We start from the raw sequence: 135,000 nt of genomic DNA on the forward strand, positions 1-135,000 counted from the left end.
ATTCCTATTTACTTTCTAAACATTCCTTATGGTTTATTAATGCTGAATTTCATCATTTCTTAATGCAGTAAATATGTTAATAAACAGAAACCTTAATGGAAAGAGTTGCCAATGTATTCTTTTTTCGAAGATATGTTTGATAATGAAAACATTCAGGCAATATTTACATTCAGTTGACTGATTTAGCAAAAATAAACTGGTAGATTTTTGAATTTGACAAAAATAGCATTCGCTTCAGTAACATCACCAATAAACCATGCACCATTCTCATTTCAGTGTGCTCCATTTACATTACCTGACATCAGGAATGATTCATTTGCTTAAAATTTTGCATTGGGAATGACAGCCCTTTAGAGCAGGCCAGGCTGTAGAGAGCACAGGTGTGTTATTACAGTCATGAATGAAAGGAAGAAAAGGGCACGTTTGCGTCATTTTAAAGCGATTCATCTTTCTGTCAGACCCTGAATACAGCCAGGTGCAAATTCAGGAGGCCACACCCACATACACTCCAACCTGCAGCTGTGTGTGAGTGTGTGTGTGTGTGTGTGTGCGTGTGTGTTCCTACACAAAAATCACAATGTCCTTATGACGTGGAACCTCTACAGGAGAGTGATTTCACTGCTCAATTCTAGGATTAGATGATTTGAGGATGAAGGGTATAGAACCAGACACATTAAACGATTCAGCAAACATATGGACAATTAAATGGTTCAGCAAAAACGTAGACAGAATAAATGACTCAACAAACAAATATAGACAGAATACGTGATTTAGCAATCATGTAAATCGTTTCAGTAAACAAATATGAACAGATTAAATGATTCAGAAAACATATGGACAGATTAAACGATTCATCAAGCGCAGAGAGAGATTAAATGATTCAGGCATTAAATGATTAAATGACTCAAATGACTCAACTTAAATGACTCAACAAACAAATATAGACATATTACATGATTCAGCAAACTTCTAGACAGGTTAGATGGACAAATTAAATGATTTAGCAAACATATATGGACAAATTAAATGATTCAGTAAACAAATATCAGAAAATATATGGACAGATTAAATGATACATCAAGCATATATAGTCAGATTAAACGATTCTGCAAACACAGCAGAAAGAAAATAACTAGACCAGTCTACCTGGTGTGGTACCATCAAGGGTATATCTTTTTGAACTTTATTAGACCTGTATAAATTATACTTAAAACATAAATATAGTGTACCTTTAAATACCTTAAGGTGCATAATTGTTCCTTCAGCACCACTGATGTACCTTTTACTGAAAAAGCTAATTTAAGATCCACAACATGCTCCTTCCCAGGTAAAGATACACAGTAAATGTGGTACCACTGCAGTGACAAGGAACAGTACAATCCGGTACCTTTATTTCTGAGAATGCTGGTATCAGTTAGGTTGACTTTCAGGCTGCGAGAAGAGGTGAGTGTTATCATGGGTAATACAGCACCATCTTCAGGCCTTATTGCGAGCTTGTTTTCTTTATTTCTAACTCTGCTATAGTTTGTGCACTTTGCTTTTTGTTGTTGTACCCAGACATGAAGACTTCAGTGAGTGCTGCAGTTTGTATTTTATATGAAGTTGATCAGTTAATGTCTGACATTAGACTAAAGTGTGAGTGGCTGGTGAAGAACATTAGGCTTGTTTTTAACACTTCTCAATATGTAATAAAGCTCAGTGGTGATCCCACAGAATAGTACATGTGTCATATACGAATCTGCATTAATGTATTAGTGAACTTCCTAGGAGTTAATCCCAAGACACTAGGAGAAGCCCCAGCTAGTGTTGAAATAAACTATTTGATCAAAGAAAAGTTCTAACAAAATGTATTGGTTTGTATGATGGATTTTTGGAGCAGATTGAGGTTACGATGTAGTCTTTGATTTGTGTCCTTTTATCATCCTTTATCTGATCAAATTGAAATTATATTGCATAATTGCTGTAACTCTAAAGCACAGGCTTTTCCAGAAAGCTTCCAAGTGAAAATTGTGAAAATGATGTAAAGCACAGGCAATTTCCAAGTGAACTGCATAAATTATTGAAAGATTCACATAACGTTTATAATGGTGTTAACATGATTGTTTGCATTCTCACTCCTAAATTTTCTGTGTAGAACCCTAAAGGACAGGCTTTGAAAAAAAAAAGTGAAAATTGTTAACCATCCAAGGAACCCTTGAGGAACACTTATTTCTAAGAGTGAATCTAAGAACCACTAAGAAAAAAAAAAAAAAAAAAAAAAAAAAAAAGACATGCCAATAATTTTAAGGCAGTGCGTGTATTCATAGACAATGTGGCCCTTGTTATATAATCTAGATAAGGGGTTCTCAATCCTTTTACATTTTGGAATGCAGAAATCAGTACAGATTTATTTTACAAACAATCTGTTAAAAAAATTCGGCACGTTATTTAAATGTGTACAGTAATATTTTCTCTATGTATTGTAACCAAAATGTTTTTTCCAAATTAAAATAGTGATTAGATTCCAGTTGATTGTATTAATAGGCAGAATAAAATTGATAATGTTCATCATGGTTTCTACAAACAGTGAGCAAACAAACAAACAAACAAACAAACAAACAATCAGTCAAGCAAGCAAGCAAACAAAACTCACAGACCTCCTGGCTTCCCCACTAGAAAATAACCTTTTAATAGCTATTTAAAGCTCAAATTTATTTATTTTAAATATTTAAATAATTTATTTTAATTAATTAATTATTTTTTTAATTTTATTACAATGATAAGAGGACAATTATTTTTTTTTCTTAAATTGTCCATGCAAAAATTGATTGAATGATTAAGAATGACCTGTTTAGCAATATATATATATATTTTGCTCATTAATTAATGTCTTCTTAGACATGTTTTTGTTTAAATACACAGTAGTGCATGTATAAGCTATTACTGCTGATTGCTGGGTGCGCGGTTTACCTCGCTTCGCGTGTTCAGGCGGTTTGTCCCTGTCGGGGACCCGTACACGCTGTGTCTCTGCGAGTCCCGCTACAGTGAATCCGAAGATGGCGGAAGCTCCTGTACAGACCTGCCGGTATTTCTGTCACCGATGTTCTGAAGAGATTAGCCCTCGTCTCCCGGTAAGTCGTACGCGTAAACAAGTGGAGCATAATCATGACTGTCGGTCTGTTTGTTCACCAAAACGTTGCTTTGTTTGGGAACGTCACTAGTTTAGGCTCGACTATCCGCTAGTTAGCATAGCTCCCAGCTAAGATAACTAGTTAGCCTGTAGTAGGACTGATAACAAACAACCGTATTATTTCTCTTGTTTGAGAGATGTAGCTTGTTAGCTAGTTGCTAAGTATTGCGTAATGGTCTTATACTCTTTTAGAGTATTTAAACATAACGTTAGCTAGCCGGCTAGGTGGATTTTTATTAGAAGTTGACTAGCCTAGCAGGCTAACATAGTGACAGACTGCACAGAAATCGGAGGTGCTAGTGTTTGCTAGTTGTCAGTGTCAGCAGTAACGTTACAGCTGGTTTACTACTACTAGCTGTTGCTGTAAATATACTTTGTTTGTTTAGCTAAACAACATGTTTGTATGTGAGTAAGTCTTCTTGCTTACACTTATGCTTATTAATCTAAACTGTCGGTTTGGTTCTTAAATCCATTCGGTCTACTGTTATGTATGTAGTGCATATGTCTAGGCATCTGCTAACTACTAGAACTGTCACTGTCACCTGTCATGCTTGACTGGTTTCTGACATCAGGACTACTGCTTTAGTGTGCTGTTTAGCTGATCAAAACGATTTTCCAGAAAGTTCCTAAGTCTTTGCCTACTGTCATTTATCCTTCAGACATACAGTGAGAATTTTTGTATTTGTAAAGCTCCTGGAATGTGTGTCCTTTTGCTTGATTACTTTTCATAAAGGCTGAGAATGTCACGTGTGTAAAGTGACCTTTCATTATCTAGATCCTCCAGAACTCTCACTGTATGGATCTACTGTTACAGTACAATAGCTACTGTTGTGGTGGTCTAGAGGTCACTGAGATGATCAGTGCAATCTAATTTGTGTACCAAGTTGTTCTTGCTGCTATTTGTATTAAAAAAAGGCAACTTTTGCTTCACCTTTTGCTTGTTATGGGTTTAAGCATTAGTTAAAGGAATGCAGGGTTTTGTTTAGTCTCTAAATGGGAACTGTGACTTTTTTTTGTCCGAGTATGACAAGCCAAACAAGTGTCTGTGTGGGAAGGTCACATTTTGGATGCTTTCAGCAAATTTCTGTTTGCAGCTGACCAAAAACGTCACTAACAATGCTGTGTGACCTGAGTAACCCCATTTCGCAAGCTTGCTGAACTGTGTTTTAATTTGCTTAGGATTACACCTGTCCACGGTGTGAGTCCGGCTTCATTGAGGAGTTACCAGAGGAGAGAAGGTACGTTCTCCTGCTTTTAATGAATGAGCTGTGGGTTTATTTTCAATGTTTTCTACTGTGTTTGTCAAATTTGTGCAAGGCACCCAAGAAACCCTGCCATTTTTTGCTTTCTGTACAGAGTTTTCTTGAATGTTCCAACCAGCACATGGGGCTGTTTTTTAATCTAACTCTCATCCTCTCCCTAAGAAATTCTGACCAATCCGGTCCACCCTGGCAGGCACTCTCGACCTGTCCCGCCCGCTCCTGTAGAAAGTTTGACCAATCCTGCCTGTTCCTGCAGAAAGTTTCTCCAATCTCACCTGCTCGTGCAGAAAGTCTCACTAATCCCACCCACTCCTGCAGAAAGTTTCACAAATCCCACCCACTCCCACATGAAGTTTGCCCAATCCTGCCTGCTCTTACAGAAAGTCTCACCAATCCCACACCACTCTCGCAGAAAGTTTTTCCAATCTGTTTGTCCAAGCTCTTACAGAAGTCTTACAGGAGTCCCACCCACTTCCACAGAAAGACGGACCAATCCCACCCACTCCCGCAAAATGTTTCACCAATCCCAATTGCTCCCACAGAAAGTCTCACCAATCCCACCTACTCCCACAGAAAGTCTCACCAATCCCACCCCACTCTCGCAGAAAGTCTCACCAATCCCTGCCCGCTCTCGCAGAAAGTTTGTCGAATCCCACCCGCTCCCGCAGAAAGATGGACCAATCCCACCCACTCCCGCAGAAAGTTTGACCAATCCCACCCACTCCCGCACAAAGTCTCACCAATCCCACCCACTCCCGCACAAAGTCTCACCAATCCCACCCACTCCCGCACAAAGTCTCACCAATCCCACTCACTCCCGCACAAAGTCTCACCAATCCGACTTGCTCCTGCAGAAAGTTTCACCAATCCTGCCCACTCCCGCAGAAAGTTTGTCCAATCCTGCCCACTCCTGCAGAAAGTTTGTCCAATCCTGCCCACTCCCGCAGAAAGTTTGTCAAATCCTGCCCACTCCCGCAGAAAGTTTGTCCAATCCTGTCCACTCCCTCAAAAAGTTTGACAAGTCCAGTCCACCCCAACAGAAAGTTTGACCAATTCTTCCCACTTCTGCAGAAAGTTTGACCAGTCCTGCTAACTCACCTTCTATTTTACATTAGTTTTTAAATGGGTTATTTCTGCCTGCAGTACAGAGAATGGCTCCACATCCACGTCGTCCACCAGTGATCAGAACCGTTATCCATTTGAGGTGAGTGAGCAGACGCTGTCCAGCGAACTGTTTGGTCTCCCTTCAGCTTGTGTCTGTTGTCTGTTGTTCAATACCCAAATGGAATCTGACAACACTGAATTTTAATTATGCTTTTTGTTCTAGTTTAGTCATAGTAAGTGTTATTCCATAACCTGCATTCACATCAGCAGTGACGCAGGTTGAGCGGCATTCCAAGAGTGCTTATATTTAGTATAAAAGCTGTGGGGTGTTTCACTGTGTCTATGACTCCGCTCTGTGTTTGCCACGAAAAATTCCACTTCCTATTCTGAAATCGTTACTACAGCAGTGTTAGTGACATCATCAGCGGACATGGCAAACCATACTTTTCAGGAATATAACTTTGCACTTAAAATATAAGAGCTGGTCAAATAAAGATAATAAGGAAGAATTGTATATTTCAGTGTTTTCTTTTTCAGTGTTTTCACTGTTCTATTTCAGTGTTTTCACTGTCTTGTTTCAATTTTTTGCTTTCTGTTTCAGTATTTTTCTGTGAAAAGCAAAACGTTGTTTGACACTAGTAGATAATGATGACTGCACAGATACACTTTAGTCACATGCACTTTCCTCTAAAATGTTTCTTTTTAGTGAGAAGACATCTTATTTGTGGACAAATGGGTGGTTTTGTGTACATTTTGTAGCTAGTCTGTGGAGATATTGTGCTAGTGTGGATATCACACTAGCCTAGTGCTACCAGTAAAACCATGGTAACCAGTAATAAACTTAAGATAGGAACGCCCACTACCAAGCAGCATAGGGCAATTTGAGTGAGGTGAGCTGACAAATCACTTGTCAGTTTGAACATGAGGTAAGGTTTGGTTAGCTTAATTCAGGGCTACGTTTGAATCCAGATGCATTGTATAGCATGAAAAAGGACCTCATGGAAACTGGTTGACTTGCAGAAAAGAGCAAAAGTAAGTGAACCATCTAACAGTCGTCTTGCTGTTTTCACAGAATGTGGACCCGACACTATTTACCTTCCCACACCCGTACGGCCAGCTGGCTCTGGGCATCTTCGGCGAGGGTTTTGATCTCCGGACGGGCATGCCCTCTGAGGACGGGCGCGATGCTGAGAACCGGCGGGAGCGGGAGATGGCATCACGCCAACGCTACGGGGCCAGACAACCTCGGGGGCGCCACATTCCCCGGAGACAAGGGACACGGCACGAAGGAGTGCCCACTTTAGAGGGGTGAGTGCTGGACTTGACAGGACAGACAGATATTGTCAAGCAGTGCCAACTTTAGAGCAGTGACGGGACAGATGGCATGTAGTGCCAAGGCATTTCAGTTTGAGTGTGACTTGATTGCTGTCTGCGCTTGATTGCGCCCCCCCAGATACAGTGTAAGGATTTGATTTTGTGTTTCAACAGAATAATTCAGCAGTTAGTAAATGGAATCATCGCGCCAACAGCTATGCCAAACATGGGAATGGGACCATGGTATGTTAATGCAGAATTCACGCTTATTATTTGTTTTATTTAAGCTTTACAATACTTTGTGTGTGATTGTCAATTGGTTTGAATTTTTTATTATTTTTTTTTTTTTTTAGGGGAATGCTACATTCAAATCCAATGGACTATGCATGGGGTGCCAACGGCTTAGACGCCATTATAACACAGGTATTACACCTGATGGGATTACATCATTCTTTATTACTAAAATTGCTATTATTTACTGAAAACGTTAGCGAAGATATGAAGGATATGGAGTCACAGAAGTTTGTATAAATAAATAAATTTAAAAGCTTTTTATGCAAACCTGATATAACCTGATACGCAAACCTGAATAATATTTTACATTGATTTCAGAGAAAGGTATATATTTCTGAGGTTCATATAATATATTCTTAAGTAATAAAAGAATAAATAAAACTGACTTAAAAACTAAGAACTGAAATTAAACCTTATATTATTTTATGTAATTCGTCAAACCAAATTGCAAAATACACAAAACACACTGTTGCGCTTTGAATATTTGTTCATTTATTTTTTTCCTCTCGTCTTCCCACAGTTATTAAATCAGTTTGAAAATACGGGTCCACCTCCTGCAGACAGAGAGAAGATCAAAAACCTCCCGACAGTTCAGATCACAGAGGAGCATGTGGGTGAGTCGCTGCCAGCGGTGCATGTTTATTACTGCTGCATTGTGGGAGGATATGGAGAAACATCTGACAAGTTTGCTACTCATTTAGCCGGCGTTAATGATTTCGATTGTGTAATATAAACCGTGAACGTGACAAAAGCTGGTTTGGTCGGTGACCACAGATCCTATTTACATGAGATTTGCCTGCATCACCCTGAGTTAAAGCACCTGCTCGGTAGTAACACCAATATATAAAGGGAATGCAAGAAAAAAAAAAAAAAGCGTTTACTAAGTGTATTCTAGTGTAAGTATGTCCCGAGGGTTTGTTGGATAATGAGTGATAAAGCTGATCACGATATACTAAGAGCAGGAAGCATAAAACACCAAGTAAACTTATTTTAAAAGAGCATTAGATAGAAGTATATGAATAAGGAGTAAATCAATAGTTTTTGAAGATTTTATTTGTAGTTAAAGTGTTTGATTCACTATCTGCGTACAAGATATCCAACCCTAAGCTCTAACACACAATCCACATGAGAAACTATATCTCATGGGTTTTTAAAGTGGAATGATCTTCAGCTCCACAGAAAAAAGAAAAAAAAAAAAAAAAAGTGAAAGTGCATCTTCCCAGTTCTCTCATGTCTTTTTGCTCAGCGGAAGGCCATTCCACCCCGAGAACCCATGAGATTTCCCCTCGTGGCTGTGAAAGAAGTGTATCTGTGAACTCAGACTGTCCAAATGTTCAGATATATGAACAACAAGCTCCAGACTGGTGTCTGGAAAAGACCAGGCGTCATCATTTTTCAGACAAATGATGTGAAATTGGATTGGACACCTGCCACAAGTGAGATGCTTCAGTGACTAAACTGGTGTCTGTGCCTTGGTTTTGTGCGCACTGCAGGAATGAAAAGATGCACTTGTATTAAAATAGCTATGTCTTGGCATCTTTTTTATTCAGCATAGTACTGATATTATACAAGATATCACATTTTTTTTTTATACCAGTACTCAAAATACTACCCTAAGTCAAAAAATACATACTTAATTGCAGAATTTAAATTAAAAGAACCGTCAGTCCAGTATAAGTCATATTAATATGAAATATAATAAAATGTGTATAAAACTATACCACAGCACTGGTGAATTCTCGATTCTGATTGGTCTTCAGGATGGAGGGCTTTGCTGTTTCAGTAGCAAGATGAGCTGCATTTTTTTTTTGTCTTATTAACTTGCAGAGGGAGAGAGAGAGAGAGAGAGAGAGAAAGAGGAAACGACTGTTTATAACTATTATAATGCAAGTGATATAACAGGATCAACCTTGTTTTGTGGACATTCCACAACATTTAATGTGACTATAAACTGATGAAATGTATGACATATTGTTCTCTACTAAACAAAAAATAAAAATTTTTAGCACGTTTCTGTGGTATAAGTGAAATAAAACACTGGGCGTGCATGTACTGTTACTGGAAAATAATCACCTTTGCGTCATGTACTGCATTGTGGATTATTTTATTATAACAGAGCATCCTGTTTTATGGTACGTTAGCTTATTACAGAAACAGATCGGATTCGTATTTTTCTTTCTCCCCGATATCTGATCCAGCATTTTCTGTTGATGTCAGCCTGACGCAGATACTGGATATCCGTCTCTAACGTTAAGCCTAACAGCGTTTGAGCGGTTGTTGACTTGATTAAATAATTTGTCTCTGACCTCAACCACCACCAAGAGCTTGATTTCCAAGCATCATTAACTAATGAGGATTTCTACATTGTTTTTTTTTTTCTCCCTGTTCTTGTGCAGGAGCTGGTTTAGAATGTCCCGTGTGTAAAGAAGACTACACCGAGGGGGAGAGCGTTAGACAACTTCCATGCAATCACCTCTTTCACAATGACTGTATAGTGCCCTGGCTCGAACAGGTATCTCTCTCGTCTTCTCCCGACTTCTACGTTGCTTTACTTTCTTTTAAACTCGCAAATTGTTTTGATTTATTGATCCCGTATTTGTTTTGATTTATTGTAATGTTTGCTCTCATTTAAGGCAGACGGTGTCCTAGCTATCCATCCTCACGTCGGTATAATCTTACAGAGGACATTTTTGTAATGGCTGAGTCACCACATATCCAACCGAACGTTTTTCACGGCAAAGCAGCCTTAAGGCAGTTAGCATGAAATTCACTGTTTACAGGCACATGATCCACACAAAGCAAATCTCTGTGCTTGTCATCTACTGAAACTTAAATATAAGAGACTATGCATGGACACTTCTTCATGATCACACTCAAGCATTTGTAGAGTGAGTTCTAGCATTTTTACCCTTTACAGATTTTAAAGTTCATCAGGGCAATAAATTTCATTATATTGATCGTACAGAAGTCAGTTTTCTATTTGCACAGAAATATTCTGTTGTGGGATTGGCGGGGGAAAAAGCTTAGTCACCATACATTCTGCCAGAGTTTTGTTTTTCAACAGTTAAGCAACTTTTTACGCAATTACTGGAAAATCCACCACGAGTTGAAGGGGTTTACGTACAGGCCTATCTAATGTTCCAGTAGTGCTGGGCAACATGGCATAATGGTATAATGATATTGATATTATATCAATATCGGGATCAATTATGCCGCAATTCAGATTTCTGAGATTCCACAAGTATCACATTATCATTTCATATCATTATTTTAAATAAGTGCTACAGTGATTGAAAGTAGCTGATTAGATGTTAAAGTTTTGTCAAGTTTTGAATCTGTAAAACTGTAAAATGTTAGACATTTTACAGATTAATTTTTTTTTCTCAATTTTTCAATTCATTTATTAGGTCATTTATTTTATTTTAGACTGTAAATCTTTATGATATTGTGTAGATGTCTTCAAGTGTCTTTGTCATATGATATTTTTCATTCATGTTGCACAACAATCACAAAAAAGAAGCAGTAGTTGTATGTAGGTAGTGGTAGTTTTTCCTCATTTGTTGTTGCTTCAGCAGAACTTACACATGCTAGAAAAGCACAAAGAGCACCACAACTATACAAATGCAAGTTATAAGAGGTATATAAAAATCATGTATTATTTAATAATGGTGAGAAACAGGTTTTTTACAACTCATAGGCCAGTGTTGTTGGAAAGAAGTAGAAAATCTTGATTTCATATTATTGTATAATTCTCTGTTAACATTTCAGTCATGGGGAATGTTTTAGTTTTAAAATAAGGACGCTAACAAGACATGAGTAGTTGTGATCACAACTCATTGTGTCTGTTGTTCATGGTGTGTGTGTGTTGTGTGTCTTTCTTCACAGCATGACACGTGTCCGGTGTGCAGGAAGAGCTTGAGCGGCCAGAACACAGCCACAGATCCTCCTGGCTTATCAGGAATGAACTTCTCACCTTCCTCATCGTCATCGTCCTCCTCCAGTTCCCCTAGTAACGAGAATGCTGCCAACAACTCCTAAAATACCCGCAATCCTTCCTGACACACGCACGCACACACACACACACACGCACACAAATATTTTATCATCTCAGTCAGAGAGGGTGTGGCCAATCCTGTTAAAGCTCAAACCCCTCACTCAGATCTTAATAATCCAGCCCTGAAGAACCAGGAATGTTCTAGATTGTTCTAGCGCTCCACTTCTCACACGGTTCTGCCGTTACTGAGAATGAAGCGAGGGCCGATCTGAAACCTGATCGTCTAGAATGCACCCTTTAAGGCCAACACCTCATTATCCTCCTCATCATCATTACCCTCATCATCATTATCATCTGACTCCCTGGAGAAAGCGCCAAAGGACATGTCGACAAGCAAACAGAGGAGAGAAACCACACACACACACACACACACACACACACACAGAACACCTTCACCTGTATTCCAATCCTTTTTTTTTTATTACTGAACTGGAGCATGAGCTTTTTTTTTTTTTTTTTTTTTTTTAAACACATGACAAGCAGTCCCGTACAAACAGGGATTTTAACTCAAAAAGCGACTGTGGGGTCAAATAAAGGGAAAAAAGGGTTGATAGCAGTTAGAAGATGTGTACAGAACTCTTGCAGACACACACACACACACACACACACATTCTCACACCCAGCCAATTACAGGATTTGAATGTCATTTTAATAGAGACTGTTACGTCTCTCCTTCCCATGCAGGCAAAACCTTCAACTAGAACCATTTTTTCTTTTGTTTTTATTAAAATGATTTTTTAAAATTCATATATATCGGCGGCTAAGAGTTGTACTCCGTGAATACGCATATAGTGATATTTATTGAGGGGAAAAAAATGAGATAACAGACAAACGAAGAACATCAAAAAAAAAAAAAAAAAGACAAGAAGATCATTGGTCTTAAGATTGTGTAAAGTATTTATTTGCACAATATTTAGTTTTCCTCATGTTTAGAACAATGAACATGTATGGGTGTGAATACAGCAGGTAGAAAATCACATAATAGACCCAGTTTTTTTTTTTTTTTTTTTTTTTTTTTAAACGAATGGTTGGAATGATTGTATAGTTTTTAGGCTTTAATTTAGATCCACACAATCTCCATTTTCCCTTCATCCTCAATCAGACTAATATTTATCTTATTTTACTTTTTTTTTTTTTTTTTTTAAACCCCTGTTCATTTCCCCATTCAGTTCAATGCAGCTGTTTTTTTTTTTTTTTTTTTTTTTTTTTTTTTTTTTAACTTATTCTAAGTTAAATGATTTGTTTTTGTAAATCATAATAAACTAAAAGAAGAACATACAGTATCGTCTTTCAGGAAATGACAATGATGAAAAGACAATTTTGTCTCATGAACAATCACACTTTGGTGTTTCTGCTAAAAGTTTTATGGTGCCAAACATGTAAACAGACTTTTTTTAATTCATTTTGCCACCTGCTGATTTGTTGCCCAAGTTCACTCCTGCGACAGTGATGTTGATTTCTTGAATCTGATTGGTCAGAAGGTGGTGATTAGGTTTCTATAACAGGAGCTCTGACAGTAGTCCCGGCTGTACTTCAAATCACAGGTTTATATTAATGCGCGTGTTCTTGCGCTATGTTCGGCTCATAACTCGGACAAAGTGAAGAAAATGCCCCCTCAGACCCAATTTCAGCAAGTGATGTGAAATCAACATGGCTACTCACAGCATCAGCAGTAAAAAGATTTAACACTTTTTCTTGCGGTATGTACAAGTAGATCGATCAGCACATAGAAATATTCGCTCGTTAAATCTCTAACACTGACTACAGTTTGTCGTTTTGATGGGTTAAATATATACACTCCTGAGCAAAAAAAATGGGCCAAGCCCAAAACGGCAAATATTAAGCTTTTAATGGTCTTAAGAACAAATCACTGATCAGGAAATTAGCAAGAATTAAACAAATGCGCTCCTGAGAGCTCGTGTGCCAACATGCTGGTTTACGTTTGCTGCAGTGAACTGTTTGTTTGGGGAAAAGCTAGAAACAGGGAAATTCACTTCTATAGTCTTCTTGTACACGAAGGTCAAATCATGATGATGTTTGATATAAAATTCAAACTAATACATTTCTGGGTGCACAAAAGTTTCCAAAAATATCTTCTGGGATGTTTTTTTTTCTTAAAAGATTAGTCATTATTTGGTTCTCTGCCACACCTGATGCAGCCCATCGAGGCCTGATAACAAGCTCATAAATTGAACCAGGATTGACAGAACAGGGAGCGATCTACAATATTTGTTTAATTCTTGCTAAATTCCTGACAAATGATTTATTGTTAAGACCATTATAAGCTTAATATTTTGCCTGTTTTTTTTTTTTTTTGCACAGGAGTGCGTACGTCATTCATCACAATTAGCTGGTTAGATTGTTGTTAACAAAAGGAGGCCTCCATGGTTTTTTTTCCCCAATCTTTGTAGTTTGAAACACACAGAAGTCGAAAATGACGTAATTCCGACTTCCCACGTCTGAGTCGGACATGCCGTAATACATTAGCGTTTCTATAGTAACAACTAATTTACAGGTGTAATCTAAGCGTAATACTTGACAGATTTAAAAAGTTCTTATTTAACAAATAATCAGTGATATGTGAAGCTTTCCATAAAGAGGTGTTTGTTTAACGTTTTTGGAAGGAGTCTCCAGTGTCAGTGCTTTGTAGCAGGCAGAGGTAAAGCTGGAACTTTTAACTGGAACGTCTAACAAGTTGTGTGTGTGTGTGTTTTTTTTTTTTTTTTTGGCTTTATTAACTTCAAGTGAAAATGTGGGAAGGACAGCTTATAGCTGTTATAATATAAGTGATAACAGGAACTGGCTTGGTTTGCAGTCATTACACAACTATAAATGGATAAAAATACATGGCATTCATAGATAAATTGGCAAATTTCTATAGTATAAGGTGAAGAAAACACTCAGTTCAGTATTTTACTTTAACAGCATGCCTATTGTGTGTTTTCTAACTAGTGCCTCTGAATAATATCATATTTTATCACTTTTGCACCACTGTACCTACACAGACAAGTTCTTGCATGCTCTCAGCTGCACAGCTGTGTGAGAAACAGTCAGCATTATCAGCTCTCCTCTAGCTGCTACTTCTTGTGACCCATTTTTAGCTCTCATATCTTTGTGCTTGAAGTCTTCAACTTCAACACACGCAGGAGTCTTGAGTTCACTGCCAAGAACTGCTTTAAATCAGTTTTATAAAGCTGTACTTTCCAAAAGTATAGTATTCTTCAATAAATTACAGATTAGCCTAATTACATTTATTACTTTGTCAATTGAAAATTGACTTTTCGTTCGCTTTGTACATGAAAAGGCCTGTACTTGCTGCAAATCTCTAAATCTTTACGTCAAAATAAGAGTGCTCCTTAATTATTCAAGTATTAACCTTTAAAATGCTAAACTCAAAACAACTAAGTAAACACACTGACCTAATGCACCAGAGTCAATATAGATCTTTTTAACTTTAGCACTCATCAATATTGCATGTTTATATAAGTCATGTTTAAATAAGAAAGAAAGAAAGAAAGAATGAAAAAATCAGGGTTGCCATTAAAATTGTGCAGCATGACTATTTGTTCTTACTGATTGAAAATGCTAAAATGAAGTGGATTAAATCAATATCACTCAGTGTTGATTACGTGATGGGAACAATGTTACATGAACACATTACTGTTTAAAATAAATACGACATCAGCCTGTTCTTAAAAAAAACGAAGCAGATGGTGTGCAAGCAGGATGTTCATATCATGATTTCAGATTTAAAAAAAATCTCAACATATTCCTGAATGCTAAGAAAATTGTCTTTTTTAATGATAAAATAGCAGTTTCTGGTGGTGGACTCTTTTTTGTAGGATTTTTGTAGGATATTTTCAGCAGGATTTTTCACGCTAGGTGCCCACACACACACACACACACACACACACACAGAGTGTGAGTGTGCCACTGTACTAATGAGCCCCCTGAGTCCTGAAACCCCCGGAGTACTCCATGTCTCATTCCTCTTCTGCAGTCTGGGAGGCTCGAAGGTCAAACGTAGCTTGTGGTGAGCAGCTACAGGAGATTATCTCACTCATTATCCCATTACATGTTTGTAATGTGTGATAACGGGGTGCTCAGCGCTGATACTTCAGGCTCAGTGGCGCAGCTTCCTCAGCTTATCATGACAACTGATGCTCTGTTTACAGCTGCAAAGTTTTTGCTCTGCTGTGTATTAGTCATGCAGGACAATTATAGTAAGTAAGGAATAAAACACAACTGTGCATGCTGTTATAGGAAAATAATTTATGATGGACTGTGATGTGGCCCAGTACAAAGCTGAGTTGTTGTTATCACTCCGAAGTTGATTATTTTCCAAGTCTTCCAAAGTCTTTTATTTTGCTTAGCAATATGCCAACCGTTACATTATGTTTTCAGGATGTCTGTGCGTCCAAACAAGATTCTTATTAGCACGATATCTCAAAAATGAGTGAATGTTTGTGGGATGTATATGGAATTATTCCTGGAACCAGCAGATGAACTGATGAAGTCCTTCAGAACAGGGTCAAGATCACAGCAAGGTCAAATGTCTAAATTACAGTCCCCTCCGAAAGTATTGGTATGGGAAGGACAATTTTTTTTTTTTTTTTTTGGGTATACACTGAAAGCAATTGGGTTTTAGATCAGCAGGTCAATATGAGACGCTAGATCAGAATTTCAGCTTTCGTTTCCTGATATTTACATCTATATGTGTTACACAACTTAAAACATGGCATCTTTTGTTTGAACCCACCCATTTTTCAAGTGATCAAAAATATTGGAAGACGTGACTGATAGGTGTTTCTTGTTGTTAGATTGCTTGTTTAAATTAAATTAATAGCTAATAGCTCTGAATGTCTACTCTTGGTTTGAGCCCTGGGTTTCACCTGTGAAGACTGCATATGTTGTCAAAAAGGATAAACCAACATGAAGACCAGAGAGCTGTCGTAGGGAGAAACGCAAGCCGTTTTGAAGCTGAGAAAAGAGGGAAAATTGGAAATAGCCAATGCAACAATTTGGAATGTCCTGAAAAAGAAAAAAAAAACACTGGTGTACTAAGAACCAGACATCGAACAGGTTGGCCAAGGAAAACAACAGCAGCTGATGACGATAGAAACATTACGAGAGCTGTGAAGAAAAACCCAAAAGCAACAGTCAGTGACATCATCAACAACCTCCACAGGGTAAAGGTATTACAATCCACCATTCGAAGAAGACTTCAAGAGCAGAAATGTAGAGGCCATACTACAAGATGCAAACCACTCATCAGCAGTAAGAACCAGAAGGCCAATTTGAAATTCACAAAGAAATACAGAGATGAGCCACAAAAGTTCTGGAACCAAGATTAACCTCTACCAAAGTGATGGAAAGGCCAAAGTGTGGAGAAAGAAAGGATCTGCTCATGATCCAAAACATACGAGCTGATGGAGGTTGTGTCATGGCTTGGGCCTGCATCTTAAACTTTTAAACAACAGATTTTGCAGAAACACCATATATCACAACATTTACGGCCATTTTTAGAATACATGATATGTATTACAATATGAATGCTCTAACATTCTTCAGCTTGTCTCGCTGGAGGAACCTGCAAGTGTTTCCCTGTCAGATAGGTTTCCAAGGTGAACCTCTGTAGGAATCTTGTAACCCTTAACTATCAAGAGAACCCATTTTTTAAAGAATGTAGGCTTGTTAATGGAGTGCAAGCAAACCAGTGCCACACTTTAAGCTACAAAATCTGCATCCAATTGTACTTCTACAGAACATTTACAAAAATGATTTAACCCATAAAAAGTGGGGAAATTAAACATTTGGGACAAAACCATATTTGAACTTATCATCAGCAATGGAACCAGTGTTATAAACATGCTTTTAATACCTCCCATATCTCTGAAAAGGGCATTTTATATACTCTATTTTTAAGTGTGTATCAAAAATAGATTGTTTTATCATCCAGGTTGAATGGAAGCCAAAAAAAAAGAGCATGAGATTCTACAATTGAGAGCCACTGTATTAAAATATACAGATTCCACGCATTCCCATTGTGATTTGATTTAACATGCTGGCTGCTGCAAACATGATTAGAGTTCTCTGGCTCGTAATTCTTGTATAGATGTTGCTGTTTAAGTCCAGTGTTGCTGTGTGTCTAGGAAACATCAAGCACCACCATTTCCAAGATTACTTCTGAATAGCATGTCTTCTTCTGTCTCGGTTTCTGCGATCCCGTCCGTCTGGATCGCCTCCAAGATCAATCCCAGTCTCGTCTCCTTTTCTCAGAACTCTGCCTTTTATGCAAATGAAGCCGGGAGCATCACACTCCTGTGTGTCCAACCAGGAAGTGCGTGACGCTGCAGACACAGAGAAACTGTGATTCAGTGTTATGCAGCTTGTCATCAATCAGTCAGCAGCAAGCAGTTGAAGGTAAAAGAAGCAACCGGGGAAACAGGATGCCGTGACGGCTCACTGACCCTTTTTTAGGCACCGCATGATGTGTGTCCTCGGCACATGGACACCACGCTCCGGTCCACTGAGCTCAGACAACCTTTCAATGACATTGGCACACACCGGCTCTTTCAAGGTAAACCTGCTTCCCTGCTGGGGGTAAATCAAGGGAACATTGCGGAAGGATCTGTCCTGCATTCTTAAAGATAACTGATGGGATGTGGGATCAAATAAATCAGTGAGTTTTATTGTTGAGTTGTTGTTAGTTGGTGTACGTCAGGTGCATGCCTTTACTCTACCATGTGTAGAGTTCACTCTGTAGAAGTATGCAAAGGGATGTAAGAGCTCCTGGTGAGCTTAATGACTTCTATTAAAAATTCTTCAAGGAATTTTTGTAGAATTATCTCCTGGATGCTTTTTTATTGTTGTTGTGTTTCATTTTTTTTTTTTAACTGAGTCTTGTATCTGGATGATGTCTGTGTCACTATGTATCTTTCACTTGTAGTAAAATATTCCAAGGAAATGGTAGTTTTTGGTCAGTTGCATTACATAGCAACACCAAAATCAATCCAGACCAAAGGACAGATCCAAAAATCTCAGAGAACAGTATCAACAGTTCAGCTAAGAGAAAAGCCAGGATTCCTAACAAAAAGTGTCAAGCAGTGCATGCTGAAGCAATCTGACTCTATGCTTTCTCTCTCTCTGAGTGGTTTTTTTTTATATACCTTTAGAGTCAGTGTGATTGAGGTAAATCAGGACTGCTCTCCTCTTGTCTTGTCTTAGGATATGAGACAGTGGCTCATTTCTGTCACCAGGGGGCAGTAGGCTGATGTCATTGAGGGAAAACTGTCATTGAGAACATCCTCTATGACAAGGACCTCACAATGTCGTCGCAATTTATTTTATGCTGATTACTCGAAACCGTACTTAACTACTGTAGTGGCATTTGAATAAACCCTGGTTAATAAGATGTTGAATTTATTTTAGCTAAGAAGAACTGTACAGATTAAATTGTCCTGCAGAGAAAACTGACAAAACAAACAATCAACAACAACAAAAAAACAGTTAAATGTAATCGGCCTGTAGCAGGCACAGATATTGCTGTGCAATGGATCTTGCTAGTTTCTATATGTTTGGATTTTGTTTACAGTTTTACGGACCAGAAGTCAGCTCCACCCCCAGCCGTACTAGCTGGCATGACACGCTCTTCAGCTTTGTTTTCTTAAAAAGAGAGGTTAAAAAAGGTATTGTTGTTAGGAAGAGGTATGCCTGTCAGTGTTTTATGTGCAATTGCAGTTTCCATCACTGTCAGCATTAGGCTATAAAAATTACAAATTGCTTCTTTAAAGGAAATTAAATCGAGCCAAGAAATTTAGAAAGAATTAGAAACTCAAATATATACTCTTGGTTTAAAAAAGTTAAAGCTAGACCCCAAAAGAGTTATTAGGTTTGTTTTCTGGTGATAGCCTTAAATGTTCTTGTTTTTCCCTGTAAAAGAGAGTTCCACGTAGAACCCCCTCAGGAAGAAAAGAACACGACCCCCCCAAAAAAAGGTCTTGAGGAAGTCTTGCACACCTGATGGTGTTTTTTTGTTGTAGGGAGTGTATTGCAGTCTCCCTGATATGACACATATATCACATATATCACTGGACATATAGAGCACCTTCAGGTGTGATCACACCTCCTCTCTCTAGAAACACAAGTAGCCTAACTAGAGTGGCCAAAACACTGATTAAGCTATCTATCTATATTTTAATAGAATAGCTACACATGGAATTTGCTGATTATTTGTTGCCCAAGACATGTTTGGCATCCAATCATTATTTATTTTGTTTTACATCCATTTTGGGTCCCATTCCCTGCCGAAATATCCACTTGGTCTGAACAGCTATTAAAACACATGCTGAGGTGGTCAAACTGGTAGATTATACCAGCTGGCGAGCGCTGGGAGATGGAAACAGTTTCTGAATGCCACATTGTAGACAAGTTATTTATTTATTTTTTAAAGAAAATAAAGCAACAATAAGGCAATTTGAAAATCTCCAGTATTTATTGATTGATGGAAGAAAACAGTTTCCCAGCTGGTAAAGATGGTCTACCAGTTTGACCAGCTATTATGATAGGTTTCTCATCAAGGTTGCATCTCCAATGCAAAACAAGAAGCAGACTTTAGAGACTAGACTGATGATCTGATTTATTATGTTTGGGTTAAAAGGGGAAATTGTGTGATTTTCATATTTAGCTGAAATGTCACTTTATTCCTTTAAAGTACTCAAACTGTATGGTGCTGCATAAAAAGAGCTTTCCACTGAGCAGTACCACGACCCTGAACAGGATAGAGCATGAATGAATGAATGAATGAATGAATGAATGTGGTTATGCATAAAGCAAGAAAGCTGTTTCCAAAAAAATCATTCTCTCTCTCTCTCTCTCTCTCTCTCTCTCTCTCTCTCTCTCTCTCTCTCTCTCTCTCCCCTGATTGGTTTCCCCTCAAGATTACCGGAGGCCAAATTTGATCCCCCGAGCACCATGGACCGGAATGAGCTTTCCCCCGGGTCTGGAGTTGTCGCGCAAAAGCCTGCGGTCGTGAGCGGTTGTGGCGCACAGCCGTCTCATTGCGCAAGCCGCTGCGACACCAGACTGTCCAACCAGTGCGGCCCGACCAGCCACGACATCATGGACGAGGCAGAGGACAGTGAAGAAGAGCCCAAGTTTCAGCACCCGCGACTCAGGCGAGCCGGTGCCACCGGAGGAGGAGGAGGAGGAGGAGGAGGAGCAGGCAACAATAAGATGCAAAACTTCGCGTCGGGAGGGGGAGCCGCGCTCAAGAGCTCCTCCAACGACGAGATCCCGGCTGTCCAAGACACTTCAGATCTCGAGCAAGTGGAAGTAGTCGCTCCCACGGACGCAGCCGCAGCAGTTAGGACGTTCGCGCCTGCGCGTCTGAGTGATGCGGCGGCACGCGACGATCCCGATTCCGGGAAAGCGTCTCCTCTAGCGCTCACGGTAGACGCCTGTAATGTTCCGGGAGAAGGAGGTGGCCACGGTGCAGCTCCAGTTTCCGCAATGAAGTGCAACAAAAACGGCGAGTGCAGGAGAGACTCGGGCACAGGCAGCTTGCGCTCCATTATGTCCAAGCAGGACAAGCAGGATGCGAATAAACGCGCGACGAGCTCCTCAACTTCAGGCACGGACGCGCCCGCTGCTCCCGCGGGCCCTGGAGACTCCTCCAGTCCCGCCGCCGTCCCGGACAAGAAGGACTCCAAGGTGTCGTTTTCCAATGCACCGAGTCGGAAAGCGTCCGCTTCCATGCAGAGCCAGCAGCCCAGGAACTCCGTGACGTTCCTCAAGTCCGAGGACGGAACACAGATCGCACCCGAGGATGCTGAGGCGCGCGGGAGCCAAGCGAGCTTCATGCAGAGGCAGTTCGGCAGCATGCTGCAGCCGGGGGTCAACAAATTCTCCTTACGAATGTACGGCAGCCAGAAAGCCGTGGAGAGAGAGCAGGAGCGCGTCAAGTCAGCTGGAAAGTGGATCATTCACCCTTACAGCGACTTCAGGTAAGATATTCAGGAGGGGGGAAAAAAAAAGTTATGGAGTGTGTTGGTATGCAATCTTTTGTAGCAGTGAACTGTCCACTCCCTGGTGTACCTTCATCAGTCTGATGCTCATTGAATCAGGGAATGATAAAATGATCATGGAATGGCATTTCTAGCCACAGAATAAAGCTGGAAGTTGAATGAAATCCAGGTGAAGAGATGTGTTTCTGCGTGCTGAAGCTGCTGTTTTAGAGTCAGAGGCTGGATTTCAGCACCACACAGAGCGGACAGCGCCAAAACCCAGCCAGCCATTACACATCCAAACTATCTGCCTCTACTGCTCATGATGCTTTTACTCATTATCATGTGTCTCAAGGTCTGACATTTCTTCTCCCAGATCCGACTTACAGTTCTTCTGTTTTACTGGCTGTTAAAGTTAATCCCAGTACTAAGCTTTGACCCTGCATACTAACCCTCTGTGTTGCAGTTTCAGCTTAACATCAAGCCTAGTATGGTGCGTGAAGGATGCACACTCGGGTTGCCAGATTGGGCTGGTTGTTTCCCTCAGATCTACTCAGTGGCAGGGTTTTAGACATGGAGTGCTTGGTGATGGTGGCGTTTGGGGGAACAACAGAGACAAGAGCACACTGAAAAATGGCACCACGAAATTATGTTCCAGTAATGACTGGGCTTCTAATAATATTACTGTACAGACTTCATAGTTGCTTTATTGTTCCTAATACTCTGCAGGATTGATCAAACATGTGTACACCTGCTACAGTCATTTAATCACCATGACCTAGTTGATTAACTGTGCATGAATTGGACAGGAGAGAAAGAGATCTGAGGTGATTTGAGGTTAGAGCTGAAGCAGCAAGGTGTTTTTTTTTTTTTTTCATGGATGACAGCAGCCCTGGGTCTGTTATAGACAAATCCAATCTGTGTGTATTGTATCTAGCAGATATACTACATCTTCCTAGTGTTATCAGTAGCACAGCTATGAAATCTTTCAATCAGGACACTAATTCAATCAGGACACTAATTTAATCAGGACACTAATTCTGAAGTTCTGCATTGAAGAGCACCATCCTAATCCCTTGTATATTATTGCATATTAATTACTGTATATTAAAAAATAATAATTGATTGCTCAGTTGAGTGCATTGAGTGCTGTTGGCTCAGGTGTCCACACCAATGACTCTTGGTGCATAATGCACAGGTGTGTGTGTGTGTGTGTGTGTGTGTGTGTGTTAGAGAGCTGCGATTTTACTCCTTCCGTGGCTTCTCGCTGTCACGTGCAGTTATGACGCACAAGTTAGAGCGGCCGTCTTTTACCGCGTGCAGTGACGCGTGCGCTTTTTTGTGACGTTTCCTCTTCAATGAGTGAGACGTTTGAACATTTCTCTTTGATCTTCCTTAAGTATTACGTCATCGCACCTTAAGAAAAATAAATAAGCCCCAAGAAGCGACTGTGGTCCCGGATTACATCAGCCTCGAGTTATGAGTCAGCAGTGCGCCTCGGGAGTGCAAGCGGTGACCTTGAGCTCTCTCCACGCGCCGCACGCCAACGCGTCACTTCCGCCAATCCGCAGACGCTCCGGCGCACGTGCTCCCTCAGCGCCACACAAACACTGTAGAGTTACCTTGCTGCAAGGGTCATTTCAGGTTATGCATGCATAGTCAAAACAAAACCAGAAAATACAGCAGGTTAGCTACACTCCTGGGCATAAAAAAAAATAAAAATAATTAAACTAATACTGTAGATCTCTCCCTGTTCTATCAATCCTGGTTCAGTTTATGAGCTTGATATCAGACCCTTGATGGGCTGCATCAGGTATGGCTATCTCTCTATCAAAAAAATAAATAAATAAATAAAATAAGGGCCAAGCCCAAATGGCAAATTATTAAGCTATTAATGGTCTTAAGAACAAATCACTGGTCAGGAAATTAGCAAGAATGAAACAGATAGATAAAGGAAGTTAGTATGGGAGCTTTTCCTTTTTATTTCTTTAAATGTTTAAGGCATGTGGAGCTTGATGGGCTGCATCAGGTGTGGCAGAAAACCATATAATGACTAAACTTTTAAGAAAAAAAATAATCCCAGAAGATATTTTTGGAAAATTTTATACACCCAGAAATGTATTAGTTTGAATCATTATCATGATTTGACCTTTGCATACAAGAAGACTGTATAAGTGGATTTCCCTGTTTCTAGCTTTTCCCCAAACAAACAGTTCACTGCAGCAAAAGTAAACCAGCAAATGGAGACACAGGAGCTCTCAGGAGGGCATTTATTTAATTCTTGCTAATTTCCTGACCAATGATTTTTTTTGTTAAGACCATTAAAAGCTTAATATTCGCCAGGTTTTTTTTTTTGCCCGTGTACAGAAGTGTACATTGTACTGTAATTGTCTTTATTTCAGGGGCACATCATATTCATTTCTTATTCTGTAAATAAACCTATAATATATATTGAAATCTACTGATTTCTTTTAAAATTCGCACATCTTTCAAAGAAATATAATGCACAATGTTTTTGAGTGTAGCACAAATTATGTATCTGATAGCAATTTCATTTGATTTTATTCATCGTTCATATTTTTGGAAAGAGTCAGTGTACACCGTATGGCAAAAAGTTTGCAGACACCAGACCATCACTCTCATATGTGCTGTGATCCATCATTCCAGATTTAATCCTGCCTTTGCTGTTATAATAACCTTCACTCTTCTGGGAAGGCTTTCCACTAGATTTTGGAGCATGGCTGTGGGATTTGTACCCATTCATCTACAGGAGCTTTAGTGAGCTCAGGCACTGATGTCATCCCAAAGGTGTTCAGTGGGGTTGAGGTCAGGGCTCTGTGCAGGCCACTCGAGGTTTTCCACACCAACCTTGGCAAACCATGTCTTCATGGAGCTCGCTTTGTGCACAGGGACACTGTAATGTTGGAACATGTTTGGGCTTCTTAGTTCCAATGAAGGTAAATAATAATGTTACTGCATGCAAAGTCATCCTATACAATCGTGTGCTTCCAACTTTGTGGCAACAGTTTGGGGGAAGACACACATACGGGTGTAATGGTCAGGTGTCCACAAACCTTTGGCCATATAGTATATAACTTTTATTATATTATGTTAATTTATTTGAATAAATGGGCAAATCTAAGTCAATGTGTAGAGTTTTATGACCTGAATATTGGAGTTAATTAAAACAAAATGGGAGTGTGTAGAGATTTGTTTTGCTGCCAGTACAATCATAACACTATTACAAATGTCATTGCTGACCACCTTGCACATTTGTCTAAATTTAACATAATTATAATGTTACAAAATTAGTATTTTTAAAAAAATTATTATTGACGTACATACATCTTAATTTCAGGTTCCAGAAGGCACAAGGAGCAATTCAGAAAAAAAACAGAGTAAAAATGTGAACGGTCTAAACCCCAAAATAATTTTTTGCTGATATACACAGAACAAAGATATGTATATGTGAAAGTTCTTTAGCTCAAAGAAGACAATATGACACATTCTCAAGCTTGTATTGATAAGAATATATATAACTGTCATCTTGTTAGAACTGTGTTCCATTATTTATTCTATTTTTAATCCTGTGTGACTGTGAGAAACAGTGGAACTCTTACAACCAACTACCCTTCCTTTAGGCCAAGTTTAAAAATCAAATGCTGGTGTAGCAAGTATTTAATCCAGATGTCCAAAGCTTTGCTCCTGGAGATTTAGTGATCTGAGTTAACTGAAGATTTCATGAGTATATAAATATTACACCATTGTGTGTTTGATCATGTTGGAGGGTTAAAAAAATCACTTTTTGGACTTTTCATACAAGCACTGATCATTTGTCTTGTTTTATTTTGTCTCCTGCTCTCCCTTCCCTCCAGGTTCTACTGGGATTTTACAATGCTTCTCTTCATGGTGGGCAACCTGATCATCATTCCAGTAGGTATCACGTTCTTCAAGGAGGAGACCACCACGCCTTGGATCATCTTCAACGTTGTCTCCGACACCTTCTTCCTCATGGACCTGGTGCTCAATTTCCGCACAGGCATCATCATCGAAGACAACTCCGACATCATCCTGGATCCCAAGACCATCAAGAAAAAGTACCTGAAGACATGGTTTGTGGTGGACTTTGTCTCATCCATCCCTGTGGATTACATCTTTCTCATTGTGGAGAAAGGAATAGACTCGGAGATGTACAAGACGGCCCGGGCCCTGCGCATCGTTCGCTTCACGAAGATCCTCAGTTTGCTGAGGCTGCTGAGACTCTCCCGGCTCATCCGCTACATACACCAGTGGGAGGAGGTAGGCTGCTGTTTGGATATAAAACAGATTACAAACACATGCGATTTCTTTCAGAGGCCCACATTCAATCTAGTTCTGAGCAAGAATCCATCTTAAAGAACCCAGTGTCATGAAGGCACTTTAGACTAACATTCAAGTTGGTTTAAAGCTGAGGGAAGGGGTAGGGGTACATTAACACGTCTCAGTTTAACAGAAAATGACGATCGTCAGCAACCAGGAGAAATGTTTTGAAATGCTAATGCCTTTGGACAAATGGATCTAGTACACCAAGTGCAGGAACTGGCTGCAGAAAGCCACTGGGCCTCGTGTATAAACCTTTAACAAAGTTGTGTGTCGATGTTCTATAAACCAAACCAAGCTAAAAACTCCTGTCAGATTTATAAAAGTTTCAATAATGCAACTTTTTCATACTCATGTATGTATATTAATAAATGCCAGTCACTTGTACATTATGAAATTACTGTTCACAACACAGCTAATTTACATTCAGTAACTCTAAATATAAAACTACATAAAAATGCAAAACTCACAGAGGTAATGATGACAAAATGATCACTATAAAGACTGCCATCTAAATGTGGTATGCGCCAAATCTTCCAGTAATGCAGCTCAGCCACTGCAGCGCATCATTTACGGCATTTGGTAGACACCCTTATCCAGAGCAACTTACGTTTATGTCATTATTTTTATTGCAACTGTCAAGGGCCCAGCAGTGGTAGTGCCAGGATGTGAACTCACAACCTTCTGATCAGTAGTCCAACGCCTTAACCACTGATAATATGACCAAGTTTCACAAAATTTCCATTAAATCTGTGCCTGCAATTGAAGTAAATAAACTATTTAAACTTATGTAACAAAATAATGCATATATAAAATTGCACTGCAGTATATATAACTCAGCACGAGTCTCCTTATTGGTATGTTTAAACACAAACTCAGGAGCTCTCGTTGCACACAAACATTTTTTCAAACTAATTTTCATGAATCTCACATTTCTTGTATAACTGCTCCTGTGAATGATTTATGTATAAATTTGTATCCAGGTTAATAAATGAGGACTCATCATTAGTAAATGTAGAATCATTTATAGAATCATGTAGTAATATTTCTTTGTGTTGTACAATGTGAGCACCATAAGAGTGTAGTTTATATCACATTCCCTCACATCACTCCCTTCTGAAGATGTCCTTGATTGCAAGCAGGAAGAAAACACTGTACAGAGGATTTTATAAACAACTCCCGTTCATTTTGCTCTCTAAATACTTAGAAAAGGTACAATGTACAGTAAGAGCAAACAAGGTTATTAATTCATGTTGAGTTTTATGGACTCCCTTGACAAGTTTCTAACATGTTAATTGTGATATTGTACATCCTGGACATTTCCACACACACACACACACACACACACACACACACACACACAAAAACATAAGCAACTTGTAAGCTTTACCATTTTAAAAGCTTAAGTACAAAATTTCACTGACATATCAGCTGCTTCCAGTGAGTTTTTAATCAAATTTATTTAAAAAGCTATCACAATATCAACAACATCTCAATATCTATTATTTAAGGCCAGAACTTACAGGCAGCCAAAAGTCCAAGTGTTCATTAGGGCGTCTGTTATTACACACGAGTAACTGTGGTTCTGCCACAAGGGACAATATGTCTGACGTTCATTCAATTCAACCAACCAAACAGCAGGATAACTGTTGGAATACATTATTTCTGTATTCCTATCACTGCTGTGATTTCATATTGAAAAGAACATACAGAGGTCAAATACATTGCTGATGTGTTTGAAAATCAATACCCATTATATTTTATATGGCCCAACACTTTAGAAGTCGTAATCATGATGCACCATAACATTTTTTATGATATTGCATAAAGAGTACAATCACTGAATGTCAGTGCACTATGAATATATACAGTACACTGTGTGTGACTGTGACTGCAAGTCATAGTCACAATTATTAGAGGTAATTAGAGAAATGTGACAAGGACTGCAATCAGGACAAATCAAGTGATAGAATAAAGAAGACAGACAAGTTATTGATGATTTATTGATTGCAGAGGCATGAGCCTATTCTTAGTGTTTAGCAGATGAGGTGAAGGTGATGTTACATTAAGAAAAAGGGGAAAAAGGAGATGATGAACTTTTTTTCTAAGGTCGAAAGTCAGGCAGTGAGAGAGAGCATGAAGAGATCGACTGTGCTTGAATTTGGTGGTTTTTATCTTTATATAGTCCCTTGAGTCACTGCTATGTAATAACAATAATATTGTTCACAATGCTTTCAGAGATAGTGAAACATTGTCCTCACTACCTCCTTGAGACTTGCACTAGTGTCCCACTGGCCGTTTGGTCTGAATGTGAAACTAGGCTGTTTGCCCAGTGCAGTGTGCCGTTTGTGTAATGCCACAGTCAGACACTTGTTTTTGCCCATTGTATTCTGGCAACCGAGACCCTGCATGGCTGCTGTCATTGCTGTTTATGTCTCCCTAGTGTTATTCTAATCCCTAGATATACTTGAGTGCTACTCCTAGGCAGCACAACACACAAGTCAACATGTTTGGATCAATTAAAGCACCAGGGGCGGATCAAGCAGGCACCGTTAATGCAATAATGAGAGACCGCCAATGATAATTATCCAGTAACTGGTCATTTGCCTGCAATGAACCATCAGAGCATGTGAGAGCACAGAGACTAGACATTTTCCCTCGTTCATTATGGACTACAAAAGGAATACAAATACAAATGGGCTTTTTGAAACAGATTTAATAGATATCAGGTGTTCTGTAAAACATTTTCGTAACACTTTCTGTGAAGGCCATATGAATAATGACCTATGAATACATTCATAACATTATACAACGTTGTTGTAATTATTTCTGAAGAGGCACTACACTTTATAGCGATGTTTACAATGCATTTATAAACTGGTAACAGATTCCATTATAAGTAATGTTTATAACACATTATATCACTAATACCATTTTAGCCTCAGTTTGCTTCCTGTATTAAGTTTAGTCTTAGACACACTCCTGTGCAAATTATTATTTAAAACGAGTAATTGAATTCCAAAGTTATTTCAAAATCTTTAAAGATAAGTCTATGATAATCACGGCGATATCATTCACTAAAAAAAAATCTCATGATGCACTATATAGGGTACGACTTGGGTTCTTTGGTGTTGATTATACAGGATAATGCGTTATGAACACTACTTACCATGCATTGTGTTTGACTATGCATAATGCATAATAAGAGCTATAAAGTGTCATGTATTTTCATAATTATTACAACATGTCTAATGCTTAATGAATATTACAGATGATGCAAGTGCAGAGTAATTTATTAAGAGTGAAACATATATGAAAAAAGACTTGGGCTATATAACTTCAACACAAACTAGACAAGCATGGAATACACATGAACATGGCTTGGATACAGCAATCAACAATTACAACAGATGCTAGACAAGGAGTGCTACACAAACATGGCTTAAACAGTAGTGCTCATTGTGTATAGACGTGTTTGTGATCAGGTGACTTGGCGTGTGATGTGAACATGTGGTGTGCAGTGGCTGGATTATAACCAATGCCAGAGCGTTCGATCGCTCATGCAGTAGGCTACAGACTGAAATATCGCCCATGTACTGTTTAGATTATGGGCTTACACAACAAAATATAGCATGAAAACTGTGTGCTGCACAAAAATACTTCAACTCAAGATTATGTGCATAGAATTAGATTAAAAATAACGGGTGATAAAAATTTCCTGCAACAACAGTCACGTCTCAGGTGACCCCAAGGTGGAAAATGGACTAAACTGTTGTTATTAGCATCCTCAATTTAAAAGTGTGTAGTAACTAAAGACAAATACATAGCATGAAATGAGTTGCATCAGCCTAGTGAACAACATAACAATATATAAGGCTCTGAATACATTTCTGTGAAACACTACACAAACGTACTTTCTGTTTAACTAGCATTAGCGTACTACATATCCTTACATTAAATTAATTAACATTAGCTCATACATAGCTTTTCAGTAACATGCATAGTGCAGTGATGTAAAGTTGTTGATTAACTTAGTGCATATCATGTCCAAATAGGCATCAAGACAGACAAGGCAAAAACAGTCAATCATTTCCAATATTTTTCAGGATCATCTGTTGGAAAATATGTTGGAAATGGTTAAACATCCCAGAATGCACCACAATATTACTGTAATTTATTATAGATTTGTAATATGGGGCGGTATTGTAAATTTCCACTGTAAAAATTACAGCATTTGTGCATTAATAAGTCTGTAGTGGTCCATTTTTTTGTCTGATAAATAAATATGAAAGTAAATATATATCTTACAACATACAAAAATGCATTTGTTACTCAACTGTGATGCCTCTGGCTATATAAAACCTCTTTCACTGTTAAACCAGACAATATGCTGAGCTGAACAAAACATTTTGTTTTAGAAATGGTGCTGGCAAGCAGCTGATGCTCATCAGTCATGTTTCAGAGCCAGCAGTCAGAGCAACCCAGTGCTGATAATCACTATTTGAGTAAAATCCAAGAATTGTGGCTAAAATAAAACCTGTAGGCAAATATGGCTGTAGATCTCAAATATCTTATTGATATTTTGATGCTGCATAAAACTATGATAACCCATTTGAGAAGTGCTGTATAGTAACAATCAGAATAGCTTTAATTTCCACTCAGTGTAATGTATGGAACCGTGAGGTGGGTGTAATTTAGCTGTTTCAGAAATATTAGTTGAAGCAGAGGTCACATTCAGTTTTAAGAGGCAAATCCATAACATGTTCAAACTGACAAAGCATACGCCTTTTGTACGTTTATATCTTTTATCTATATGCATATAATGCACCTTTAAAGCTTTACTCTAAAAGGCAATTACAGACCAAACAATGTAAAAATCTTAAATCCTTCTTTAAAGGAACACTACATACACATTTCCAGGTGAAAGATGCAAATTAAAGGTACAAAAGACGCGAAGTAAAGGTACATTTTTGTACTCGTTTTTCTGAAAGTGCAAGGCTAGGAACCAAGGAGAACTGCGAGACAGGAGCAAGGATCACTAGTCTTAAATACCGTATGTTAAATATGGTATGTTAGTGGGTGTGGATCATTTGGAACAGCGTTTCAGGGACTTTAAACAGCTCACTTTCACTGCTGGGTTGAGAAACAGTCCACAGTCCAAAAATATCCAGCCAGCAACAGTCAGAAACTGAAGCTGATGAAAGGTAGAGGATGATTAATACAGTCCGTGCTTAGAAAATGCATGATGAGCTACAGTCTCTAACTGTATACCTACAATGCAGACTAACAGTGTAGGCATGGTTAATAAAGTGGACAGTAAATAAATACAGTGTTGAAAAGAAACAACAGAACCATGTCATGCTGATGATACAATATCTTCTTACCAGTAGTGGTCCTTTTCCACTTTATATAGCATACATACAGATGGACTACAGTTAGTAATTATATACCTACATGGTAGATTTACCTGATAGCAGAGCCATTGACTGTAAATGCAAACTGATTTACTGAATAAACTAGCAACTTCAAATACAAATACATTATTCAGAATGAACAGATTGTGTGTCCTAAATCAATACAAATACAGATATGAGTAGGATATGCACTGTCTTTTGAGATCAGAGATGTGCATCAGGACTAGAGTCTCGCTGTCTGAGCAAAAACGTCACGCCAGTGTGAGGTTTTTGCGTTCATACAGGTGCCATTGAGCAGTTAGATATGAAGCTCACAAGACAAAGCAAGACCATGTTCATTAACATGAACGTGCAGTGTTATGCCATGCATTTACAGCAGTCATTCATTCATCCTTAGTAACTGCCCTGTCAGCGTCATGGTGGTTTAAATTTGGCTACTAGTTTGTTTATATGTTGTACGTATGTGGACACCTGACCATCACACCCATATGTGGTTCTTCCCCAAACTGTTGTAACAAAGTAGGAAGTACAGAATTGTCTAGAATGACTTTGTATGCTGTACCATGAAGATTTCCCTTCACTGGAACTAAGGGGCCCAAACTTGTTCCAGCATGACAGTGCCCCTGTTTACAAACGGAGGTCCATGAAGACATGTGTTACCAAGTGTGGAGTAGAAGAACTCGAGTGTCCTGCACAGACCCTTGACTTCAACCCCACTGAACACTTTTAGGATGAACTGGAACGCTGACTGAACCCCAGGCCTCATCATTCAGCATCAGTACCTGACCTTAGTAATGCTCTTGTGACTGAATGAACACAAATCCCCACAGTCATGCTCCAAAATCTAGTGGAAAACCTTCCCAGAAGAGCGGAGGTTATTATGAGAGCAGGGGGGGGGGGGGGGGGGGGGGGGGGGCTAAATCTGGAATGGGATGCTCAACAAGCACATGGATGTGATGGTCAGGTGTCCACAAAGTTTTGGCCATATAGCATGGAACCGCCTAAATTTATTTAAAAAAAAATGCAGCCAGATACAAAGTAATAACTGCGTGAGCAGGATTGAAAACAGTCCCATGCACATTTCTAATTGAGACCAATTATGAACTGGAGTGATGTAGCTGAGGCTGAGGAACTGTCAGGACCACAATTTATACACCATGCTGACCGTGCTGGCATTTCTATCTCTGATTTTTCCCAGCATTTTTCTGTTTCCAAGGACATAGTGATAGTGTTCATAAGTTAAAAAAATAAAAAAAAAAATAGATAAAAAATACAAAGCAAAAAGAAACTTTTAATTAAGGTCATGTCCACTTCAGGTTTAAATTTGAATACACACATTTGGAGCACTCTAAACTGATACAGATAATGGCATTGCATTAACATTAATATACATGTAAACAAGACACACTGAGGCTAATTAAAGCAAGCAGGTGTGAACAGCGATCAAACGAGAGCAGCAGCGGTGAGGAAAACCTGGAAGCAAGAAGGCTGTGTAACACGACATGACCCAGTAGTTGAGCCTTACAGAATATAACACAGGTACATAACTGCATAAATTTTGAATTGACTCATTTTCTACGTGGATGTAATCTTAACAGTTTTCAGTTACTGAGGCGTTTTGAGCTATCTGAGAATGCGGAACTCTCGCTTTTTAAATTCAGCGTGGGTCTCCAGTAAATTGGTAAATTACATGCTGGACTCATTCGGTGGCATTAGTGATTATCATTCAGAGCGCAGTGGCAGGGCTGTGCTCTGCTGTAATTACTTTAACTGTATAATCCTGTGTCCCGCCACCCAGAGCCTTCCGCTCCTCCCTTCCGCTCAGACACTCAGCTCTGACCTCTGAGAACCTCTGATTGGCCACTCGAGCCAGCAGACAGTGCAGGATGTAATAAAGGTGGTTATAACATATGGAGTTACAAAGAGGAAACAGAATAAATACAAATAGCTGATGAGGTGATTCAGGTTGGTGAGTCAGAAGTGAGTCAGAACACAGGATTGTGCAGAAAATGCAGAAATTTGAATATTACAAAATGGATGAAGGATGCAATTTATATGGAATACAATATGGTGTTGTTATTTTATCAGGTACACTTACACCTGTCTGTGTATTCTTACTGACAGCAGCCATCTGCTGGTATATTTGTCAGTCACCCTTCTGCCCTTTTCAATGGAAGGAGACCATCATATGACCACCACTTCAATGATGATTAACTGTAATATGCAGCATTATTATTATTATTATGATTATTATTCCTAATTTATTTGTGGTTAAGTTGTCGGTGTCAGTGTGGGTTTCCGCAAGGTTCTCTGGTTTCTGGTTAGGTGTGAATGTGTGTGTGCATCCCGTCCAAGGTGCTTTACGATAACGGATAAGCTACTTAAATGACTTCTGTTGAATTATAAGTTACTACTAAGAACTTAATAGTTGAAAGCCTTAGATTTAGAACCATGATTAAAATAAGTTGCTTTGATAACACAAATTAATGGAGGTCGTGTTTACTGACTACACACATTTTTATAGAAACTTATGGTTGAGGAATCTAACAATTAAATGCGATCAGCTCAAATGTGTGGCAATCTGGGAAATCCCTTCGGATGTCACTGTGGCTAAATTCTGGCAAACAGCCAAAAAAAGAGTTTTGGCCAAAATTGGGTTACACACTTTTGACTTTTCCTTGTCTACAGTCGACAGATTTGTGTAAAATGCTGTGGAAAACCTTGCGAGCTAAGTGTGAGTTCCTCACACATACAGTAAGTCTGATAAAGTTTGTAATAATTTCTGATTGATTATTGATGTCAGTAATGCTCCTGCCAATTCCCACTCGCTAGCCAGCTCTCCCCATTCATACTGCAGCTAGCAACCAGAAAAGTGAAGTCTAATACTTCCTTTGAGACACGTAAAGCCAGCCAACTGCATCTTTTCACAGGGCAGCATAACACACTCGGAAGAGAGCGCTATCTGCCCTCTTCTGCATACATTAGCTCACAGACTCCCATGATTGGCTAGTGTCACTGACAGAGGGGAGAGAGTATGCCAGCAACGGCCAATGTTGCTCTCTTGGCTCCCGGCCAAAGCCGGCTGTGGCAATGTCAACGATCTTCCTTTTCCCTTTTGAGGGTAACCAAATGCTAGCATTTAAAATGTTAGAACCAACGCGTGGTTGAGATATATTCAGAAAAGAAACATATTTCATTTCATGGAATAACAAATAATTATGATTCTGTAATTAACGATAGAGAAGACAATATATTTGCAGTGTGTACAAAGTATGTAAAGACAAAGTATGTACAGTACATACAGCGGTAGTGGTACATCTACAATATATGTTGGTGCTAAAGTGTTTTTTGTGCTACAGCCTAGTGAAGAACTGCACAAATCAGACGTACTAGTTTATCACCTGCAGTGCCTAAAATATATTGTGCAATTATCTTCCTTTAAAGTGTCAAATGAAGTTCGCTGATGACTTTTCAGTGCGGCTCTGATTCATTCTGGGAATTATGCAATTCATCATGTTGTTTCTAAAACTGAGTATGCACTATTATGTTCTCACCTTTATAGCAGTGGGCCTGTGGAGTTGTTTTTTTTTATGCTGAAGTGTATACTTATTTGTATTCGGAGTCAGCGAAGGCAACCTGCTGAAGCCTGATTATACCTCTGCAGTAGATTCATCAGCTCCCTCCTGACCTGCTTACATTCATTTCAGTAATCAGGAGAAACAGTTTGCAAACACTGCAATTGTTTGGATGATTATTTAATTCTGGAGAGGTTGAAAGATATATATGGCTAAGCTGTTTGTATGGGCTGTGCATGTTTCACTACGTCAGGGAGGTGTGAGTAAATGTAGGGCATCATTGATTGATAAGTGCTGTTGTGTGGTAACAAATGTCCTGTGTCTGATGGATGCTTGATGGTGCGATGTTAGATTAATCAGCTCTAATCACTCTGTGTTTTCCTGAGCATCAGTCAATACACACAAATGTAGCACAGCTCTTGAGGAGACCACAGAGAATGTAAAAGGCTAAGGCAGAACACTTTGGCACTAATCTACAGCTGCATGATAAACACACTCTGTATAACCTGTGTGTTGTTGGGTGCAAAATGGTTGCATTAAGTGATTTAATTTATGCTTCCTTTATCTTGTTGGATCACTTGTGCTAACACAAACGTGCTAGACCAGCTACGGTTGTTATGTCATAATTTGTCATTGTCTGACATTCATCACTTTGTTAAGACAAACACAAACTGTATTAAGGAAGAAATATAGGAATGTACAGGAAATACTCTATATGGTAAAGTAATCATCAAGAGTGTCATGAGTTACTGTTATTGTTGCAAAAAAAGTTGATTATTTTCCAATAACAGCATGTTATAATGTGATGTATTCTTCTTACACCACGGCAATTTGCCAATGATTACAATTTTTATTCGATAGCCGATTAATTAATTAATTAATTAATTTAATTTATTCATTCTGTCTCATGAAGTTAATAAGACAAAGCTTGTCATGTTTTGGTAAAGCCCCAGTAAAGACTCATGCTGGAAAAGTCACAGCTTTACCTCTGATTGTTACAAAGTACTGGAGACTGACACTGGAGACTCCTTCCATAAATGCTAAATGTATGCATATTTTTAATATGCATATTTTCTTTTGTTCCCCCATTTTTTAAAAATATCATATCAACAATTACACAAGACTTTAAATGCAATTTACATTCACACGTCTCTGTGTAAGTAGTTACTATAGAAACGAGAACATATTTCAAAGAGCACATTGATATAAACCTTGCAGCCAGCACTACTGTCAGAGCTACTGTTAGAGGAAATTAATCAACACCTTCTGACCAATCAGAATCATTCAATAGTGCTGGTATATAAACAAAATTCGATAAGTAGCCTATATAGAAAGTAAGCCACAGACAAGAACATCACAGCATTCATTTTCCAAAGGAACTAGTTTTAAGATGTAGTGTATCATAACTTTGATTTCTCATTCTTGTTTCGGGTTTTTAAGCGCACTGTAATACATGGGAGAGGAAACGCAATTTGTAGCAAGTACAGCAATACAGATCATTTAGAGCTCATAAGAAGTGGAAACATTCTCATATGAAAAAGCTGCTAGATGAAGTAGCACCAAGGCTGCTATACAAGGTCGTGGATTCAAAAAGTGATACCTTTATATGTCTGTTTCTATGCAAAAGGGCGAAAACACAGCAGAGCTAGGGGAAGAGCATGTGTGAGCTCGTGCCCTTGGCATTGCAGCCAGTCAGTAATGTAATGTAAAACTTTTCTCAAAGTTTCTCAGAAATAACGCTGCAGCTTTTCAGCTCACTCGCTGCTTTCTGTTTGGCTCTGGCCACACAACCACACACACACACACACACACACACACACACACACAAACTCATTTCACTGCTTAGAGCGAGACAGAAAAAACGAAAGTGTTAGATCACATAAATATACATGGGATAACAGAGCTCAGAGGGATACCTACTACAAAGTCTTCTACTACCCATGTGACTTTTTCTGATTTTAATGATCATATATTTGATCTATGTGTTTAGAACAGGCTATATAAAAAGGTCATGCTTTTTAAAATAGATACAGCAAATGAAATGAAAGAACTGAATTGCCTCTTGCACTGTTTAGTTCAAAACATTTCCATTCTTTGTTCCTTTCAAAAAAAAAATCTAAAACCAAAGAAGCGTTTGGGTTCTAGGTTTAATTGTTTCCCCCCAAAACTGAAAATCTTAAAATGAACGGTGCCAGAAATGCTTCTGTATTGTTATGTCATAGTAGAACATTTATTTTTGTTTCCTAAAGAACCTTATTTATCCATGATGGATCTTTTTTGTCTGTGTCACAGAGAACTGAAAAAATCCCACTATAAATGTTATCATAATATGGAATGATCTGATGGAAAATGATTATTCGTTTAGTATAAATGCTTAAAGAGTCATGGACTGAAATGCTCTTTAGGAAACACAGAAATGGCATTGCTATAAAGAATACCTTTTCTAACAGCTTTGTCTTAAAGAGTGTGGGCCTAATAACTTAATATTTAAATTGAACTGGTTTAAAGGTAGTTCTTGTCACCTCACAGTTCCAGTTCTGGTTCGAACCTGAGCTCGGGTTACAGTCTGCAGAGTTTTACATGTTCTGGGTTTACTCTGGGTTCACCAGGTTTCTCTAACCTCCCAGAAACATGCAAGTAGATGGATTAACTATGCCAAATTGGCCCTAGATATGAATGAGTGTGTGCATGTGTGTGTGTGTGTGTGCGTGTGTGTGTGTGTGTGCGCATTGGCGTCCTATCCAGGGTGTTTTCCCGCTTTGTGTTTCCAGGATAGATTCCAGATCCACCTGACCAGGATAAAATGGTTACTAAAGATGAATGAACAAATGTTCATATACTAATATGATTTATGAAGGATGTTGTTCATTTTCTAGTCTAAAGCTCAATCATTTAAAAAACTAGAAAAAGTGATATGGTGCAAAAAAAAATATTAAAATTTTAAACACGCTGTAACTGGTTTGGTTTCTGTGGGTGGAAAGTTCAGGAATAAAAAGCTCTAATAGCTCAAATAAATAAATAAATAAATAAATATGATGGTACACATCTGCCTACAGAGACTAATATTTGAATAATTGGATTACTCTTAAAATTAAAATGGCTCTGAAACATTTGAGAAGCTCAGATGTAGAGTATAGTACAGGCTTAACATGGCTCGCTGCCTGTCTTGCACTCATAGAGCGCTGTGTTGTGCTTCCTTGTAGATTTTCCACATGACCTACGACCTGGCGAGTGCCGTGATGCGCATCTTCAACCTGATCGCTATGATGCTGCTGCTGTGCCACTGGGACGGCTGTCTTCAGTTCCTCGTGCCCATGCTGCAGGACTTCCCCTCTGACTGCTGGGTCTCGCTCAACAAGATGGTGGTATGCGAATCATTAACATTCAGACCTGGCTGATTTCTGAACGGTTTGAACTTTCAGACTTTTCCCAGACGTACTTTCTTTCTTTTAATCTTTAATCCAGGATTTTAAAGGTTAGAACTGCACTGGAATCTATAAAAAGCCTCATTTCTCATTTGCGATCTTCATACTCTGCGCCAGTCATACACTTCAGCACAGAAGTGGTCTTTTTAGTCTGTAGTCTTTTTAGCATTTTAATTTTCAATGCTATGTCCTACCACACGCTGTGAGAGAGTGTCGGTAACAATAGGTCGAGGTACACCAAGAGACCGCTGCCAATCCTGCCCAGCATGCATTAACGCTAGCACAATGCTAAATACGCAAATCAGCTCACCAGCCGAGCCCCAATACAGGAGTGGCATAATTTAATTGAATTTAATTAGATTTATTCTGCTCCCCTGGCATGAATATACAGATTAATGCTTCCTGATGCAGGGGAGGACAGCTCACTAGGGGTAATTTGCAGAAATTAGATGTCTTATAGCATTTATGTTATTTAATTTTTTCATACGATGTGACTTTCAGTTAACATAATTCATAAGTGGTATGTACTCTAGTTAGCTAAGTGCACTGAGATGCATTGATGCTAGCTTCAAGTACAACTGGCAGAGATCATACACTTTAATAAGAGAAACATAAAACATTAGCAATTTACATGTGCACTTAGATTGAATTAAGTGAATTAAGTGTTCAAAATCTGAAAGACCAGAGACGGATGCTTGTTTGTAGAATGTTCTTTTAGTGAAGAATTCAGTAGAGAAGTTATTTTCAGCCGTTCTCCTGGTTTATCAACCTTTATCATGATAATGAGCAGAAAGATAAAGAAGGGAGAATCGTGTGAGGTGTGATGCACCTCGTTTTTGTGTGTGTGGGGAAATGAGGCAGGGTGATGACAGTGGAGATAAAAGGGTGTGTGTGTGTGTGTGTGTATGTGTATGTGTGTGTGTGAGACCTGGGACGTGCCAGAGCAGATGCTCTTTTTGTTCCTCCTTTTAACACACATGAAAGAACCTGTTTAGTGGGCACACACACACACACACATACACACCTCTCTGATTTACCTTGATTTAAAAAGTTCCTGTTTCAAAAATAATGAGTATTGCTCTCTATTTTCCTCTCTCTCTCTCTCTCTCTCTCTCTCTATATATATATATATATATATATATTATCTGTATTTATGCTTATGTGCACCTCATAAAATTGCTTTAATTCAATTTTATCATATAGTAGCTGCTTCCCACAATTCCCACAAAGCTGAAACCACAATTCTCTCCTTATTAAATATGTATCACTAAGATTTGAAAATGCTGTCAGTTGGTGGAACATTATTGCTTTGACTTAGTATTTAAGTAGACTTAACATATACACTGATAGCCATAACATTAAACCCACTGACAGGTGAAGTGAATAATATTGATTATCTCAGTACAGTGGCACCTGTCAAGGGGTGGGATATATTACGCAGCATGTGAACAGTCAGTTCTCGAAGTTGATGTGTTGGAAGCAGGAAAAATGGGCAAGCGTAGGGATCTGAGTGACTTTGACAAGGGCCAAATTGCGATGGTTAGACAACTGGGTCAGAGAATCTCCAAAACGACAGGTCTTGTGGGGTGTTTCCGGTACGCAGTGGTTAGTACCTACCAAAAGTGGTACAAGGAAGGACAACCGGTGAACCGGCGACAGGGTCATGGGTGCCCAAGGCTCACTGATGCGCATGAGGAGTGAAGGCTAGTCCGTCTGGTCCGATCCTACAGAAGAGCTACTGTAGCACAAATTGCTGAAAAAATTAATGCTGGCTATGATAGAAAGGTGTCCGAAAACACAGTGCATCGCAGCTTGCTGTGAATTTGGGCTGCACAGCCACAGACTGGTCAGAGTGCCCATGCTGACCCCTGTCCACTCCTGAAAGCACCTACAATGGGCACATGAGCATCAGAACTGTACCATGGAGCAATGGAAGAAGATGGCCTGGTCTGATAAATCACGTTTTCTTTTACATCATGTGGATCTGCTACTAACGTCTTGGTACCAGATACCACAGCACACCTTCAGAGGTCTTGTGGAGTCCATGCCTCAGTGGGTCAGAGCTGTTTTGGCAGCATAAAGGGGACCTACACAATATTAGACAGCTGGTTTTAATGTAATAGCTGATCGGTGTATGTGCTTGACTAGTACAAATTCAATACTAATGTAAACCTGAAGAAAGGCAAAAAGGAAAAGCTGCCAACTGAGATTCTTCCTTAGGCTCTGATGGGAGACTTTCAAGATGTGTTATATTCACACTACATGAAGGACAATTAAGATGGTGTGAATCCTCCAAAAGTCTTTTTAATGTTCATTTGCTTTCAAGCATCAAACAGAAAGAATGAAGAATGAACTGAAGGCATGTAGGATTTATTTGTTCAAAGTCTTGACTGGATCTTGCCAAAAATTTGCATAAAGCAGCTTACACATGCAAATGTAAACTCACACACACAAATTCTCATTGTGATTTAAAAATTGTGACAGTTAAGACTATTAGCAGGATTAGCTATAATACGCTTTTCTTATCAGTTCATTTAAATTTCATCTGTATCGCTCTTCCTCACTGAAATTCCAGTAAGTTCTTTGTGATATCAGGTTGAATGTCATGCAGCAGTCTCACATGGCGCCATGAAATGAATCCTCTGGAGATCAGACAGGAAAGGTTTCAGGAAAAAAAAAACAACATCAGAGGGAAAGTTCAGAGAGACAGGAAGAGACAGGTCAGAGAGGGGGAAAAAAAGGTTACTTAGAGGGAAAGATGTGTGAATCATGTTTCTTTAGAGTTCTTCATACGCTGAGTGGTTGAAAATTTGTTACATCGCTGTGCACACACACACACACACACACACACAGGAGCGGGACATCTGTCTTTTTTTCTGTACCACATTAGGACGCCAGGACCTGTTAGACGTCCTCGCAGCTTCTCACAGCGGGAGGACAATCTGTCCCATGCACTCTCTAACACACACACGCACAAACACATATGCAGGATTCAATTACAAATTCCATGTGTGTTTTCACATTAGATTTGCCTTTCAGTGTGCTCAGGAAATAATTACAGATGCTTCAGTGACAGAGTTTACTCACATACATGAGGAGTAGAAAGAGACCCAACTGAACTGAAAACAGTGGATTTAGGGCCTTTAGAGCAGATTTGTTACTTTTTTTGCCAACAATGGCTACGTTTACATGATATTATTTGGAATTTGGCAATATTCTAATTAGTATTGAGTCATGTAAATGCTGCAATCCGATTGCACGATTCAGATTAAGACAATATTCTGATTCCCCAAATTCCCAAATACCCACCCCTGGAGTATGCCTGTTTTAATCGGAAATTTGTTGCATGTAAACACCTTATTCAGAAAATCCACCGAAAAGAGATACATGCGCATGCTCGGTCTGCAAGGAATTGGGTGTTAAGGGATGCTTAGCTGTAGGCTAGGTATTTGGGAATAGCAACTCAGACATGTATGCAGGAATATTACGATGCCTGCACGCGTATAAACATCGTATTCGGAATATTGCTGCAACCCGAACCTAGACCTTAAATGGAATTTGATGTGCATGTAAACGTAGCCAGTGATAAGTTAGAGACTCAGGCTCAACTGAAAAGCGATCACCTTAACATTCAGATCCAGATGATGCCACAGTCATCCGTGGCCTGGAGCCAAGAAAGCAAAACTGGCTGTGCCAATTCTCTCTGTGTGGGAGGGATGGCATTACCGTCTCCCCTGTCAATCACAGTGACACTACCCAATCGGAGGCATCATTAAGATCAGGTATGCGGAAGAGAGCAGAAAATGCTTTCCTCCGAGTGTGTCATGCTGCCTTGTGACTCAGCTTGAGCAATAGCTCGAAATGATGCAGCTGTCTCAGAGGAAGCACGTGTCAGTCTTATCCTCAGTCAAGCCCAACCTTAAGTTCTGAATCAGAACCTGACTCGATTTGGACAAAATTCTCCCATCCATCCCAACCATCACCAACTTTATTCATTCTCTAATTAATAAAAAATTGTAATAATTTCCAAATTCTTGTGGTATAAGAGGAATAAAACACTTTGCCACATGCTGTTTTGGAAAATAATCAACTTTGAGGTGGTAACAGTAACATCACACCACCACAATGGTGATTATTCTCCTATAACAGCTCACCCGCAAGTGTTTTATTTCTTACTTATTGTGATTTGAATTCAAATTTTATTTACATACACACTATCATGCACTATCACCAACTTTAGATAGAATAACTGTTAAATTCTCAATTCTGAAGGTGGTTTTTTTCTGAAGTAATTTTCTATAACAGAAGCCGTGGCAATAGTTCTGCAGCAACGTTTATGTTAATGCATTCATTTTAATATTCTATAATTTCTATAGTAAAAACATACACAGGGGCTTGTTTGGTGGATGTTACACATAAACAGATTAAAAAATGTGTTATCATTGATTTGACGAAGTTTCTGACTATCAGTTAAAGGAAAAGCTGTAACTTTAATTTCTGTGACATGGGAAAGTCTTCAGGATGGACGACATTACACTTTGTCAAGCTGCATTTTTTTTGTCTTATTAATGTTAAGAGAGAGACAAACAGAGTGGCTGGGGAGAGAATGACTGTTTATAGCCGCTATAACGTACAGTAAGCTATATCAGGAAATAACTTGTTTTGTGGACGTTCCACAACATTTAATGTAATAATAAACATATAAAAATGTGTGTCATTCTCTAATTAATAATGAATTGTAATCATTGACAAATTGCTGTGGTATAAGAGGAATAAAACACTTTGCCACATGCTGTTTTGGAAGATAATAAACCTTGAGGTGATAACAGTAACATCACATGACCATGACGTTGATTATTTTCCTAAAACAGCTCGCCCCCGAGTGTTTTATCCTTTACTTATTGTGATTTGAATTCATATTTTATTTAAATATACAGTATAAATTCAGAGCATATTTCTGAAAAAGTCCATCTACTTCTTCAATTTTTTGAAAGTTATGTAATCTGCAGCTAACATTACCAGTAACGTTACATAAGTAGACATAAAGCAATTCCTTCCTCTGTCAAATGCATTCTGCCTTCATGTTAAAGTACTTAGTGATTTATTTAGGTTGTGTATTAACACAGATATTGACAGTTCCTTCAACCATCAATGATTAAAGTTCATATATTCTTATCTTTGTGCTCCATCTCAAACGATTTCCAAACATCTGACTTTCCTTTTTGGTTGTAATAAATGTACTGACCTATATCAAGCTGCTGCTATACCTGAATAGTCAGGATCCGTTGCGTACTAGCAGCCGTCTCAATGTGTTATATGAAACATCTGTTAGAAATCCGAGTCAGGAACATTATGGATGGAAGTGCTTCACTAAACTCTATTTTTATTACTGTAAATAATCCAAATGCAAAGTAGTTGAGTCACATATACTTCACACTGGTATGAGTATATCATCCATTTTGTGTGTATTTTGCATTTCCTTCCCCATTTGTTGCATTATTCAGTTAACAATCAATAACAGCAATCTATGAGTTACATAAACCCATGAAAGGTCAAAGAGAAGTCTGAAATAGTCTCATATTTGACCCTATATAAGGATTTTTGCATTTGCAAACTAGCTGCTGTGCCGTTCTGCAATATTTAGTAGAATGTGTTTGAAATCCCCAACCATATGTCAGAGTTTGCCTCAGGCCTTATCAAACACATTGTGCTGTAGAGACACTGTGTTTAAAAGACAGACAGCTGTCTTATATCTGCAATCATGTATTTTAGCTTCAGTCTTTATCCACAACAGCAGTTCTAACTTTACTAAATGTCGTAATTTTCTTTTCACTGTTCTCCTGATTTGATACATGCTTCAGCATAACGCTTGTTTATAACGGTGCAATGTATGTGACTTCTGAGTTAATTACTGATAAACAGAAAGCTTTAGCGTATGAATGATTGCAAACTCGAAATCCATTGTCGAGGGTTCACCATAAAAGTCCATGTGTAAATTGTTACTACAGAAACAATAACATATTAGACCGAGCACATTAGTATCCTTAAAAACCTCACAGCTGGAACTATTGTCAGAGATTCTGTTATAGAAAATTAATTAAGCACCTTCTGACCAATCAGATTCAAGAATTAAACAGCGCCGTGGTATATGTGCAAGTAAAGTCGGTATGAAGTTCATCTCATGGAATTTGGGTTTTCTCCCCCATTTTGGTTACCTGACAGTTCCCATCCACCAGCCAGCTCTCCCTGTTATACGACATAGAAGGTGAAGGATAACACATGCTTCCTTGGAGTGCTTCCTTTTTTCGAACTGCAGTTTAACACGCTCAGAGGAACGCGCTATGCAGCCTCTTCTGCCGTACATCAGGTCGCTGTGATTGACAGGGCGGAGAGAGTATGCCACTCCTCCCTCCCTGACAGCAGAGACAGGTTTGCTCCCCTGGGTCCTGGCCATGGATGGCTGTAGCATCGTCTGGATTAGAGCTCACGATATCCTAATGATATGGCAAATATATTTCAGGAGCCTGATTCTATTCAATTTTTCCAACATTTATATCCACACCAGCTTTTTAAACACTTCCAGCAATCATGGACGTGATGAATGGTTTGGAAATCTTTTCAAATGTAGTTGCTATGGTTTACTTATATTGTGCCTTTACTGGGGGCACTTTAGAAAAAAAAAACAGAACGTAGACCCTAAGGCTGACTAAATTGCCAGTGATTAGGACAGATACAATGGGCATAAAGCCTCATTTTATATTCACATATGTATACTACAACTTGAACATGATTGATCTGTATATAAATTCCCAATTATGTGTTTGCAGAAAAGAAACCTCATAGAAACTCACAAGTGCACTTTTCTGGATTCATGAATTTGATCGTAGAGACATTTATTACAGATAACACCCTGAAAATCTAAGCGTAAATAGTGCTAAACTGATATTTTAAAAAAAATAATTTTCCTTGTGTGCTTTTATATATGGATTTTTAATGGACTACACTTTCAAAGGTGTCTCCTAAATGGCTAACAACACCTACAGTGTCTAGTCATCAACTTACAGATGTTTTCCACTTATACAAAGGAAGAGACACAGATTAAGCTTTTCAGATAAGTAGCAAAACATCTTCAACACAAGTACAGGTGTCTTGAGCTACCACATCTGGACTTTCAAAGTGGTCTGAATGACTGAACACCTTCACTGACAACATGTATAGTAGTGACTGTTAATCAGTGTAGAAGCTCCAGAGAAAACTCCTGAAGGAGAATACACACACAATCCAAATACATACTGTACATTTACGTTTATCCATCCATTTCCTGTGACATGAACACACCCTATTAGCAGGATCTCTGAGGAAATGATAAGAGCTAATGAATACCTAGCACTGTTGACTTGAGGAAGCAATGGACCACTTGCTGAGGGAAAACCCTGGAGATAAAGCTACAGTCTCTTCTGTCTGATACCACACACACCAAACCTGCTGGGATGCTACTCCTGCTAACATGGACCCAGGAGACTGAACAGATGCATTAGTGAATAAAACACATCAGAGTGTGCTGTTATAGGAAATTAATCAAAGGCAGGGTGGTGTGAAGTGGCCCAACATCCTATAACATCACATCATATCCTGCACTGTATTATTCCTCTTATAACATAGACATTTGCCAATTAATTAATTAATTCCTTTTTTTGTTTAATGAAGAATGAAATGTTGTACTTTTTACCCGTTTATAGTTACATATATAATCTTGTGGAACATTCCTGAGCATTCCTATTATAACTTCCCTCACCAGTTTCCTTTTTCTCTCTCTTGAAGTTAATAAGACAAAAACAAATGCAGTGGAATGTCCTTTGTTCTGAGGTCTTTCCTATGTTGGAAATAAAAAATAAAGGAACTCTTACAAAGAGCTGACACTGGAGACTCCTTCCATAAATGTTACATAAGCATCTCCTTACAGAAAGCTGCATCATATCAATGATTATACATTTTTAAGATAAGATAAGATAAGATAAGATAAGATAAGATAAGATAAGATAAGATAAGATAAGATAATCCTTTATTCGTCCCCAGTGGGGAAATTTGCTTTGTTACACGCAAATTTGTCAAAAAAAAAAAAATGTAAGTATAAAAAATATAAAAGAGACACACCAAGAATGCAATTTTGTTAGTTAAATAACTGTATATAAAAAAACAAAACAAAAAACATTTGTTATTAGAATTCGATTATGGTAGAGTATCCGCCATATAAGTGAATTAGTTGTTACTATAGAAACGTTAACATATTAGAACGAGCGCATTGATAGGCCATCAGAGCTGATGTTATAGAAGATTAATCTACATCTTCTAAGAAACCAGAAGTATAAAAGATGTTGAAATGTCATTTTGTGTAAAAGTGTATGGAAATCTCTGAATCATAAATTTGAAAAAAAAAAAAAAAACGATCCTGAGATACAGATATACAGATTGCTGCCAGATAATATCTTTCAGTCTTGTTTGTAAATTGTCCACAGGAAATCCCGTAGCTTCATCTTGAAGCATCTTGCAATCACTCTTTATTAGAGAAAAAATAACACTTCATTTTGCTATCATTATAAACTCTTACAGTGACATTGATTTTAATTTCCAACCTCGCCTTCTTCACATTTTGCTCCTGGTGAGATGCTCAGGAGAATAATTACATATCTGATTACAACTAATGCTGTCACACTGTCCAGCCTTACACACACCTGAAGGTAAAGATGAACAATATTAAAATAACACACAGGCACAGAAATGTGATAACATGTTGAGTCACGCTTGTGTTCGAGGTGAGCTGAAATGAAGCTGTTTTGGGAGAGGTTGTCTAGCTGTCTTCTCGGGGATTAAATGCATATATTACGGCTCATCCGGTGTTTTAAAGCGAGTCTTGGTGACAGGAGCCAATAGCAGACAGAGCACTGGGTGTCCAGATAAGCTGAGGTGAGCAGAGAGGATGGATAGGGTAGGGCTGCTGCTCTGTGTGTGGTGGCACTGGATGATGTTTGTGGAGCTTATCAGCTTCTGGGCACACACGCCTGTTTGGCCCACTGACGTCCATGTGTGTAAAGGAAGCAGTCTGGTGTATGTGTGTTTGTGTGTAGCTATGCACTCTCTGAAATTTCTATTTTCAAGCCTAAGTGCTCACTTTGCATCTATTATTCAACCGCATTCAATCCGCTGTTTTCATACCTGCGCCTCTCTCATGGCTGCTCTTCTTCAGCCACTCTCCCATCCTCCCTGCATCACCACTCTCTTTCTCTTCCTCTTCCTGTTGAACTCTCCAAGCTCTCTAATCCTCATCCAGTTTGCTTTCACTCACCCTAATGACTTTAGGTACTCTTTTTTACGTCAGTTCCCATTTCATGTCTCTCAGTGAATGCTCTCTGAAGCTTCCTGTTAAAGCTCACTTAAAGCCCTGGAACTTTTCAAGATTTGCTGAATGCACACAAACCTCACATTAATGATGGCAGCGCTCCTCTGTCTCGCCGTGCCGAGGTTAGGCAGCACAGTAATTAATCTTGATTTGACTATTAAATCGCTGTGGAGTTGCCATAGAATAGTTTCAAAAAGGGCAAATTTAATAATTAAAATAGTACTCTGGAGTTTGTACTTTTCCTTGTAGCTGCGGTACCATCAAGGGTCAACTACCTTTACCATTGTTTATATCTTTATAAATAATTCAAGGTACATAATTGGACCTTAAGCACCACTCTATAAGCTAATTAAAGGTACGCTATTTGAAGGAAAATTTATGGACATCTGACCATCATACCTACATATAAGCCTTCCATAAACTGTTGCCAACAAGTTAGAAACACAATTGTATAGTCTTTGTATGCTGTAGCCCAGACATGGTCCAGCATGGGTACAGGGTACAAAAGACACACCCTTAATGGTACCACACCAGCGACAAGAAGACATACCTTTATTTATTATTTCTGTACTGTACAGTATGTCTGATTAGCAGCGAGAGACATGAATTATGACCTATTTCCACGAATTGGGAAAAGAACAGGAAAAACAGACTCAAATTTGTTGATAATGGTAGTCTTATGGCAATTGTTATGGCAGTAAACAATAAATGTGAAACATCATTTTCTAAAACATCTCTGTGAATTCTGAAGTCAAAAATATTTTTCAATTACGCTCTGAATCTGTATAAATCGTCCTTTCAGAGGTCAGATTTTTCTCTACTGTATAGCAAAAAATATATAGTAACGTATAGTCTTTTAACAAATGACACTCACAAAGCAGCTGTACAGAAATCCAGATGTAAATTTAGAGCTCTAATGAGCAAGCCAGATGTGACAGCAGCTAGAAAAAACTCCCTGAAACAACATGAGGAAGAAACCTTGAGAGGAACCATGATGCCTAATTGTGGGATTATAAATCATTTCAGTATACAGGTGTAGAAGAGTAAAATCAAACAGTACTAGTTGTGTTGAAATGATGTTCAGTATGAGTATACTGTGAATAAGGGTTCTGGGATGAGCACAGGACACTCTTTATGATTACAGCAGCAGTTCTTAGGTACAAATCTACAAGACCCAGGAAGGATTTTCCACTGAGGCAAGGGTGAGACTTGGCATAAACTTTTTTTTTGGGCAATGCAATATTTAGAGTACACAAGTGGGACCATGGACAGCAGCAGAAAGTGAGTCACAAGTGCAGAAGCTCCAAGCAGAAGTAGAGCATCAGGATGAATCAGGCAGGTCCAGAGGGTCAGAGGAGACACAGCAGTGGAGATGTGTCAGGATCTGGCACTGATATGACATCAGGCAGCAGGAGTGCATGTATAGAGACAGAGAGAGAGAGAGAGAGAGAGAGAGAGAGAGGGAGGGAGGGGGGACAGATTATTAGTGCCATTAGACTTCTATTATAAGTCAGCTTCAAGTAAACAGGGAAAAACTGAAATGATTGTCCTTTGTATTCATCCATACACTACAGTTACAAGATAGAGATTGGGTTGAATTTTTTTTAAATTCATGGATGTTTCCTGAGTGACATTTCCAAATTGTTGGTAGTGTGTGAATGGGTGTGTGTGTGTGTGTGATTATGCCCTGTGATAGGTTGGCACCCCGTCCAGGGTTTCCCCAGTCTTGTGCCCCGAGTCCCTTGGGATAGGCTGCAGGCTCCCCCATGACCCTGTGTAGGATAAGTGGTACAGAGAATGGATGAATGGACATGATCAACTCACATTTTGCAGGGAGATGGTCAGCTTTTTTTTTTTTTGTCGAAAAGATGCGACAGTTTTCACACTTCATCCAGCCTGTGCATTCAGGTGCATTCTCCTGAAATGATTTAATCATCCAGCGCACACTTTGTAAAATGTAGGCTGGACTTTAAAGGTTAATGGAGGTTTGTTTGAGCCAGCCAGCTGGAGACAAAACTCTCAGTCGTGAAAACTTCATTATTCATTCTCTTTTTAAGATTTATCACCTGGTCCTGTTGGTATTAGAACAGTTGCATAGGCTGTAAGTGGATGCTATTAAGTCTTTTTCTTTCTCTCTCTCCTTTGATTTCCTATTTTGTGCTGTCTCTCTCTCTCTCTATCTCCTCTCTGCAGAATGACACGTGGAGTGAGCTATACTCCTTTGCCGTGTTTAAGGCGATGAGTCACATGCTCTGTATAGGTTACGGCCGTCAGGCTCCAGAGAGTTTGTCTGATATATGGCTGACCATGCTCAGCATGATAGTAGGAGCCACCTGCTACGCCGTCTTCATCGGCCACGCCACCGCTCTCATCCAATCGCTGGACTCCTCTCGTCGACAGTACCAGGAAAAGGTAAGAAAGCCACTCATGTAGGATATGAAAGAAGGTGAACATCTGAAGGCCGGATCGGTTGTATAGCTGCCTACTTTTACTTTGATCAAGAAAAAAAACTCTATCTATTGAGAAATGGTCAGCAGATATTGTGCTGGAGTTTGCTTAAAGTTATTAAAAAAGACAGCATAAGTAACATAACAAAGTGAATCAGTCTAAAAGGGCATGAATGCGAAGGTCTTCTCAAATCAAGCCATAAGTTTGTGTTTTTGTGTCGAAGGACTGTGGATATGTAAGAAAAACATCTGTTCAGTCCCTTACTAGAATGACCTGTAGTGTTCAGTGAGTATCTGTTTTTATTTCATCAGTGGGAAAATATTTTTTTCCAATTATATTCCTCAAACAAGATTACATCGACTCTTTATTAGTAACTAAAACAATTGATTATTGCTTACAGAAAGCAGTACAGAAGATAGATTAGAGCACAGCACTACTGATTCCTTAATTCTGATGGGTCAGAAGGTACTGATTAAAGGCAAATTACAGTTTTATATTGATGCACTCGTTCTAATCCTTTAGTAACAACTCGTACAGGGACTTCTATGGTGGATGCACCACATAAACTGATTTAAAAAACTTTTTAATCATTGATATGGTGAAGTTTTCTGTGAGGAGATTTTTATTTAACACTTTATAGAAGTGTCAGCACTTTGTAAAAGTCAGAGGTCAAGCTGTAACTTTAGATTTTCCATCACAGGAAAGACTTAAGGACATTGGGTTTTATCAGTAAAATGACAAGCTGCATTTTTTGTCTTAACTTCAAGAGAGAGGGCAAAAAGGAGAGGCTGAGGAAGAAATTTTTATAGCTGCTATAACATAAGTGATAACAATGAGAAGCTAACTTTTTTGCAGGTGTACCACAACATTAAACATAACTGTAAAGTACTAAAAAAACATAACGTGTCGTTCTTGGTGGTTGTCCTACAACAGCATGCCCCTTCATGTTTTATTCCTCTTATACCACAGCAATTTGCGAATGATTACTATTTTTTATTTATTACAGAATGACACGTCTTTTTATTTCTTTCGTAACTCACAGAGGACGGTGCTAAAGGAGTCATTATCAGGTTACTATTTGTTAGGCGCAAACATATTACCATTAAAATGTTCTTATTAACGAATGAGTTATGTAACCTGACATTACAAAGTCATTTATAAAGTGTTATGCGTGTAGCTATAACTAGCTATGGGGATTTATACAGGCTTATGCCAGAGATTTGAAAATATTATGAGTGGTATATGGCATAATTAATGTAACATTCATAGAAAAGGTTGTCAAATGTGCTATGTGGAGTCAGAGCAATTTATAAATGAAGCAAATAGAGTAGTAGTAGTTTGCTGGGATGGTACATGGCCTTGGAAAAAAAAGAAAAAGGAGCTATTGTGTTGTTTTGAGTGCCAGTTGAGAAGCTAGCACTCAATCAGGCACTGGAATGATCCATGGCAATAACAGAAAGCTACAGCCTTTTGCAATCACACCAGAGAAAGATGTATTGGCTGCGGGAGCTGAGTAGAACTTCAGCCACAGCAGGAAATTGTCTTATTGTTTGGAAGAAATATTTGCTGGCCTTGGGGGGTCCATTAAAGTCACACAAAAGCCTTTTACGGAGGCCTGGAGAAGGATTTATTTGCCGCAGGCAGGTAACTCTTGCCAGCAATCGTGACGAGTCTCCACACAAACGTATAGTAGCTATATTTTCAATGTCAGTGATTCTGAGATTACAGTGACATTATTGATATACAATCACCAGCCACTTTATTAGGAACACTTGTACACCTGCTTGTTTCTATAATTACACAACCAGCCAATCATGTCACAGCAGCACGATGCATAATATCATGCAGATGCAGTTAATATTTACATGACACATCAGAATGAGAAAAAAAATGTGATCTCAGTGACTCTGACTATGACATGGTTGTTGGTGCCAGATGGGCTGGTTTGTTTATTGCTGATCTCCTGGGATTTTCACACACAATATTCTCTAGAGTTTACACAGAACGATGTGAAAAACAAAAAAAAAACATCCAGTCAGAGGCAGTTCTGTGGGTAGAGAGAGGTCAGAGGAGAATGACTGGTTTGCAAATAACCACTCTTTACATCCATGGTGAGCAGAAAAGCATCTCACATCGAGGTGGATGGGCTACATTCACACATGACCTCATATCAGGTTCCACTCCTGTCAGTCAAACACAGGGTCATGAAGCTACAGAGGGCAGCTGAAGATGGGAAAAATGTCGCAAAAAATGTTAAATAGTTTTAATGTTCAGAAAACCTTTTGTTTCACATTATACTTTATAAGCCTGTGTTACTTCCAATGGATAAATCTCGGAATCCGAGAAAGACAGCTCACATTAACATTTGTACTGTAAACATAATCAATCAATCAGTCAATCAATCAATCAATCAATCAACCAAGATCATTGACAAAATACACAGAAAAAAATATTGAAGGATGAATACTAAATACACTGAATGTTTTCAGTGATATATTTTATTACATACATTATGTAGCCTACTTCATGCTGATCTAGCCTAATTAAAGTCTGATAACAAAACTGAACTTGCATCAAGTGTATATAAGGAAAAAGAAAACACCCAGATGGCATGGTATATGCTTATGACTTTTGCATAAGGCTTTGAACTAAGAAAAATATGCTTCTGAAATTTAATTAAAAAGATTCAATCAGACGAGTGTGTAATTTGAGCGCAGACATTCGTCTAAAAGGCAGTAAAGCTGCCAGCATTGTTTATTGCAAAATCTAATTATTTACTTATATTAGGTGCTAAAAGTTGTGATTGTGTGGTTGCTATGTTGCTACTTATGGCTGCTCTGCAGTGAGCAATGCAAATGAGCGTAGTCATTTAAAAAAAAAATAGAAGAAGCATTCTAAAAGGTTTCTCTTAATTATGTAAATCTGAATACTGTCTTTTTCAAACGTACTGAAACTGAATACAGAATACTTTCATTTTGTATTCTGAAAGTGTAACACTATTATTTATATTCAGTTACAGCCCAACACTGTCAACCAACCAATCCGTCAATCAGTTACTCAGTCGCTCAGTATGCCACCAGAGTACACAACAAAACCCACATTTAAACGATACGAACTGGAAGTGTTGACATATAGAATCCAAAAGTAAGTGAAAACAGGACCTACAACATTAAATGTAACTCAATTAATAAAAATACGACAATATTTTTCAATTAAAATATGGTTTTTCTTTTATTGTTGATTATGTTCCTGTTACAGCAAGTCCCATCATGTTTTATTCCCCTTATATCAAAGCAGTGTGATGATTACGATATTACATTTAATTTTATTATTTAAAGAATGACAATGTCATTTATTTATTCCTTATGTAACTGACTCTACTGAAGGAGTCAATATCAGGTTACTTGTGTTACTCTGTGTGTTACGAGCACATGTGATTAACATTAAAATGTTCTTATGAACAAAGGTGTTATATAACTTCACATAACGAATAATAATTTATTCATTCTTTATAAAGACATATAGAATCCACCAGGTGAATAAAAACGTTAGGCGCTTTACCAATTCAAGCTCTGACGTCAGCTAAGCTCACTAATAACACACTTATTATGTATAATTGTTTACTTAAGCCACAACTTATGATCATGATTAAAAGAGGATTAATTGTGCAGCCCTAATAGTATGTGTGTGTGTGTGTGTGTGTATTAAATATTTCTCCTCTGATCATTATGAATTCCACAACGTGGGAGAGTTTTAATCCCAGCGCAAACACACAACCACAATTCATCGCACATCATGAAGCCCTGCACAGATTAATCACTCTGTCAAATGACGTGGCTGTTTCATTTAGCACGCATCAGTCACCAGACTGTCTGCAACTTCTTTCATTTCTGAAGCTTTATGAAATCTCCTCATGCATATCAGTAGAGCGTAATTTTCACTCCATTAATACGACATCAGTCTTTCACTTAAATGTGTACACACTGCAGCTGGCAGTTCAGTCAAGGACAATGCTCTCTCTCACTTTCATCTATACCTTCTCTCTTTTTGTATCTATCACTCATTCACTACATCTCCTCTCTTTCTCTTTCTACGTCTCTCATCCTCTTTGCCCCATACCTCCCCTCTTTCTGTATCTCTCTCTCTCTCTCCCTAGACCTCCTCTATCAGTCTATCTATCTATCTATCTGTCTGTCTGTCTGTCTGTCTGTCTGTCTATCTGTCTGTCTGTCTGTCTCTCTGTCTGTCTGCCTATCTGTCTGTCTGTCTGTCTGGTGTGTTTTCAGTTCAATTTGATTCAATTCTATTTGATTTAGTTAAATTCAATTCAGTCCAATTCAGCAATGCTTTATGAAAAGCCTTAATAAACAATAAACATATAAGAGAACAAATTGTTAACAGTCACATCACTACATCTGTGTGTGTGCACATACAAGTACACAAACGCTCACATTAGTGGGAGGTGTGTGTGGGTGGACAATCATTCTCTCACTCACTGTCCCTCAGGCTGGGACATATTTTAAAAAATTCTGTATGCAGAGACACTACAATGTTTCTCCCACCTAATGTATTTTTGCACAAAAAATAACTCTGTCACACATTTTGGATGAATTGTAATGAGTAGGTCTTTGTTTTGTGCAATTTTTCTTCTGTCTGCTTAGTGCATTTATTTCCACTGATTTTCCGACTCTTCTTTTTTTCTGCCTGCTCTCTCGTCTGTCTCCCAACACACTCTCTTCCTCACACTTTCCTTTTCGGTGTCTACATGATGTCTCTTTATCTGTATCTGTCTCTTCTGAGACACGCTCTCTTCCTCACTCTCTATCTCTCTCTGCCTCATTCCTGGGAAGCATGATGGATTGCCTTGAGGCTGTCACTTTTCTGATTATTGCAGTAGCAAAAATTTGACTAAATATAAAATCAACCCATAATCAATCATAATCATGACTCTCAGTAATAATATTCGGTTAGGTAAATGCTGCCATGGTTGTAAAGCATTCTAATATAAATATTTTTTTTTATTGTTGCTCCTTCAGCTGTTCCAAAAAAGAAACTTTTTAAACGTCTACACTAAGTACTTAAAGCTAATGGCCCAGCTGCCATTTTTCTTTCCCGCCTCGAGCAGCTTTTATTCCATCTTGTCTTCCAGCTGTCTTAGTGATCAATGTTACAGCACTGAGACAGTTATTGCTCTTACTAATACTGATCGAATGAGTCACAATAGCCATACCGTATTCATACAAAACTCTGGTTACAACCTCAAGGAAACTTTAAACATCAGGCAAATAGCTCTCCTGTTACCAATCAGAAAGCTGAGACAATTAAAAGTTGACTGGATGCATGAGGAATGCTAATTGTTCACATTAATCAATACGATGGAAATTGCACTCGAGTGAAGGACAGAACCGACAAGCTATGACTTTGAGTTAATGTATGAAAAAGTGGATGCATTATTGAGGCCATGTGGAAAGATCTGAAGGTTAAAAGAATCTGAAAAGATCTGAAGGTCTGGGAAAAGATCTGAAGGTTAGCACTCTTTTCAGGGGAAAGTAGCTATAATAATTTATAGAAAACAGGATAATTACCCAAACAGCTATGTGCTATGTAAAGAATAGGTGACAGTGTGTTAATAATCGAGACCTGCAAACCCTGATGAGGAACAATGCACTACATTTTCGATACAGTCCTTTCATAAACCACTTGTCTAAGGTAGAAACTGTAGTGTGCGTTTATACAGGGTTATACGTGGTGGTGACCACAAGTTCATCTGTTTTCGTTTACATGCAAGAAAGGAGGAACATTTACGCTAGAAAATTGCTCCCTTTTACTATTCTAGGAAAAAGAAGTTAATAAGAAAGTAAAGTATGCATGTAAACCTTTCGAGTATCTACATTTTAACTGAAACAAATGAGCGGTATCTCAGATGCCTGGTGATTACCGTAAAACCCTGTATATACACACACTCCAGAACGCTCCAGACTATGTCAGCATTGACCACACTGTTTAAATGCATCTACACTGAATGGTGCAGGAACTTTCTAATTTCTAATTATCATTACCATTAAAAGTATCTGTGGTTAAATTTGACACTTATTTGTAGGCCTATTAATTCATTTTTTTACGCTTTTGTCCAAAAAAGTGCCATCTTTGACCATTTAATCAAAATATTTCAAAATGCTTTAAAATGTCTTGTTGATTTTCAATATATACTTATCTAATGTTTGCCAACTAAGACATACATTGGTAGATTTTATTTCACATCAATGAACTGCCAATATTCTCCATTTACCCTAACAGAAATCAAGTGAATTGGGGGAAGTGGGCGGGGCTTCCGGGGCATCAGTTAATATCAGAGAGTTCAAAAAAACCTGTGCAACTGTCACTCATTCCAGATTCATATGTTGATTGGCTCATCTGCTGTTTTTATTGGGGAGAAAAAAAGATGACTGCAGTTTTTGTGTATTTTTGAGGGAGAACTCATAGCAGCGTACCCTGATGATGAAATGTGGAGCTCCTATATGCAATGTGTAAAGTGTCAGCTCTGTGTTTTCAAAAGTAGTCAGAGTGGTAAAATTGTATGAATAAATAACAAATAGCAAAATAAATGAATACATGTAATTTGGTGATAGTACAGGGGTGAAAACCAAATGCAAATAAATGTCAGCTGATGGAAAAGCCAAGTCACTGAAATGGAAAGGATGCAGGATGTAATGGTCATTTTACTTTGTACCAATTTTAGCTGTGAATTTTGTGAACCTCTGTCTTGTGAGCCAATAGAAACCAAGTGGGCGGGACTGTGGTCTCTTTGGCTGCTAATTATTTTCTCTTTTTTGTTTTTTTTCTCAGTCTGCTAGTGTTTTCTTGTTGACAATGCAATCATAAAGCTACATTTTTAGGACTGGTGCCTTCTCTATGTCTATGTAAGAGTGTGTATTCGAGCGTATATATGACCCACTTTCTGATCTGCAGTCTGCAATTAGATTCTCCTCAGATCAGAAGCAGGGGTTGTGTGTGTGTGTGTGTGTGTGTGTGTGTGTGCTTGCGTGTGTTTAAGAAATTACAGCGTCCCACTAGACAGGTTGAAATTGATGAGGCAGCAAACCAGTGCTCTGCCCGTGTCCTTTTGAAGGTGATATACACTATGTGTTTGCGTGTGTGTGTGTGTGTGTGTGTGTGCGTGTATGTGTGTATTTCTATGGCATGTTTGGTGTCCTTGAGGGTAGAGTAATAAGCTGATGAGAGACAGAAGGGGACAGAGTGTTTCTGTAAGAGGTGCCCTGCATTATGTGCCATATTTCCAGAGCTGCTTTAGACAAATTTTCACTAAAAGCACTGCTTTATTGTGAAGGTGACTATTACAGTAGAGTGGCTCAAACCCCTCTCCACCCTACACATCTTCCACTATACCCTTCCTTTCAGCACTTAGAGCTGTAATCCTATCTCTTTTGTGCCACTGCGACACCACATGAGAGGATATATTTGCAGGTCCTCTTTGAAGGCGTGACGTCACCCAAAAAAATGCAAACACTGGCTGACAGAGAATGGCAGGTTGCACCAAGCAGTCAGCATTTTCCTGTTTGCATTGTTCTAATTCTTCCTTTCTGGGTTCATGATTAGTGACATTCAGAAATTAAAGGAACACATCTCTGAAAGCAGACAAAAAGACCCTACAGTCACATCTGAGTAGGTCTATAATTATCCTTTGCATAGTTTATCCTGACTTAATCAATCTTTTTCATGTTCAGGTCTGCAGTGTCTTATAAGAACCGATCATGTGGGCTCTATTAGGGTTTCTCTATTGTCCTTAAGCTTATTATTGTCCTTAGTATGCATATTTACACACACTCTGAGGCGCTCTCATCCCACTTGTCAATCACGTCAGTGTAATTGACAGAGTAATTACTGACGTCAGTGCTCACAACAAGGTGCAAATACATGACATGTGAAGTAAAATCATATTAAAGGCACATTTAAAGATTGATTGCAGACAATGCCTGACCTTGTCTTCCTTGAGGACTTGGCACACTCAGGGAGGAACGTGCTTTTAAGGACCGCAGGAACCTCATTGCAGAGAGCGACGAGTGGCTCATCAGTTGATTTCGTTTGCTCGGTGCAATTTTAGTTGATCTCTGCTAAAAACTCACCCCCCTTTTTTTGGAGCAGCCACAAAATGCAGCAACAGCATCCCAGTGCATACTCAGTTCCTTTTCAGTGGGAAAGTGGAGACAGGTCTGGCATTTCCCAACCAACTATGAGCCAAATAATGACTCATCTTACCTATCGGTCATGCTGAAATACATTACATTTTCCAATGCGGCAGCAGAAACAGCAACGACAATGAGGGAATTTCACACCACCACAGGTTTTCCAAATGTACACACATAGACATAGACATAAAATCACCCAGTTTTTGAGGAATACATGTACATGAACAGAGAAGGCCTCTTAATTAAGGTACAAGCAAGTCCTGATGCACAGTTGAGCGCTTCTTGAAGCTTCATCATGGCTGGCTTATTATATTTCTTATTTATTTCTCAGACAAACCGTATGTGTATTTATTTCTTATAAATATGACAAACCAATTGTAAAAGTGCCAAATAAAAAAAAAAAAACTGTTTTACTTGGTGCAACAGCTACTTTTGACATGTTGTGCAGTACCGCAAGCAGACTACTGGAAGTTGTTTACCATATATGGTGATTTGGGGGTGTTTTTTTTTTTATGTAAATGAGTGTGGCTGTGCAAAAGCAGAGCAATTTAGAATGTGTAGGATTTATTAATGCCCATTACATATAGTCCTCACATATGATAAATACCAATGGCAGTTCTTACAGCAGAGAATTACAACTTGTTCTACGTATGCTTTGATAAATAATCTAGTGTGGAGTACAACTGACAAATTCTTTAGCTAGCCTACCAGGCAATGTGCTGCTCAGTCATGTTTTGATTACCTGGAAATTATTAATTATTAAAAAAATAATTAATTAGGCTAAAAAGTGGCATCTAACATAACATAACATAACATAACATATAACATAACATAACCCCAAAGTCTGACAATCTAGTTAAATACAGAAAGCAACAACAACGACAACAACAAAAAAGAGTGCATATCTCTGGTAGCTCCTCCATATAATATCTCTGATGTAGCAAGTTTTTGCTGAATATTTTAGCTATGAGCTGTAGTTTTCTTTTCTCTCGTCGCATGTATAAAATGTTATTCAATTCTGGCCATGTCGTTGTTTGATAGTTTTGTGCTGCACTGTTCTATATTTTGGGTTTTTTAATATAGTTTTGTCTATATTTCCACATCCTTGTGCATTGCTGATATTATATAAAATGTTTGCCTGTCCTACATACAAGCCAATTTATTCACATAGTAAAAGTAGTTCCTACCAATAGCCAGAATGTGTCCTCAGTCAATGTGTGTAGTGCAGCAGACGGCAGGATTTGAACGAGTGGACGAGTAATGTGTTGCTTCATGAAGAATATATGTGGTTTAAATATATATTAAATAAAAATTTCTTTGCGAAAGTCAGTGAAGCATTGTTCGTCTGTTTCTATCTCTGGATGGGAGAAACATATGCTGGTGTCCACTATATCAGAAGCGTATTTAAACTACTGGATACTTAAAAATTAAAAAAAACAAAACAAAACAAAAAAGAAGGATACCCTGGACATGTAATCTGCTCCACTCTGTGGTGTAGTATAAAAACACTAAAAGTACAATGTAAGCCAATACATAAATAAAACAGTCATTATATTTCTTATTTCTATAACCAAAAAAGCAGCATACATTATACATTATGACAGCTGTGTTCTCAGTTGATCAGTGTAGCATGAAAAACGTGATTTGTTTTGTAAAAATTGTAGTGATAACTGTTTTCTTGTGAATATTTCATTTCGTAGAATGTTCATATTTTGAAGATAGTGATTCAAGGGTTCGCAAAATTTTCGTATAGTTTTGAGAACCATATTCAAGGGAGTACTGGGAGAGCAGAGACACTGCTTTCTACACTATAACCAACTGAGAACGAGTGCAAGTATTCGTACAATAAGTCATAGTATTGAGACACGAGACATGAAGATGTCGCGTGACACAGAAACAGTCCTCACGTCTCTCCGCATATGCTGCACTAAATGATTGTGTCTACTGTGTGCGTTTGCTTCAGGCGTCTGACCTACTCAGCTCTGCCGTTTTAGTTCTGCTTGGCAGTGTGTGTGTGTATGTGCACAGCTGTGTCCGTGTGTGTGTGTGTGTGTGTGTGTGTGCGTGTGCATAAATGCGAATACCAGTGAATGCACACGTCATTGTGCACGTATGTGTATTTCAGGGTGCGACTGTGCACATGGATGCTTGTGTGTGTGTGTGTGTGTGTGTGTGTGTGTGTCTGTGTGTGTGCATAAATGCGAATACCAGTGAATGCACACGTCATTGTGCACGTATGTGTATTTCAGGGTGCGACTGTGCACATGGATGCTTGTGTGTGTGTGTGTGTGTGTGTGTGTGTATATACATTACTGCCTGATCATTTTATAGCCTCTATAAAAGTCTGTTGGATGCTTGTTGTAAATCTAAAAGATGGAGAAACAGATTGGATAGTAAAAAAGTGCAAGTGAGCCAGACTCATTAATGAGTCTTCATCTGTCTTTCCTACACACTAACACACACACACACACACTCCAGTCTTGCAGCACCTTCTTCAAACTAAAAACCCTCAATTTACATCACAGCCTACAGCTTTCTTTAATGTGCCAAGAAGATTTGGCAAAAGCAGAAACATACTTTTTAATTCTGACATTTTAAACTTCTCCAGCAGGCAGATTTAGTTCTCTGTGAGTTTATTCTGTGTACATAATATGCATTACTCATGTTGTGTTAGTGTGGTGTACAAAATAAAAATGCGAGCATGTTGAATTAATGTAATTTGATTATATTCTATAGTAAATTTGATGACAATGGTAAATTGATGCTCATTTCTGCAGGGGCTTAACCAGGAAATATACTAAACGGTTGAAATAAATGACTCATTTGTGGACTCTGTCTATCATACATTAGTTCTCTTTTGTTCTATTCTATACTCTACTTGTGATGTGTTCAAAGGGAACTGAGAAATTTGGGTATTTGACATGGAATTGCAATACAGCTGCTTTTGAAATGGTTAATGTCTTGAGAAGACTGTTCAGAACTGTTAAGCCAAGAATAAGCTAGCTAAGCCCATGTGAACAGGTCACTTGAGTTCTTCCACTCCAACCTTGGTAAACCATGTCCATGTCCAATGCACGGGTGCATTGTCATGCTGGAACAGGTTTGAAATTGTAATGCTACAGCACACAAAGACATTCTGTACAATTGTGTGCTTCCAACTTTGTGGCAACATTCTGGGGAAGAACCACATATGGCTGTGATGGTCAGGTGTCCACAAGAATACTGCAGTGGAAACTTTTAGGAATGTCAATATTTCCCTCAAACGTCTTGGAAAATTACTAGGAAAAGTCTTTGTATGGCCAAACTGACACTGTAATTACAATTAGAGCTGACCATAAACTGAGTTTCCATGGATTCTGCCATACTGAGAAACTGCAGCTTTCAGAAAAACCACAAGTTTAAAAATATCGAAATAAAATATCAAAAATATCAAAAATAACTAGTTCTTCATATGAAATAAACACACAGCCTTATTTGAAAACAGAAGTATATACAGTGTTACACTATATAATGTGTGCATGAATAGAATAGAATAGAACAGAATAGAACAGAATAGAATACACTATGATACATTATAATAGAATAGTGTGCATTATACATTGTACTTGTACCCCAGTGCTGTTGAATTCATGATTCTGGTCAGAATGTGTTGATAAGATTTATATTAATGTGCTTGTTCTATTGTTTCTATAGTAATAATTTGGGACTATAGTAGCAACAGAAACTATTTTTTATTAGGATTTTATTAAAAATGTATTAGAAGTGTATGTAAATTGTTGACATGGTGAAGTTTTCTGTCAGGAGACATTTATTTAGCATTTTTGGAAGGAGTCTCCAGTGTCAGTGCTTTGTAACAGTCAGAGGTAAAGCTGTTCTGACACAGGAAATTGTTAACACCAAGAGAGAGAGAGAAAAAAAGAGAGTCTGGCGATGGAACGACCGTTTGCAGCTGCTACAACACAAGTGATAACAGGAACTTGTCACAGATGTCTAATTCAGCAGCATTAGACATAACTATAAATGGGTAAAAAGTACAAAGAGTCATTCTTTAATAAATAATAAATTGTTAGCATTGAAAAATCTCCATGGTATAAGAGGAGTATAACACGTCTACGATGTGTGCTTACAGGATAGTAATCAACTTCAGGGAGTTAAATCTTAACCCCATCCTTGATTATTTTCCTATAACTGCACACCCTGTCATGTTTTATTCCTTACATATACAATTTAGTGTTGAACTAACTGTTTAACACAGTTTATTTTGCTCTTTATATGCATACCATTCTTTTATATGGTCCTTTAAACAGGTATACAAACTGTTTTTTTTGTTTTGTTTTGTTTTTTTTTTCACTCTAAGCTCCGAATAGCTGAGAGAGCCACATCTGGCTGATTGGTGCAGTAGGTGGAGCACACTGTAAGCTCCATCTGTAGCTCTGCTGGGCTTTTTCAGATGCAGCTGCAGTTCAGGTACAGTCCAAACAGCCATGCATGAAGAATGATTCTCTCTCTCTTCACTACTAAGCCCCAGCAGTCGTTTGTCTTCTGCCGCATTGCTCCTGCTCCTTATCGCTTATCACCTCCATTTTCTCTCATCTCTTGCCGTTTATCTAATACGGCGCCTTGCCATTATTCTTGTCTGCACGCAGCTAAAAATATGCATCCTATAGTGAATTGATCCTCAACCTAGGGAATTGCCTGGTCTCTTTATAGCGGCTATGAGACTTTGTTTGCTTGGTTGCAGTGAGGAAATACTTTCATTGTTGAATCAGTACTGCTCATAGTTGCCTGACTTAAAAGGCTTGGAAATTGTCAACCCATGCAACAAATACAATGCAAAAACTAGCCAAAAAACAAAGGTCTAAACACCAAATCTATGTTTCTTTTTTTATGACCAAAATGATATAATGTAAATTTCTGACCAACACTTATAAAGGAATTTTGTTATCTATAACACTTCTCTTTGTCCCATTTGAGAGTTTTATAGCCCTGAGAGATGGATCATTCTTTATAGATGTACACAGATGGGCTTTGCAGCAGCAAGAAGTACAACTTTGGGACATTTCATTCAGTCGTTTTAGTTTTGGTTGCAGTCCAGAAAACCAGTCTCTGGTCCACTTGAAAATTACGCTATGTGGTCTCAGGTTCACCTCAAATCAGCTCGGGTGTGGACTACACCATGTATGAAAGTTATCTACTCCTGGGACTGGACAACGATGTCACGTTACATCCTGCTTTATTCTTCAGAAGCAGCTTTTTTGCTTATCTATGCAAACAATATGAGGTTACAGAATATTTCTGTAGGCTACTGATGAAATGGGTCCCATGTATCAAGATAGGACTGGAATGGGGATACTGCAGTCAGCTCAACTTAGTTGTGCAAACGTTTACATGAAGAGCGTGGCACAAGATGCACATCTTATGACAATTGCCAAAATTCTTCTGAAGTGAGAAAGACATGCTTGAAGGTGGTGTTGCATGAGGACCTGCCCTATACTGCACAGGACATTGGTGGCTAAGCGGTTAGGGCTCTGGACTACAAGCGACTTCAGTGTGGGGCCTCTGAGCAAGGACCTTGTCCCTCATCTACTCACCTCAACTGTAAATCACTCTGGATAAATATCTGCCAAATGAATAAACATTAATGGTTTGAACATTTACATTGGTAATAGGACCAAACGAACACCAAGAACAATTACAGGTTACTAACATGTCACCAATATACCAAAAAATATCTACACAGCAGAAATGATTTATAAAACTGTAAACTTGTGATGTTGAAACTAAACCATAAAGGAGCCCAGAATCGATCCTGGAGATTCTCGGAATCAGATATTTGGGCTAATTGTAAAAATGCCGATAGTTATATGATTAGCAAGGACCACAACTACATTAGTTAGAGACAGCACTATAATATCCATAACTACTGTATATATGACACTATATACAGTATATATTTAAAATCCTTGTTAATTCTTGTTTACAGGTGCTCTGGCATAAGAACTTTCACTATACATCATGGTAATAGGACCAAGCGAATATTAATGAAAAAAAAAAGGGTTGTCACTAACATAAACAATGCATAAAATTATGAACCTATGATGATGAAAATGAACCATCCAGAATCGATCCTGGAGGTCATCGGATGCAAACCTTTGAGTCGAGTGTAGAAATCCCGATAGTCATATGATTAGCAAGGACCACAACTGCATTATTTAGAGACAGCTATAGTATAATATCCAGAAGATTGACACTATATATGACTGGGGTGGAAAATATGTGAGTAATTGTACCTTGTTACTATACTTGTATTATTTTGGCATATTTATAGTTTACTTATTATTGAATGTTAATACCTTTACTCTTTCATAATTACATCTACAAGGACAAGGATAAAAAATTACATTTTTATTTAGACCTTCAAAGTACTCATTACATCAGTTTAGCATCCATCAGTGTAGAAACTTTCAAGAATAGTGCCATTTTGTCATCAACCATGACCTTCTCATGCTGCACAGGGTAAAAGTGAATGCTATAGCTACCTGTGTGTATCTGAATATGGATAATCCACCAGACTGCAGCGTGGAACTTGAGGATGAGATCACCTGGCCCTACCTCAGTAAAATATTCAATATGCTGGAGTTATATGGAGCAATATGCATTTCAAATGAGGCGTCTCCTTTGCCTCACTAGAAGGCATGAACTCCATCTAATTTGAAAATGCATTTTGAGGCCATTTTCACTAATTTGCTAACATTAACTGGCTATATTTAACTAACTTGGCTTGTTTTCCTTGCTAATGCAAAAAAAAAGTTAGACCAACATCAGTTCCAGTAGCTAATGAAATCATCTGGGCAGCAAGTCAAAATCTAGCTAATGGTAAATATTGCAAACTTAGAGATGATGTTTTGGGGCAAAATGGCATAGTTGCTTCAAAACAAAAATCATCTTCTAATAATTGTAGATAATTAAAGTTACTTTTTACATGAAAGCATTAACTTAATTTCATCAGTTAAAAACATTTATTTGTAATACTGGAGTACATTTGAAAGTAACAACTTATTTTACTTTGACTTCAGTACATTTTGGGTTGGATACTATCACTTTTATTTGAGTAAAATTTTGACATGTTATCTATACTTTTACTTAAGTAGAATTTCATTGTCCATTGTACATTGTCTGGCCCATTTTTGAGGGAGAAAATTTCTGGATGTTGCTGATCTTCACTGATACATAAGCTTATATTAAGTAACTGCTGTTGCTCCAGTTTTATTCTAAAGACAGAATTTAAATAGCATCTCAGCTTGGAGGTTTTCGGTGACACTGACGACTTTAACTTCAGAGCTGAAGTACAGGTGAGGAATAGTTCGGCACATGGCTCTGGGGCAGACTGGTTTCGGCTCGGCCCTGTCTGCCAGCAGAAACGGTGCTGCTCAGTAATTTAATGAACCATTTTCTGCCCAAGTCAGAGGGATGAATTAAGCACCTCCCAGCTGACTGTGGGCTGAGGTGCTTGTCCCAACCTCAAATTAGTCAAACTTCACTTGCAGCAGGAGGGCACTGCGACAGAGCTGCAGGAGGGTCGACATGCTGTGCCTAGCATAGGCACACACACACACACACACACACACACACACCCCACCCCCCTTTTCCACACACACACAAACCCACACACAAATACACCCCCCCCCCTTTCCACACACACACACAAACCCACACACAAATACACACACACACACACACCCTTTTCCACACACACACACACACAGCCCCCGCTGAAGGTTTATCTACTGCCTTGCATAGTTTCCACTTTGCTGCTGTGCGATGGCTGAAGTGTTTTGTTTTGGATTAGAAAATCTTTAATCGGGGAGCAGTGTGAAGTCCTCGGGATGCAGTGTACCGTGTCTAAACTGCGCAATGAGAATAGGGGTTGAGCCTTTGACATATTCAAAGAGAAATAAAAAAAAATGACAGGCTTCCTAAAGAGTCTCACGCAGCAAAAAAGACACAGTGTAGCTGAAAGGGAGAGAACAAAACCTTGTCAAACAGAATTATTTCTTTTCTTCTGTGACCTTTTCCAACAGACATGCGACTATTTTTAGCATTGCAGCAGTGCTGTTTATATTGAAGAAGACATTATCATTTTCACAGTATAAATGACCTTCAATTATTTAATCTTTTCTTTTAACTCAGTGAGTAACAGCATTTTCTTTGTGACACACACATGCAGAATACAGTTCCTGTCAGGAATGCTGTTAGTATGCTGTTAACCTGGCACTATGGGGGATAGGGATTTACAGTAACAGAATACATGAACTATTATGAACTCGAGTGATGTAGCTGAGGTTGAGGAACTGTCAGAGCTAGAACTCATACACCATGCTGACATTTCAAGGGGGTATAATGGTATAGGGCTCATATAAAAAAAAAAAATGAAAAAAATGAGGCCACACCCACTTGGGCTTTGAATAAAGATAATGATATTTGGCACACTATACAGATACAGATATAGATTGTGTCACTGTGTTACACCCTTAATAGGGAAACAGATATAATATGGCCCCTCAGGGGAAAAAAATAGTTTGATGCTTGGAGCTGTAGGGAATCTTTCCTCCTCTCAATTATTCACACCCAGACATTTAGCCTCCAGGGCCATTTCTCTTTCCCTCCTCCTCGATCTCAATTCTCCCCTTCCCCCTGTCTTTTTCTCTTTTTCAATCAGTAGAGCTGGATGTAGAACCGAAGGTCACAACTGAGGCATTTGGAATAGCCACGATGCCCTCTCTATAGATAAGTCCCGTTGCTCATGCACAGTCTTTCTGTCAGTGCACATTGAGATGCCGCTGCAATGCGCTCTCCATTTCCAGGGACTATTTTATACATTCTTAGTGTTTGTGTGTTGCCATTTTGTGCAGCCTAGAGAACGAATGCTGACCGAGGCTGCAGTTGTGTTACTCCGTATAGGAGTTATTATTCTGTTAAAATCAGTCATTGATTTAACTATTATCAGGGACATCCAGAGGGTACTTCGGACATAGGTACTCGGGTGAAACCATTTTACATGGTCCTACAGTGGGATAATGTGGAATAATGTAGTGTGTGATAGAGTAGGCTTATATCGTTTTATACACAAGAAAAAAAGATTGATCTTTATCAGATTTTTTTAAATTACGTAGGTATATCATTACAGTAGTTTTTTTCTCTCCCTTCAATGAAAAATATGAAGATACTATATATGCAGGTATTGCTGTCTGTCTCTTACCTCTCTTCATGCTGATAGACAAGATAGACAAGATAGAAGATCTCCCTCACTGCCTGCTTTCTTCATTTATTCTCTTTTATTTTCCATCTTATTTTTTGGTGCTATAACTATGAAAATATTAAATAACTATTATAATCTCAATCTCAAAATCTCAATTTAGACTCAACTTGAAGACTTTTAGGACACGTTTTCAGTGTACCAGTGGACATTTATTACCTACTTCAAGGACAGACTGAAGTAAAATCTACAGTATGTTAATACTAGGTAATGAAACATTGCAAAACATAGCTACACTGAAGAAACATTAGATCTGGAGTGATAATTTACTTGTAGGACATCTGATAGGCCTATATTGTGCTGCCAAATTTAAGAAACAATATTGTAGTGGGTTAAAAGGCACATATACTCACTGGCCACTTTATAAGAAACACCTGTACATCTGCTTATTCATGCGATTATCCAAACAGCCAATTGTGGTAGCAGGGAAATGTATAAAAATATGCAGATACAGGTCAAGAGCTTCAGTTAACGTTCACATCAAACATGAGAATGCTGAAAATGACATTTTAGTGACTCTGGCGTGGTTATTGGAGCCAGACAGGCTGGTTTAAGCATTTCAGAAACTGCTGATCTCCTGAGATTTTCACACACAACTGTCTCTAGAGTTTACACAGAATGGTGCGAAAAACAAAAAAGAAAAACACCCAGTGAGCTGCAGTTCTGCATGTGGAAACCCCTTGCTAATGATAGAGGTCAGAGGAAAATGGCCAGACCGGTTTAAGCTGACAGGAAGGCTATGCTAACTCAAATGACCACTTTTTACAACCGTGGTGAGCAGAAAGGCATCTCTGCACAGACTGCACAGCCTTGAGGCAGATGGGCTACAACACCAGTAGACCACTTTAGGTTCCACTCCTGTCAGCCAAGAACAGGACTCTGAGGCTGCAGTGGGCACAGGCTCAGCCAAACTGGACAGTTGAAGATTGGAAATGCTGCTTGGTCTTTTTGCCATCTTCAGCTGTTCAGCTTCTGTGAGTCTGTGCCCACTGTAGCCTCAGATTCCTGTTCTTGGCTGATGGGAGTGGAACAAAATGGTCTTCCTGTCAGCCTGAACCAGCCTGGCAATTATTCTCTGACCTCTCTTTCCCCATTTTTTTTTTTTTGGATATGCACTTTCACTGAAGCTCTTGATCTTTATGCACGATTTTACACATTGCACTGCTGCCATGTCATTTGTCATTTGATTGGTTACTTGCATGAATGTGCAGAGGTGCAGGTGTTCCTAATAAAGTGGTTGACATGAGAAAAGGCCAATGTGCTAATATTTTCTGTCGTGTTTGTCTCCAATCATTTTGTTAATGTCATAATTTCAGTTAATTATTGCCTAAAATAACTATTATTTTTAATTGTGTATATCTGGTGAGTTGAGATAAAAGGGTAGGGGCCCAAGCACTAATTTAAATAGGCTCTGCTTATTTATAATTTCATAGATGTTCTGTATTAGGAATTCTAAATGTTCCTTTTAATATGGAATTCTGCTTAGGGCTATATTGGGCTTCAGTTTGAGCATCAAACTTTTATGCGTGAGTGTGTGTATTTTTTTGGCTAAATCAGTGTGCATTGGTGCTTGTTCTCGTGTCTGATAAAGCTTAGCATTTATAGGCAGACCTGCTGTAAATCAGGGAGAAGGAGGCTGACATGAACCAGCACACCGAGACCTCCTACTGTCCCTGAGCTTAACTGCCACTGCACATCTCACTGGAACCCTGTGGCACAGCTATAAATACGCAGCCATAAATCACCCAACACAACACAGATAGAACAGCTAGACAGCCATCACAGCTCTGTACTAAATCCCTGCATGGGAAACACACCTTCAAGCACCACCTAACGCATGTGTGTTTCATTCTACTACTAATTTTTTCTAATATTTATTGAAAGTCATTGCTGAGTTTGAGTGACAACGGCCGGATGATAATCCCCCATTCAGCCCATCAAACCCAGCGATGAGATGCCTGACTGAGGCACTAAGCCACTAATCCCTAAGGAAATGGAAGTCTTGCAGAAAATGACACATTGTACCTCTTACACCTTTAATCAAAAATAATTCAGTTACTTTTCCTATTGCATTCTGTTCTGAAGTTGAGTAGCCTCTTTGTAAAGCCACATAAAGGGATATCAGTCCACATCAGTGGCTTAAATCCGGAATAGTGTCTCTTAGTGTCTTACTTTCTCTCTTGAGTCAAACATTAAGCACATTTACCTTTATTAAGCCATCAATGAGCTCAATGAGCTATTGAACCATCATGGCCCAGGTTTCTTTCTACTACTTAATGCTTATCGAGCAGTGTCATTTTAAAGTAGCTTAATGGTGCTAGTAATCAAGCAGTTGTGGTCTTTAGAGTCAATCGAGGGACAAGTTCTATACCCAGGGCTATTAGATATTTTTCTAAGGCTACAATTTGTTTAAGAAAACCATGTACCTAGACAGGGTGTCACAGTGGTGCAGTGTATAGCGCTGATGCCTCGCAGTTCCAAGTGCTCGGTCCTGAGCTTGTGGTTTACTGTCTGTGCAGAATTTCACATGTTCTCCACTGGGTTTCCTCCAGGTTTTCTGGTTTCTTCCCATCTCTAAAAAACATGAAGATAGGTGGATTGGTGACTCTGAATTGCCCCTAGCTATGAATGAGTGTGTGTGTGTGTGTGTGTGTGTGTGTGTACATGGTGCCATGTGATGGACTGGCATCTCATCCAGGGTGTATTCCCACCTCGCACCCAGTGTTCCCAGGATAGGCTTTGAGACCCTGAGGATGTCATATGCTGCCTGGAGTTGTCATAACAGTTTATGTCCAGTGATGTAAATTATCATTACACTCTCAGTGGTAATTGCAATGACAGTTGTCATAATGTTTCATGTCAGTATTATTATGACGTTAATGAAGATGATGAAGGATGTGCCTAGACTGGCCGTTTATGGTAAAACCATTGCTATTGGAGCATTACATGCCTTGCATTATTCAGTAACGCTTTACTTGGACCATGTATCATAAGACTGGCATGATCATGTTATAAACACATTGTACTCTGTCATGACAGTTACTTCAAAAGATATGACATTATTGTTACTCTCATTTGTTATTGTTATAATATAATACGTGTCATAAAAAATACATATTGACTCCATTAGAAAAAACTTAAACTGTCATGACATTAAACATTATGACAACTGTCATTGCATTTATCAGTGATATTAACATGACATGTCACTGGACATAAACCGTCATGACAACAGGGCCGCATATGAAATCTACAGCTGGTTTTAGAGTATGCAATTACAGTAGCCTTAATCCACATTCTATAATAGATTATGTGACATTAATGACATGAATACATTGGTCATATGATGCAAATAAAGTGTTAACCATATTTTTAAAGCCTGCAAATGCTGTTATTCATGGGACACACTCTCGTTGCTGTAAGGTGGTGCCACAGTTGGAGTGACCTTTTTGCATAAATATTTGTCATCTACTTGGGATGCAGAAATTAATTCTTCAAAGCATGTATATTCTTAAAGTTAGGGCTGGCATAACCTTGTTTCTGTATGTTAATTGGCTCAAAACATGAACATACTCCTTCTGTGCCAGACTGAACAATCTGTGAGATATTTGGCTCATTAACTAATGATGATACATAAGTTCAGCGATGCCAGCAGTGCAAAGCTGCATCTGTGCAAATATGAATATGTGCATAAGATTGAAAAAGGAAGACAGACATAGTTGCTTTAACACACACTATCTAAGTTTTTTTGATCTTTTTGTCCTCTCTTAGTACAAGCAAGTGGAGCAGTACATGTCCTTCCACAAACTTCCAGCAGACTTCCGGCAAAAAATCCATGACTACTATGAGCACCGCTACCAGGGCAAGATGTTTGATGAGGAGAGCATCCTGGAGGAGCTGAACGAACCGCTCAGAGAGGTGAGACAGAGCATGCTCACCTCGTGTGGTGGGAAAGTTGGTATAGACGTCTGTGTGTAAACATCTATGGAAAAACAATCCCAAGAGGCCATGCAGTTACCTCAGTTCTCTTCTCACTTTCCAAAACAATAAAGGGATGCTGACAGTGAAATGTGTTGTGCTGCACAAAGCAATCCATCTCTCAGAAAAGGCATAATGTAATGCTCTAGATTCTTTTTTTCTATTCCAGACTTTTTTGTTTTATTCTACTGTCTGTAAGGATGTGTTAGTTGGTGCATATCAAAATGCTCTTTTGTATGTGTTTGTAAAATATGTAGCCCTGCATTTACACTCACCAGCCATTTTCCATGTGGCACTCACCAGCCAATCATGTGGCAGCAGTGCAAGGCATAAAATCATGCTGATGATGAAGAGCTTTAGTTAATGTTTATATCAAACATCAGAAACGGGTTTGGCCTTTGGCTGTATGGCATGGCTGTTGGTGCCAGATGGGGCTGGTTTCAGAAATTGCTGATCTGGGATTTTCACACACAACAGTCTCTAGAGTTTACACAGAATGGTGCACAAAACAAAAACCATCCAGTGAGTGGCAGTTATGGGGTAGAAATGCCTTGCTGAGATCAGAGGAGAATAGCCTAACTGCTTCGAGCTGACAGAGAGGCTAAAGTAACTACTCATTACTACTGTGGTGAGCAGAAAAGCATCTCAGAACACATAACAGATTGAACTCTAGAGACTGCTGTATGTGAAAATCGATCAGCAATTTCTGAAATACTGAAACAGCCTGTCTGGCACCAACATCCATGCCTCAATTAATGTCACTGAGATTACATTTTTCCCCATTCTGATGCTTGATGTGAATGTTACCTGAAGCTTTTGACCTGCATCTGTATGCTTTACGTATTGTATACTGTATATCATTCATATTGGCATACCTCTGCTACCCTCCCTAGGAAATCGTGAACTTCAACTGCCGTAAGCTGGTGGCCTCGATGCCCCTGTTTGCCAATGCTGAGCCCAACTTTGTCACAGCCATGCTAACTAAGCTCCGCTTTGAGGTCTTCCAGCCCCGGGATTATATCATCCGCGAAGGCACCATTGGCAAAAAGATGTACTTCATCCAACATGGTGTGGTCAATGTCATCACCAAAGGAACTCTGGGAATGAAGCTGTCTGATGGCTCCTATTTTGGAGGTAAAGTGTCCTGTCATCCTTGAAATGAACCTGTTTTCATAACTGCCTAAATAAGGCTGAAATTAAACCGTCACATTCTGTAATTAAACTGCCCAAATTCTAATTAAAACTCTACAACACTTAGAACATGATTTACCTCAGTTATTAGCTTGTTTTACAAGATGGAATTAAAGTTGAATATTTAAGCATCTTTTAATGTGGACCATCAAAATCTTTCCACCCAGACAATAACACCCAACAATGCCTTCCGAGATCTCTCTGTCATTTATGATATCATAATTTTCCTGAGCTGGTAATGTAATTTTACTAGCATAATTTTATGTGACAAACATAATTCAATTTGTACTTACTCAACTACAATGCTCATGCTGATAAGCTAGCATGATAATTATATCCCTGTTATGTGGAAACCAGTAATGAGTTTATTTTAGGGTATATGGCAAAATCTCAGGCCTGTTTGATGTAGTCTAGCTCACACAAACCTTCAGGCTCCGATTAAATAACAGTATCATGATGCAGTAATCCAATGCTTTCAAAGGGCACCAAGCCAGAATGGCAGGTTTTAATGGAAAGTCAGCTGATAGCAGAAAATAGCAAGCAGATTTTATAGAGCTCGGAGTTAGCTTCGTTAAGTGCAGGTGTTTGCTTTTTGTGTCCTAGTGCTTACAGTGACAAGGATGTGGGCTGTACAGAAAATTACTCTTTTAATGTGCTCCACATTTAATTAAACTCCAAGCCCATGCTCCACAAGCATCTGTAGTTATTTCCCTGCAATTCCCAAATTCACTCAGTGCACCATAATGCAAATTGTGAACGCTTACAACCAGCTAGAATTGATAGTCAATGACCTTTTCATTTTCACAGTTGCTTTTCAAAGGCTTCTGACTCCAGCTCTGCCTCTTTATAATGCTTTCTTGAATCAAACTTCAGTAACCTCAAAGGCATACATTCTTCATTTGCAGAGGAGTTAGGATTTAATGTTTGCATAAGCAGCAAGAATATTAACATCAACTAGTAAATGAGATATTAGACCAGAGATTTTGCCATATACTGTACAATAAACTCATTACTGGTTTCCATTACTAGTTTAGTGTTAGCAGTAGTAGTAGTAATAGCGAGAATAGTACTAGTAGTAGTAGGAGGAGGATGAGGAGGAGTAAGAGTAGCAGCAGCAGTAGCAGCAGTAGTAGTAATAGAAGTAGTAGTTGCAATAGTAGTAGCAGTAGGAGTTGTAGTCGTAGTAATAGTAGTAGCATTACTACTCATAAAAATAGTAGTAGGAGGAGTATCAATATTAGGAATAGTAGTAGTAGTAGGAGTATCAGTATTAGTAACAGTAGGAATAGTTGTAGTATTAGTAGTAAGAGCAGTAATAAGAGTAGGGGTAGCAGTAGTAGCGGTAATAGTAGTAGTAGGAGTATCAGTATTAGTAACAGTAGGAATAGTTGTAGTATTAGTAGTAAGAGCAGTAATAAGAGTAGGGGTAGCAGTAGTAGCAGTAATAGTAGGAATAGTAGTAGTATTAGTAGTAGGAGCAGTAATAATAGTTCTTCAGTAACGCTTTACTTGGACCATGTATCATAAGACTGGCATGATCATGTTATAAACACATTGTACTCTGTCATGACAGTTACTTCAAAAGATATGACATTATTGTTACTCTCATTTGTTATTGTTGTAATATAATACGTGTCATAAAAAATACATATTGACTCCATTAGAAAAAACTTAAACTGTCATGACATTAAACATTATGACAACTGTCATTGCATTTATCAGTGATATTAAGCCAGAGGAGGAGGAACACTAGTAGTAGTAGTAGTAGTAGTAGTAGTACCTACTATGCTTACATTAGTGCTTAATGCATTAACTCTGAATGGTCCGGATGTCCAGAGTGGGCTTCCATTATCTTGAGACAACTTTTCTTAAAAACAGCAAAAGATTTTTCTTATGCTCTTGAGATACCATGAGTTGTTGATTTATTAGGCTTGTAGATGCAGCATGGATCAGTGGATACAATTGTCCATATTAGCCTGTCTATAGGAAAGATGTTCAAAAGAAGATAAAAAGACAGTTGTATGGACCAATGATTATAGTGGCTAAAGAAGTCTTTTTCACTAATCTTGCCTAAAAGTCGGTCGCCTAGTTGTAGCATGAACCATGAACCAGACGCTTCATTATCTATTTGGTTAATGTTAAATCTATAGGTAAACCTTTAGCCTTATGATGCCACAACTAGGTGACTATGTTACTATCACAGCGAATATATATTTGTAGCAAAGAGTGATATGGCACATTGGTGACTAATGGATGTTGACTGATTTCAATCTGGAAAATAAATCAAGAGAAACTCATGAGAAAAATTACCACTGTTTTAATTTTGCCCATATAAGATTTCCTCTACACGAGTAGCACAAAAGAATGAACTTCAATTTTTCCCTTTTTTGACCAACAAGCACTGAAATGAAATAGTTCCCTGAGCCTGCTAAGTGATGTAGATCTGTGGAGCTTTTTTCTGAATTTTAGAAGTGGAAGATGATCCTTGTGTGCCTTTAAAATCCTGATGACTCAGCACTCCTGAGCCGCAGTGAGCAGGGAGGACCGGGAGCTTTTCCCCTGAGTGACCTTGGAAAGGTTGCGGCTAAAACAGATGCCTTCTGTAGCCTGAGTTAAAAGGGTTTTTCAGATGGTCCTCCCCTGGGGTGTTCAGTGGGACAGATATTGAACACAGTCATGAGAGAAATATCAGTAGCAGCAGCAACGTGGTTTTTGGTTCCCCTTCAATGCAGTGTGTCAGCCTCCAGGGGCGTCACAAAATAGAGCTGAGACAGAGACTAGATGCAAGTCGAGCTGTTAGTGTAAGTCTGTGTGTGCATATGTGCCTGTGTGTATTCGTGCATGCCCGTGCATGCGTTCTTGTGTTTGTGCATTCAGTTGTGTGTATTGCCTCTTGACTTGATGAATAAGACCCAGCAGTGAGTGAGTGGCTGTGGAGTGACACTGCTGTCTATAATTAACTTCAGCCTCCTGGAAGGAGGATATTGGAATTTGCATCTGCTGATCCAGAACTGATTTAGAGCGCAGACTGGGGGCCGGCTCTGATTGATGGCAGGCAATGTTAATAAAGTGGCCAGTGTATATAATGACGACAAGGTATGCTAGAACATTTTCATCACTCTCTGAGGAGAGCAGAACTGCACAGCTTTGTGACTAATGTTTGTAGCAGTCCTGTGTACTAGCACTTAAGCCAACTATTGATTTTATTTGTGTTATATTTTTTTCTTCCCCATTTTCTCCCCAATTTGGACACCTGCCATTCCCTCCTGCTAGCTCTCCACTAGCATACAATAGTCTTCCAAACGGGGAAGATGAAGAAGAAAATGAAGGATGAACATGCTTCCTCCTCTTTATGAACTGTTCATGCTGCATCACAGGGCAGCGTAACACACTCAGAGGAAAGAGCTATCTGCCCTCTGCCACATACATGAGCTCACAAACGTCCACGTTTGCCTAGTGTCACTGTGATTTAAAGGGGAGAGAGAGTATGCCATCCCTGCCACCCTGAGAGAAGAGCCAATTTTGCTTCCTTGGCTCCTGGCCATGGATTGCTGTGGCATTTTTGGGATTGGAACTCACAACCTCCAGATGATATGTCTATTGCTGCTCCCTTTCGCACTTGCTGGTCATCAGTTGGTGGATAATCTGTTCAGAGCTTGTAATTATGTTGCTTGGACAGTACTTGCAAATAATCTGATGTGGATGCCAGAAATGAAACCTTATATTTATATCTGTTTATTTTTGAAAAACAGGGGCTAGCCCCACTAGCTATTGTATACCAGCAACCCTTGTTTGTGGACATTACACGTCACTTTACTGTGTAGTTAGAAATAATGAGCAAAGAAAGTCTACTGTCCCATAAATAGATGATCATTCCAATCAATATATGAAACTAATAAGTTGTCAATTGGTTGATACCTATTGGTCAAACTGAAAGTTGAATGAGCTCATAAAACTGAATTGCAGCCACAGACCTCAATTCAAACATCCGGCTTTGCCTAAACTTCTATGCCTCTTTTCTATGTTCTCAAAAATTTCCATATCCATTATATCTCACAGTTTTTCTGACTTAGGCTTGAGGCTGTCAACATCTGTACTCCCAGTGGGTGAGAAATGGAAAAGAACATGTTTGATCTTTCACTATGCAAAATAGCAAATCAAGTTGCTTTGGGTGTTTGTGGTTTGATTTTCTCTCAGAAATCTGTTTGCTAACACGAGGGCGCCGGACAGCGAGTGTTCAGGCGGAGACATACTGCCGTCTTTATTCACTCTCCGTGGACAACTTCAATGAGGTTCTGGAGGAGTACCCTATGATGAGAAGAGCTTTTGAGACCGTGGCCATTGACAGACTCGATCGTCTAGGTAAGATATTAATGTTAGTTAATGTTAATGCTATTAATGTGCCCTCCACTCTTTAAAAAAAAACAGTAGTATAGCCATTTGTTTCTCTAAGATGTTGAAGGTGAGTGCCAAAGGTGTGTTGAGAAAACCCCTAAAGAGCCAAAAGTCAATAACAATGAAAACAAAATTTGTCTTTTGTTTTCCTAGTGCCACATACAGGATGTGAAAAACAAATATTTCCCCAGTTTTAGTAGGTCAGCTGAGTCATACAACTATCTTATGAAATAGATCTGTTAGAACAGCATTTTTTAACATGCTTTAAAATGCAAATATATTCTAGAACTGTGACTGATTACCATTATTATAAAAGAGGTGCAAATGTGGCATGACAACCATCTGAATTACCATCTTCTATCCATTCCCTACCAGGTAAGAAGAACTCCATCTTGATGCACAAAGTGCAGCATGACCTCAACTCTGGTGTCTTCAACAACCAAGAGAATGAAATGATCCAGGAGATTGTGAAGTACGACCGAGAGATGGTCAAACTGGTGGACTTTCAGCGTCCACGTGCCATGTCTATGACGGCCTCAGTCCCTGGTGGCATATTTGCCCCACCTGGCCAGTCGCAGGGCACCTCAGCCATCGCTACCCTACAGCAGGCCGTAGCCATGAGCTTCTGCCCACAGATGGCGAATCCTCTGGTGGGCCCGGGCAGTCTTCAATCTCCCCGCATGGTCCGGCGCTTCCAGGTAATCCAGAACCTTTCCAGCCCTGCATCTGTCTCTCCCATGCAGCCACAGCCACCAGGCCCAATGCCAGGGGGTGCGTGTGCTTCCGCTGCCACATCCAGTCCACCTGTGCAGAGCCCACTGGCACCAACGGGCTCAAGGACATTCCAGTATGGCTGCAGCCCCATGGGTGGGCGTACAGGATCTCAGCTGTCTCTTGTCCAGCAGCATGTGCCCAGTCCAACACGCAAGAGTGCCCACTCTTTGCAGCAAGCAGACAGCCTGAGCCAGGATGCCCGGGCGTTGTCCACTTCCCAACCCTCTCTGCCCCAGGATGGAGTGACAGGTGTGGGTACCAGCCCACCACCCTCAGCCCACGTCTCCTCCACGTCCATTGGGCCACAGCAGGCCCCTCACCCTGCAATACCTGGGCCTTCTGGAATCAGAAGCGCTGTACCTCATAGAATGGTACAGCCGCACCAGATGTCGCCCTCCACTCCACCCCCTGTTAGTGGAGCAGGGCCAAGCTATCTCGAGCCAATAGTGCACAAGAAAGATTCTATAGTTAGCCTCCCTGAGACAGACTCCACTATCAGATCCAGGCTGTCTTCGAACCTCTGACCAAACTCTAGTGTATGCTGACATGATGGCACTATTGTGTGTCCTGAGCTTTTCTGTCCCCGAAGGAGGCAGAATGTGTATTGTGTAGGGGGAGTAATCAGATCAGTCTATCACTAATAGATACAATGTCACCACTATAACTAGGTTGAAGAGGCGGGATTTTCCTAGCTGGCCCACACATGTAGTTACTCCCTTCTCCTTCAGCTACCAATTTCCCCTTTGCTGTCTTTGTTATGAAGAAGTACTTGGAAAGAGAAAATTTCTGTTGTATTCTGTAGAGTCCATACAATGCAATCTGGCCTGAGCTGGGACTTAAAGAAAATCAGGGACTTGTATCACATGACAATGATGAAATTTTAAGCTTTGCAAAAGTGTTTTTGAGTGTCCTTTGTTCTGTATAATTGTAGCAAAAATAACTAGCTGTTCTTCATATTCTTGTAAAATATAAATGAAAATAGTATTATAGACCGCTGGTCGATCTTATATTAATATGTAAATAGGATACATTTTAAAAAAAACATGACACAAAATATCTTCGTTGTATCTACTCAAAAACCAAAGTTGAGCTTGGTTGAGTTTGGTCATGTCCGTGTCAAATGAGAAAAAGAATTCAGAAGAAATGCCATTTATTTATCTGCCTTTATTCCAAGTTTAGAAGCCATATACGTGGTAAGTGTGAGTCTATGTGGGAGAGAAGGCGGGGAGGTTATTTATTTATCAACCTGTTTTCTCATGAGAGTGTAAAGCCACTTTAGTGAAACGACTATTTTTTTTTTCTTTAATTTATTTCGCCGGGCATTTTGACAGATGTGTTTGTAATGGTAAAGGCAATACCCCAGAGCTTCTGGCCTGCACTGAGAGTTCTTACTGGTGAACATCACTGACTCTCTTTTAGGAGATACCAAAACAATAGTGACTAGGAATGGATAACCAAAAGAATCTATATCTGAACTGTGATCCAAAATGCAATATGATACTGATTTTGCAATACCCTGCCTTTTGTCTCACAATTTAGTTTTGCTGTGTGAATGCTTTATTCAGATGTATTTAAAGGAGATTTTATGGCTGTAGGTGATGGAGCGTAATAAAATGAAACGAGGGAGGAAATGTTTATGTAAAATGTTTTTGGAGTTTAGCTTTTATCATAAATATTAAATTCCTGAATTATAGTTTTCTTTGCATGCTACAATTCAGAATTGACATTATCCAGAAAAGCTGTTTTTTAGTCAATACTGGGAGTTGAATTTGTGGTAATAAAGTGCTGCAGTAATTCACTTAAATATGTACTGAACCAGTTGAACATGGTTCATTTTTACACTTTAAGCCAGCATAACTTACCTGAAAAATTCATAATTTTATCTTGTGAGAAAAAACTGCAACATTTTATTACATTAACTTGAAAAAAATTAACCATTATTTGTTCAACTTAACTAGTATTGGCAATATTTTGCACTTTACCAAAACTCCAAGATATTATTAATGAAGAGGCTGATGTATGACCATTTTTATTGGGTTTGTTAAGAGAATTGACCAAATCTTCTGTTTGGTCACCGGTTGAAACTAAATGATCATCTTGATTTATAGATATGTTAGTTTGTAGTTACTAGATAACAGCTGCTTTTTTTTCACTTGGATTGTAAATATGACTTTGTAAATCAGTTGTAAATGAGTCTGATTAGTAAAGTGAGCTTACTTAATACTGACAAAAAAAAGAAAGCTGAACTCAGATGGCCATAGGTGCGGATTTGTTCCTGAATGTATGCCGACTGGCGTTTACTGCCATGTAAATAGAATCATATCGACTAATGCAAAATGGAAAACGTGTGTATTTGCTGAGTGTTTATTGTGGTGATCAACTGTTGATTATGCTATAGCTAATTATTACTGAATTACAAAAGAACCATTTTTGTTACTTCCGCAACAACATGGGAAAAAACAAGCAAACAAACAAGCACACACAATATTCCCATAAGCGCCCTCTAGAGAGAGATTAGGATTGTAAATCACCATATTGGTAATAGCCACAATGAGGTGATTCTAGGTGGCTTGATGATTTGCTGAAACGGATGCAGTTTTATCCGTGCAGTGAAATAGTGGCGTGAGCATTTCTGCTCCATGAGATAACTCCCATTCATGCTCAGTCCCATATCTTCATTATCATTGTTGTAGACTTAGCTCATAGTCGTTTACCACTAGCGTTAAGATCGGCTATTCAAATGAAGGATGGTGCAATTCGCGTCAATATGACTGACTGAAAGATTATTTTGAGTCCTTCTGAGCTGACATTGCAGTAATGCGATATCTGATCTAATGAATCCTGAGAAACCCAATTTGTGGTGTGTTATGTATCTTTAATTACACTTAAATGATACTTCCTGTACTGCCATTTTTTTTCTGAATGCCATTTTTTTTTCTGCAATTCTCATTTTCAGAGATTAACAAATACTTTATTTGTTCTTGTTTATCCTGTTTTAAGTGTACACCATAAGTTCCCAACCTACTGACAAATGTATTCAGAGTGAGTTGAACGAATTGAATGCATATCTATTATATGTATTGCTGTGGTTTTACTGCAAATGACTGAAACTGTTTATTTTTGTAATCATGCACTTATGCTGGCCCTATTTACGCTGCTATTTTAGGCTCTGCTAGAAAGAAATGTCTTCAGAGGATTGTGTATGTGGTGGACACAGTCAATGCAAACATATGATCCTTCATACTGCCAGCTAACCTGGCGAATATTGAAAGAAAGAAACTGATTTTAGTTTCAGCATGGAATTCAGCATCGATTGGCTTCATTTCACTGTAACAATAGCAATCCTGATTGAAGTATTCCTTTAAGTAGAGATTTTGAGTATCTTCTGTTTTTCTGTACTTTTCCCTGACAAAAAAAAACCTTTCTTTCCGGGGCAGAAAGGCCAGACATCGGCTTTCCGCACCATGGCTGAATAATGGACAATAATTTGAGAGGACCGTCATCCAAACCTCTTGTTTCACCGTACCGCATGTAAACGGTACAGAATGCCTTGGTATAAAATGTCTTAGTAAATCAGGGTACTTTGTGTTTTTTGTTATGATAAGTGTTTTTTGTTGTTTTTTTGTCTTTATAGTGTGCCGCGATGCACAATTTAACGTAGGCCAACATACCTAGTGCCTAGTAATACCTAGTTTCCACATTGTCTATTTTAGTGGTACTTGACCTTGTAAAAAGAATAACTGCAAACTATGTGCTCTTTTTCTTTTTCTTTTTTTACCTTGCAATATATGTACAATATAGCTGCTGAATAGTTGTTAGTAACATAAAACGAATAATCCAGCATAGTCTTTCCTCACGTTGGGAGACACAACTTGCACATTCATGTTTGTCTGGACTTTTGAATGCAGTGGATCACGGAGTACATACCAAAACCTCTGCTCCACCGGAATGCTGCTTTTCACTGGAGCCACCAGAGCAGACTTTTGCTTTTGCGATCCGTAGACATCACGCCAGATGGCTTTTTAAAAATCAAACTCACCTCTGTAGATGCCAGCTGAGCACACACACACACACACACACACACACATAGATCAAGTGAAAAACATCAGGGGTGAAAACATTAAATATATTAGAAATCCTATACTGAAATGCATGTATAATTTTTACTGATGAGTATATAACAGTAACTGTTTCACATTAGATATATGATAAATGAAATATAAAGAAATAATTTTATATAGATATACTATAAAACACAACACAGGATTAATAAACAGTCTCCCTGTTTAAACATATCACTACTTATATGTGACAAGAAAAAAAAAACTATATAAAGTGGTTTAAAGGTAGTCAGTGATTTTGGAGGAAGTTAGTTGAAATACAGCCCCTCCCATCAGTTTTACCATCTAAGCCACGCCCCCAAAATGCATGCGCATCGACCGTCATGAAGAGAAGCCTCCTTTTTTTGATTGGTTGGATGTTAGTGGTGGAAAATATTCTTTTTTTTCCCCATTGACATATTCATTTTTTTCTCTGAACAGATATTATATTGAAAGAATTTGAGGAGAAAAATCACAGAAAAATCACTCTACCCAACTGTTGACATCACCACACCAAAATATCAGAAAGATCTGTGAGAAATGCAGAATTCCCTTGAGAAGAACGAGGCCTAGTTGGCCATCTGTCATTTCTTAAACCCATCAGTGGAGTACAGGAGCAAAGCCTTGTAAGCTGACTGTTACTTTTCTTGTGCTTTGTTAAAAATGCAGATGGTGACCTCTTTCTAGAGACCTGAATTTAAATATTAAACACACTTTTGTGTGTGTGAATACTGAATATCCATGTGGTTCATTTTGCATTTTATCAAGTAGCTGTTCAATGAAAATTCCAATGAAATTGAAGTATTTGATGTATGTGATGTGCTTAGCGATTCTGGTGCTAATTTGTTGGTTGATGTTGTATTTTTGTTATTCACCTGAAAAGATTGTGTACTGAGCTGACATCATCAGAAGGGGATATTGCTAGCACAGTTGGTGGTCTTTAATAGGAGAAAATCTTTCAACAATCTACTTTTAATGTCATATTAATGAAAAATTTTATGTAGAAATCACTGAAAAGCAATGCAGCTGTATAACGCAGTTGCACTGAGTCATAGCAGAGACTCGGGCTCGGCTAGTTATCAATCTATGACATGCTAACAAGCGCAAAGGTATTGACAGCAGTATGAGCATGAAAGCTGAAGCTTTGGAAGCTGATGTTTGAGCAGAGTTTACAGATGGAAGTGGTAGTGAGAGAGCTGGACAGAATAAATAACTAAAGTGCCGCTGCATCACTATATTTAGGTACAGATGAAGTGAAGGGTAAATCCCACTGGCGCCACTATCAGCAAGTAGTCGAACAGTATTATGGGAAACTGTTAACCGAAGTGTAAATACACTGAAAAAAGAAGTTCGTTACAAAATAAATCTTGGACACCACTGAATGTCACTTATAAATATAATATATATAATTATAAAGATATGCAAGGCATTCTGGGTGGATTTTTCTCAATAGGTGTCTCAACAAGAGCAAGCTGATTTCACTACTGCAAATAAATCCTTAAGATTTATTAAGTTCACCAGAGCTCTGTATTTTACAGTAGTTTTGAATAGTGATAAAGGTTCTGGGGCTTTTGCTGTCTACTGCAAAAGTGAAAACCCGAAACTGACATGAAGCCTGTGCAGCCAGACTAGAAGTAATTTTAAAAAGTGCCAGATTAAATGTTTCTTCAATGGTTGCAGACAAAATGCATTCAGATTTGGGTCTATGATGATTCGAGCCCTGCTAAGCCCCCAATCAGGCTAAGGAAAGGCTGTCAAGCGTTTAAAGAGTGACTTTAGCAAGATGAGGTCTTTCATTGGTTTGGATGTGTACTTGTACTAAAATGTCCAGTGTCAGTGCAGTGGCTGTGAAAGTGAAGTCTCTATCTTTGCTGCTGTACTCCTGCTGATTGAGTCTTAGTCATGAAGAGTTGTGTGTGTGCATTAATACACACTTACCCAGTCAGATATTAGTCATCCATCGCCTGTGGCGGTTGATTGAAGTGCACTAGTCTAAGATGGCCTCCCCACCATGCCCCACCTGCTTTAAGCACCCTTGCTCCTATCTATTCTCTGTTTCAGTTACACACACCTCCCCCACTAGCACACCTCTTCAGTTACACAGCCCCATTTGTTGGTGAATAAAAGAGAGCTAAATGATGCTAGCCCTGTAGCAAGGATAAAGCAGGTTATGAGCTTCATTTTAAAAAAAAATATGGTTGTTTTATAACAAATGATGATTAATATGACAACGACAATAAGCTCTGGAGTGATGTCTATGGCAGTGATGTGCTAAAGCTCCTGGTACTAAGCATTATACTTGTCTTTTTCAGTAAGCTGCTCCATGAGTACCAATGTTGTTACAGCATTCCTTACAGATGAATAATTGTTGTGCAATAAAAATGGAGAGCGTTGGCATATGATCACACATGACTGTCTTGTCATTTAAGGTCAAGTCTTTTCAAATGAGAAAATATTTCAAGGAATATGAACAATTTATGAACAGAATTGAGTTTGAAACAAGTTAGTTCCTGTTATCACTTATGTTATAGCAGCTACTGTAGAAACAGTTGTTCTCTCACTAGCCTTTCTTTTTTTCTCTCTCATGAAGTTAAGATGAAAAACGCAGCTTGTCAGGTTACTAAGAAACCACGAAGCCCTCCATCCTGAAAACTTAAAGTTACAGCTTTACCTCTGACCGTTACAAAGCGCTGACACTGGAGACTCCTTCCGAATAAATGCCTCCTCACAGAAAACGTCACCATATCAACAATTACACATTTCTTTAAAAAAACATTTATGTGGAACATCCACTAAACTGTGTCATTATAACTACAGAGTGATAACATATTGGAATGAGATCAATTAGTTCTTTTTTTTTTTTGACAAATTCTTCTCACCTGACCAGCTTTCAGATTAGCTGCTGCCTCCCTTCATTTGTTTTTGTATATCCATCAACAGGTGGAGGAATTGAGGGACATAAAATTCATGACCTGAGTATTATATCGTTTTATCTTCCATTCATTCTTAGCCCAGATAGAACCTCATAATACTAAGTTCCTTAATTGCGTTATGATCAACACTGTGACCTTTTCACAGACATTAACTTATTGTCAACAACGTAATAACTGATTGTTTTGAAATACAAAAGAGATATATTTTATTACAGTTTAATTACTACTACTGCCACAGACCAAACAAAATGATAGAGAATAGCAATTAAACAATGAAACCTAAATCTTTGTGGGGCTCATTAACTTGCCACTCTCAGACTTTAATGGAACTGTAAATATATGCTTTATTAAAGGCAGGCACACTTGGGGCATAAACACATTAAGTCTATAGATAAAAGACTCATAGACAATATTAATATTAGCTATAAAACATAAATATGTGGTATGCTACAAGTGCCTAATTAGAGTGATAAAGATTTTACCCTTTTCTGATATCATGGTGATGGAAAAAAAATGAGATGGGAGGAAAATTTCAATGCTTTTGCATTCACTCGCAAAACTTTCGCGTTCTCTTGCAAATATATTTGTGTTTAGTGAAAGAACACAAAGATCTTTACAAGAGAACGCAAAACATTGCGAGAGAACGCAAAGTTTCTCTGGGGAACACAAAAGCATTGAAATATAAAATTTTCCTCCCATCTTTTTTTTCTTCCATCAGCATGTCCCCTTAGGGGTTCTGTAGATCTAGACTGTTTCAATAAAATAAATTTCTCAATTCACAAACATTTCTTGATTCAGTTAAAAATCCCCAGTGTTGAATTAACACCCAGAGTGTTGATTTAACACTTTTGGACATATATAAACACTGTAGGGTGTTAATTCAACACTCTGGGTGTTAATTCAACACTGGGGATTTTGCTGTGGTGAGATTTTCAAATTGTAGATTATTTCAAAAACCTCTGCCTGGTGGTGTATGTGAAAGCAAAGAATATAAAGAGCTTCCAAAAACATTATTTGTAGCTCTTTCACTTATTAACACTCCTGTAAAATTCCCGCTTAGGCTAAAATAGTTGGCTCGTCAGCTAGCTAACCTTAGTGCTACATAGCCAACCCCCTTTTCTTTACCCCACATAAACCCTTCAGGTTTGCTAGCTAACAAGCAGGTAAAAGTTTGATAGCTAGCTATATTGACTAAAATTTGCGACAAACTCATATGGTAGCTAGGGATATTTACTCTGTAACTAATTACTATAACACTCCGTATATGATGTACAGTATATATTAGTAAGCTTTTAGCCAACATGCTGTCACAACTTCAGTGGTTACAACAGACTCTGCTCTTACTTTACAGAGCGAGTAGCACAGCCAAGACAATGACAGATTACAGCAGCCTCTGCCATGTCCTTGTGCCTAGCCAACTTAGTATATTGTGAGTGTGGAGATACAATCACAGGACTGAATAAAGAAAAATGATTGATTTATGGGTTTAAACTAATAATGTACATCTATTTAAGGATTGGAGGACTGTGTATGGATTTGCATATGAAATTAGCCTGATCATCCATACAAAGTCGTTTATCTTCTATGGTCCCTTTAAGCATGTTAGGCAATGCATTTGTTCCAATGCAATGGAGCATGACTTCAATTCCCCAGCCCTATACAGTAAAAAGATATTCTGGTTCATTACACTTTTTTATGGCTGAACCTGAGGCACTTCCATGTTTACATTGAGCTACAAAATAACAACATCCAGATTTAGACCTTGACTGAGGACGCCTATTAGAGCATTCAACAAAAAATACGTATTTACATATAATCAACGCCTGCCCTTTGACCTCCATTATATGTGAGTTGTGATTTAACACACACGTTACATATGCTGTACATAGAGATTAGATTGGAAAAAAAAAGTTGGGTTGTTCCCTTAATTTTTAAAACATATAAAGATGACTCCAAAGGTTTGACTCCAATTTAAGTGCTTTTTTTTATGTCATGAGCTATCAAAATTTGTTACAACGTTTTCAATTCAATTCAGTTGTATTTGTATGAACCTTGACACAAACAATAGATATAATCACAACGCAGCTTTACAGAAATCCGGATGAAGATTTAGATGCCTCATGAGCAAGCCAGAGGCAACAGTGGCAAGGAAACACTCCCTGAGACGACATGAGGAAGAAACCTTGAGAAGTCCCAGACTCAAAAGGGATCACTCTTCTTCTAGGTGACATCGGACAGTGGGATTATAACTCATTAAAGTGTACGGGTGTAGAAGAGTGAAGACAAACCGTACTAAGTGTGTGGACAGGATGTTCAGTATGAGTATGTTGTGAATAAGAGTCCTGGGATGAGCACAGGACACTCTTTATGATTACAGCAGCAGTTCTTAGGTACATGTCTACACTATCCAGGTGTGATTATACACTAAAGCATAAACTATTTTTGGGAAGAGAAAATCATTAGGGTATCCATGTGGGACATCGGCAGCAGCAGAAAGTGAGTCAGAAGTGCAGAAGCTCCAAGCAGGAGTAGAGCATCAGGATGCATCAAGGCAAGAGGAGCCACAGCAGTAGAAATGTGTCAGGATCTGGCACTGATATCACATCAGGCAGGTATTACTAATCCCACTATCCGGTGTCACCCAGAAGAGGATGGGTTCCCTTTGATTCTGTTTCTTCCTCATGTTGTTTCTGTCTTATTCCTTGCTACTCCTGTCTCTGGCTTGGTAATTAGGGATATAAATCTATGACTACATCCGAATTTCTGTAAAGATCCTTTAGGACAATGTCACATACAACATGAAATGTTGTCATCTGTTAATAATCAAAATCTGATATTGACTAGATTTAGTCTATGCTCTCTGCTACAGCTTTGAGTCAATTTTTGGATTTAGTTATGGATGAAGTGATCCCGTAATTGGACAACGTTGTATTAGCTTTTCATAAATGGCGTAATTAAAACAGCTCTTGCTTTTGGATTCTTTTCATTTTAACAGTGCAGGCATGCATGGGTTTCAATAGGTGCATTTCTGTCCCCTAGAGATTGAAGATCATGTTTATTCCAAGTAAGCTGATGACCTATAAAACACAGCTTTAGTATTCTGAATTCTGAATGAGACTCTCTTGGGGTATGTGCAATCACACAGAGCGCCAAAATGGTGCATAGAGATGACTAGCGTAGTTACGAATAGGAGTAAAACAATACCTACCCCTTTCCCTGCCATGAGGCTCTTTATCTCTCTCTCTCTCAAACACACACACACACACTCCTCTGATTCTCTGCAGACAAGGTCTGTGCTGCATCAGTGATGAGGTGTCTGTATCTTGGAGTCTCCCATTAGCGCATACAGCAGTGAGGAAGTCAGTCCAAGGACATACTCACACACGCACTTCACACACAAGCACAAATATGCAAAGGTATTGTATGCACTAAAGTGAAAATCTTTTCCTCTCTCTCTCTCTCTCTCTCAGAAACACACACACTGCGTATGATAGCTTGATTATTGTTTCTTCAGTAAACTGAGGGATGCTTCAACCAGCATTACTCATGCAGATCCATGCACGTGATTAACTAGGTCAATATTTACATCTTGGACAGCATGGGAAATGAATATGTGTATTGTAGATCAAGTCCTAATTTAGTCATCAAGCTTTTCAGCTTTTCTCCCAATCAAAACATTACCCACCCCTATTTCCGCCCACTTCCTCCACTCTCTTGCTTTCTCCGCATATCTGAGTATCAGCTTGTTTTCTTGTTGTCCTGTGGCCTACTTCCATTAGTCACTCATTCCCTGTCATCATGCCCCAGTGTTTAGGTTAGATTTCACATTTCAAAGTGAATGTGCACTCCAGGAGAGGTGGAAAAGACAAGCAGAATTAAGGCCAAGTGCTGAATGTCAGAATTTGCATTTTGTTACTGGCAAGTCAGTGAAAGTGCTGCAGGGAATTCAGAGGAAAGCGAGGCTGTGAAGACAAGCATATTAGAATTTGAAGCTGTAAAGAAGGCAATAAAAGTCACAAGACTAAGGTCTGCACTGTTTGAGAACTTGCAGGTGACAAATTTTGGAATGTGATAAAAGGAATAATTTGGTCTCATTTTTTGAACTCTACCTGAATACACCCTGGATGAGGTGTCAGCTCATTGCAGGGTACCATGCACACACATTTGCACACTGCTTCACACCTAGGGGCAATTTAGAGTAGCCAACTCCCTACCACCGTGCTTCTGAGAGGTGGAAGGAAACCAGAAGAACCCACAGGAAAGCCATGGATAGAACTGTGAGGCAGCAATTCTACCCGCTGTCCCACCATGCCACCAGAGCAAATTGTTTAAAGTGCAAATGGCTGAAGGCAGAACAATACAAAGTATTTGGAGACTCTGTAAGGCTTCATTACTTGAAACATAAGAAACTAATGTTGGTTTGAGCACAGTGCCACACGGAAATACAAAGACCTGCAAAGATTAGATTAGATTAGATTCAACTTTATTGTCATTGTTCAAAGTACATATACAAAGCCAATGAAATGCAGTTAGCATCTAACCAGAAGTGCATAAGTGGCATATTTACAATAAATTACAAATAAGGATATATAGCTATGAGGGTGATATGTACAGGGGAATGGATGATTTATGTACCGGAGGTGCAGTAGGTATTATAAATAGGTATAAATGTGATCTATATATGTATGTACAATCAGTGTACAGTGGTGAAGACATGTTAAGAATATAACAGGAATATGAACAGGATATACAAATGAATATATACATACATACATACATACATACACACGCACACACACACACACACATATATATATGATATTGTGATATTGTCACACAGAATGAGACCTGGGGTCAAAAATTCTTTGACAAGAGTTTTGCATTAGGAAGCCACTGGATTGACCTCAGCAGTGGAGTCACATGAGAGACTTTGGGAGTGTGTTATCCAGCGAGCAGTAGTATTCTGACTACTCTGTACAGAAGATATAGCATGTAAAAGGAAGACAATAAACCAAGTAGAGTTTTGCAATATGCAGCAAATTGCTTGTATGCAAATTTCAGCTGTTTCTGTAGTCAGAAATGGCAGTTTTCTTCTGATGGTGTGAAGAAGGAATCTGCTAGATTTGGTGATTGAGTTTGATGTAATGTTATTAAAGAAGCTGAGCTCATCATACAGAATCACACCAAAACCAAAACAGAGTGTGTCAATGGTGGATAAGAGGTCCAACACTGGAAAGTTATTTTCTGGTATAGATCAGATCTACTTTGTCAAGATTGAGTTTCAGATGATGGCTGTCCCTCCAGGAAAAGATGTCAGACTTGGAAGGTGGATGGAGGATTAGAGAAATAAACCTGTGGCATTGCAGCTTTGAATAATGAGACTTATGTAATTCTGTCACAGTTACATTTTGTGCATCCAGTAACTCATTATACAGTCCAGTCATTACTGATTAACGCTTACCATTCATACGCTCTAAAGACTGCTTTCTGCCAAATGCCGTAAATGTTAAGACTGTTTTAAGCTGTGTGATAACAGGGGTCTCAATAACATCTTGGCTGAATTCTATATCAGACTGTCCATTCTCCATGTCAGATTATACAGTGAAGATCTTCTAATTATAGACATGCAGAAAATGGGCTTGCATAAAGAGAAACATTCTTCAAAATGAGTTATTTGTGGTAATAAGGATATTTTTCTGTCCATTAGCATATTTTTTGCCATTGCCAATATCATATTTGTAGCTGTCACATTCTGAGGTTTTAATAAAAAAATTTCAGATATTTCCAGAACTTTGTTTACATTACAAATAAACTCATAAGCAATAGATTATGAAGAATATTTCAGAAGTATGAGAATATAAACACTATTGCTAAAGTGCCCTTATATAAGTACCAGGTTGTTGAGGGACACATCATTACTGTTGATTACGAAAAAGTACTTTTGCTTTAAGTGAGTAAAGATAGCCAAAGAAACGTGGTAACTTAGCGTCAAAATTTACTGGTAATTGATGAGATACGCTGAGAGACTCTGTTTAATAACACTATATGGATTGTAGTGGATTTGTTTTCTACTGTTAATAAATGGCACTGTGGGAATAAACACCATCTGTGCTGACTGTCAGCTTTCATAGACTAATTCAGTAGACTGCATCGTAAACGTCAGGCCGAATGTCAGGGTTTATTATTGTTCCCCCATGTGTGTGAGCAGCTCCTTGAATTATAGGCCAATAAACTAGAGTAAAGCAATAATCGTGACTGTTGCATTCATTAGACCTTCATCTCATCTACATTACTGTAGCTAGTAGTGGCTTTACTGGCCTCTCTGCAGAACATTTACTTTTAATTAGTCTCTTTGGCAGATCACCATGTTTCTCTAAACATGACACAGAGTGCTATGAACACCTGGCTAAGGTTGTGAACTGGGCCAAGCAGTGATGTAGATATCTGTAACCCCAGCTTCTCAGGAGGATAGAGTGACAGAGAGAAAAAATGACTTGTAGTTAGGCTATTAATGTTGATAAATTCAGGTATTTTTGTATTTGATGCCTACTGTTCAAGCTTTCTTATAAATCTTGGCCTTGTTGACTATAATATCTACATACCAGTGACAAATGAAAGGGGAAATAAACAGTGGCTCTGTTATGCTGTAGCATTTTGCTTGGTTTGGGTTCACTTAGAGGGAAGAGTCACTACAAATCATTACAAAGTTCAACATTCAAAATTATTAAAAGTTATATCTACAGGGCATGAGGGTTCACTGAATCACCAGATCTCAACACTATGAGCACCTACAATGCCATCATTGCAACACCAATCGAGGGAATATCTTCTGGACTCTCATTCAGTTCCAGAGACTTGTAGAATCTATGCAACGCACATTGAAGCTGTTCTGGGAGCTCATGGTGGCCCAAAACCTTACTAAGACACTTTTATTCGTCACCTGGCTGTATGTCACACCGTAGCTTCTCCAACTGGTCAGCAAATACAAGAGTTAAAGTTATTTTTTACTACCAATTAGTAGAGTCTGAGTCATGTGGGCTATTTAACTAGCATGATACCTAATTGGATTAATATTAAAATGGCATAATACAATACATATAATAAATGCAATACATTTTGGGTAAGTTCTGCTGCTAGTGAATGAATCCACTGGGATTCCAAAGTTCAAACAAATCTAACAAGTTCTGAAAATTTAAAATGTTTTTTTTAAGAATAAACCATTCTAAGAAGCAAACCACTATTACATCTACAACCTGTTTAATAGGTTTTATTAATAGGTGTTAATAGGTGTTATTATTTTCTGTTGAGAACTGTTGAGATTATGGTGGAGAGTCTCTCAAGGTTTGATGAGTGTATATTGGCACAGAGATTATGGGGTAACTCTTAAAATTTCTTCACCAGACCATTTCTTTAGATTTGATTGATGAATTTAATTTTTTACTTGGGTGGCAAATGAGACATCCTGTATAAATTGGTGTAAGACAACATCTTACTAAGAAAAAAAAAATCACACAGATAATTTGTACTTTGAAGGTTAAAAAGGTATTTTTTTTCTTTTGGAAATTTACTTGAGTAAGACTACAAGCATTCAATTTCAATAAAACTTGAATAAAGTACAAATCTCCAAAATAGTACTTACGTAATTTTACGTAAGAAAGTAAAATTTGTCTAGTATTTTCCACCTGTGCCAATGAACCCCTGAGAAAGCCTTTTTATAGGCATGTCCCATGTGCTTGTTGATTAGCATCTACGTTGGTCTAAGCTGATTTTTCAGTAGTGACATTAGGCACCAGCCTTCTCTGTCTTTCACTAACTCTCTATGACAGCATGTCTGAGGACTCACTGAGCTTTCTATCATATTTATTCCAACAGATGGAGGCCTAATCACATTTCTCCCTAGCCTTGCTCTCTGTAATTGATAGCAGAACAGTTTCTTCCAGTGGTGTGTTTAAAGCGAGGCACTGTCTCTGGCTTTCATGAAAATGCTGTGGCAGGAATATGTGTTTGAGAGACAGCAACTAAAAGAGAAGTCTGTACAGCTGCTTTGAATTCAATTTCATATCCATCATTTTCTCTGTAATAGCATCTGCACTTCCCAAAGTGTGTCTGTCAGAAATAGGAAGTACACAAACCAATATTATGTTCCAATGGAAATCCAGTTACGCTTCGGTACAAAAGATAGACAGTAGAAATTGTCATGTTAGCTTGCATGAAGTTCCATGTGATACTACTTTGAGTTGAAAAATTGCTGATGACAGAACAAAAAAAAAAAAAAGAAAGAAAGAAAAGGCCACCTATGGGGAAGGAACATAAGAAAAACGATGATTGTAGTAATATCTCTATCATTTCTCATAGACAGCACTGAGATCAGATGAAAGAAAAATGAGTCCCCTCAGATTTTTATGCTGAACCAAAGAGTAATATCAGTAATATCACATACATCTCCTCTTGAGATTAAACTCCTCACGAAATGGCTTCCCAGGTGTGATTCCTTCTGAAACAGGAAGCCCGAGTGACTTTCTGTCAAAGTGCCAATAGCGTCTGAGATACACATCCTTCCCTTTTAAACAAACCTGACTGTAGCTTACTAAGCTAGCTAAGTATGAATAACAGTGAATATATTCAGATAATGTATAAAGATATACTTGTGTTTTCTCTCTCTCTATCTGAGGAAGTAACATTTCTAGCATTGAAGAAATCCAAGTTGGTAAAACATGTCTCAGAAAAGTGCTGTTAACATAACTGCGACCTCGTACAAATTCCTCCTTCTTCAAAACATTTTGTAATCAACCAAGGCATGGTTGGAAAAGGGAATAGTGTGCAGGAAGACGCACAACCAAAAAAAGCCCTGATGAACCATGTTTACTGCTAACAAGCTACTAGTTGCAGCTAGCAAGTTGCAGCTAGCAAGTTTCTACAGTAGAGCAAGACCCACTCACTGGGGCAGGACATATATGAATCTAGCGAGCATTTAATAATTCGATTATTATAAGTTTTGCCTAAGTTTTGCCTAGATATAAGTCATCAGCAAATTTGCAACTATAAAATTAAAATGAGAATATCTCTAAAACTACAGGTGTGATCATAAGTTTACATACACCTTGCAGAATTTGCAAAATGTTAATAATTAAAAAAATAAGAGGGATCATAAAGATTGCATTTTGTTTTTTATTTAGTACTGCCCCGAATAAGCTATTTCACATAGCAGATGTTTACGTATAGTCCACAAGACACAATAATAACTGAATTTACACAAATGAACCCATTCAAAAGTTCACATACACTTGATTCTTAATGCTGTTTGTTGTTTTCTGGATGATCAACGACTGTTTTTATGCTTTATGATAGTTGTTCATGAATCCCTTGTTTGTCCTGAGCAGTAAAACGGCCCACTGTTCTTCAGAAAAATCCACCAGGTCCTGCACGTTCTTTGGTTTTCCAGCATCGTCTGCATATTTGACCCCTTTCCAACAGTGGCTATATGATATTGAGATCCATCTTTTCACAATGAGGACAGCTGAGGGACTCGTACACAACTATTACAAAAGAAAGGTGAAAACATTCACTGATGCTCAAGAAGGCAACACGATACATTAAGAGCCAGGGGGCATAAACTTTTGAACAGGATGATCGGTGTAAATTGCTATTATTTTGTTTAAAAAATTGTGTTATTTTCATTTAGTACTGCAAGTCAGAATCTACATTAGATATTTACATGTTTTCCAGAAGACAAAATGATAACAATTTACACTGATCATCCTGTTCAAAATTTTACACCCCACTGACTCTTAATGTATCGTGTTGCCTTGAGGTACAAAAACCTCAGAAGCATGAGTTTTAATTTCAGGGGTACTTCATGCCAATATCTCAATGTCATGTAATATGTTTAGATTTGCTGATAGTGATTCTTCTATTGGTTTTAGATGATGCATGTATGGCCTGGAGAGAAGTTCCATGATTGGAGATGCTGACAGGATTGAGTCTGTAGACGATAAAACAAAAAGACCAAGCATAATGTTTAAGGAAAAAGTGTTTTTTTTTTTTTTTGGCTCTGTTCACACAGGGATATAGAATCACCAATCCTACTCTTGTTTTCCTCCAACAGATCAGGCTACTGAGACAGGATGTGAAAAGGATCCATACTTTCCCTCAGATGGAACTCAAGAAGGGGCTCTGGAACTTAATCTGTAAGTCTCCTTACACACACACACACACACACACACACGCACACATACAGAGAGAGAGAGAGAGAGAGAGAGAGAGAGGCTTGGCTATCCTTCAGAGACAATAGCCTAGAAAGCTGAACAAATCATATTTCCTCATGAGCACAGACCTCTCTGTCTGATCAAAGAGAGACAGAAAGAAAGACAGAAAAATGAGGGGAGATTGAGATTTCAAGATGTGTGTGTAGAGACATGTTTTTATATCTTGGTGAGGACTGAATATCCCTATGAGGATAGGAATATCAGACAGTTTTGACCTTCCTGGGACATTTGATTCTTCCCACACGGAAAAGCGCAGCTTTTATTTAAAAAAAAAAAAATAAAGAAAAAAACTATAAGAGCTGAAATGTTTTCTTTTGGTTACTGAGGTTAAGATTGGGGTTTGATTTAGGTGTAGCATAGAATTTATTAGCTGCATTAATAATTATGTCAGTAGAAGGTCCTCCCAGGGATGGTAAGTCAAACCTTTCCTTTCTTTTCTTTTCTTTTGTTTTCTTTCTTTTCTTTTCTTTTCTTTTCCTTTCCTTTTTCCCCTCTCAGCTGAAACCACTGTTATGTACTGAGAGCTCTCAGAAGACCCACAGTCCAAAGTACTTTCTGTGTCTGCAAGTGTGTGTGTGTGTGTGTGTGTGTGTGTGTTTGTGTGTGTCAGAGCGATGATTAGATGTTTAGCATGCCACTCTGACAAGGGTGAAAAAGCAGCGTGCTCTCAGATGTGAAACTCCACTGCGTCACATGACGCCAGCACTGATGATGTTTTTCATGACGTCAGCAGTGACTCAGCCACCTGCCTCCAGGGCATGCAAACTACATTTCCCATAAAACTCTCCCCGACATCTCATTTGTCACACTAAACCTGTTTGATCAGCATCAGCAGTCCTTCAACAACCCATTCTCTTCTCTCTTGCACTTCTCTTGGATGACTCCTCGACTCTCTGCTTCATCCTTTCCCCTCTTCTTTTTATGCTTCCGCTTACTTCGACATTCGTCCCTCTAAAAATATAATTAGTGTCATGTGTTTGAAGAGGTGTTTGTCAGACAGTAGGTCAGCAGTCTGCAGGGTGAGCTGTCTTCCTGTCACGTCAAAATTTCTTAAATGGAGCCTCTTTTCCGTATTAGTTATGCATAAACTTTGCATGAATATGCCTCAGCACTGACCACCCCAGTGTTCATCAGATAGTGCTTGTCTCTATTAAATATTCATCAAAGTTCGAGATAACTTTAAATATCCACAATGAAGTTTGAGAGTGAGTGTTTCGAACATCAAACACACTACTCTATATTGAGAAAGACCTGGCAAGTTAGAACTCTGTATTTCAACATCGGAGTACGCTGCTAAGGAAATACACTAAAATACGCAGCCTTACTTTGTTCCCTAATAAAAATGGCAGATAAGCCAAAAGACGTGAATCTAGAATGACTGACAGCTGTGCAGGTGTTTTGACCTCTTCAATATTAACTAAATTCTTAGAAGCCATGCCCGATTCACCCATCTCCCATTAGTAATCTCTTGTCTTGTCTTGAATTTTTCAATTTTTTTGCTAAAAAGATGCAGCCTTGATTTCGGTCAAGGTTTTGTGTTCATTAAGATCAATGCATGTTATCGATCAATGTATGCTTGATTTAGCTAATATTAGATAAACATTAGAAAGATTTTGGCTGAAAATGGCACTAGAAACATTTGTAGACACACTTTTTAAAAAATTTTCTAGAAATTAAAGAAAGAAAGTAAACTTTCCTAAGCCATTCATGATGTCATTATACAAGCAAAGAGAGGCATAGAAAAGAACTGACTTACAAACATCGACATACTAGAGAACATTTTGAAAAAAAAAGAACGAATGCAATGTATGTTGACCTAAGAACTTTTTCTTTTTTTTTTTTTTTTTTTTACAGAATTTGTTTCCTATTTTAGCATGTGCCAAGAAGAAACAAGTGAGATAAAATCCTAGTTTTCCATTATGAAAAAGCACAAGCATAATGTACATGGACTTGTTCCCAATATTATCAACACTTTTTGGTTCTCTGTTAGGTGTAGATTGGTGAGTTCATCCATCTCTCTGTCTCTTTCTGCAGAGGCTACATCTGCTTTTGCAGCTATTTTAGAGCCAATCTGTATTCACAGCATCCAGCATAAGCTCTATAAACCAGGCTGTTCACAATCACATTAAACAGTTACTTCTTAGCTTCATTCCCATAAACAAGCAAAGCGGAAATAACAACAGTGTAGTTTGGAAATGATCCGAGATGATCATAAGACTACGGTGATTTTGTATCAGATCTCGTATCCAGTTCTAGATATAGCGACTGAGATGTACTAACCTCTTTCACCTCGCAAAGCTGTAAACCCTGAGCAATGAGAGAGAAGTATAAAAGGCCACTCCATACTTGCCCTGGGCTGTTTTCCAAATCTTTTTTGGTATTCTTCTCTCCCTAAGTTTCTAGAAACTCATCTGAAATGGCTGAAAGAGCACTGACTCTTGGCAGGAAGTGCTGCTGTTGAAATCTCAGCCATATTGTGTCTCATGTGTTGTGCCATTTCTGGAAGAATGGAAAGAAGTGTGGATTAGCAGCGGCTGTGTTCCAAATCTCTCCAGTTTCCTTTCCTTAGAGAGGTGGATGAGACGGTCATTGTAGACAAGCAATTTTTCACTCAGTCAGACTTGTTTTTTTCTTTCATTTTCCTTAAGTCTAAACACATCGGTTTGGAAGAAATATCAGATTGGTGTATTGCTGTCAGAATTTAGCTGATCAAGTACACCAATAAAATAGCTTGTTTTTCTCTCTGAGAAATGTTATGATCGGAATATCAGTTTCTCTTGGCCAAACTTTGATTTGAGGTATTTCTTTGGTTGCTCTTGTTTACACGATGTTTGATTGCAGTCCCATGCTGGATCACGTTCTGAAGGTTTTGGATGTTCGATTCTTAATTCCCAGTCTTTTTATGAGCTGAATCTATAATTGGAGCTGCGAAGAAGCAATTTTGTGGAATAAAACACAACTCTTGTGAATGTGAACCTTTCCTCTATGACTCACTCCTCATTAGACTTTAATTCAGACATCTGTTCGCTCCTTTACACACCTCCAGACATCTGCCTATATGTTTTGCTGCTTTAGGATTCTGTTAAAGCTTAAAGGCAGGGTGAATTAACAACACTTGTCAATACACATCACCTAAGAACAATCAGTTTCATTAGCAAGGCTGTTTTTTTTCCCTCTGTGCTCTGTGTATCCACTGAAATCACTGGAACCGGCTGCAAGGGGGAATGAAAAACCTTCTTCTCATTGTCCAACACATACAGTAGGTTCCAGGTGTCCTCTCATAGACGCACCACTCTCTGCAACACACAGAAGTCTGAAATGTCACCAAACACATTAAAGCCACCAATTAAGCCCACCAATTCTGCCCCATTACGTGCTCTTCTATGTTGCACAGCCAGATCAATTATCCATGAGAAAACTGAGCATTGACATTTCATGTCGTATTTCTGATTCAAATCCCAGGTGGAGACCAAACAATTCTGCCTTATTGATCTGTATGAAGCAATGGCACTGTATAGGTCCTGTTTATCTTAATAAGACTAGTAGCACTTTAGAAAAGCAATAAGTTTCAGTACACAGCAAAAAAAAAACCTCTCGTGATTTCATTTTATTGTCTGGCTGGACACATACATATGAGCACTGTGTCAAGTGTTATTGCACATCACTGGAGAATTTGTTTTGTAGAGAGAATTGCAATAAATATGGATAAAGGCTGGCTGATATACAGTATTATTACTCTGTCTGCTTTTTCTCTGCTAATTTGAGAAAAAGGAGACAAGCCTTCTGCAAAAAATAAGGTTTTGTATAGACTTTCTTTTGTGGCAAAAACTCTACATACTGTATATAAAGCCTTATTACAGTAATGAGTTGATTTTAGAGTCATTGTTTCTAATGCATGTATTTGAAAAAATTTAAATAAATAAATAAATTTATATATATATATATATATATATATATATATATATATATATATATATATATATATATACTACACACACACACACATACTGTATGTGTGTGTGTGCGTGTTGTGATCTGCATTTTATGATTATGGGAAAATGGTACAAATATGTGACATTATACTTTTGTTCTGGTAGCATTTGTCTCATTAAAACTCTAAAAAGTTAAAACTGTAAAAGTTTACAATATGTAAGAAATAAAACATATGATGTTACTGCTGAGTTACTGTTACCACCCAGAACTTGATTATTTTCCCACTACAGCACATCCAGAAGTGTTTAATTTTTCTTATACAACAACAATTTGCCAATGATTACATTTATTATTAAAGTTTTAAAGTATTACACTTTTTCCATTTATTTTAGTAGTGTGGATTATCCATGAAACAAGTTAGTTCCTGTTATCACTTACATTATAGCAGCTATAATTGTTCCCTCAACAGGCTCTCTTTTTTCTCTCTCTGTTAAAGTTAATATGACAAAAAAGACTTGAAGAGTTTTCCATGGCAGAAGTTAGCACGAACATATATACAACATACAAAGCGCTGACACTGGAGACTCCTTCCAAAACTGCTAAAAAAAATCTTCTCACCATATCAATGATTATATGTTTTTATTTGTTAAATAACATGTTTTTAATCTGTTTAGGTCATGCAGAGGTTCCTCCATGCAAATCCCTGTGAAGTAGTCATTACTATAGAAACGACAGAATATTAGAACAAGTGTATTGATATAAACCTGTGATTTGATTATAGCCAGCACTACTGTCAGTGCTGCTGTTATAGAAAATTAATCCACACCAAGTTACTGTGACACGTTCACTTTGGATTATGTATCAGAATACATTTTGATGTATTTTTATCCATTACCGAGTGCATGGACAAGCCACAGCTTTAGATAAATCTCAGTCGGAACTATCTAAAAAAAAAAAAAAGGAATTGGCCATGAAAGACACCTAATGATTCAGCTTTGTATTAGAGTCAGACCACCTCTAACTCAGAGCCCATGGGAAACATGCTAGATATTTATCGATCTTGTGTCTCTGCTCCTGTCCCATCTGTTTTCATAAACATGATATTTACTGTCACCTGGTCCTATAACATTTTGGTATTGCTGACTCATGCTCAGCTGCAGCTTGTTGTCTCTGGTTACTCATTCATCCTGCAGTGAGCACTAGAAATAGTGCACTAGCGATCCCTGTGTGATGTTGCATCATTGTGGCATTCTGGATTGCTTGTGTACAAAGTCAGTGCACAGTATGATTATGATGTTGTGAATGGTGCAGTGCCTAGGGAGAAGAGGGGCTTGGTATTTAGGACAAGCCCCATCATTAGATGTAAAACGTGAAGCAGCTCACAGCTCTGACCTGACGTCATGATTTGATGCATTATCCATTGTTGTGGCTGTATTGGATACACTCACACACACACAATGCACACACACAACAGTTGACCTTGTTGCGTGATTTTCGCTGTTTAGGATCACTGATCCATGCTGAAGGGCATTTTACAGATTATGACAACAAGGTTCTAACTAAAGATGGGAATTCAGACAGATTAGTCTGAAAAAAAAAAAAAAAAACAGTGACATTTTAGAAGCAGGAAGCATTTAGTGTGTGTGTGTGTGTCTCCTGCAGGGGAATTATTTTCTTATGAGCAATGCAGTAGGCCTATTATCTGGAAGGAAAAAGACAAACAAATTAATGCAACAGATGTTTCCTAAAATCATCATTAGTAGTCGGTAGTCATTTGTATTTTATTTAGCAATGTGATCTTGTCTTATTTACTACATACAAGTCAACTTACCACGCATAAACATAGTAAATCGCATCTTGTTCTGACCTGATCTAATAAATGCATGCACTATGAATGTCATGAAATACAATAAATGATATAAATAAAATAAATCATGAATCCTGATTTCCATAAGCCTGACAATTCAGGCTTAAATAACAGCTCACTTCATTCACTTAGATATCTCACTAGCTCAGATCCAAATCCAGATGGATTTTAGGGAATGTTGCTAATCAAGGCACCTACTAGTCAGTGTTGAAAACGATGCTGCTAAGAGTGAATTGTTTATAATGAGGTTTGGTGGTTCTGCTGTTCCTCAGTGTCCTTACTGCAGCTGCTGCTAAGTTATTTGAGTGATGAGGTGTGTCGGTGCCTGTAGGATCCCCCTGGGGACAAAAGGAGGTTAGTGGGATAAGGAAATGATTCCTACAGCTGCTGCAGACCACAGCTGTTCTAACACACACACATACACACACATACACACAGCTGGCTGCACATAGGGGGTCAGACCCCTGAGAATAAATCATCTGGTAACTACTACAAGCAAACAGTTTTGGGGAAAACACTTCGGGTTCAGTATGTTAAATTCTTAAATAAGTCTGACTTATACACTTATACCTGTACCCCTGCTCATTTCTGCAATTATCCAATCAGCCAGGCTTGTGACAGATCAAGAGCTTCAGCTAATGTTCACATTAAACATCAGAATGGAGAAAAAAATGTGATCTCAGTGACTTTGAGTGTTGCATGGTTGTTGGTGACAGATGGGCTGGTTTGAGTATATCAGGATCTCCTGGGATTTACACAGAGAGTTTACACAGTATGGTGTGAAAAACAAAAAACATCCAGTGAGCAGAAGTGGAAAATGTCTTGTTGATAAGAGAGGTCAGTGGAGAATGGCCAGACTGGTTCGAGCTGACAGGAAAGCTGTGGTAATTCAAATAACCACTCTTTACAGCCGTGGTGAGCAGAAAAGCATCTCAGCATGCACAAAACATCGAAACTTGAGGTGGATAGGCTACAACAGCAGAAGACTACATTGGGTTTCTCTTCTGTCAGCAAATAACAAAAATCGGAGGATAGAATGGGCACAGTCTCACCAAAACTGAACAGTTGGTGATGTTTTTCCAGTCTTCAATGGCTCGGTTTTGGTGGGGTGCTAATATTTTGGGAGGCGTGTCTCCAATGAAACTCAATAGGGAAAGGCTTTATTTGTTTAAATTTCCAAACAGTTTGATGAAACTTTAGTTTCTTCAAAATTGACTATACCTTAAAATTGTTTGAACATGACTGTAATTAGGACAGAGAGAATTACTACACGTACAGGATGTAGCAAAGTTAGATGTTTTCTTAAGACTTTCTCAGAAATTTTGATCAATCTGCATGTATATAATCGTGGCAGGTACTGAACGAGAACACTCAAATATAATAGAATTCTCTAATCTTCTATAGACACAAAACCACAAAACCTGCTATCACTTTCCCCTTCTCACTTTCCTACTTTGTCTCTCACACAGACACATATCATTTATTTTGCTTAATTAGTTTTTGCACTTGGATGAAAGCTGGTCCACTGGGCTTTTGTTACAGGGTCAATTACGGGAGTGAAGAAGCTGAAGGCTTTAAAAGCAAATAAGAAATGTAATCCCCCCGTGCTAAATAAAGAGAGAGGGGGACTCTGATTATTCCAAACGGATGTAATTATGATTGAATGTGTCTCTTGGCTGGGAGAGATCTATAATATGCCGGCTCATAATGCGTGCCAGTTCCTGGCATTCGAAATTGAAAATATGTTGCACATAATTTTTTAATGACATTGGGCAAGAGTTTTTCAACTATTCATCAAGGGGTGTGTGCAGCAATGGGAACTTTCAGAGGCAAGCTTTGTGAAGAGTTTTCCAAGGTTCTCTTAGAACTAGTGTTCTTGTGATGCCTTTGAACAAACGTCTAAAAAGTCTAAAATCGAAGGTTGCATCCATTATAGAAGCTTTATTTGACCAGTGTTTCACTAAATAGGATTTTTTTCTCTTCACATCTGTTGCTGCAGTGACTAACATTGACGATACACAACTCCAGCGTCCTTGGATTGATCCAGAGCTTGGGATACTGTCTTTGCATGTTCGCCTACAGGTTTCTCTGGCTTCCACCTGCATCCCAAAAACATGCCAGTAGGTGAACTGACTACTCTAAATTGTCCTGTGATTGGCAGGGTGTAAGATCGAGAGTGTATTCCTGCTTCAAGCCCAGTGTTCCCAGGATAGGCTCTGGATCTGCTGCAACCCTCAAGACTTCTAGTCTTGGCTGAACTACGGCTGCTCCATAAACTCAATTTTAAACCATCCATCAATAGTTAACATCTACCATCCTTCTCTGAGCTAAGGTAACTGAAGTTAAAGTAACTAAAATTAGACAATAAATTTTAAATTGTGGCCCTGTGCATATTTAACATGCTTTCTACTAGCAGTCTTGGTGTTACTTTAGGCTGTGACAAATGTGTCTGATTGGCAAGCAAGTTTGACATTGAATTTAGAAAGAAAGTTTAGATAATCATGTGATAGTCAGTCAGGTGTGTAATCATTTCCAAGTGGTTTGATGTGACAAAATTTGGCAACACATGAGAGACAAAAAAAATGGAAGGTGCTGGACACATCACTAGGCTGCCGAGAGCAGAGTGTAAATTCAAACCTAAAAAAGGCTCTCCAGAAGCTTGCTAATTAAAGCAGGTGAGAAGTTGGCTGAGACAGGCTGAATTTAGCAGTGACACCTTACTGTGGAGCAGATATAGAGATAGAAAGGTGAAATTTGGAGCCTGAAACACTGCTTCTTGATTTTTATATTGTGAGTATGCACAATTATTTAGCAGTTGACCTTTTGACGTGATTGATCTATGGTTCACTGACAATGCTGTAGATCTATATTGGATTTTAAGCGATAAAATCATTCTACAAAGGAAGAGCTCTGATGAAAAATAAGATTCCCAATCAACTTGGCCAGATAGTTCGAGTCTTTTCCAAAAAAATATTTTTAGATGTAGCTTGATGGTAAAGTTCATAACACTTGCCTGCGTGCAATATGCAGCTAATCGATACTATTTGCACTCATCAATATGACCTTGCTTTCAGTGACTAGGCCTGGTTCACCAGGCCACTCCTCCTCCAACATCTAATCTGCTCTGGAATACATCAGCTCCTTCGATCAATACGTCTCTAGAGGAATTAGATGTCATTTAAGACCCCACAACCAATTTCTCCTATGAGACACAGTCATAAATGGAAAAAGAAATCAGATAAAATATCACATGTATTGTGTGAGAATCCATCATTACACACTATGATGGTTGTCTCTCTAGTTGTAAAAAGGCTGCTGAGCTGTGATAAAGAACAGTGGAATTTTCAAACTCACCTTGAGCTGTATTCCTGCATTCAGTGAGCACTGTGAGCAGTGATGCATTTCTATGCGTCATTGCCTTCCACGGTAAACGAACCCTAAATTACACTCACTCCACGTTCTCAGGTTTAGCAACACAGGTAACTGAAGCTAGCAAATCTAAGCAAGGATATTACACTGAAAGGCAATACTTTGGGTTTAAAAATATTTGTTAAGTACAGTAAAATACTCATTTATTTTATACTATAGTGCTTTTGAATTCTTGAATCTGATTGCTCAGATGATGTTGATAAAAATTCCTATAACAACACAGATGTGACAATAATTCCGGCTGTAAGGCAATTCACAGGTTTCTATTAATGCACTGGTTCTAATGCATTATTGTTTCTATAGTAACAGCTCATACACAGGGACTTGTGTGGCGTACGATCTACATAATCTAAGCCTAAGAAAAAACCATATTTTTTTTATTTAACAAAGAAAAACATTTAATCATTGATATGGTGAAGCTTTCTGTAAGTAGATGTTTATTTAACATTTAGGGAAGGAGTCTCCAGTGTCAGTCAGTAAGTTCTCAACAAACGGGAACATTTTAATGAAAGGGCTGTTGTGCTTTAATACGGCAAGCTGTTTTATAGCTAATATAATGTTAGTTATAACAAGAACTAACATGTTCCACCACGTTAAATGTAACTATAAATGGTTAAAAGTACTACATTTCATTTATTAATAAAATAAATTGTGCAAATTGCTGTGGAATAAGAGGAAGAAGACACTTTGGGAATGTTAGCAGAAAATACTAAACTGTGGAGAGGTACAATAACTCCGCTTTGCGTCAGGCCATATCACACCACCCCATCGTTGATTATTATCCTATAACAGCACACCCCTCCATGTTTTATTCCTTAATGAATAGATCATACAATAAGCTGAGGATGTCATTTCATACTTGTAGTTGAAGACTTTGCTTGTACTGTTTGATTGCACTGTGGCTTTGAAGGGTCTATGGACTATAAAATGTTAAGGCAATGGTGCTCACTCTTGTCTAATCAACTGGCTGCTATCAGTTTGTAAATGTATATAATGAGTTCTCTGTGTGTACAAACATTTGGTGTTCCACAAGGCTCAGTTCTAGGAACACTTCTTTTAAGTTTATATATGTTACCACTGGGTAAACATGGTAATAGCTCCCATTTTTTAGGGTCATACAGTAACACATTCAGGGGCATCACGTAAAGGACATCAAGGTAGTCTATTTAATTCTGACACAACAAAAATACTGTGCTAGAAGCAAGCTATTTCATTATATGTTAACTCATAATGGCTTTTCAGTTTCCCCATGTTTTGCACTGAAAACTTTGGAATATTATCTTAGTTGAAGATCTTGCTGTCTTGATGTTTCAGTCTTTATTATAAATAGAAAGTGTAACCACACTGGCAATATTTTATCACTACAGTTGCTGCCAGGTAAGTTTTGCATTTATTACAAATTTCACTACTTTGGAATTTGAAGCTCTTTGCTTCACAGTACCTGAGAAAACTCTTGAATTTATGATATGCCATATCTGAATGGATCAAAAGCTGCAGGGTCTTTATTAGTATTTACAATATTCACCTTCCTGTCAGTGTTCAGGACAGGGTCAAGCTTTAAATCTAGGTTAATATCATGCTTGTTTAGTTCAGCCTTTTGATAAAATCTTCTCCCATAGACAGATATATGGTGAACAGGAATATTGGTGCTGTGGCCTGCCTCTCTCATGTGGTCTCAGGTTTTTTCAAAGTGGAAAGAAGGGCTGCTGATGGGTGTCTTTGTGCCTTCTGGGTTTTATTCCACCTGGGACAAGAAGAAGAAGTACCTGGTAGAAGTAGTTTCTCTGTCTGTCTCTCTCTCTCTGTCAAGCTACACATGCTAATCCTGAGATATCAGTGATCCTGACCCCTTCTGCTCTCCGGACCTGCCTGATCAAGCCTGATGCCCTACTTCTGGTTGGAGTTCTCATCACTCGGAAATCACTCCCTGCTGCTGACGATGGCTCCACATGGACAGACTAAAGATACATGAGATTACTGTGGATGGTACCACAACCATGAAGATGGCTTTGGACTGCAATTGATACAAACAGTTTTGCTACAATGGCTTAGGACTACAATCGCTATGATAGCTTTACGACTGCAACTGCCATGAAGAGTTTTGCATTCAAGTCTCCATCAATGAACAGTTGATAACTTCAACCAAATAGACTTCATGTGAAAATTATGATGAATTTCCTGATTACACAATTGCACTTTTTCACCATAGAGTACACAGTTATAGAAGGGAATTATTTATAATCGCACTATCCTTTGTCAACCAGATGAGAATGGGTTCTCTTTTGAGTCTGGTTCTTCCTCACATCATCTCAGGGAGTTTTTCCTTGCCCGTCACCTCTGGCTTGCTCATGAGAGATAAATTTGGAAATGTAAAATTTATATCCTGAATTTATATATTTCTGTAAGCTGCTTTGTGACAATATCCATCGTTAAAAGCCCTATACAAATAAAATTGAATTGAATTGATTCTGGTACAAGATCTCAATACACTAACCTGCCATGGTTCTCCCTGCATCTTTACATTGGAGATATTTGAACACACATCAGCAATTCATCTCCCTAATGGAATGAATAATCTCACATGGATGCTCCAGAGATTAGCACTTCCCAAGAACTGCCATGATTATAAACTGTGCTATGCCACCTTACCAAGCCTCATGCTAGTCTTATGATAACAGGGCTGTAAAAGAGTACAGCAATCAAAGCTAGTACTAGCTAGTTCAAAAGTGTCCAAAATGAAAAAGGCAAAATGTATTGCAACAAAAATCTCAGTAGGCCAGAAAATCATAAATCTAAACAAATGGGAAGCTCCAGGCCCCCTCCGCAGGTGGAGGTTGAACCAGGGTCCATCCCACCTAGCGTGATGAAAAATACAAAATATCAAATATAAAAATGTAGAAGTAAACAAAATGGAAACAAGGAATCAGCGATGCAGGACGCAAATGTAGGAGAAAACATGATCAGATCATCTTCCAATTGTAGCATTTTTTTGTCTACAAAACAATAAAAAATCCAATTCACCTACCAGTTTTGGGAGGTGGGAGGAAACTGGAGAAATCTGAGGAAACCCACGCAGACACAGGAGAACATGTGCAAAGCTATAGACAGTAATCTTAGCTCAAACCCATCAAACCGGGGACCCTGGAGCCATGAGGCAGCAACATTACTCTCTGCACCACTATGCTGCCCCTGAATATACAAGCTATTCTCATATGGAGACTTTCACTCATGTTCTTATACCTTACATCCTGTACATTTTCAACACAATACGAATGTCCAAATTTCATTATGAGCTTAATTCATAAGCTTTTGTCATTAGCGTAATAACAAAATCATAATATCCGGTGTCTTCCAGAGAAGAATAGGTTGGGTCTGTCTATTTGATGTTAAGCAGAGCAAATCTATAAGATAGGAAGATCTCTGAAATATAGTCTGTGGAGAAAAGCTGCTCAGTGATTGCAACCCCAAGGTCACTAGAGGACCTTGTTGGTATTAATTACAAGAGCTGAGCTTGGTGATGACAGCGTTTTGGACTGAATGACCAGGAAGACATAAAGCTGACATAAAGGTCTCAAGGACAGGTAGAGTTGAATATCGTCACCATAGCAGTGATAAAGGAAGCCATGAGAATGGATGACTGATGCTACGTTATAATGGGGTCAAGTTCCTGAAAGTTCCACATGAACAGTCCACTCTTGTGGTATTTATGTGAGTAATTCAACAAGCATAGACTCTTGAGGGTTAGCAGTCGTCAATCATTGTGATTTGGAATCCTCAAAATGCCATAATCCCACGTAGGATCTTCTTAAGGGGTATGGGGTGATTTCTTTGAGTGCAGCTCCTCTGATGCCAGTTGTAGAAGAAGGCAAGCAGAATCTAATGGTTTACCATATCAAAAAAATGAACACAGATCCAGAGGTATGAGAACTGAAGACTTGTTCTCCGTTCTTGCAGATTGGAACGCTCCCACAACCGGTTTTGGCTGGTATAAATGGGTTGGTAGGGCATAGTCTTCCCCATCTTGCTCTTAAGGTGGATTATTTTGGAACCCAAAACAACAACACCAAATGTTGTAAGAAAAATAAGCAGAATAGTATGAAGAAGTGAGGCTAGGGCTGATTTTTTTCTTGCCCAGATTGTAGATTCATGAAGCCTATCAGTAGTCTTGCCAAGAGAGCAAAACTGGCGGTAACATGAGTTAAGGCATGTACTAATCACGAACTTATGAAGAGCTAACCTGAACTACAATGTGAGTCTTATGAATAACGACCACCTTAAGTACATGTTAATACATATTTGTTAGCTAATGTATTAATTAACACGTAGGGTAAACTAACTCATACTAACAGGTGGTTATTATTCATGCGTGAATTCATAAGACTCACGTCAGAGTTAAGGTTAGCTCTTCATTAGTTTGTGATAAGTACATGCCTTAACTCATTGTTAGTTCATATTTAAGTAAGTATTAATTCAGTTATTTGTGCATGATTATTCATGTACTGTTATTGTAAAGTGTTACCAAACTGGCCATGCTCTAACTCCCCTGTCAATCACAATGACATTAGCTAATCATGGGTGTCGGTGAGCTCATGTATGCGGAAGAGGGTAGATAGCACTTTCCTCTGAGTGTCTAATGCTGCTCTGTGACGCAGCATGAGCAACAGTTTGAAAAGATGTGGTTGTCTGGTTTCACATGTCTCGGAGGAAGCATGTGTTAGCCCTCACCCTCCCTGGTTGGTAGCTGTTATATGATCGAGGAGAGCTGGCTGGTGGGTGGGAATAGGCAGGTGACCAAATTGGGGAGAAAACAGATAACAGATAACAGATAAGTAAAATTTAATAGTATATTAGTAGTAGCTGAGCTATTTTTAAAATAACATAGTTTTTACAAAGACAAGCTACTTTTTCACCAAGTAGCTTTTCACATAACCAGTGCGAACATTACTTTTGAATCAACCAAATCACAATGTGCAAACTACTGCATCCATCCAGACCCAAGATCAATATTTCTAATGTAAACTGTACATAGATGTGCGTGTCTCAGCTAGCATGGAGCTGTGTACGGAATAAGAGCATACTACAACTACAGAGGATTCATTCTACTAGTGATGAAAACAAGACTATCAAATATCCATTACCATGTTTATCAATGTTTATGAGCATGAAATATTCGCAATGCACGTTTGTTTGCAACCTACACAAACTAGAATTAAAAATACTGTCAATATAAAAGAGGGTAGTTCGTTATCTTCTTCTTTGTATTGTTGTTGTTTAGCTATCTAGTTGAGTAACAAGGGTGCTAGCATTAAGTGCTAAGTATTTTCTGTTGAATTAATGCAATGAGGTCGTGACTTATCAAACTAGCTAACTGTTACGACAGAGCATGATAGCTGACCTCAGGTATTTAGCCTAGCTTTTACTCAGTTTGACAGAGTAGCTTCAGTGGGGAAAAAAAAATAGTAGCTTCGCTGTAACTGCTTTTTCTTAGCAGCTTGTAGTGTAGCTAGCTACTTTATGAAAAAGGGTCATTCTGCTGTAGATGACAGAAGGATAATTCATTGATATCCTTTGGCAGTTGGTAATTCATTGATAATGTGGGTGAATCCTGGAACGAACAGGGAAGATGGCATACAGGAAATGTGAGGACACTTGGTGCAGGGAACAGATGCAGACTCAGCTGGTGAAAAGGGGGTGGTTGGTAGTGGTGGTGGTGGTGGTGGTGGTGGGAGGGGGGGGGGGGGGTGTCTGTGTATAAGAGAAGGCTTATTGGGTGTATGCAACAAGGGGAACTATCTGCTAATCTATCAGGCAAAAGATGAGTTGCATCTCAAAATGTCCACTGCTACTATACTTCATGCTACTATTGCTGCATGTATTGTGTTACATTATTTTACAAAAGGTATTCTGAACCAAACCGGTCCAACTCTGACTTTCCTTTCCTGATGCAAGGCAGGAATACACCCTAAATGGGACTCAAGTACATTGCGGGGTGCCATGCACACACGGTTTCACACATAGGGGCAATTTAGGGTAATATATCCACCTCCTGGCATGCTTTTGGGAAGTGGGAGAAAATGGTAGAACCAGGAGGAATCCCACATGGCCACATGCAAACGCTGACTGCCACCATGACCAGGATAAATCCATCACAGAAGATGAATGAATGAATGGATGACATGACATGACATTCCAACAAACCTTTATGTAAGTCTTTCTCTTGAGAGCATTTTCACATGAAATAAATATTTTAATTCTAACAACATCAAAAGACTGGATTTTTTGGTTTTATTAAGTATGCAAATTTATGGATAATTAATTAGACGTAGCCTCATTTGCAGTAATAAGTGTGTGTGTGTGTGTGTGTGTGTGTGTGTGTTAATTAGAGCTGAATAGGCTAAACAACAGACCCACGCCCAGGTTCAGACTATTTCTAAGAATGGGAATGGAAATTTTCCCAGAGGAATTTTTTTCTCCCACGTGTGTTAACTGCACATTAAATTCCCAACCCCTTTGGATGTTCTTATGAAATGCATAGAGGGCCCTCTAGTGGTTATTAGTGAGTAATGCACCCATGACGGCACTCTTAAGGCTGTCAATGTTTAATATCTAACACTGTGTTATTTTTAAGATTATGCAATAGTATAATTATGGATGTATACATTGCTCGTATCAGGATAAAACATTCTGTTTTTGAAAAAAAAAATCCAAAAACAACTAATTATCTATTACAGTAATCAGCAGTTTTGTTTTTGCTCACAGAAATGCGTCACTTCGAGACAGTAACTGAAGGAATGCATACAGTATCTCCTCTTCGCAAAGTTCGTTTCATGAGAAAGGGAAACTTAAATCAGGACTACATTTCCCATAATACAATGCGTGGACACGGCCATAATCTGGACTTCACGTTGTTCCTGGTGCATCCTGGGTTTTGTAGTTTAACCCTCGATGACTGGCACCGTTTTGACGTCGCGACGTCTATGAGGCAGACAATTTTCTGCAGAGGGAAGACATGAAAATAGAGGCCAGGTAATTTTGAGTTTATTTACTCTGCTATGTTGATATTATGTTAATATACAGTAATTAAGGTGACTTGTGAAACGAATGGGCTTTATTTGAGGCGGTTTTTGCCTGTTGCGCAGGCTGCACTACACAGCTAAACGAGCAGCATTTTTTGGTGACGTTAAACATGGTTGTTTATTTAGTTAGCTAGCTAGCTAAATTTATTATATATATTGGATATATAGTAGTGTATGTATCTATGTTTATATTTCTGAGCTTATATGTAGAGGCGTGTTATTCGGTGTGTTAGCAAAGTTCCGGTTTTTACGCGCCTAAATAAACAGCTTGTAGCTGCAGGGGAAAACAAGCTAAGCTAAGCTAAGCTAAGCTAATGAGCTAGTTACCTGACGAGCTAGTCTGTCGTTATGCCGCAGTATTAGCACGTGCCATCTGCTGTTAAACAGTGTATCTGTTCACTCATGCACAACACAGATATTTACGAGAAAAATAACAACCAGAGCTGTGTTTTTTTTGTTATGCATTTTATATAAATAATTCTTCTGCAGTATGGGCGATGTTGTTGTTCATCCGGTCATGCAGCAGATCTCAAGTGACAGCGTTACAGTCTGCTGAAAAACAAAATAGAAAAAACAAAACAAAACAAAACAAAACAGCCCAACATCCTGCGCACTAGTGCCCTGTCACAATCACGTGCTGAAGCAGAGATGGAAACCCCTCCCTTGCAGCTGTGCCTGGACGTTTTGCTTTATTTAGTTTAGTTTAGTTTTGTTTTTTGTCCCTAATCTTGTGTTTTTTTTCCCCATCACACTTTGCCAGCAGCAGTTGTTGAACTGAAAACATGTCCAAGAAAAGGGGCAGGTAAGTCACAACCACTTATACACTTTTGCACTCTTTGTACCCAAGTTAAATTGTGTATTATATCATTTCATACACATCATCAGTATTATAGATATAAGGAAGAAAACACGATGGCATGCTGTTATAGGAACTTAATAAACGTCGGGTAGGTGGTGTGACTAGGCTGGGGCGATATAGACTTAAAACTGTATCACGATATTTCATGGTGTTTTTGTGGTAATTATATAAATGACGATATGAAAATAGTAACGTTCAACACGATCTTTCTGGACATAAGTCACACCAGAATGCAGTCTTGAGAGCCGTCTGATTCACATCTGATCTTCTGTATCTGAACCGCTTCCGTATTACGGGGGAAGCTCCTTTTTTGGGGATTGATTCTTCTTCCTCGTCGAGGGTTGGAACTCCACCTTCCGCCATACATGTTCTCGTTGTGAGATGACCACGTTGTGGCACGTAAACACGTCATCAACTATATCGTCAGTATCGCGGGATGACAAATTCTTATCATGGGGAGGAATTGTATCGGTATCAGCCCTAGGTGTGATACAGCCTGATGCAAAGTAGACCCTGAAGTTGATTATTTACCAGTAACAGCATGCCCTGAAGTGTTTTAGTCCACTTAAACCACAGCAGTTTGTCCATAATTACAAGTTTTCATTTATTAAAGAACGACACATCATTCTTAGAATCATTTGTAGTCACATTTAACATTGTACAACGTCTATGAGACACATTAGTTCCTGTTATCACTCATGTTATAGCCGTTATACAGTCATTCCTGTAGCGGCCTCTGTTTTTTTTCTCTCTTCTGAAGTTAATAAGAAAAAAAGGTTTATTTTACCAAGAAACCAGCAAGTGCAAAGTCCTCTGTCCTGAAGACTTTCTCGTGGCAAAAAACCTACTGTCTGTTACAAAGCGCTGACACTGGAGACTCCTTTCTTGAATGTTAAATAAATCTCTCCTTTCAACATGTCAACATTTAGATATCTGTGTAAAATAATGATTATTTTTTTTTAATTTGTTTATTATTAATTCTATAGAAATGATAGCTTACTAAAAAACAGTGCATTGATATAAACCTGTGGTTTGAATTACAGCCGGCACTACTGTCAAAGCTGCTGTTGTAGAAAATTAATCAACCTTCTGAACAGTCAGAATCAAGAATTCAGCAGCGCTGTGGTATAAATATAGGGGTTGGAAATATTTTATGTTAGCTCAGTAGAAACAGGACATTTGTATGGACGTCATTCTGAAGCTCCATGAGGTGAGGCAAGGTGTTTAAATAAGACATTTAAATTCCAAGAGCAACTCCTTGCTGTCTTGCTGTTGTTGCAGCTCTGTTACTTCACCGGCTGCTGGACACCACGGCAATCACAAGCAGGTTGATCATAGATGACCATTCAGCATGTAGTCCCGCTTCATGCGCATTGTTCCTGGCTAGGGTCTGGATCCACTGTAGTGACTGAAGATGAATAAGTGATCATTTATTCAAGACTTAATAAGGTTTTTTTCCTCGTTCATTGCTCCACGAAAAGAAATAAAAGCAATCCTTAAAGCAGTGTGATCAGAAGCTCCCCACAGCCTCACAGCTGCACATGCAGCAGTTTAAATCACATTATCTTTTAAAGGCAAATCCATCAACCATGGTAAATCTCATTTTTCCCACTACACCTCCCACCATCACCTGGCCTCCTAAAACAATCGGTTTATGCCTCCTGATATCTGTTGTTCTCTTATTAATTAATCTTGGATAGAAGAGTGAATGTATCAGTTGATGAGCGCAATAATGTGTTTTGAAAGCTTGTCAATCAAGTATGTTCATGTTAATGTGACAATACATCAACTCACGGCTTGTCTGGGTCATACCCAGATTAGAAAGTAAATGAAAGCATTGTTTTGGTGAAATATAGTTACGGTTTCTTGTAGTAAATGTGTCAAAGAATGTTATGTTGTACCCAGTTTTGTCCAAAATCCAATTTCCTGTCTTGTTCGGCTAATTCAGCCACAGTGACATCTGATGGGTTTTCCCAAGATGCCTCACATATTACTCTCACGTCATGCATTTAAATTGGATTGATAGATTTGCGTACACATCGGCTCAGCCTTAAATTGTCTATTGTATTTTGTTTTTTGTGCACTTTAATAGGAACACCTGTACCCCAGCTTATTCGTTAGCCAATCAGCCAAAATTGAGCCAAAAAAAACAACAACAACAACAAACAAATAAACAAAACAGGTGCTGTTTTTTCAATCTTAAACTGTCCAGATTCTTGTTGTTGGCTGACAGGAGCGGGACCTGATGTGGTCTTTTGCTGTTGTAGCCTATCTGTTTCAACATAGTTTGTGTTATGAGATGCTTTTCTGCTCACCGTGGTTGTAAAGCGTGGTTGTTTTAGTTACCGTAGACTTCCAGTCAGCTCAAACGAGTCTGGTCATTCTCCTCTGGTCATTTCCACTGGCAGAACTGCTGCTCAGTGGATCATTTTTGTTTTTTGTACCATTCTGTGTAAACTCTGGAGAATGTTGTGTGTGAAAATCCCAGGAGATCAGCAGTTTCTGAAATATTCAGACCAGCCAGTTTGCCACCAACAACCATGCTACAGTCAAAGTCACTAAAATCACATTTTCTTCGCTTGTTCTGATGTTGATGTGATCATTAACTGAAGCTATTGACCTGTATCTGCATGATTTTTTTTTTTTTTTGCACTGCTGCCACATGGTTGGCTGATTGCATGAATAAGCCAGGGTACATGTATATTTAATTTAAATATAAGCAATTATATTTAGTATGCATCTTTCTTTACTTAAATTAGTAGTTCTCATTAACATAATGTACAGTCTTTGTTTAACTTTGTATCTGCCCATTTTCTCATCCTTCAGGAAACGCAGCAGCGGAGAACTGAGCGACTCGCTCTCCCCCGACCCCAACAGCCTTCTGGGTAAGAGGATCCAGCACAGCTGGAGGGAGAAGGGTGCTCTCACTAAGTGGAAAGGCACCGTGCTGGACCGGCTCAGCGTCAACCCGTCGCTCTTCATGGTCAAATACGATGGCTTTGACTGTGTCTACGGCATCGAGCTGTTTAAAGACGAGCGCGTGTCCAACCTGCAGGTGCTCACTGAGAAGATTGGTGAGTAGAACTCAGGCTAAACAGGAAGCCATGTACTGTGAACAGGAAGTCAGCTGTGCACATCTCAACTTGAAGGTGTTGGAGGGGTTTTTTTTTGTAAAGTAAACTGTTGTGTAAATTACTGTTGTAGTACTTTGCACCTTAGTAATTCATTCATCAAACCAGTAAACCTGTTTAGAAAACTGTTACATCAAGTAGGAAGTGGGTGATATGATTGCATTTTTTTTTATTTAGTACTGCCCTGAATAAGCTATTTCACATAGATGTTTACATATAAATGAACCAGTGCAAAAGTTCACATACACTTGATTCTTAATACTGTCTGTTATTTCCTGAATGATCAATGTCTGTTTTTATGTTTTGTGATAGTTGTTCATGAGTCCCTTGTTTGTCCTGAGCAGTTAAACTGCCCACTGTTGTTAAGAAAAACTTTCCAGGTCCTGCACATTCTTTGGTTTTCCAGCATCTTCTGCATATTTGACCCCTTTCCAACAGTGGCTATATGATGTTGAGATCCATCTTTTCACACTGAGGACAGCTGAGGGACTCGTACACAACTATTACAAAAGGTGCAAACATTCACTGATGCTCAAGAAGGCAACACAATGGGGGTGTAAACTTTTGAACAGGATGATGGGTGTGAATTATTATTTTGTCTTCTGAGAAACATGTAAATATCTTATGTAGCTTCTGAAGGGCAGTACTTAATGAAAAAAATAAGAAGTTTAAACAAAATAATAACAATTTTAACAATTAACAACACTGAACTCGCCTTGCTGATTTCTTGCTGTTGCTTCGCAGACATCTGGGGGAAAAAAAGGCCTACATGTCCACCAAAGTATGCTAGGGTTTTTGTGGTAAAGTTTTTTCCTCTCTGCCTCAGAGGATTATCTTGCTAGCAATGTTCACACCTCTGCATCATGTCAGTTTTTTTCTTGTTTAATGTGGAAGGAAAAAGGTTTACATGTGCAAGATGAATGAGTCCTATTTAGGTGAGAGCAAACTCTGGTGCAGTGTTTTGCTTCAGTCGCCCTTGCTGTTTTGATGACTCTGTACATGGTTGCATAAAAACTACAATTTTCTCAGAATTCTCTGTGAGAATTCTCATAATGTTCATGTTGTTGTCAGGTAGTATATGGTATTAGATACTTAGCAACTGGCTGGACAATATTGCACATCCAATACCCAATGCTTGAATGCTTGGGCATGTAATAAACCTGCAATGACCGACAGTTTGGTTAAATTTACATAGTAGGTTGCTTTGTGTGAAGTGTAGTTTTTATTTTTTGTAGTTATTATTTCTTTCATATATATTTATTTTACTTAATGGATTTAGATCATTGATTGGCTTTCATTTCCTGCATGCAGACAGTAGACAGATGAATATAGTGTACCAAGCTTTGGGTTTTCTTATATCTGCAAAAAACTTTTAATAATTTGTCATTTGTACAGGGGAGGTGGCTGTGTTTTTGACAACTATGCTAACTATGCTAACTATGATTTTTGCATTGTGAGGTCGAAGCATTTATTTTAGTAAGTGTGACTCAGTAAAGGCTATGAGCTAAAGTTGTGAGAGTAGAAACCCATGCTGTAGGGACAGAATTCAGTGGAGCCAATAGTTTGGATTTTTTTCTTCATGTTACCATGTCGTACCTAATTTGCATAGAATTGCGTTTTTGTTGCTAGTGCGAACACAATGTTGCACAATGTTGTGTTGTTGATGTACAAACAAAAGCGACTCCAATCTGAACAATATATCAGTTTGATTCAGTTTTACTTATATAGTGCTGATTTACAGAACCAGCTTAACAGAAATCTTGGTGTAGATTTAGATCCCTAATGAGCGAGTCAGCAGTTACAGTGGCAAGGAAAAACTCCTGAGAGGACATGAGGAAGAATCACAGCTCAGGATACTGGGATTTTGATCATTATAGTTAACAGTTATAGAGAGAAAAGGCAAACGGTATTACATATCTTGAAGGGATACGGACTGTTTAGTGTAATCATATTATGAATAGGAGTCCTGTGATGATTTTAAGAACACAACAGAAGTTCTTGGGAAGTGCAAGTCTTTAGTGTATCCATGTGAGTTTATCCACAGCAGCTTGCATAGCCTCAAGCCAAAGAAGCAGGAGGAGCAGAACAGGAGTAGAGCATCAGGATGAATCAGACCGGTCCAGATCTTGAGGAGCGTCACAGCACAGTAGAAAGGTGTTAGATTTTGGCAGCAGGAGAAAATGTGCAGCTCAGCAGGCAGAGAGAACAAATTATTATGTGTGATCATGAGCAGACATGATCATAATAGACCAAAGTTTGCTCAGGTACTGTGGGCTGAGACAGCTCAGTGCTTTACAGGTATTTAGTAAGATTTTATAATTAATGTGAAATTTTTACTGCAAGCCAGTGCTGTTTGGATACAATAGATATAATATGGTCAAATTTACATCAGAGTTGATTACTTGCAGTGGTTAATTTGCAATGCAGACTTTCAGTTTAAGAAATAACCAAATGTGTCCTGCTGTGTAAACGAAGTCAACAGATCCTTTCGGTTAGTGAACTCATGTTAAGAACTATTCTACCTTTTATAGTGAACAACAAGATTAAGGTGCCTCATGACCCAGAGGAGCTGGTGGGGAAAGCGGTAGAGCATCTGTTTGAGAAAGAGGATGGAGAAAAGAACGAGTGGAGAGGGATGGTGCTGTCTCGTGCCCCCATCATGACTAACTGGTATTACATCACCTACGAGAAGGACCCAGTGCTGTACATGTACCAGCTGTGGGACGACTACAAGGAAGGCGACCTCCGCATTTTACCTGAAGCAGGTGAGGGATTTGTGTTGATCTGTGAAAACATTCTGCTGCTCTCTTCTGCTAAATAATGATTGTTTTTTTTTCTGTTAGAATAATTACTTTATAGTTTACTGGCAGCATATGCTCTTCACTTTTGGGAGCCCTACCATTCTTGATCTTTTTCCAGTCTACAACTCTCCAGTTTCAGTGACTCAAGATTGGCTGTGCTGTCTGAGTAGAAGGCATGGCATACTCTCTTTCCCCTGTCAATCACAGCAACACTAGCCAATCATGGGTGCATGTGAGCTCATGTATGAGGAAGAGGGCAAATAGCAACAGTTACTATGTCATTATTGAACGGGCATGAAGATAAAGCAGAAGTAGGGATCAGTCAATTAAAGCATTCAGCTGTCTTGCGACGTTTTGCCACTTGCAGATCAAAAATGATGTAGTAATCGGCTATACGTATGTATTAGCCCTCAACCTTTGGGAAATGTAGAAAGTGGTTTGGAATTCAAAAAAAAAAAAAAAAAAGTTTGTATAGGTTCTCATGGTATTTTTTTTTCCCATTTGTACCTCAGAGAACAAGCACCTGCTGCCTGCTGACAGGAAGCCTGGCGAGGAGACAGAGAGCCTTGTGGGTAAGCAGGTTGAATATGTTACTGACAAAGGAGTGAAGAGAACCGGGCTGGTCATCTACCAAGTCCCCGCCAAGCCCTCCGTCTACTACATCAAATACGATGACGATTTCCACATTCACGTGTACGACCTGGTCAAGACCACCTAAAATAACGGGAATGCGGCATACGAAGACAAAACTCACCATCACCTCTCCATAGCGTAATGTCGTCGCCTCTCATTGTACTCTCTCTCCACTGTGTGTTGCTGTGGAGGGGTGGAATGGCACAGATGTTTATGGTTTTGTTCATTCGCGTGTGTCATATTCGTGGACGTCACATCACCGACGCAAGATTAGAGAACAAAGCTGAAAGCCTCTATTAGGGATTTTTTGCGCTGAGCGTGTTAACTGAATGGTAATTGTCTTCTAGTGGGTGTGGTGAAAAGGCAGTCAGTTACAGCGATTCCTGATTGGGGCTTTAACAGTTTAAAACGGGGAAGCAGGTGTATCTAGAGATACACAGTCTATTTATTGACAATTAATTATTTTACTACGTTTTTGTGATAGTCATGAGCCAATTAAAGATGACAACATTTTCTGACAAGACAGAATATTTAGAGTAATGGAGAATACTTACAGAATGAGCCTTTTGTAAAAATTAAGGCGACTATTTATTTTTGCTTCCTGTTATTCTTTCAAAAAATTTCTGTTGCAGTTCATTAACTATTCTGAGTGTAGCTCTTTTCAGTTGAGTCACAATATTTTTTGTCATCTGCTACTAATAATGAGCCTGGATCCAAGATGGCTGAACTTCCCATTTTAGAGCAGAAAACCTGCCATCTGGGCACGTCCTTTGGAGAAATAGGAGTTAAAATCTGAAATCGAGAATCAATGTGATTATATGAATCCACGCCAGGTGAAATTTTAGTTTCTTTTAAAGTTTGGTTTTTTTTTTGAGAGGCATAAAATCTTCAGCACACAAAATTGTCCATATTCTTTGTCCAAAATTGCACACAAAATTGTCCATATTATTTGATTCAGAACTTGCAGAATATGTTGTTGTACATATATATATATATATATATATATATATATATATATATATATATATATATATATATATATATATATATGAAAGTGAGAGACATAAAAAGGAGGCTCTTCTGTTTTTTTCCTGCCTAATAGACAAGAATTAATGGTTTGTTTGTTTGCTTTTTAATAGCTCTACATTACTACAAATGGAGGTTATGTTAAAGTGTGTTGATTTAAAGTGTGTTCATTTAATTCATCCAGTAACCATATAACATTTAAATTGTATACTTACTTTTCTCTGTAGTCAGGTAGGATCGTTATGGGGTTGTCTACCTAAGTGACCCCACTTTAATTTTACATTTAATTTAAAGCAAATCTATCCAGCAGGCTGGATCTTAAGAAAAAAAAAATCAGACCGAAAAATGATTTCGAAACTAAAATGGATTTCCTTTTATTTCTTGAATTGACAGGGTGTATCAGGGGATGACTGTAATGAGGTAATCTCTAATAGTTGCCTTGTTGTTGAGTTGAATGGCACTTTTTGCTCTTTTTCGACGCAGTTGATCCGGATATAACGCACTGGGGTAAGAATGTCATTACGAGAAAAGTTTTCGTGATAGAGGCTGAGTAAGTACTTCCGTACACATCAGCACTGACTGGTAGTATTTTGTGTGAGTCATTCAGAATATTGGACTTGACAACGAAGTGACATTAGAGTCGCATCTCATTAACGAATTAACCGAGTTGCTACCAAACCAGCATCATATATTATAAATCTTGGTCTGTGTTCCATTGTACAGAATCCTACAGACCTCCAAGGCTTTTTTTTTTCCCCACTTGAGCTAATAAATTTAATAACATGGGAGCGGCCCTTAAGATGGCGGCAAGATGAAGCCAGTAATACGACTGATGTGCTCACTTGGATGTAATCCAGATTTTTTTCAGTGTCAGTGACAAAGCACATTAAGATAGTCCTGTTTACAGCAGCAGATCAGTGTTTGCTGTTAGCACTTGTGTTATTGTAGTCAAATTTTTCATAAAAGGATCCAATTAATGCTTAACATTATGTCCCAGCTGTATAATAGTGTATACAGTATCGTGGCTGCGTACTGTATTTTGCTCATGCAAATTCTATTATTTTAATATTTTAAAAATGGCAACTATAGGATTTCTGTAGTTAATGCTTGGCAGATCCATAAATGAAGCCATTTCTTTTCTTTTGTGGCATTGATTATTTAAAATCCACACAAAATTCCTACCATTCAGAAACCAAAAGGATAAATTAAAAAAAAAAAAATCACTCAGTTAATTGACACCAGTGTTTCATTATGGAAGATATTTACCCAGCCTGTTTGTTTATTCTCTTCGTCCCCCATGATAAATGTACAGCTACTAGCAGCACATATAATCAACACATTCATTTAGTAACTGCATGTAATTCAGAGACAGAAACATTAATAATTAGATCACTCACAATGTTCTCCTCTGCAAAATGGTTAAAAGGTGTAATCTTATATGTACTTAAATGTATTTTTTGTAAATAATGCATATATGCTTGAAATGGTTGTTTATTTGTTGCCATTTTTGCTCATAGCAGTCGCACTTTATTTTAGCTTTAGTCTGCCTCAGTGAAAGAGAATTGACCTATTAATTCAGGCGGAATCATTTTATCTTTAAAGAGCAACTCCAGCAGGCTTTTTATTCAAACTTGTTGTGGAGGAAGGGTTGACCATTGACAGATGCATCATTTTATTCACTTCTTGATGTGTATTTTGGTCCATTTGAAAGATGAGTGTATTTGCTCCCGCAGCAAAACTTTGGCTGGTCTGTATAAAACAGCCTGTGTTGTGTTGCTTCTCTCATCTTTCTTTTAGAAGTTAGAAGTGAAAAGCATACCAGACTTTGGTAAATGTTCATTTTAAACCTGACACACTAAGCTAATTTTGGCAGGCTAATAAACGCATTTGATATGTATATAGTGGTAATGTACGTTCATAATAATCTGATGGTCCAATGCAGACAATTTGCACAAGATGTTTATTACATATAGTAACAAAGCAGCAAAAGGAAGCTCAGTGCTTTAATAAATGAAACATGTTGCAGGTAGCATGAATTTAAAAGATTGACCTGCACAATAAATAGTGATTACAGCTCCATTATTGGAAGAAATTATGTGCTGGACTTTGATTGATGTTATATATGTTTGACGGAGTTCTACTTGAGTGTTGAAGCGTACTTCTTCTGGATTGATTTAGTGCTTAGACCCCTAAAAGACAGTGTTAAGGAGTTCGGAATCCGTGACCACAGTTTTTTTCCCGAAGACAAAAACAATTAAGACGAGTATATCAGTTGCCTTGTAGTATTTATTTATTATTATTATTTTTTTTAATACTTCTGAGGTACAAGAAAAATTTTTTAAATCCTACTGTTTTCTCCAGTTTCTCATTTGCAGCCTACCACCACTATCTGGTCCCTAGAAATGAACAAATAATCAAAATAAAAGATAATACAGTTGAAATTTCTGTTATTTAAATGAAATTTGCTGGAGTTGCTCTTTAAACTGAGTAAAACCACAGTGAATGGGTAAAAGATACGCTGATGGCAATCACCAAAGGAAAAATTGATTCTTCTCTCATTTTGAGCTAGACTTCACAATGTAGCTGTCGTATCATTATAAACTAAGATTAAATTATAAAATGTGAGGCACCTTAAATTTGATTCTAATTTTAAAAAAAAACAAAAAAAAACTTGCTATCAAATATATCTTTTCTGAAATGGATTGCTTTTTTTTTCCCCCTCCCATTATAGAACTTACAAGCACAGTATGCCTTTATGTAAGTTTGGTTGCAGCTCACTCTCTTACGACTTGGGATTAAAAGTTATAGTCAGATTTCTCCCTTGTAGCATTTGTTTATGTTCCTGATGAAAATGTACATTTACAATTACAGACCAAATGATTATTTAATAGTTGTTTGAGGAGGCGATTTAAAGGATAACACGGGGGTGAAGGTCTGGCGGGCGTCTTGCTTGAGATTCATGGTCAGAACCTTCTTAATGAAAATGTGAGAGAGTCTCAGGCATGGTTTTTCTCTCAAACCCGTGATGTCGGATAACTCCTATTTTCATCAAGCATGTTTTAAAAGACGTTCAGATCTGTTTATTGATAAAGAAAAATCTTGTCGCATAAAATATGACCCTGGTGTACAACTTACTTGCTGTATAATGTCATTGAGATGAAGTTTGACCGAGCTGTACAGTTTTAACCTCTTGTCGATGTAAATAAAGCTTCTTGGATGTTTCCATATGCTTTATAGTATTCAGAATTACATTTGGGTGGAAATATCGTGTATTCACCTGTACTCATTTTAAAAGATTGTACTATACTTTATTTCTGATCTCCATCAGTTTTGCTTGGACCGAAGGGGAAATACTTGTCGATGTCAATCCTTAAGAGATTTGATTTAAGCACATTAATGATGTATACTCACTGTGCATTTTCAGTTGCTTTCACCCTCGCTAATTGTGAATAAGTAAATCTCTCTCTCGCTCCTCTGTAAATGTGATTTATCGTACGCTCTGCAAGCTTCCAGTAATCCCCAGCACCCCAGTTCTCTCTTTGATATGTGTTCCCGTTAGTTTGCTGCTTTTTGCCAAAGTTATCTTTTCCTTAGGCAACGTTCACAAGTGTCAAAACTGTTCCTGTTGTCTGTGTAACGATGCTATAATAAAAAAAATAAATAAAAGAGATATTTTTTGCACTGATGCTGGTGTCTGTTATAATTTGTTAAATGTTAAGAGGGGAGCTTGTGAGAAGAAGGTGTTTTCAGGTCAACTGAAGTTTGTGAATTTGATTTGAATGTGCGTGTAAATGAGAGTCAGTTTGGAAAGGGATTGACTCTTGTGTAGGGTTTCTGTTATTTAAAATAATTCTTAATGCAGGTCAAGATTGGACAAGTTTGGTATTGTTTAAAATTGCATAGTGGCCACTCTTATGGACAGTCATTTTAAGGCTCTTTTTTATATATATCCTTTTTTTCTAAGTGAGGTCTGGGGATTCCCAGGGGTTCATGAAACATAGCCAGTGATTTGAAATAAATGGGTTTAATCCAAATCTTAGCAACTCAAAAACAAGCTGGCCTTTTTATAATGTCACTTGAGCTTAATGTATTCTGTCAGTGGAAAGTACAGGCATAAAACACCCAGCTGAAGGTTGGAAAAAGACCAGGTCACATTTTTCCAGTCTTCAACGTTCCAGTTTTAGTGAGCCTCAGATTCCTGTTCTTGGTTAACAAGAGTGGAACTTCTGCAGTTGAAGCCTCAAGGTTTACAGTGTTGTGTTTTGAGATGCTTTTCTACTCACCATGGTTGTGAAGAGTGGTTATTTGAGTTACTATGGCTTTACTGTCAATTTCCACCCGCAGAACTGCTGCTCACTGGATTTTTTTTTTTTTGTTTGTTTTTCTCACCATTCTGTGTAAACTTGAGAAATACTGAGATACTCAAACCAGCCTGTCTGGCACCAATAACCATGTCAAGGTCAAAGTCTGAGATTATATTTTCCCCCCATTCTGAGGTTTGATGTGAACATTAACAGAAGCTCTTCACCTGTATCTGCATGATTTTATGAATTGCACTGCTGCCATATGATTGGCTGATTGGATAACTGCATGCATAATCAGGTGTACAGGTGTTTCCTAAGCACAGGATTGAACTGGGGACTTGGGAGCTGTGAGAAGTCAATGCTGCTCAGTCTGCCCCCATGCTGCCCAAAAGTACAATGTGTCATTTATTTTGTATATGAGGAATAAAACACTTTGGGAATAAAATACAATATGAAAATAATCAACTTCGGGGTGGTAATAGTAACTTTGCCTCATGTCCACATCACACCACCCAGATGTTGATTATTCTTCTATAACAACATGCCCCATCATTTTTTATTCCTTGCATATCATCTTTTGTACTTGTACTATGTAAGTGTGATTGATATATGGAGGCAAGTTTACTGGAGAGATTAAATTTAGATGTGTTGCAGCACCATGCAGAAAGTCAGGTGAGCACGCACACACACACACACACACACACACTGTTTAGTCAATCATATGTCTTATTCATGCGCTGTTTTTAGTCTCTGTGGTTGGCTGGTTTGGCCTTTTGCTAAATCTAGCTCAAGGCTTCACTCAAGGCATCAACCTTGTTTTTCTTCCTTGCACCTATTGGATAATGATTTTAATGAGCTGCATATGTTTCTTCTGATAAAAATTAAAATGTGTAATCTTCTTTTCACATGAACACGCAGGTCCGTTCTGCTGCCCTTTTACATAATCAAAGCCAGAGCTGCGCCTGTCATCAGCTGAGAGTCAGTGGTGTAAACGTTAAACCTACAGAAGCAGCTACTAAATAAGGTATCAAGCTAAAAAAAAGTGGATGTCATGTCAATGTTTTGCTCCTGACTCACTCTAATTGCTGAACCTCTGTTGCATCTGAGATAAGTTGTAATTATCATTCGAAGCATACCTTGAACTTGTGTGGTCTGTTTGTTCATCTGGCATGTAGACAAGACCTTATATTGAGAACATTAGAAAAGAGTAATTGGCTCTGGAATCAGAGACAAAATAACCTCAAAACAGGGAGGTTTGGAGTGAGAAGGTGAACAAAATGGGAATAATTTGGGTACTTTTTATGTTTTAGCTATTCAATTAAAGACGTAGAACTTGGTATTTAAGAGAGAAAACGTCACAGGTAGTTACCATATGTCAGTATAATAATAGAAATAGGTGGACATGTGACTTATGAACCAATATCAGAAAAGCAAGATGTTACTACAGTATATAATATAATGAGCATATGTGCAGATTACGGATGTATGGAAATCCGGGAAAACTTGTCAGAGGACGTTGGAGCTGAATTCTGGCAAACAGTCAAAAAGATGCAAAATCAAGTTTGGGTTTTTATGCATTTATATACAGTATATACAGTATATATATATATATATATATATATATATATATATATATATATATATATATATGCACACACACACACACAGAGTGAGAGAGAAAGAGAAGATAGGTAGATCTGCTTATAATATGCATACTTTACACTTTAGCTTTAAGAAACCATAAATAAATTTCACTAAAACGAGAGGAAATGTTTTATTTCCATTTTAATCTTGCCTAGGCTACAAAGATCATGCTGATCAAGGAGCAGCTTTCAATAAAATATCTGCTGAGAGGAAAAAGTCTCTGTGGCACCGTGAGCTCTGTAAATGAGAGAAAAAAGTGATGTGAACCAACAAATATCAATGATTGCTTGTCAGTCATCTGTCAGTTATCTGTCAGTTCAGAAAGCTCCAACTGTTGCACGAGCACTCAGGTGTTTTATCCTAGGAGCTTCGGAGGGAAAACGTTTGGTTGTATTTTGCATTTTAAAACTAAACAGCTAGCATTAGCTAATATCATTGACATGATTAATGTATAGCATAAGTAAGAAGTAAAACATGATATGCGATGTTGTTATAAGAAAATAATCATAAATGGCCCATTGCCACCGCAGTGTTAATTATTTTCCTGGAACATCATGTCATAAAGTGTTTTATTCTTCTTATACCACAGATGTTTTCCAAGTAATTTTTTTAAATTAATTAATTACTTTTTTAAATCCAATTATAGTTACATTTAAATACTCCACATTTAATGCTGTGGATTGTCCTAGGAAACAAGTTAGCTCCTGTTATTGCTTTCATTATAACAGCTATAAACAGTCCATTCCCTCACCATACTTTTTATTTTTTAATTCTCTCTTCAAGTTACAAGAAACCGAAAAGCACAAAAAGTCCTCTATCCTGAAAGCACTGACACTGGAGACTCCTTCCATAAATGTCAAATAAATGGATCCTTACAGAAAGCTTTATTATTGTTAAATGACATATTGTATAAATTATATAATTATTATACAAAATTGGTTTATTATTAGTCTTAGATTAGGTGGAGCATCTGCAATACACATTACTGCTAGAGCTGCTGTTATAGAAAATTAATCAAGAACTTCTGGCCAATCAGATTGAAGAATTCAACAGCAGTGTAGTATAACAGTGTATGACCATGAGAATCCACAGCATTATGGCATGTTATGTAATTCCACTCCATGAGTGAATCTACTGTTCTAAACCACCATTATATTTGTACCTGCACACTTTCCCACACTCATTTCAAGAACACTTCTAACACTAGTGTAAGCTGTAACACAAGCTTGTGGTTTGTGTATTACAGATTTGTTGAAGGTCTAGGCTGTTTGTAAATATTAGTTAATATCCAATATGTATCAAACACAGTTAATGTAATGTGATTGTGGTGTTTTCTCCACAGTTATCAGCATGTTAAGAGTCGAGGACTCTCGTCAAGGCCAGGCTCCACGTGAAAGAGCGGAGCAAGGCAGTAGATCGTGGTTTGTTTTGTTTTTTTTCAACTGAAAGAGGCTGTTTTTTTCTTTCCTTTGTATCATGTAGCACCTGAAAACTTGCACATAAACTGAAAACCACATCAGTGGAAAGGTGTTTGGTGGTCTTTAGGATGCTGTTAGCAGCCACTGCTGTTTTTAAACCCGTGTAACTCAAATGCATGCAGCAGTGGCCTGTAAGTGCAAAACCTGAAACACAACAGCAAAACAAATAAACAAAAAAACCACACCAGCAAATCAGAAAACACAACAGGAAATCAGAAAACACAGCAAAACAAAAAACAATAGCAAATCAAAAACACGACAGCAAAAGCATGATAAAAATGTCAAAAACACAACAAAACCAAAAACACAACAGCAAAACCAAAAAACATAATAGAAATGTGACAACACAACACACAAATACACAACAGCAAATCAGAAAACACAAAATCAAATCCAAAACAGAACAAAAATGTGAAAACAACAAATACACAACAGCACATCAGAAAATACAACAAAAAATCAAAAACAGAACAACAAACCAAAAACACAACAGCAAAACAAAAAACAACTACAAACAAAAAACATAACAGCAAAACTAAAAACACAACAGTAAAACAAAAACACAACCTCAAAACTAAAAACACAACAGCAAAACTAAAACATGACAACAAAAATGTGAAAACAAAACAGAACAACAAAAAACAAAACAGCAAACCCGAAAACACCTCAAAACTAAAAACACCACAGCAAAACTATAAACATAACAGCAAATCAAAACCATGATAACAAATACGTAAACACAACCGCAAAACACATCAACGTCAACTAAAAAAATGGCAAGGGGCGGTCCTTATTCAACATCACCTGCTTGTTACTGATTGGCTACAGTGCACATCAGTCTGAGAGACCTGGAAAACAGAGCTCTGGAGGATGTTAAGACATAACATGAGTCGAAATGATGCTTTTATTCGTTCTTAATTTTTATTAAGCGCATTCATATGATTTTATTGTAGACATGCTCTCAACTTTGCACAGCATTAATATGAGTATGTGAACACTGAAAACCCGCCTAAAGGAACTCGGGTTATTCAGAAGAAAGAATTACTCCTCACTTTAATAACATACATAATTTAAAAAAAATCTAGGCAAGGGTAACTAAATAACAGACTGAAAAAAGCAATTCTTTTTCCTTGTGATAGTCATATTGTGGTTGTGGTTCTGAAACACTGTTGTGTTTTTTGGTTTGTTACTTTTTTTTTTTTTTACACTTCCAGGCCACCAACATGGATTACCTATAGTAATAACCCATAATATAATCCAGATTAGAGTTTTTGTCTAGGATGTGGATGTTTAGACTATAATTGCAATAATCTTTTTCCTTCCTTTGCCATGTCTTTTCAGAACATTAAGATATTTGATCTCAGTACATTGTCTGTTCGTCATGCATCCATCAGAGAGCCAGGTGTGAAAAATGGTAGTAATAGAAGATGCAGAGCTTCAAATCAACCCAGAGTAAGGTGCTTGTTGTGATTATGCTGCAACCAGTTGCCATGACAACATGTCCCTGGTGATGAAGAGTTCTTTTCTGAGTACAGATTTGATCAGCGAGGCTATATAGGCTACACTGTGTAACCATTTATCTCAAACATTATCATCAACCCACAATGATTAGATTCTGGAGCCTGTGTATGTGTAAGAAAAGTGGAATACATCAGATAGGGAGAGGTTCTGAAATGGAAGAATAAATCAAATAAAACAGCAATTATTTCTGTTATAAAGTATATACAGTATATACACAATTAGCATCTACTTTATTACATTTGCACATTCATGTAATTACTGAATCAGCCAATCGTGTGGCAGCAGAGCAATACATATACTCATTTAATGTTCACGTCAAACATCAGAATGTGGAAAGAAATGTCATCTTATGACTTTGGACCAGTGCCAGACTTGCTTGAGCTGACAGGAAGGCTACAGTAACCACTCTTTACAACCGTGGTGAGCAGAAATGCATCTCAAAATGGACAAGATGTCAAACCTTGAGGTGGATGGGCTACAACAGCAGAAGACCACATCGGGTTCCACTTCTGTCAGCCATAAACAGGAGTACAGGTGTTCCTAATAAAGTAGTCAGTGAGTTTGTATACAGTAGGTTACAGTTCCCAACCCTGGTTCTGGTGTATCTCTGCATTGCACATTTTGGTGTTTTCCCTGCCTAAACACACCCACGTCCATTTGGGAAGAGTGGGTTTATTAGTTGATTAGCTTGATCAGGTGTGAGAGCAGGGAAAACAACAAAATACGCAGGAGTGAGGGGTGGGGGTGGTGCGCATCAGATTCCTGTTCTTGGCTAGCAGGAGTGGAACTCCACACAGTCTTCTGCTTTTGTAGCCCATCCACCTGAAGGTTTGATGTGTTGTGTGTTCTGAGATGCTTTTCTCCTCAACACAACTGTAAAGAGTGATTATTTGAGTTACTGTAGCCTTTCTATCAGCTTGAACCAGTGTGGCCATTCTCACTTTGGCTCAACAAGGTGTTTCTGCTGGCAGATCTATTGGTCACTGGATGTTTTTTGTTTTTCGCACCATTCTGTGTAAACTCTACAGACTGTTCTGTACGAAAATCCCAGGAGATCAGCAGTTTCAAAATTACTCTGCTCATCTGGCACCATCAAACATGCTATGGTCAAAGTCACTGAAATCATATTTTTTCCTCATTCTGATGTTTAATGTGAAGCTTTTTACCCGTATCTGTGTGATATTATGCATTGCTCTGCTGCAACATGGTTGACTGATGCTTTATGATCAGTAATACGTTCAGTCAGTTTGAACAACCTTTTTTGCACTTATTAGTAAAAAAATATACTAAGTGAGATGTAATTTGTAATCCTTGATCTGGATGGAGTGTGTGATCAGTAGTGACATTAATCACTATAACCACATGATGGCAGCATTGGGCAGCACATATTTGGGCAAGATTTGGAGTTGGAAATGCTTATAGTTGCACTAGTGAGAACAAACGTTTGATTTCTCTGCTGTAAAATACTTAGTTGAATTAGTAGTTTAGTACAGACATCTGCAGGCTTACTCATGACTTGAAATGCTTGGATATGCTTTAATGCAGGAGTGATCTTGGATTTAATTTAAAGTTTTAATGAGATTATTCTTACTTTAGCATAGGAATTAGTCTGCTACACAGGTGTTGTTTAAACAAGCGTTGAGTGAAAAAGTTCTCTCAGTCTCCATGTGACTTTTTTCCCTTGTGAAACACAGTATCACAATGTTATCCAGTCAAATCAGAGCTGTAGGCCATGAATGATTCAATCCTTTGGAAATGTGTCTTGCAGTGAAGACTGGCGAGGCAGTATGGGGTTGGAGGCCAAGAACTTCAAGCCTTGACCCTGCTTGCTATAAAGGTAAGATAGCTGACTCTCCCCAATAACTTTAATAACAACTTTACCAAGCTGACCAAGTGTGTTCTTATTTACTAAATTCAAATTTCCTTACCAGGCCACAGCACGAAAAGGACAAGACAAGGACAGCATATGTAATTTCAATTTGATTCACTATGGATCATTCTAATTTCCTTCCTTTTCCAGGCTGGAGTTTACCTGCGCTCATCCCTGTCCCTGTTGAAAGGCAACTCATGCATAGTTTCAACAGAGGACATGGCATCAGTTATGGAGAGATGCAGAAAATTGTCAGTATTGGCAGTTTTTATTGCGATGTAATGCCCCAAATCACATGTATTTACTTTACTGATTAGACGCAGCTGCTTGATTGATTTCAGTGTATGATATGGAGCAAAAAAAGGTCTCCTACGGGCTTGTACAGCCAGAGAACACAAATACAGTTCAGCTACAGCTTAATACTACAGTATTTTTAGTGTATACACTGAATGTTTTTAGCATAAAATATCAGTGCTTTATATTACGATATGATACGATAGAAATATGTGACTGTACTATAAATATTTGTCAGATTTAACTTTTACTTCACTACATTTCCAACAGCAAATGTCTATTTTACTTTGATAAATTTCTCCAGACACCTTTTCTTTTCCTATAATAGTAAGTGTTTTATTGCTCTTATACCACAGCTATTTTTAATTTGCCAGCAATTAAAGTTTTTGCTTATTAATGAATGTCACGTCATACATTTCAACTATTTTTAGCTACATTTAAAGTTGTGGTGTTGTAAAATGTCTGTAAAGATTAGTTCCGGTTACTTACGTTAAAACGGCTATAAGCAGTCATTCCCTTCTTTTTTCCCCCTCACTTGTAGTTAATTTTAATAAAATGCAAACCCCTGAAGACCTTCCTGGGTCAGAAAATTACAGCTTTACCTCTGACTTCTGAGGTTAAACAAAAAAAAAAAAGTTAAACAAACATCTCCAACCATCAACCTATCAACTGTTTGTTTGTTTGATTTGATTATAGATTATGACAAGTGTCCCTGTGATTGAGCTGTTTCTATAGAAATAATAACATATCAGAATGAGCATGTTAACAAACCTGTGATCTGAATCTGACCAATCAGATTCGAGAATTCAACAGCACTGTGGCATAAAAGATACATAGTGTGTGAAATAAAGCGTGTGCTTTCACTAATCAAGATTTCTGAGTACATGTAACTCTTTCATTAATTAAAATCTGATCAGGAAAGAGTGTTTCCTCTGTTCAGTTTGCTGAGCTCAGCAAACCTGCTGATGTGGAAATCTACACTAAAATCATGCCGCTATAATGGCCCGCAGGTCCCTGAATGATGGAAACATCATCCTCATTTGAATGTACACAAATATTAGCTTGAGCTTTACTGCTTACTTATGTCTAAGTATGGTGTGTTAGGAAGAGCTGACATCACTTCTGTACTGTTGTGAGTTTCAAAGAAAGTTTGAAGAGCTATAAAGTGTTTTTCAGTCAGTGATGATTTACCAAGATGCATCCAAGCAGATGTCTGTCCTTTAAGTAGATGCACAATAAATCTGTCCTTTTACACTCGCATTCAATATCCTGCTTTGCTCTCGAGCCCACTGACACGCCTGGCTTCAGGCATTGAATGTTATTTGCTTCCAGGAAAGACTGCATTGCTAATAAGTACTCAAGTCATAAATCTTATAAATAATATAATCTGCTGATCTCTCAGAAGGCGCTATTATCCTAATTCCTAATGATAATCCTAATTCATAATCCGGCCATGGCAAACCGGGAGAGTGCTCATGCAGAGATGGAGGAGAGCATGAGGGGAGATTGATTCTCATTAGCTGATCCTAATAAAGATGAACTGACAGCTTTCCTCATCGACCAGCCTGCACGCTTCATCATAATTGGGACAGTTTATTTCTCAAGTGAAGGGGGTCAACATCTCATCAACGTGTGATCAAGAATGGAATCAACTATAGAGAACGTCTTGTCATTTCATGGAAAAGTGTTAGAAAGATGAGTCATTCAAAATAGGAGTTTGTCTTGTTGATTAAGAAGAGTCCAATAATTTCTTTGATTGATTGATTGATTGATTGACATGAAAGCTACCAACCAGGGAGGGTGAAGGCTAACATGGGCTTCCTCTGAGACACGTGAAGCCACCACGTTTTCAAACTTCTGCTCATGCTGCATCACAGGGCAGCATAACACACATGGAGGAAAGCGCTATCTACCCTCTTCTACATACATGAGCTCACAGATGCCTGTGATTGGCTAGTATTCCTGTGATTGACAGAAGAAAGATTATGCCACCCTGAGAACACAACCAATGTTTGGCCCCTTGGACTCCCGGCCATGGATGGCTGAGGCATCCTCAGGATTCAAACTTGTGATCTCCTGATGATAGGTGTTGCACCATACCCTTTGTGTATGTCCACTATTTAAAAACCTCCAGTGTTTTGTTTTTTTTAGTTAAAAAACTTTTCAAAAAAGCGACAACTTGATTTTTTTAAAAACCCAGTCCAATCCATTGACAACAAAACCCCTTCCCTGATTCACAGTAGTCCAAGTATAATGTAATATAGGTCTTAGTGAGGCTGTAGTGATGCTGTAGTGAGGCCATACTAACAAAGTAACAGAGAAAGTGCCAGTAACTACAATGACATAAAGTTGCACCAACTGACATCAACCTCTTTACAGCTCATGACCAATCAGGATAAGCGAAAAAAACAACAACATGGAACAAAAAATGGTCTTGTTGAAGAGCAAATATGAGGAGGTTCAATTGGACATATATCAATGTCAGTATTTTAAAGTTGAAATGCAACTAGAGATAACAAATTTGTTAGTTTGGGGATTTTTATTGGTATCCGATGTCACAGACCGGTCCCATTTTAACTAAAGTAAAACAAATAAAGTCATTTAAATGCTGTCTAGTTGCACAGACATTCCTCTTAATGATCTGTCCCTCATGAGAAACATGCATCCTCTTTGCCACTAAATACTGAAAAATAATTTTATCTAATAATAGTAATAATAATAATAGTAATAATACCAGATAGTTAGCTTGTACTAGCTAGGATTCTTTGGTAGTATTCTTATGGTTACAGTGTGTTGAAAAACGTCTAGGGTGCTTGTTTTTTTTTCCCCCCCAAGAAACAGCGTTGGCTGGAGCACAAAGATTGTTTCAGCTCTGGTGATAAGGGTTTAATTTGCCTTCACTGTAGCTTTTGATGTAGAAAATCAAAAGAGTTTGTGCTGCTTGTGTTACTTGACTGTATGCAGCCACAGTTAAAGTGGGACGGCACATCACATACTGGTGAATGTCCCAAATATAAACATCTTATTTTTAGTTATATAGCGATGTTGCACTATAATATCGGCAATAAACATTTTCAATTCAATGTTTCTCTTGCTTGCCGCCCCCAACTTGCAACCTGAACTGTCAGATGCTTGAAGTCATGCTGCGCTTTTCAGAAAAGTTGAACTGTTTACTACTTTGGAAATAACCACATTCCACCTGCCTTGTGGTCGCTTCCTGTAGGATTGCATGTAAAATATCAAACTGGTAGTTGAAAAAAAAAAAAAACGGTACATTTTTTCAGGTTTTTTCTTCAAATGTAGCACTTTGATCAAATAAATGTGTACTATCTTTGAAAACACACCAGGTTCTGGAACAAAAATTAGCCTGACACAAGATTTCGGAGTTCATTTAAATTTTTTTATTGTAAAATTGAAAAAAGGAGAAAGAGAGAAAAAGCCCCAATAAGCCTTATTTATACATACATATTAATGTCAGAAATCAAGAATGAGAAAAAAAATCTAGCAGTCATACATAAATATATAAATGAAAACAAAATGGAATAAAGTTCCTTCAAATAAATAAATAAATAAATAAATAAATAAATAAATACCAATTAAACCTTTTACATATTTAATTGTCAAAGCAGCAAGTTCAAGAGGGAGAGGGATGGGACAAAAGTTGTTTTTGTTTTTTGTTTTTTTTTTCCGTCCATCAAAACCTTGTCAAGAGGGCAGGCTATAATCTTTAAGCTCCGCCCCCACGCTTAAAGCCCATCCTACTGCTTTCTGGCTGTGTTGTCAAGGCAACAGCCGAATCCTAACATTATTTCACAGAAGCACACATCCCACACTTCCCTCCAAAGCATTTCATTAACATAGTTTAATAATAAGATTCGGTATTTAGCTTACATCTAGTACATTGTGCCAAGAAACCCAAAATTATAACACAATCTTTAACCCAACTGCATAACCCAACCCCCCAACCCTCCACCCCTCAGCTCCACGTATCACACAGAAAGCAACGGAGCTCTTAACGGAGCTCTCAACCCACCCACTGTACCTGAAGAAAGATTCCTGTGCTAATAACATCCCCTACATACAGTATACTGATTTCTTCATGTTCCAGCCATCTCCCATCGCACTGCATTCATTAGAATAACATCAATAAGAGTCA

General features: G+C 38.3%; 4 protein-coding genes across 5 annotated transcripts in view; all 4 read left to right on the forward strand.

Moving 5' to 3' along the window:
• The window catches only part of twsg1a (twisted gastrulation BMP signaling modulator 1a), a 14,638-nt gene extending 14,368 nt beyond the window's left edge, over window positions 1-270 (forward strand). The window contains exon 5 of the mRNA XM_026925092.3: window positions 1-270. This exon is cut by the window's left edge and continues 1,569 nt beyond it. The gene's annotated coding sequence lies outside the window, so the exon portion shown is untranslated.
• Window positions 271-2,932: 2,662 nt separating this feature from the next.
• rnf126 (ring finger protein 126) lies at window positions 2,933-12,213 on the forward strand. Its single transcript, XM_026925567.3, has 9 exons — window positions 2,933-3,110; window positions 4,349-4,407; window positions 5,575-5,635; window positions 6,608-6,843; window positions 7,024-7,092; window positions 7,203-7,272; window positions 7,664-7,757; window positions 9,540-9,655; window positions 11,029-12,213. The coding sequence occupies exons 1-9, from the start codon at window positions 3,036-3,038 to the stop codon at window positions 11,179-11,181; spliced, it is 933 nt and encodes a 310-aa protein (XP_026781368.1). The 5' UTR covers window positions 2,933-3,035; the 3' UTR covers window positions 11,182-12,213.
• A 207-nt stretch (window positions 12,214-12,420) lies between these two features.
• On the forward strand, window positions 12,421-84,182 carry LOC113533567 (potassium/sodium hyperpolarization-activated cyclic nucleotide-gated channel 2-like). Its single transcript, XM_053227676.1, has 9 exons — window positions 12,421-17,777; window positions 20,137-21,201; window positions 25,077-25,500; window positions 37,753-37,914; window positions 49,565-49,783; window positions 71,114-71,260; window positions 72,214-72,454; window positions 76,709-76,873; window positions 77,282-84,182. The coding sequence occupies exons 2-9, from the start codon at window positions 20,171-20,173 to the stop codon at window positions 78,202-78,204; spliced, it is 3,312 nt and encodes a 1,103-aa protein (XP_053083651.1). The 5' UTR covers window positions 12,421-17,777; window positions 20,137-20,170; the 3' UTR covers window positions 78,205-84,182.
• Window positions 84,183-111,120: 26,938 nt separating this feature from the next.
• Window positions 111,121-123,418, forward strand: zmp:0000000521 (spindlin-W). Of its 2 annotated transcripts, none has more exons than XM_026925244.3 (5): window positions 111,121-111,233; window positions 112,044-112,085; window positions 114,969-115,216; window positions 117,805-118,038; window positions 118,587-123,418. In XM_026925244.3, the coding sequence occupies exons 2-5, from the start codon at window positions 112,066-112,068 to the stop codon at window positions 118,790-118,792; spliced, it is 708 nt and encodes a 235-aa protein (XP_026781045.1). In that variant the 5' UTR covers window positions 111,121-111,233; window positions 112,044-112,065; the 3' UTR covers window positions 118,793-123,418. The 2 variants fall into 2 exon arrangements, with proteins under 2 accessions (XP_026781045.1, XP_026781046.1); XM_026925245.3 differs by having other exon boundaries at window positions 111,124-111,233; window positions 112,047-112,085.
• Window positions 123,419-135,000: the final 11,582 nt, after the last annotated feature.

The sequence above is a fragment of the Pangasianodon hypophthalmus genome, chromosome 21 (assembly GCF_027358585.1).
Source record: "Pangasianodon hypophthalmus isolate fPanHyp1 chromosome 21, fPanHyp1.pri, whole genome shotgun sequence".
NCBI lineage: Eukaryota > Metazoa > Chordata > Actinopteri > Siluriformes > Pangasiidae > Pangasianodon > Pangasianodon hypophthalmus.

What these genes read in the sequence shown, in the direction of transcription:
- rnf126 (XM_026925567.3), top strand. Translation starts at nt 3,036, where the DNA reads ATGGCGGAAGCTCCTGTACAGACCTGCCGGTATTTCTGTCACCGATGT. An exon ending in AGAACCGTTATCCATTTGAG is followed by an intron (nt 5,636 to 6,607) that starts GTGAGTGAGCAG and finishes CTGTTTTCACAG; the next exon opens with AATGTGGACCCGACACTATT. An exon ending in GATCACAGAGGAGCATGTGG is followed by an intron (nt 7,758 to 9,539) that starts GTGAGTCGCTGC and finishes GTTCTTGTGCAG; the next exon opens with GAGCTGGTTTAGAATGTCCC.
- LOC113533567 (XM_053227676.1), top strand. Translation starts at nt 20,171, where the DNA reads ATGGACCGGAATGAGCTTTCCCCCGGGTCTGGAGTTGTCGCGCAAAAG. An exon ending in TCTCGCTCAACAAGATGGTG is followed by an intron (nt 37,915 to 49,564) that starts GTATGCGAATCA and finishes TCCTCTCTGCAG; the next exon opens with AATGACACGTGGAGTGAGCT. An exon ending in TGACAGACTCGATCGTCTAG is followed by an intron (nt 76,874 to 77,281) that starts GTAAGATATTAA and finishes ATTCCCTACCAG; the next exon opens with GTAAGAAGAACTCCATCTTG.
- zmp:0000000521 (XM_026925244.3), top strand. Translation starts at nt 112,066, where the DNA reads ATGTCCAAGAAAAGGGGCAG. An exon ending in ATGTCCAAGAAAAGGGGCAG is followed by an intron (nt 112,086 to 114,968) that starts GTAAGTCACAAC and finishes CTCATCCTTCAG; the next exon opens with GAAACGCAGCAGCGGAGAAC. An exon ending in GGTGCTCACTGAGAAGATTG is followed by an intron (nt 115,217 to 117,804) that starts GTGAGTAGAACT and finishes TACCTTTTATAG; the next exon opens with TGAACAACAAGATTAAGGTG.